Below are 121,896 nucleotides of genomic sequence, written 5' to 3'. Positions count from 1 at the left end.
TGACCAACGATGTAACAACGATCGCTGGTATGCTACCATTAAAACATATTGTCGGCTTTGCTGATGGTTTTACAGTAATACAATCAACGCAAAACAGGAGCTTATTTTGATCCGTGATCGAAGCGAGTACAATTCTCTTTAAGCAGCAGAATCACCAGTAAACTTAAAAATTACTTTTAATCGTATATTGTGGACGATTCCATGTGTAACATTATCTGATCGAGAAAAACTTTGATTGTAGATTACCTATACGTTTAGAAGTTGGGAACTGCATGAATATGCTGCGTTACCACCTAAAACAAATGTCACGTTTTACTGAAAAGCCTTTGTGTATTATTTGTGGATTTCAAACCTATCACAGATCCAACCACGAAAAAGATAGCTCACAGTTTGATCACTGCAAATTAAGAAATATTGCACTATATCTCAACGGAATTACGTATCCCTACGAAAACATACACATTAATTTTGAGAAAAATAAATCTGGGTTGCTCTATGATATGTTTTGTGAATTCCAATAATCGTAATATCAGAAAAGCGATCGTCTGATATTTTCGCCTGAAGAATTTAAAAATAAAGCACCGATTGTAATTGTAGACTTCTCTTATCATGAAGAATCCATAAAAGAATTTCCTGTCGATATTCGTTTAGAGTGGAATTTGAAACACCTGAAAATATTCCTGCTAACACAACACCCTATTTCCTTATTATTCATATGAGTTATGTCACTCACCATCCACTAACGAATATTCTTAAACGACTACAGTAAAACCTCGTTAATTCGAAGTCGTTGGGACTCAAAGATCGGACTTCGAATTACGTGATTTCGAATTAACCGCCAATTCGCAATTCAGAAGTACCAACCCTTGCCGCGTTACAAAATATTGTATGGCCTGTTACTGCATGCAGTTAACCTTGATTCACAGTTTATACCCTTCAAATGCCATGAAAAAAGAACTATTCCCAAAATGTATCCAAGAAGGTGCATTTACAGTATTCAAGTAATTCACTCGGATATCTCACTGGCAAACATAACGTCACGCAACGAAAAAAAAGCACGATTCAAAGACGAGGAGAAATCTATGCTGGCTCCCATCTGCACGTGCTTTATTAATTGGATTACTGTACTTAATGCATTTTAGATGCCTTGTATTTACAAAGGAAGTACCCGATGCCCTTAAAATCCTTATACGATTTCCCGCCAACTTCTTTCGTACTTCAGAAATGTAAACACTTGCCGCGTCACGAAGTATTCTAAGACCCATTAATACATGCAATCACCTCGATTCACAGTTTAAACCTTTCAAATGCCATGGAAAAAACTATTTCCGACATGTATCCAACAAGGTGCATTTACAATGTTCAAATAATGCACTTGGATAAATCACTGACAAACATAACCTCACGCAACGAAAGAAAAAAAATCACACAATCAAAGACGAGAATAAATTATGCCGGTCCCCCTGTGCAAATGTATTATTTTTTTGGATTTCTGTACTGTTCGCATTTTTATATGCTTTTTACTAGCATGGAAAGTGCCCGACGCCCTTGCAACATTGTGGTTTATCGAACTTTCCTATGACGAGGGGATAAAGTTTCTCGCTTCCATCCCATGAGCATTGCAACGCACCACTATGCCCCATTTAAAACCATAAGACCGTTTGGGCTTGCATTAAAATAAAGCAATGCAGACAATATTGTTCGGTGCCTACGCTTTTTCGTCAACTGTCGGCATCGCCAGTGTTCGCCCACACACTGCCTCTTGAGTGATATTACGCCGTTCACTAAAAGGTTGAATACAAAAGAATTCCGATTTCATTCAATTTAGCAATCATGAAGCGCACTGTAGACCCACCGAAGTGAGTGTAAGTGCGGAAAGCTATCCTTCCACGTTAAGGAACGCGCGTTCTATTATGACGCGGAGCGGATAAATTTCGAGTAGAAATTACTCTGTAACATACTATTGTTTTAAAATGTAAAGGCAGATTCGAATTAAAAGTCGAATTTCGGTAATGGGGCCGACATTGTACTTCGAATTACGAATTATCCGTCTTTCGAATTAAACAATTTAAATAACATGCAAAACTGTATCTCATGTTTCCGGGTACGAGAGCTTCTTCGAATTAGGCGGGATTTTGAATTAACCGATTTCGAATTATCGAGGTTCTACTGTATAAATAAGGATAACCCTTCATCATGAACATTAGTGTGTGCTTATACACCGTACATTATGGAACCGAAGGAAGAAAAAGCCTACACGGTTGCAGATAATCGTCTTGACAACAAACAAAACTGTGAATGTGCAACCTGTTCGCCTACCAGCGAAACTAGTACGCTACATCTTATTTACCTCACTCAAGTAAGTGAGGCTATAAATATAGATCCTCATATCAGATTCAGTGTTTACCACCAGGACTTTTATCTATGTACGCTGCTCCTATCGCAGATGCTTTGTGGGACATCCTACCTGTCCACAGTAAGATGTCCATCGATGTAGCATCATGCAAACGCCATCTCCGTCATCATAAGCTACAAGGTGAATATCGCATCGATTGGGGTGGAAGACTGTAGACTGTGTATGCTTCTTGGAAGCATGCTACCTCTTCACAGTAAAGTGTTAAGGATTACAGCATCCTTTTCGTCAGCCTAACAAAGACTATAGTGCAATCGGTATTAGTTTGTTTCATTTTGTAAACAGTTTGATAATAAATATCTCGTGAAATTTAAAATGTTCTACTTATTGCATTCCCTTTGCCTAATCACACCTATCAAATTTCACCATTTTATTTTTATGGTAATGTAGGCTGGAGAACTTCAAGTTATCACAATCGTTGTTTGTCTCTTACCGCGCTCCTATCCTTGTTCTATTCGATGTCGGTCGCACAGTATCACCTTGCTTCTAAACAAATACATACAAAAGTTTAAAATTAGCGCCTATGTCATCAATACATGCATGCGAAGGACGGAGAACTGCTTGTCATTTCTTTAGAAAGAGAGCGCTACCACGGTTAACAGAGTGTGTTGTGTGAGTAACTTGCAAACTCGCCGTCAGAGCGTACCTCAAGCCGAGGTACATGCGCACTAGCCATCCCCCCTGTTATGTCCCTACGTGGTTCAAATAGTCACTTGTATGCAGTAACTCATGAAAGTCGTCGTAAGAGCGCACTGTTATGCTTCTAACGGGATATTTCTTTACAGTAACTCAAGAAGACGCCACGAGAGCGCGCTGATATATCTCCCCTCCCCCGCACAGCTGAACGAGGATCGAATCTGCAAAGTTTGCAACGGAAGGCCAGCGTCTCAACCGATGAAGCCAGTCAGCCTGGCAGGGTAAGGGAGGTGGTGGTATACAATTTGTAATTACTAGCTTGTATGGCAAAATCCAACCATCTCCACCATTCTCATATGGTGCGACGAGATATAACGCTGGTGAAGGAGGATGGAGAAGTAAAGCCTTGAGCAGACCTCTCGATGCTATTCAACAGGGGAAGGCTACGTGCCAATACCGGGATTTACCTCTCCCTTCCTACTATCATATGTCATTCATTTCTGATTAGGTTGACGTCAGGAACGGCATCTCGACAGATTCACCTCGCCACAAACCCGACACCGAATGGACACACGTTAGGTTATAACGTCCGCCCATAGCTAGCAGTCCGCATTTCAAATCACCCACGCTGTGACGTCGCAGCTCTGTCAGGAGAAAGCCTGCGCGTTCGATTATGTAAAGATAAGCTACATTTTAAGTCACCCGCACTTATTACGTCACAGCTCCATCACACTTCCAAGGGGAGCAGACAACGAGCCTGTGTGAGGTTACGTTAGCCTTCGTGCTCAATGTTAAGTTAACACGTCATAATGAAGTCTTAACCTGATCTACAGGTCACCTAACAGAATTGGCTCCTCCAAGGGCGCCCGATCGACTCGGCTCCTCCGATGGGACCCGTGGCCTTTCCGACTCGGCTTCTCCAAGAGGCGACCGCCCGATTCGGCTCCTGCAACGTGGCCCGTAAGGTTAGCATTGCCCTCGTACATAAGGGTAAGGCATCATAACCTCACCTAGGGGTCAAACTCACCCCAGGTTGGCCCGTGAGGTTAGCATTGTCTCGTAAGGCATCATAACCTCACCTAGGGGTCAAAAACACTCCAGGTTGGCCCGTGAGGTTAGCATTGTCTCGTAAGGCATCATAACCTCACCTAGGGGTCAAACTCACCCCAGGTTGGCCCGTGAGGTTAGCATTGCCTCGTAAGGCATCATAACCTCACCTAGGGGCCAAAAACACTCCAGGTTGGCCAGTGAGGTTAGCATTGTCTCGTAAGGCATCATAACCTAACCTAAGGGTCAAAAACACTCCAGGTTGACCCGTGAGGTTAGCATTGCCTCGTAAGGCATCATAACCTCACCTAGGGGTCAAAAACACTCCAGGTTGACCCGTGAGGTTAGCATTGTCTCGTAAGGCATCATAACCTAACCTAAGGGTCAAAAACACTCCAGGTTGACCCGTGAGGTTAGCATTGCCTCGTAAGGCATCATAACCTAACCTAGGCGTCAAAAACACTCCAGGATGGCCCGTGAGGTTAGCATTGCCTCGTACGTATGGGTAAGGCATCATAACCTCACCTAGGAGACAAAAACACTCTACGTTGGCCCGTGAGGTTAGCATTGCCTCGTAAGGCATTATAAGCTCACCTAGGGGTAAAAAACACTCCAGGTTGGCCCGTGAGGTTAGCATTGACTCCTAAGGCATCATAACCTCACCTACGGGTCAAAAACACTCCAGGTTGGCCCATGAGGTTAGTATTGCCTCGTAAGGCATCATAACCTCACCTAGGGGTCAAAAACACTCCAGGTTGGCCAGTGAGGTTAGCATAGCAACGTACGTAAGGATATGACGCCATAACCTCACCTGGGGTTAAAACTCATCCCAGATCATTCTCTGACAAATTAGGCCCCTCCAATGGAGTCTGTGAGGTTAGGCTTGCTCTCGTTCGCAAAGTTATGACGTAATTCTGCGTCTTAACCTTAACGAGAAGTCATTGAACACGGATAAGAACTCCCATAGGTACATTAAGTCAATGACCTTGGACCCCCATAGCTTCACTACTCAAAAGAGCGTGAGAAAATACTGACTCAGCACCCATTGTTTTACAACATACTTTTCCCTTCTACTCTTACTACAACCCCCAAATACCCTCATAACCATGTGGAGAGATATGTACCCTTTATTTACAATTCCGTTTTTGTGATTATCGCAAAATATTTTCTTATAGGCTATTAGTAACTATGTACTTGCAATGATACCCATAAGGAATTTTCACCCCATCAATGCAGTAATTAAAACTGAGAGGACTTTTCGTATTTGTGAAACTGACAACCTGACTTTTAACCAAGTTTGTCATCATATCATTGCGTACTGTCCATCTCTCAACATTATCGACTTCATTTTGCAGTTGCTCACAATCTAGTAACTTATTTATTACTCCGTAGAGGATAACATTATCCACAAAAGCGTTATATTTATTTATTATTTCCCTCCAGATCTACAGTATTTCCACTTGAGTGATCGTTAATGGAAAGAAATAATATGCGAACACCTTCAACTACACTCTCCTAGATAAAATAATAATGTGATAATAAAGAGTACTCGAATAACCAAAACGATAAATTAAATTAATTGAAAGGTAGGTTAATTGGTATAGTGGGCCCTCCCCGCAGTGAATCGTGGTACTTCCCCGAGGCTACTCGCAAATGTGCTAGGAGATTGGTATAGAGGGATAATTGCTCCCCCCTGCAGTGCTGACTGCTGGAGATTAACAGAAGGATAACTAGAATAAAAGCAGTGGTTTTTCACGGGATCGGCCGCATCCGGTATGCGGTGGTCCCCCGACGAGTCCTGATCCGGTGAGTGACGTCACAGTGCGGTGCGGGCTGCTGGCTAAGAGGGTGCCGTTAACCTTACTTGGCTTAGAGCGTGCTCTGAACCTTACCTGACCTTACGCTGTCTACATGTCCAGGTTTAACCTCGCAGATCCCGGTTCGACCCCAGACTTAAGTGCATTAACCGTAGAGTTCGAAGCCTAAGAGACTCAAAGTTCAACACACGGGCTAACGGCGTAAGAGCGCAAGCTTAATGCAATAGACTTCATTTTCGATACCCGAACTAACTGTAGATCTAACGTTACGCTGACCACGCGCAAACCTAACTTAACCTTCCAGGAGTTGGAGCTGAACTTGGAACAAGAAGACTTAATACGTATGCTTTACTCATAGGTGACTTCGGGGGCTCGGCACCGAACTAGGGACATGGCGGCTGCGTGTTTAAGGCTTAATATATGTACTCTGTTCAAAGGGGACGTAACTATTATGAATCATCTTTGGGGCTCGAAACTTAACCTAAGCTCCCAGGCTTATCGCAAAAACAGTGTGAGCATAACTTAACCGAACTTAATTTCGATACCGAACTAACCGCATAAATTTAACTGGACTGAGCATGTAACATAATGAGGCCACACTGTTTATGACACTTGTTCACTATCAGGCTCTCTCACTCTCGCTTGTAAATTCAAGTCTTTATATATGCTATGAGTAGAACATTTTCTTACTTAGTCGATCAAGTAGAGAGTTGCTCGCTTTGTAGTACATCATGACAAGGAGATTGATAGTTGATGTTAAAGGCTTTAAAGTGGTCGGAAACCAATTTGTGTTCAAATAGGTGGCTCTGTTGTGGGTACCAAAAGTCGTGAATTTAGTATTTAGCCCACGTTTTTCCTTACTCCTTGGAGACGGATGAAGATAAAATTCAGACATAAAGGGTGAAATCGAAAACATTAAGACTTCGGTCAGAAGAAAAAAGAATTCCGTATGATCTTGTACGCTCATATCTCAAGAGCAGATCTAGGGATTGTGAACAGAAATGGCTGCGCGAGCATCTACCGTTAAATGAGAAAATATCCATCTGCATGAATTAGGATGCCCAACAAAATCTCTTCTGAAATAGCATAGTGCACAGTCCCTGCGACATGTGCGTGTGTGCTCACTGATTGGTTGTGTGGCAATATGTGCCGGGAAGTGAGCTACAATATGTCGACGGTGAGAAAGAAACATTTTTAGAATAAAGACACCATGCCATTTCTATCTTATGCTAAGTGTGACACAGCTGAAAAGGCAATCGGAGAGTTTTATACTTGTAAAAGGAAACTTTTTTTTTTTGCTAGTTGTTTTACGTCGCGCCGACACAGATAGGTCTTATGGCGACGATGGGACAGGGAAGGGCTAGGAGTGGGAAGGAAGCGGCCGTGGCCTTAATTAAGGTACAGCCCCGGCATTTGCCTGGTGTGAAAATGGGAAACCACGGAAAACCATCTTCAGGGCTGCCGACAGTGGGGTTCGAACCTACTATCTCCCGAATACTGGATACTGACCGCACTTAAGCGACTGCAGCTATCGAGCTCGGTAAAAAGGAAACTAAACACTTTCACTGAAGAAGAGTTTATTGCTTTACCGAAGGCATTTTTGGCCAATGTAGCTGCGAAAGCTGTAAAGAAGATCTGGGAGTAGGTGCCGCGTGAGTGAACTCAAGATCCTATTTTGTGAGAGCATCAAACGTGTAGTTTATACCATGAACAAGAGTTTATCTAAGAGACCTTCACTAAGACAGTGCCGAACATACCAACTCATTATACGGTATGACGGACCTAAAACTAACGAGTTGACTTCGCTTATAAACACTAATCATGGCTGCGAAAAGAGTAGGCAAGCTCTCACAGAGAAAGGTGAAGAAACGTGCTGGGAGAAAGACGAGGAAGCATGCTGGGCATCGACTCATCAATAAGGTGATTGAATTTCTTCCTTTTCAGCTTCATTTTCCTAGTTACCATTACTGTGGCTCTGAAACTCGACTTGACCTCCGCTTGGCACCCGGTGATCCTGGTATTAATATGCTACATGCTGCGTGCATAGAGCATGACATTGCTTATCATCAAAACAAACCTGAACTAAGACATGCAGATGATGAAAATCGGCTTCGTAAAGCTATGCAGCATGTGATGTCACATGATGCTACAGTTGCTGAGAAGATAGCAGCACTTGTCGTTGCCGGGGCAGTGAAACGAAAACTGTTGCTGGGTAGAGGCCTTAAAAGATGAAAACAGCAGATTAATATCTAAGGACTAAGCACATTTACTTTGGTGAAAGAAGAAATTGTACACACAGGCTGAAATAAATAATATTTGTAAAACATAGTGCATTTGTTTCATGATTACTTCTTAACTTGTCCTTTGTCCAACACTATTCCAAATCCTAACTTAACTAGTAGTAGTAGTAGTCATGTTGACTAACGAGTTTATTCAATCTGAACTAGTAGTACTAATGTTGACTAACAAGTTAATGCAATAGGAGACAGGAAAGGTAGGGATCCAGAGCAGGAAAAGACAATTCAACAAACGTTCTAAAGTACAGTACGTCCTCTCTATCAATCCATGAATTGAAGGTGGTATTAAAACCAAGGCATTTGACATACAGTTTATTACCACGATAACGAATAACACGTTATATTAAACAGTGATTAGGATGTTTCGTTTTCTTCAGCACTTCGATGTGGAATCCTCCTTTGATAGGCTTTCCTGAAAGATCGTGAAATAAATAGGTAACTGGATTAGTAAGCTTAACTCTGCTGATTTGAAAATGTGCTATGCGAAGACAGACCACCGTTTGTGTTTGCTGATGCGAACAAAATCACCTTTTTGAACGCAATGGCGACGTGGTTCAGCGTTATGATTATGTGATGAATAGCTTCTAAGCGTGGTATTCTCTTGGTAACAAGACGTGGCTATGTGCCGATAGCGCGATGAGGCGTATCGTTGTAAGTAGACACAAGTCTAGGTAGGAGATCAATCCAACGATTCGATTTGATAAGAGCCTTGAGCTGTAAATTCTCGCTGCATCGTAGTTTTGAGCGTACGATTAAAGCGTACTACAATGCTAGCTTTGAGATTGTTGTACGTAGAATAGTGATGAATGCCAATTGACTTGAGATAAGTAGAAGAAGGTTGTTTTAAAACTATTTACCTTTATCAGTTTGGCAAAGCAGTGGACAGCGGTCTGATTGTTGAACAATACGTTAGAAAGAGTCTTCGACATGAGCTGCTGTCCAGGAATGCCCTAGTTGTGCAAAAGCGAACTTAGAGTAAATTCGATTCGATGATAGTCAGTAGATACTCAACTTATACTATTAATTTTGCTACAGGCATACAGAATGATTTCTACTAAGTCAGCTTGCCATATTTCCTCCTCTCCACTTGTAAAGACACGTCTGTGACGGTAGGTGCGACGAGCTGATTTATCAAATTATTATAATTAATGAACCACCTTTCCAATACATAATTCTATTGTATGTATTGGATGTATTCTATGTATTGGAAAGGTGGTTCATTAATTATAATAATTTGATACTCTGAACTCCAATACGGTTGAAAAATGAGATTTATAACTTGTAGAGCTGATTTATGTAACACGAATGCGATGCTTAATTTTTACAGGCGAGGTCTTGCTTTGAGGAGCCATTACTCAATAATACCAGCATGACGTAATTCCTCTTCTATTTCTAGAATCTCTGATTCATGACCTGTGTGACCATCATCTTCAGAAGCTCCTAGAAGTTGCAAACGTTGTACAAGTAAATTAGGGTTGTCCCAGTACCTTACGTCTATTTAGGGTAACAGGGCTTGTTGACAGCATTAACACCACATGCAGACAGTTGATGAGGAAAAACTTATTGAGAGTAATCCAAATATGAAAATGATATTGATTTACAATAGCAATCTAATACTACTTCATGTATATTTAAAGCACTCTTGAGATCGAAAGTAATTAACTCATTTTTCTAATGCAGGCGAATATAATGGATTCCAATTAGTCTAGGCTACATTCAAAAAAGTTTCAAATTTGAACACAAATCTGTCATAGGCAACATAGGTTTCTTCTGACTTTGAAATCTTCTGAGGAAAGGTTCAACATCTGGCAAAATACTTCTAAAAGCACTTAATTTTGCCTTAAGTAGAGGATTCTTCACAGCTTCTGTAAGGTATTGAAGGCGTTTGTTGTTTCCTCAGAGTACTTTTTTAGAGAATTGTCAATGCGATCATATATTTTAAGAGCTTGATCGACACAGCATCCATTTTCTGATCATCTTATTGCGGTGAACATGTATTGAAATGCAGTGCTTGTTGTTATGTCTATATATTTAGCACGCCGAGCAGGGCTACCTTTAAAAAGGTTATGCAGAGATATAAATAAATTAAAAAGGTCCCAGTCAATTTTGGAGATCCCAATTTGCATGGTTCAGTTCACTGTATGCAAACTGTATATGCCTGTATCAAAAAGAGATTTGGTCTCGGGGTTTAGAACCTGCAAATGATTTTCAAGTTTTTAAATAAAACTGACATTAACATTCGGCCCATCCATTGAGACTTGCAAAATATTGCCTAAAGGTAAGGACATTCCATGTATAAACGCATGCAATAACTAATAAGTAATCTGCAGTTACCCTGCCTAAAAATACAATATTGCAATACCTTGTTGCAACTTTTGAAGATTAACTTTCCTAAATCTTACACGCAAGTCCACTTGTCCTCTTAGGACAAATATTTCTAATGATTCATCAAAATAAATAACGTAGTCAGAGCACTGTTTTAAGTAATTTTGCAAACTTTCCTTAAAATATGGAGCTAATCCATTATTTATATCCTAGGAAACCTTAGTCTTGCCAATAGTAAAGTTTTCAGTAATTTTGCTGTCCGGAAACATTGTTTTGAATGCTGCAGAGGTTTTACCACAAGAGTTGAAAAACATCTTTCCAGTAACAACCTGGAGACCCCACATTGATTCAGGTGATATAACATCATCTTTATTCAAAATCCTTTGACTATTTCCTGCAACTGCTAATTCCTTTGGAGCTGTGGATATGGTGCTTACTATTGGCTGCGTATCTTCATATGGAGATGGAGCAGAGATATTTTTTTCAAAGAAAGACATTGTTGGCTGGGAAGAATTAGCTTTCATGTATTTTATATTAGTAGGTCCTTTAGTATTTGAAATGACTGCTTGTTTGCCCATATTACTAAGTTGTAATGATTTACAACACACTTTACACTATGCTCAAGTTGCATCATTTACCAATATGTCCAACCAACCACTGAGTTTGGGAAACACTTTGCACTCTAGCCAAAGTTCATTAAATGTACACTGCATGTTAGCCATTATCAAGAGTTTCAAGACAGCATCCTAGAACTGAAACAAAAAAGCATAAAATAAGAATGATTAAAAGAAATGACACTAGGGCACAACAGAAATTGTGAATTGTTATGCACTTCTTGTTAATCATTACCTGAAAAAGAAATGCTATAATAGCCTGGGTTACAACAGACTACAGCCTAAAAATATTCCCTCAAATCCTTTATTGGGGAAGATTTCCCCGACTTTCCAGGTTTTTGTCTATTTCCCTCTCCATAATGTTTTCCCTGACTTTCCAGAATGTGGACACTATGCTATTGTAAATATAGTTATCATAATTTGAGAAATTCAATATTTCTTTAGTATTAGTCACCTCACCCAACTGGACATTGTCCATTTTGACTGCCACGCCTTAACGATCATGGCCAACAGGCGTACAACATAATCGTCAAAGTGGAAGGAAAATGAAATTAATTTCATGAATCGTACAGGTACATCTTCCAGATTCTCCCGCAAGATTTACGGATAGATATTTTCCAGAAATGAATCCCGCTTTCAAGCCAGGCCTTGTGTGTTCGGGCTTCAAAGTACCCCTGTAGCCTGCTCCCTGCATCTGTATCACCCCAACAGTTGTAAATGCATCACTCTGAAGAATTTAAATATTACCTGTAGTGGAGTGTATATAGTGCAGTCCCTGTGTGAAAACTGAATCCCTCAAAACCGCTAACCAACATAACAGAAAATTTTGTGAGGATTATAATATATTCCATTCTTTGGTGCATGTACACAAATGTATTTCCAGGCAGACACTGTTATTAAAATTACATAAAATTAATAGGTGCAAGTAACTACCAGATTTTTCCTATTAGGAAGAATCAAGCTCAGTATCATAGTGCGAAATCACATAGAACGTTCTTGCATCAAACAGTAAACAATTAAAATAATAGGATTTTTCAAATATTAAATACACTTAATTCAAATTCTCTTACTGCCCTTCTACAGTTTGTTAGGCTAGGATGCGTTTAAAGCATGTGATTGAGCCGGAGTGTTGCGAGCTCTGCGCTTAAGTGTTAAGACTAGAGGATTTAGCATAAATTAATATTTCAGATGAGGGAAAATATTTAGTACATTTTTAAACAGATTCCATAGAGAAACCAGTTCCCAATAAGAGAAAATTTCGGGAATCAAGGACGTTCACATGCTCATCATTTACCTCAGCAGAAACAAAAGAGGTGGACATACAATAATAGGAGTCTACCGGACACTGAGAAGCAGTCTTTTTGTAAACATATGGAAGGTTAAAACGTTGATTCGGACATAACTCCACTGGGTAAAAGTAATTTTTGCACGTATCGCAATGGTACGGCTTTCTCCAACGTTAACAGAAGGGTCGTTTAAAGATGGGCAATGAGAGTCTTCCATTTAAGATACTTCTTCCATGCTCTTCAGTTTTACGTTTCTTCGGAAGAGCGTGTTAACATATCCTTATGAGACAACACAGCCGATATCGAGAGTAAATTGTAACCATTACCTACAGGACACAAATCCTTGAGAACATGTGGGTGCAGAGTTCAGTTCGCAGGGCAAAAGCATTTTTGAAATGATCACAACAGTGAAGTGTAATGTCTGGTGATAGTGGCAACCATTCTATTGGTAAGTCTTCATACCAAATGAATTAAGATGTGTGGCATCACTGGCTAGTGAACTATCGGATACATCACATTTGATCACGATGACAGAGCATGTGTCTTTCGAGATGTTGCTTCCTATTGAACGTACTGCCGCACAATTTACAAATGTGGGACCTCACACCGTTATGCTTCAGCATGTGTCGCTGGAGGGAGTGCTTAGTTGAGAAGGTACTGCTGCACATTTCACACCTGTATTGCTTTTCACCAGTATGCGTCAGCATATGCCTGTCGAGACAGTATTTGGTCATGAAAGAATTATTGCACAGAGCACAAAAATGTGGTCGTTCTCCAGAGTGAGATAGAATGTGGGTTTGGAGATGACTTCGTTGCCTGTAAGTGTTGCTACATACAGTACAGGAATACGGCTTTTCCGTCGAATGACTGAAAATATGCCTTTGAAGCTGGTACTTTGATGCAAATGAACTTTCACACAATGAACAAAAATAAGGTTTCTCCCCGGAGTGCAAAACCATGTGTTTTCTTAGATTGCGCTTATGAGCATATGCATTACTGCACACTGGACAAACGTGCACTATTACATCAGAATGAATTAACATATGACTCATGAGACTCCTCTTCTTAGAAAATGTTCTAGCGCAAACTGCACAAAAATGCGCAGAATGAGTTAACAAATGGTTCTTAAGGTCACTTTCACAATTGAATGTCTTGGAGCAAGATGAGCACAAAAACACTGTCTCTTTGGTCAATGTGGCCACATTCTCTGTCCTGAAATATAAACAGAGGGGGTGTTAAGCAAAAGGGGTTTAAGGCACAAAAACAAGATAATTTATTGACATATTGAGGTTGGTAAGATCTCAGTATATTAAACAAAAGTTATTTAATCAACTTTCCTCACTACCATGCATCTAGCGGCCTGTCAAACCATTATCACAATATGCGCCGTTTTGTGTTAAATAAGAAACAGTTAACCTAGAAGCTCGTTAAAGAATGAGCAAACTGTTGCTGTTCATGAAGCACAGCATAGCTCAAGAATCCACCAGCCAGTACCGTCCTTTGAGCTGGTACGAGTTCAAGACAAGGTAAAACAAACCGTAAATTAAACCGAAACACTGGGCACATTCCCCAGACGAATAAAGACCAAAGCAAGAAAACTTACCTCCAGTACACAAGGAGTTGCCGTGGATACCTAGAATAGAGCTGGTACAGTATTAACCGGTTAACTAGTTGAAAGAAAGACCGACCAATTACTGACTTTCATTAGGTTTAATTTAAAATATTACAGAATCGTTTAACAACTGGAAAAGGAACAATACTATTAAATAAGGCTCAATGAGCTGCAACATAATAAAGTTAATTTTTTCTTCCAAGTAATTTTATTAATTAACAGTTGACTCAAATATTCAAGAGACGGCCGTCATTTAAGTTAAATTAAGACAGATAATCCAGTATTTTAAGTACCGCTAACGTTAAATTACTGACTCTAGATCTCAACCAACTACCTCAGAATTTTTTTGAGCAATTACACTTCAAAGTTTTTAGATACACTTGACCAGCTTCATGTTTCACGCCATGAGCTTTCACAAACGTCAAAGAATAAGAATTCAACATGAGCCAGAAATAGGCTAAAGAAAACAACCTCCGAAAGAGGAGGAAAAATAATCGAAGATTAAGAGAAACGATCTTAAAACATTACAAAAGAATTAAGTACAATCGAATTATAGCGGAGGACACAGAATTCATGCCAGGGAAAAAATGATATGTTCCCATAACCTCAAATCATTCAACATCAACAATTAATACTCAACACTACAGTTACCGGTGCAGGCAAATTTACAAGCAGGCACAAATCCTACCAATCCCACAATAATCGGAATAAAGAAAGAACAAAAGAGAATCTAGAAAAACAAATTTCCAGTAAATAAAATTAAAATTAAGAGGAAGAATAACACTAAATAAATAGAATCAATAAGGGACCGAAAGAAAAAGTAAACGCTTGTGGGAACTCTTTCAGGCATTACACAAATCATGGCATTAGTCTCATAGCAGTACCACCACGTTACTCCCGAGAAAATTACTTTAAACATTAAATAACAAGAACTGAAATTTGGGAGCAAGCCTTTTGTTAATTACAAAATTAGAAACCCATGTTTCTGTAAGAGAATTACAAACAGGCCGAAATCTTATTTTTCTAGTTTACATTAATTTCAAGAATCAGACGATTTCCGAAAGACCACGGAGAGATTGGTTTTCACGAAGTCACAGAGCTATAGATGATGAAAACTTTGATGCCGAAAACAGTAACTTCCATTCCAATGAAACTTCCATGTTTGGAGTCACGCGTTGTTACATACAGTACTCACAAAATTTATCCAGCGCAGTCGTACTTAATCCACCAGAAGGAAACGAAATATATCAAATGAAATGGAGTTCTTGAGGATGAACAATACCATGATCCATGGTTAGACTCGTTGCTAGCCTGGAGCCCCAATGAAACATGCTCCTGCTCGCCATGATAGGTTCCAACAGACAAGCCAGTCAGAGAGGTCCGTTACGTAACAATCCTCGCTAGCACTGATTGGCCAGAGACACAGGCACGGCTAAAAGTTGCGCTCGTCTGCGCAGAAGGCAGCGCTGTCGGGCACAGAATGACGGGAAACACAACAGACAATGAGCGTTTTAGGCAAGTTAAATATAATAAGTTATGGGCACGAGCTCCAGTAAGTTAGAAACAGTAGTGAAAACTAGTTGAAAGGTAGGCACTATGTGAGCCAATAGCCAGTCCAAAACATAGAAGGCTAAAATCGTTACCTCGGTAAGATCATATGCAATGACGTGAGCAATGAACATCTGCTGAGTGCTTTCCTAATGCTATATTTACACAATGACTTTTTTTCTCAGCTAGAATTTTTGGGCTCATTCTAACGTTAGACTTCAAAAAACTCTTCAACATTTGAGTTTCCTTTGTCAATGTGTTTGATACTCTTCAGCGTGATTACAGGATTCAATGTATATTAAATTTCAGCTGCACAGTACATCATTGTAGCATGAGTAGTAGTGGCTTAAAAGCGTCTTTAATACATAATCAATAAAATAACATCATGCAAAAACCAATCAAATATTACTAAATGTCCCCTGCTTATGTGAATTATAGACACTCACATGGAAAACAAATGCGGGATGTTGAGGTAGTACAGATGCATAGCCATATGTTTCTGATTTTTGAGAAGGGGTTCAACGTTGACTCAATTTTGGTTGGTTGACCGAGTTTTGCCTAATAGCGTCAAATTACAATACCTGATTCACTCTGTTCATAGATTCTAACATTGAAATCAAAATAGCTTATAGTGTACTGTCCACGTATTGGATGCGAAGACCTTTCAAGGTGTAAACGCGGACTCTGACCACAAGATGGTGGTCATGTAGTGCCGTCTGTTGAAGAAAGGAAGGAATGCAGAGAGATGCGATCAAAACAAGTTCTAGGAAAGGAAATCGAGGAATGTTTCAAGGAGCCTGACTGACGAATGGCAAAAGCAAAAGAATGAAACTAGGAGAGCAGAATATAATACACGTGATTAAAATACGAAGTGCGCGAATAGTGCATGATGCGTAAGGCAGAATGGCTGAACAAGAAGTGCAGGGTGTTGATGGTATTATGGTTGTGGGAAAGGTATATGCTACATATAGGAAACTTAAAAGAAATTTTGGAGAAAGAAAAACTAGGTGCACAAATGTTTCAAGCTCAAATTGAAAACTACTTCTAGGGAAAATACCAGACAGGAACACATTTAACAACTGTAGCACTGGAGTGGATTAAATATGGTTCTGGAACAACAGGCTGTTGATGCTGTTGAAAAGGGAGACCCAGTTTTGAGATCAGAACTTCACAGCACTTTGAGAGACTTAAACAGGAACAAGACACCCAGAATTGACAAACCCTCAGAATTACTGACCATCATGGTGAGCTAATTCCATTTAGTGCAAAACACGTACGATACAGGAAAAGTGCCATCCAACTTTAGACAGTGGTGTCATACCTATTCCCTACAAATCAGTTACCGACATGTGTGACAACCACCACGCCATTTAGTTAGTAGCCTATGCTTGCAAAATTTCAGAACATATTTTTACAGAAGAATGGAAAGACAAGCGGTAGCTGAGGTGGAAAATATCAGTTCGGCTTTAGAAGAAATGTAGGAACACATGAGTTTACATCTGTTCTTAAAGGAGGGATTTAAGAGGGATAAATGGTATTTGTAGATGCATAAAAAGCATTTGACAATATTGACTGTACCAAGCTATTATAGATCACGTGTGTGATCAGGATCAGTTACCGAGAAACAAATCTGTACAAAGTTAGTCTTCAGTTATAAGAATGAAGAGCTATGAAAAAAGCAGTAATCAAGAAAAGACTGAGAAGAATCTACGCGCATAGTGCGTGCTGTTCCTCAGGTATTGTAACTAGGTGGTGCTAGGCAAAGGTTTGAGAAGAATTTGAAAGAGAATTACAATCCAAGGAGGGGGAAACCAAAGCACATTTGTGTATGAAGAAATTGCTGAATGTAATGGAGAATTTGTGAGAAAGTACAGGATGAAAACACACAATTCATACAAATTAGGGTAACATGCTTTTGAACGGATGCCATGCTCCACAAAACAATACCTCACACCTAGGTATATTACCAACTAAACCTTTATTCTTCACCCTTGATGTATACAAAAGAACATCGATGGATTCGCGTTCATTTTCAGAACACAAACGGAAATGTTCCAATATGTGCGAAAACAAAATGATAGCAATCTTGCAGGCTGGATTTTTATCACACTTGGATAGCTTCAGTATGGTGTCGAGACCTCTTGAATGTCCAGTTCTCGCAGGACATCTCTTGTGATGCGCGCTACTGTCGTGTATGAGTACAAATTGAGCATCAATACCTTACACAGCAACCAACACATGCTGTAGCAGTATCTGCTCGCTGAAGATCTGTATGACCATCAATATTGATGCCACCCCACACCATCACAGAATCTTGTCCGAATCGATCGCCTTTCTGGACATTTGGCATGTACTGCTCACCACGGCATCTCCATACACGTTGACGTCCATCACGCTGTGTCAGGAGAAACCTGGACTCTTCTCTGAAAACAGATCGCTATTCGCGAAGTTGCTAGTTGACGTGGGTGCGGGAAAACAGAACATGACCTGCGTTAAATGGGGCATTCGAACAGGACGTTAGAGTGGAATGGACACTTCTCTTAACCTGTTCCTTGCTGTCTGGTCAGACACCGTGACTCCAGTTACACTCCTGAGGTCTTGTTGTAGTTCTCTGGCAGTTGCTGAACGACGCCGCAACGCACAGATGGTCCTGTGGGGTTGTCATGCGTCCACGACCTTGTCGTCTCATGGGATGTGCTCGTTTACGTACAACATGCTCAAATGACCGCAGTAATCTGTGTACCTCACGACACACGGCCGCACCGCTATTCACATTGTTTTTCGGGGTCACCTGACAGTTTAATGCATGCCTAATTGACACACCCTGGGTAGATGAGGTCTCAAGGTATGCTGTACGACCAGTGGAACCCCATCTACCAAATTAACGTTCACATACCAGACAATACAAAACATGTTCTAATTTTTTTGAACGATGTACATAAATTTAAAGATGTAATGGAGGACATTCAGAGACATGATGTATTGTTATTAGGGTTGCAGGATATGAGAAGTAAGGAGATGTAGTCTAGCACAAGCAAGCAAGCAAGGGATTTCTTAAGAAATTTGCTCAATTCAAACAGTGATATAGAAATTTAAAAATGTTTTTTTAAGACTTTCGTCTGGAATGTTGCAATGTATTGAAGTGAAATATCGACAGTAAATAGTACAGAATGAAAGAGATTAGAAACTACACAAATGTGGTCTTACGAAACAACAGCGAAGGCGTCATGGGCAGATCGACTCATGGATGAGATAATCAACATGGTGAGAAGAGAATGATTTTGTAGAGAAAGTTCCTTTCTATCACATAACTACAACAAACAGACCTTTGTAATCACTCACACCATATATCATTTTGATTTCCCTATAGAGCTCATCTGGTTTTATCATCACGTCTAGTATATTTTTCCCCCTGGTTGTTTCTGTCAATATCTGATTCAGCTGTCCTTCCTATATTAACTTATTTACCATTTATTGGAGATGATTCCTGTCATTTGCATTACCTTTCCAGCTGCTGGTTTTTATCATTACTACATCGATGGTTGCAGAAACTCTCTATGCCATCTTATCATGTACTAGCCTACATTTACCCTAATCTCTTCTTGAATAACCCCGGTTGTTATTACTACCTACACTTCCCTCAAAACCAACTGAACAAGTCCTGTGTCCTATCATTCTATCCCTTCTACTCAGAAAATTTGGACAAATCATTCTCTCCTCAGCAATTCGATTCAGTATCTCGTCATCTGTGATTCATTCTACACATCTCACTTTTTCATTCTTCTGTAACCCCACAGATTCCATTCTCATCCTCTCTTAGGTAGTTACCATCCTTCCCAGTTGACATTTGGTAAACTAGGAAAACTGGCATATTTATATATTTGTGTATTTATTTAGTTTCAACTTTCCAACAGTGTAGGAAACCCCTTACAGTAAACTTCAAAATCTTTAAATTACTTATTAAAATACACTGACACAAGTCTTAGGTCTCAATAACTATATTATTCAGTACCTGCAGTAATTTTTGACAGCTTTCAGTGTGATGTTAATTCTAAGTGTTGTGACAGTGTAGCTGCAAAACATTTCATGAATTTGGATATTGACATGCCGAAGCTCAAGTTACTGTCTATGCCAATGGCTCCATTATAGTTGTTACACAAACTACAGAGCAGTGAATGGTTGTGGGCAGTTGTCAGAGTTCATTCAGTCCTGAATGTGCTGGGTTCTCTTGAATGCAAGCGAGATATGCAAGAAATCATTATGGAGAGTAATTTTGTATTATCTATTTTATTGTTTAATCATTTATGCAGATACGTGGCATAGATTTCTTTGTCTGAATTTTGGGGCTGGTCATTCTGACACTGGTTAGTAAATTTCTGAATGGCACCATAAATGGGTACAACCGATGTGTTTGGTGATGCAGGAATCTTACAAAACATGTTTGTACTCTTTAGATTAACATAATACATTTGTTAAATATTGGATTCCATACAACACTAGCAAAATCCAATTTTTCTCATACAAATGCATTATACAGTGCTATGATGGAATTCGTCTTCCTGAACAGTTTATTGTTCCATATGATAAATCCCAATGTCTGGTAGGCCTCTTCCCACACCTTGTTAACATGAGCTGTGAAAGTATGACCCTTGTGAAGCCAAATGCCAAGGTCACTGACTTGGTCAACTTCCTGCAGGGTGTTTTGACACAGCTTATATCGAAAAATAGTTTTATTTTTCCACATTACACATTTTGAGATGTTAAATATTCATTTGTTCATCATCAAAGTTTGTAGTAAGAGGCTGTCTTGTGTTGAGCTAACCATTAATATTTTGAACTCATTGGCATGAACAAAACAGTTGGAAATGTTTACATGCTTAGGCAAATCATTTGCAAAAATCATGAACAAAATTGGTCTCAGGTATGAATGCTGAACGATTCCAAAATTTACAGTTCAATGTAAAAAAGCATTTACTGCCAAATTTATTTCCATGCTACTGTACAGCTCATTCCACTCAGCGTCCCTTAATTCCGTGAACAGCTTCTAAAATTTTTGGTTTCCTAAAACGAAACCTTGTTTCCACTTTTAGCTTAAAATTCTCTTGTGCACTTTTTAGAGATAAATTTAATTTTAATCAAGGGTGACGGATTTGTTGCGGGAAGAGAGGGAATGCGTCTCTGGAAACTTCTAATTGCATATAATTGGTAAGAATTGAGTCAAGGGTTTTCCCATTACATTTGTGCAGATTATTATGAGACCTTAGTTTGAAAAGGTTCATAAATGTTTTTATCATCAGACAATGACTGTTTCCATCATAGGGACTATTAAAATCACCAGCTATGATCATGTTATTATTGTAAGTTTCATACTGGGCTTCCAGCCACTCTAGAAGACACAAGTTTGTAGACAGATGTTTCCTTGTAGTTCTAATTTTAACACCAAGGCCTCGCCTTCAGCTTTAAGGACTTTAATGCTTTCCTCCAGTGCCTTGAGCACACCACCCCCTCTCCTGTCCTGTATATATCTCATTCTCCGCACATGTTAAACTAGTAGTATTTCTTGTAATATTTTATTTCCATGGAATTGCTTGTTGCTACTGTAAGTGATCACTGCAACTGGCCTGACAGTAAATGTTGATAAATTCTGGCTCCCTATCGACAGTTTTCCAAGGTCCTCAATACAATTAATAATCACTACTGGTGAAGCCTGACTTCTTACCCACAGGAAAGCATTCTGTTTCCTCTCCTCTTCTGAGAGCCAGCAGCCAGAAGCTTTCTCTTCTCTAGAACCAGGGTTTCATTCACGTATACAATGGAGTCTCCATATATGATTCGAAGAGAGGTTCCTCTTCACCAGCGATGTTTGATGAGCTTCTCCTTGTCGAAGAGCCAAATGAATTTCACCACAATCACTCCATGTTCTTGGCTGGGTTATTTAGGAAGTCAGTGGCACATGTCAACCATCTTATCCTTAATTTTTATGTCCAGACCTCTCCCAACCTGCTTTACAATTTCTAGCCCATTTTCATTCACATTCAGGAACACCCTGTATTTCAAGAGTGTTCTTTCTGGAACACTGTTCTCCCTCTATAACATGGATTTCTGGACCCTTCATTTAGCACGCAGATTGAAGTCTCCTGTGTTATAAATTCAACCTCAGGCCAAACACCGAGCCATAACACCCTGCTATTTTTTTAGAAGACTGGTGGGTGTTAACATTAAGTTTACTATGACGCATTAATAATGAATTGCCTACGTCTATTTCACTCTGGTCATGTGGCCCTTTCACCTCCTGCATTTCTTTTCCAGAAATTTGTTAATAAGTTGAATGACATAGGCAAATGATGGAGATGTTCCTTTGTTACAATGTTCACAATTCACTGACAACGAAGCACTTCGTCACTTCATATGTTACCAGTTTTTACACATTTTGCACTGAACATTGACCCCTTCCCTACCTCCTTCTTACATGCAATGCACAAGCCCAGATAATGCATTACTAACTTACCACTTTTCAATATTTCTACTTCTGTCAAGCATCAAGACTCACCATGTTTTGTAACAGTTTCACTATGCTGCCATTCTTACTGGGATTCAACCTCCCTTTGTTCAGAATAGCACTCCTTGGTCCCTGAATGTACCTAACAATAACCACTAAATTATACATACATTGCAGTTCAAGTCTGAGCATTGATCCCTATCTCCTACCCACACATCAGAATCACCAATTTCCCACACACCCAACCCATAGTCTCATTGAAATCCCCAATTAGTAGCCCCTTTGCACAGTGTCCCACTGATAACAATCAAACTGTCATAACCTACACATCCCTGCCCCTGCTGTTGGTATCAATGTGGAAAACAGCTGACTTCTCCTTACTCTCCTCCTTCCTGCCTTAACCTAATTCCTGGACAACACTTTTTATGCTGGTTCCCTTCATTCCACACACTTTACTCACTTGCACCTCATGTACATCATTACATCCTGATCTCCCTCAACTTGCTTGACTCCTTTCTCTGCCACTCATGAGCCAGTTCCTAACTTACTCTATGCCTCTCCTCTAACACATTTTCTCTCTCCTGTTCTACCTTCAGTGTGTCAACTATACCACTCCTGAACTCACTCACCCCTCATTAGAACATATGACTTCCACAACTTCTCCCTTTCCTTGCTCGCTTCCTGTGTCTTGTACATTGACTCAGGGAGACTTACCTTCACCCTGTCACCCGTTTAAAGCCTAATTACCTCCCTAATATTTGCTCTCACTTCCCTAAGTTTCCTTGATAACTCCTCACTTCCACAGTCCCTACACTTACCTCCCTTGGTTATGCTTTAACCTTCTTCACAGAAATTTGAAACAATATTGAAATATCAACAGAAATATAACAGCAAATACATACATACAGGAGGAAGAAAATACTGAAATATTGTATACTACTCAAAGATTTCATGACTAAAATATCTAATGAAATAATTGCATCACAATATTATTCTACTTAGGCAGGTCCTAATTATAAAATAACAGGCTAACTGAAACTACAGAAATGTACTTACTCAAAATATATAAATACAGATGGATTATGTTATTGTATTTATTACTATGACTATGATTATTATTATTATTATTACTTTTAACTACTATGCTCTACTAGAAATTAAAACTGAAATTAATAGCTAAAGTATCTGAAGTATTGTACCTATATGGAGAGCATTTGAAATAGTGACACAATTTGTTTTCTCAAAACTGTGCAGAAGACTTGAGCTGCAAATATGGTAGCATAGTGATCAGCGAATTTACTCAGCCAACAGAAGAATATCTGAATATGATGAACACAAATAAATATTAAAAGTGAAAGACCACTGACTCCCTCCTCAGAAAACTGCTCTTATATGCTCCTGAAGCATTTTATTTTCTTTAACCAGATTTACAGCTATTGGGATTGTATTCGTGAAAGTAGTTGTCTCCTCAATTAAGTGATAACTGAAGTGTTGTTTCTTAGAGGTACACACATGAATGTAAATGTAGAAAATGCAGAAGGTACAACTCTGTATAATAAACTGACTTTATATGTGTCCTACCAACAATACCCGGAACAGATATAGTATTTGCTATTTCCCATAATCCAGATACAAGATAAAGTGTAACCAACTTACAAAACCTTGAACATGAAATCAACCAAACACCTATGAAACTACACATCAAATTTTAATAAATATCACTAATCCTAACTACTACCGACAATCAAGATATTCATAGCAATAAATGGACCACACACAAATTTCAATTGGAATTACTACTTTATCACTACAATTGTATATTTAACTATTATAACCAAGGGCAAATTATAAAGGAAGGCTTACAGCACAATAAGTGATGAGCGACAATAAAGAAATATCGGGGCTGAGGGGGGAATGTCTTGCATGTATATATCTTTAATCTTTGCTCATAGCTAGTATGTCCCCCCCCCCCCTCTTCTGTTATATGATGTGCATTATATGATTTGGCATATATATTGTACAAGCTTTGAGTACATTATCCCTTACATGTTATGCACCATATATCCATGAGTTATAAGTTACCCCGCTAGTTGTTTTACGTCGCACTGACACAGATAGGTCTTATGGCGACGATGGGATAGGAAAGCGCTAGGAGTGGGAAGGAAGCGGCCGTGGCCTTAATTAAGGTACAGCCTGGTGTGAAAATGGGAAACCACGGAAAACCATCTTCAGGGCTGCCGACAGTGGGGTTCGAACCTACTATCTCCCGAATACTGGATACTGGCCGCACTTAAGCGACTGCAGCTATCGAGCTCGGTAGTTCTAAGTTATGCTGGACAGCTACCATATGACTGATGTGTCCTAGGATGATAAATATAATGTCGTTGGCAATGCCCAAGGGATACATACCCTGGTTATAATAATCAGTAACCACAATAAGTACCAATTTCACAGTTCAAGATAAGACAACACCCACAGATGGTGATGAGTACAATAAAGGTGGCACTAAAGGCTGTAATGTGCGACATAGGGGTAAGTTAAAATAAATACAACATAATCACAGTAACGTGCAACACATAAGGAGATCAATTAAATATAATGGCACAATGACGAATGATAATCTCAAGTCCAGCAGAAGTAAGGATCACAGTGCATAGAGATCAACCAAGTCCAAATAACACATACTGTGCGAATACAATGACACGCAGAGTCACCACCCAGAAGCAGTAAACTGTAGCGTGCGACAGAACACTGTGACATGCGGATCACTCAATTAAAAATACTAAACATTAGCACACTAGCATGCACAAAATTAAAATTAAGATAACACCATGGCTAGGTAAATAATAATAAGATACCCAGTACTAGATTCAGGTTGGGTTAAGAATAACACACCATTCAGTTACACCCACAACACAAATTCCACAATGGTGTCACCAACCACAAGGGAATTAAAACAGTAAATATTAAATCAACATGTAAGAACAACAAAACTTACCTCAATCAGTAAATGAGTGGAGAGAGAACTAAGAGCGCATCATGCAATGTGACCTCTATATCAGTACCAACTTACCAAGTTTAATACCGAAGTTTGTCTCAAAGGATAACACAGTTTTAGGAAACACAAATTTAATAAAGGAATGTAAGGTTACAAGGTTGAATGATCTGCGACGTTTTTTTAAGGATACTTGATAAGAAAAGAAACAAGTAATTAGTAAAATTAACAGGGAAATAAAGAGAGAAATGAAACCACTACCTTAGTACGGTGAAAAACCTAAATGTATCACAGGAGCTGAAAACTGTACAAGGAAAGCAAGGGCGGAATTCGCAAAACTAATTAAAGAAATGCGATGTTAAAACAAGGACTGGAATGAAATGGCATATGGCTTTTAGTGCCGGGAGTGTCCAAGGACAAGTTCGGCTCGCCAGATGCAGGTCTTTTGATTTGACTCCCGTTGGCGACCTGCGCGTCATGATGAGATGAAATTATGATGCAGACGACACACACACCCAGCCCCGGTGCCAGCAAAATTAACCAATTAGGGTTAAATTTCCTGACCCTGCCGGGAATCGAACCCGGGACCCCTGTGGCCAAAGGCCAGCATGCTAACCATTTAGCCATGGAGCCGAACAAAACAAGGACTCATCATATAGTCATTGACACTTAAAGGTCAATGCAATCCAATGGAGTGAAAACTCCCAAATTCAATACTTCGTATTATTACTTCCAAATCAGCAGAATCCAAGAATTGACACAGAACGTCAGCCAGAGAGCTGATATTCAATAAGTACGGTATCGCCTTAAAATGGTCAGGCCTAAGTTCACAGGTAGGAGAGCACACTCCTTAATGCAATATTTCTGTAGATAGAAGGTACAGATTACAACAGTGGCTATCACAGATAATCCAGAACAAGACTAGGATTAAATCAGTAATAGGTAATTAAATATCCATCCAGAATATGCAGAGTAGACCACACGTGAAATCGGGAGCAACGTGTCACACCACCAAATCAAATCAGACTGAATTCAATATCACACAATAGTCACCAAGACAATTGGAAAACTAATGACATGTGGACAAAACATCAGACAAATCACCGCAATTAAGGTGGTTTCATTTTTCTTATTAGATATCGGAACTTTATTACAATAAATGATAACCACTTTCATGGTTAGCTTACCCAACAGATGGGTGTAATACATGAACCCCATTCAGTATTTAGAATCAAGATGAAATAATTCAATCTAAGAAATCGCCCAAAGTTTCCCATTAAACATGACATAATACAAATAGTATCTGACATAAGGAGAATTAAAAACCGCGTAATTAAGGATGCAGAGTTACAAATGGAAAGGTACAAGTTTGAATGCCTCCTAAACGGAAGGACATACAGGAAATTACTGAACATGGTAAATACTTAAATCCACAAACCAAAAGAAAAAGGAGTTTTCAAAAAAGGGCCAGTAATGAAATTAAGAAACGGACACATCTTAGAATATTATATATACTAACTGGAATGCCGAAATAGGATGGGAGGTTGGAGGAGAATACAGATCAAACAATAAAAGGATGAAATTTACATACCCAACAGATAAATAACAGGAAAATAAACAAACAATTAACAAAATCCCCACCCCAAAAGGGGGTGGAAACCTGGATAAACCCCAGAGAAATAGGGAAGACTACATCGTATGTCTGTCTCGTAGAAAGATCAGGCAACAACTGCCAACATGGCTATCCCCCAACACTCACCAAGGCCATCCGCATCTGCTTAGCCATACCAAGAAGGGGAGGGGATAGAGCAATTACGTGCAGAGAAAGTTACAGGACTACATGGACAAACAATCCATACAATTCTCTTTACATGTTGAGAGGGACTTGTATTAAGAAATTCATGTTAAAATATCCTCAAAACTCTCCCCTCCCCAAAGCCCCTCACCGGGGAAAGCAAAGATTATACCAGAGTATAATTTAAACATATGCAGCATCCGAAGGTGGGACACAATGTGGCCAACGTTTCTTTCTGCATTGCTATACAGATGAAGAAACGAGGAAGATGTTGACTTCCACCAGAACTCAGGTATGGTGTACCATGGTCAAAGTCTCTTAGTGTGGCAAACATAGAGCTCCAGAGCAAACTCTGAAACAAAAGTGGGAAGGCCACAGCACCACCAGAACAACCATAACGCAAACACAACACAGTTGTCTTGAAATATAATATGCCATTAGCGGAGGTATCATGTTAGAAATTTTTTGCACGAGTGAATTTAGAAGGAGCAAGAAATAGATTTTAACGAAAGAGTACATGCCAACAAATGGAAGATTTTTTCCCCCCAAACTATCAGAATTGAAAGCAAATGTTACAAGGTTGAGACATATGAAATGTATGGATTGTTTGTCCGTATAGTCCTGTAACGTGCTCTATCTCGTCCCCTTCTTGGTATGGCTAAGCGAATGCAGATGTCCTTGGTGAGTGTTGGGGGATAGCCATGTTGGCAGTTATTGCCTGATCTTTCTATGAGACGGACGTGGGATGTAGTCTTCCCTATTCCTCTGGGGTTTATCCTGGTTTCCACCCCCTTTTGGGGTGGGGATTTTGTTAATTGTTTATTTATTTTCCTGTTATTTATCTGTTGGGTATGTGAATTTCATCCTTTTATCGTCTGATCTGCATTCTCCTCCAACCTCCCATCCTATTCCGGCATTCTGGTTAGTATACATAATATTGTAAGATGTATCCGTTTCTTAATTTCATTACTGGCCCTTTTTCTAAAACTCCTTTTTCTTCTGGTTTGTGGATTTAAGTATTTACCATGGTCAGTAGTTTCCTGTACGTCCTTCTGTTTAGGAGACATTCAAACTTGTACCATTCAATTTTTAACTCTGTATCCTCAATTACGTGGTTTTTAATTCTGCATAAGTCAGATACTATTTGTATTATGTCATCTTTTATGGGAAACTTTGGGTGATTTCTTAGATTGAATTATTTCATCTTGACTTTAAATGCTGAAGAGGTTTCATGTATTACACCCGTCTGTTGGGAAGTGGTCATCATTTATTGTAATGAGAAAAATGAAACCACCTTATCTGCCTCATTTCCTGTCTGTATATCGTCGTTCTTCCGGCTGTCTTGGTGACTACTGTCTGATGTTTTATCCACATGTCATCATTCTTCCGGCTGTCTGAGTGACTACTGTCTGATGTTTTATCCACATGTCATTCTTCCGGCTGTCTTGGTGACTACTGTCTGATGTTTTATCCACATGTCATTATTCTTCCGGCTGTCTTGGTGACTACTGTCTGATGTTTTATCCACATGTCATTATTCTTCCGGCTGTCTTGGTGACTACTGTCTGATGTTTTGTCCTCATGTCATCATTCTTCCGGCTGTCTTGGTGACTACTGTCTGATGTTTTATCCACATGTCATTATTCTTCCGGCTGTCTTGGTGACTACTGTCTGATGTTTTATCCACATGTCATTATTCTTCCGGCTGTCTTGGTGACTACTGTCTGATGTTTTATCCACATGTCATTATTCTTCCGGCTGTCTTGGTGACTACTGTCTGATGTTTTGTCCACACGTCATTATTCTTCCAGCTGTCTTGGTGACTACTGTCTGATGTTTTATCCACATGTCATTATTGTTCCAGCTGTCTTGGTGACTACTGTCTGATGTTTTATCCACGTCATTATTGTTCCAGCTGTCTTGGTGACTACTGTCTGATGTTTTATCCACATGTCGTTATTGTTCCAGCTGTCTTGGTGACTACTGTCTGATGTTTTATCCACATGTCGTTATTCTTCCGGCTGTCTTGGTGACTACTGTCTGATGTTTTATCCACATGTCGTTATTCTTCCGGCTGTCTTGGTGACTACTGTCTGATGTTTTATCCACATGTCGTTATTCCTCCGGCTGTCTTGGTGACTACTGTCTGATGTTTTATCCACATGTCATTATTGTTCCAGCTGTCTTGGTGACTACTGTCTGATGTTTTGTCCACATGTCGTTATTCTTCCGGCTGTCTTGGTGACTACTGTCTGATGTTTTATCCACACGTCATTATTCTTCCAGCTGTCTTGGTGACTACTGTCTGATGTTTTATCCACATGTCGTTATTCTTCCGGCTGTCTTGGTGACTACTGTCTGATGTTTTATCCACATGTCATTATTGTTCCAGCTGTCTTGGTGACTACTGTCTGATGTTTTATCCACATGTCGTTATTCTTCCGGCTGTCTTGGTGACTACTGTCTGATGTTTTATCCACATGTCGTTATTCCTCCGGCTGTCTTGGTGACTACTGTCTGATGTTTTATCCACATGTCATTATTGTTCCAGCTGTCTTGGTGACTACTGTCTGATGTTTTGTCCACATGTCATTATTCTTCCGGCTGTCTTGGTGACTACTGTCTGATGTTTTGTCCACATGTCGTTATTGTTCCAGCTGTCTTGGTGACTACTGTCTGATGTTTTATCCACATGTCGTTATTCTTCCGGCTGTCTTGGTGACTACTGTCTGATGTTTTGTCTGCATGTCATTATTCTTCCGGCTGTCTTGGTGACTACTGTCTGATGTTTTATCCACATGTCGTTATTCCTCCGGCTGTCTTGGTGACTACTGTCTGATGTTTTGTCTGCATGTCGTTATTCCTCCGGCTGTCTTGGTGACTACTGTCTGATGTTTTGTCTGCATGTCGTTATTCCTCCGGCTGTCTTGGTGACTACTGTCTGATGTTTTGTCCACATGTCGTCATTCTTCCGGCTGTCTTGGTGACTACTGTCTGATGTTTTATCTGCATGTCATTATTCCTCCGGCTGTCTTGGTGACTACTGTCTGATGTTTTGTCTGCATGTCATTATTCTTCCAGCTGTCTTGGTGACTACTGTCTGATGTTTTATCCACATGTCGTTATTGTTCCAGCTGTCTTGGTGACTACTGTCTGATGTTTTATCCACATGTCGTTATTGTTCCAGCTGTCTTGGTGACTACTCTCTGATGTTTTATCCACATGTCATTATTGTTCCAGCTGTCTTGGTGACTACTGTCTGATGTTTTGTCCACACGTCGTTATTCTTCCGGCTGTCTTGGTGACTACTGTCTGATGTTTTATCCACATGTCGTTATTGTTCCAGCTGTCTTGGTGACTACTGTCTGATGTTTTATCCACATGTCGTTATTGTTCCAGCTGTCTTGGTGACTACTCTCTGATGTTTTATCCACATGTCATTATTCTTCCAGCTGTCTTGGTGACTACTGTCTGATGTTTTATCCACATGTCGTTATTGTTCCAGCTGTCTTGGTGACTACTGTCTGATGTTTTATCCACATGTCGTTATTGTTCCAGCTGTCTTGGTGACTACTCTCTGATGTTTTATCCACATGTCATTATTGTTCCAGCTGTCTTGGTGACTACTGTCTGATGTTTTATCCACATGTCGTTATTCCTCCGGCTGTCTTGGTGACTACTGTCTGATGTTTTGTCCACATGTCGTCATTCTTCCGGCTGTCTTGGTGACTACTGCCTGATGTTTTATCTGCATGTCATTATTCCTCCGGCTGTCTTGGTGACTACTGTCTGATGTTTTGTCTGCATGTCATTATTCTTCCAGCTGTCTTGGTGACTACTGTCTGATGTTTTATCCACATGTCGTTATTGTTCCAGCTGTCTTGGTGACTACTGTCTGATGTTTTATCCACATGTCGTTATTGTTCCAGCTGTCTTGGTGACTACTCTCTGATGTTTTATCCACATGTCATTATTCTTCCGGCTGTCTGAGTGACTACTGTCTGATGTTTTGTCCACACGTCGTTATTCTTCCGGCTGTCTTGGTGACTACTGTCTGATGTTTTATCCACATGTCGTTATTCCTCCGGCTGTCTTGGTGACTACTGTCTGATGTTTTATCCACATGTCGTCATTCTTCCGGCTGTCTTGGTGACTACTGTCTGATGTTTTATCTGCATGTCATTATTCCTCCGGCTGTCTTGGTGACTACTGTCTGATGTTTTGTCTGCATGTCGTTATTCCTCCGGCTGTCTTGGTGACTACTGTCTGATGTTTTATCCACATGTCGTTATTGTTCCAGCTGTCTTGGTGACTACTCTCTGATGTTTTATCCACATGTCATTATTGTTCCAGCTGTCTTGGTGACTACTGTCTGATGTTTTATCCACATGTCATTATTGTTCCAGCTGTCTTGGTGACTACTGTCTGATGTTTTGTCCTCATGTCATTATTGTTCCAGCTGTCTTGGTGACTACTGTCTGATGTTTTATCCACATGTCGTTATTCCTCCGGCTGTCTTGGTGACTACTGTCTGATGTTTTGTCCACATGTCATTATTCTTCCGGCTGTCTTGGTGACTACTGTCTGATGTTTTATCCACATGTCATTATTGTTCCAGCTGTCTTGGTGACTACTGTCTGATGTTTTATCCACATGTCGTTATTGTTCCAGCTGTCTTGGTGACTACTGTCTGATGTTTTGTCCTCATGTCATTATTGTTCCAGCTGTCTTGGTGACTACTGTCTGATGTTTTATCCACATGTCGTTATTCCTCCGGCTGTCTTGGTGACTACTGTCTGATGTTTTATCCACATGTCGTTATTCCTCCGGCTGTCTTGGTGACTACTGTCTGATGTTTTATCCATATGTCGTTATTCCTCCGGCTGTCTTAGTGACTACTGTCTGATGTTTTATCCACATGTCGTTATTGTTCCAGCTGTCTTGGTGACTACTCTCTGATGTTTTATAAACATGTCGTTACTCCTCCGGCTGTCTTGGTGACTACTGTCTGATGTTTTGTCCACATGTCATTATTCTTCCGGCTGTCTTGGTGACTACTGTCTGATGTTTTATCCACATGTCGTTATTCCTCCGGCTGTCTTAGTGACTACTGTCTGATGTTTTATCCACATGTCGTTATTCCTCCGGCTGTCTTAGTGACTACTGTCTGATGTTTTATCCACATGTCGTTATTCCTCCGGCTGTCTTAGTGACTACTGTCTGATGTTTTGTCCACATGTCATTATTCTTCCGGCTGTCTTGGTGACTACTGTCTGATGTTTTATCCACATAACGTTATTCCTCCGGCTGTCTTGGTGACTACTGTCTGATGTTTTATCCACATGTCGTTATTCCTCCGGCTGTCTTGGTGACTACTGTCTGATGTTTTATCCACATGTCGTTATTCCTCCTGCTGTCTTGGTGACTACTGTCTGATGTTTTATCCACATGTCGTCATTCTTCCGGCTGTCTTGGTGACTACTGTCTGATGTTTTATCCACATGTCATTATTGTTCCAGCTGTCTTGGTGACTACTGTCTGATGTTTTATCCACATGTCATTATTCCTCCGGCTGTCTTGGTAACTACTGTCTGATGTTTTATCCACGTCATTATTGTTCCAGCTGTCTTGGTGACTACTGTCTGATGTTTTATCCACATGTCATTATTCTTCCTGCTGTCTTGGTGACTACTCTCTGATGTTTTATCCACATGTCGTTATTCCTCCGGCTGTCTTGGTGACTACTGTCTGATGTTTTGTCCACATGTCATTATTCTTCCGGCTGTCTTGGTGACTACTGTCTGATGTTTTATCCACATGTCATTATTGTTCCAGCTGTCTTGGTGACTACTGTCTGATGTTTTATCCACATGTCATTATTGTTCCAGCTGTCTTGGTGACTACTGTCTGATGTTTTGTCTGCATGTCATTATTCTTCCGGCTGTCTTAGTGACTACTGTCTGATGTTTTGTCTGCATGTCATTATTCTTCCGGCTGTCTTAGTCACTACTGTCTGATGTTTTGTCTGCATGTCATTATTCTTCCGGCTGTCTTGGTGACTACTGTCTGATGTTTTATCCACATGTCATTATTCCTCCGGCTGTCTTGGTGACTACTGTCTGATGTTTTATCCACATGTCATTATTGTTCCAGCTGTCTTGGTGACTACTGTCTGATGTTTTATCCACATGTCGTTATTCTTCCGGCTGTCTTGGTGACTACTGTCTGATGTTTTGTCCACATGTCATTATTGTTCCAGCTGTCTTGGTGACTACTGTCTGATGTTTTATCCACATGTCGCCACTCTTCCGGCTGTCTTGGTGACTACTGTCTGATGTTTTGTCCACATGTCATCATTCTTCCGGCTGTCTTGGTGACTACAGTCTGATGTTTTGTCCACATGTCGTCATTCTTCCGGCTGTCTTGGTGACTACTGTCTGATGTTTTGTCCTCATGTCATCATTCTTCCGGCTGTCTTGGTGACTACTGTCTGATGTTTTATCCACATGTCGTTATTCTTCCGGCTGTCTTGGTGACTACTGTCTGATGTTCTATCCACATGTCATTATTGTTCCAGCTGTCTTGGTGACTACTGTCTGATGTTTTATCCACATGTCATTATTGTTCCAGCTGTCTTGGTGACTACTGTCTGATGTTTTATCCACATGTCATTATTCTTCCTGCTGATGTTGGTGACTACTGTCTGATGTTTTGTCTGCATGTCGTTATTCCTCCGGCTGTCTTGGTGACTACTGTCTGATGTTTTGTCCACATGTCGTCATTCTTCCGGCTGTCTTGGTGACTACTGTCTGATGTTTTATCTGCATGTCATTATTCCTCCGGCTGTCTTGGTGACTACTGTCTGATGTTTTGTCTGCATGTCGTTATTCCTCCGGCTGTCTTGGTGACTACTGTCTGATGTTTTATCCACATGTCGTTATTGTTCCAGCTGTCTTGGTGACTACTCTCTCATGTTTTATCCACATGTCATTATTGTTCCAGCTGTCTTGGTGACTACTGTCTGATGTTTTATCCACATGTCATTATTGTTCCAGCTGTCTTGGTGACTACTGTCTGATGTTTTATCCACATATCGTTATTCCTCCGGCTGTCTTAGTGACTACTGTCTGATGTTTTATCCACATGTCGTTATTCCTCCGGCTGTCTTGGTGACTACTGTCTGATGTTTTGTCTGCATGTCATTATTGTTCCGGCTGTCTTGGTGACTACTGTCTGATGTTTTGTCCTCAGGTCATTATTGTTCCAGCTGTCTTGGTGACTACTGTCTGATGTTTTGTCTGCATGTCATTATTCTTCCGGCTGTCTTGGTGACTACTGTCTGATGTTTTATCCACATGTCATTATTCTTCCTTCTGTCTTGGTGACTACTGTCTGATGTTTTATCCACATGTCATTATTGTTCCGGCTGTCTTGGTGACTACTGTCTGATGTTTTATCCACATGTCATTATTGTTCCGGCTGTCTTAGTGACTACTGTCTGATGTTTTGTCCTCATGTCATTATTGTTCCAGCTGTCTTGGTGACTACTGTCTGATGTTTTATCCACATGTCATTATTCTTCCGGCTGTCTTGGTGACTACTGTCTGATGTTTTATCCACATGTCATTATTCTTCCGGCTGTCTTGGTGACTACTGTCTGATGTTTTATCCACATGTCATTATTGTTCCAGCTGTCTTGGTGACTACTGTCTGATGTTTTATCCACATGTCATTATTGTTCCTGCTGTCTTGGTGACTACTGTCTGATGTTTTATCCACATGTCATTATTCTTCCGGCTGTCTTGGTGACTACTGTCTGATGTTTTGTCCTCATGTCATTATTGTTCCAGCTGTCTTGGTGACTACTGTCTGATGTTTTATCCACATGTCGTTATTCCTCCGGCTGTTTTGGTGACTACTGTCTGATGTTTTATCCACATGTCGTTATTCCTCCGGCTGTCTTGGTGACTACTGTCTGATGTTTTATCCACATGTCGTTATTCCTCCGGCTGTCTTAGTGACTAATGTCTGATGTTTTATCCACATGTCGTTATTCCTCCGGCTGTCTTGGTGACTACTGTCTGATGTTTTGTCTGCATGTCATCATTCATCCGGCTGTCTTGGTGACTACTGTCTGATATTTTATCCACATGTCATTATTCCTCCGGCTGTCTTGGTGACTACTGTCTGATGTTTTGTCTGCATGTCATTATTGTTCCAGCTGTCTTGGTGACTACTGTCTGATGTTTTGTCCACAAGTCATTATTCTTCCGGCTGTCTTGGTGACTACTGTCTGATGTTTTGTCTGCATGTCATTATTGTTCCAGCTGTCTTGGTGACTACTGTCTGATGTTTTGTCTGCATGTCGTTATTGTTCCAGCTGTCTTGGTGACTACTGTCTGATGTTTTATCCACATGTAGTTATTCCTCCGGCTGTCTTGGTGACTACTGTCTGATGTTTTGTCTGCATGTCGTCATTCCTCCGGCTGTCTTGGTGACTACTGTCTGATGTTTTATCCACATGTTATTATTGTTCCAGCTGTCTTGGTGACTACTGTCTGACTTTTTATCCACATGTCGTCATTCTTCCGGCTGTCTTGGTGACTACTGTCTGATGTTTTGTCTGCATGTCGTCATTCTTCCGGCTGTCTTGGTGACTACTGTCTGATGTTTTGTCCACGTGTCATTATTCTTCCGGCTGTCTTGGTGACTACTCTCTGATGTTTTATCCACATGTCATTATTGTTCCGGCTGTCTTGGTGACTACTGTCTGATGTTTTGTCCACATGTCATTATTCTTCCGGCTGTCTTGGTGACTACTGTCTGATGTTTTATCCACATGTCGTCATTCTGCCGGCTGTCTTGGTGACTACTGTCTGATGTTTGTCTGCATGTCGTCATTCTTCCACCTGTCTTGGTGACTACTGTCTGATGTTTTATCCACATGTCGTCATTCTTCCGGCTGTCTAGGTGACTACTGTCTGATGTTTTGTCCACATGTCATTATTGTTCCAGCTGTCTTGGTGACTACTGTCTGATGTTTTGTCTGCATGTCATTATTCTTCCGGCTGTCTTGGTGACTACTGTCTGATGTTTTATCCACATGTCGTCATTCTTCCGGCTGTCTTGGTGACTACTGTCTGATGTTTTGTCCACATGTCATTATTGTTCCAGCTGTCTTGGTGACTACTGTCTGATGTTTTGTCTGCATGTCGTCATTCTTCCAGCTGTCTTGGTGACTACTGTCTGATGTTTTATCCACATGTCGTCATTCTTCCGGCTGTCTTGGTGACTACTGTCTGATGTTTTGTCCACATGTCATTATTGTTCCAGCTGTCTTGGTGACTACTGTCTGATGTTTTGTCTGCATGTCATTATTCTTCCGGCTGTCTTGGTGACTACTGTCTGATGTTTTATCCACATGTCATTATTCTTCCAGCTGTGTTGGTGACTACTGTCTGATGTTTTATCCACATGTCGTCATTCTTCCGGCTGTCTTGGTGACTACTGTCTTGATGTTTTGTCTGCATGTCGTCATTCTTCCAGCTGTCTTGGTGACTACTGTCTGATGTTTTATCCACATGTCGTCATTCTTCCGGCTGTCTTGGTGACTACTGTCTGATGTTTTGTCCACATGTCATTATTGTTCCAGCTGTCTTGCTGACTACTGTCTGATGTTTTGTCTGCATGTCATTATTCTTCCGGCTGTCTTGGTGACTACTGTCTGATGTTTTATCCACATGTCGTCATTCTTCCGGCTGTCTTGGTGACTACTGTCTGATGTTTTATCCACATGTCGTCATTCTTCCGGCTGTCTTGGTGACTACTGTCTGATGTTTTATCCACATGTCGTAGTAGTATAATAGACGGGTTCTGCCGCCTCCTCCTCCTCCGGCTCTCGGGAGAGGCCTCCTCCTCCCGCGGGAAATTTGAATTTTGGCGGGAAATTTGAATTTTGGCGGGAGATTTGAATTTGTAAACAAAGCCACGTGCTTTTTGACAGCTGTCATCGACAACAACGCATCGCTAACCTCAGTACTGCCATCTTGACGGGCCTAAACCTCACTAGTGCCAACTTAACCTAACTAGCATGAGGTAAACAAACCCACGTGTTTTTTGACAGCCACGTGCTTTTTGACAGACAACAACGCATCGCTAACCTCAGTACTGCCATCATGACGGGCCTAAACCTCAGTAGTGCCAACTTAACCTCACTAGCATGAGGTAAACAAAGCCACGTGTTTTTTGACCGCCACGTGCTTTTGACAGATTTGTAAACAAAGCCACGTGCTTTTTGACAGACAACAACGCATCGCTAACCTCAGTACTGCCATCTTGACGGGAATAAACCTTAGTGGTACCAACTTAACCTAACTAGCGAGAGGTAAACAAAGCCACGTGCTTTTTGACAGCCACGTGCTTTTTTGACAGCTGTCATCCGCCATCTTTAAACCACAAAGCACTGTGCTGCCCTCTATATCGCAGTAGCTGCAAAATTCGTCACCTGTCATCGGCAGTGCTGCCATCTTGACGGGTCTAAACCTTAGTGCTACCAACTTAACCTCACTAGCGTGAGATAAACAAAGCCACGTGCAGCTGTCATCCACCATCTTTGAGCATCGTGCTGCCCTCTTTAGCTACTTACCTTTGAAATGTGGTACGTTATCCGCCATCTTGCATCCGAAACCTCAGTGCTGCGCTCTATGTAGTGGCGGCAAATTCCATGTGCTCTTGTTTGGAAACAAAGCCACGTGCAGCTGTCATCCACCATCTTTGAGCATCGTGCTGCCCTCTTTAGCTACTTACCTTTGACAGTTGTCATCCGCCATCTTGCATCGCCAACCTCAGTGCCGCACTCTATGTGGTGGCGGCAAATTCCACGTGCTCTTGTTTGAAAACATACTCACATGCTTTTTTGACAGCTGTCATCCGCCATCTTTAATCCAGAGAGAACAGTGCTGCACTCTTTAGCTAGATACCTTTGAAATGTGGTGGCGGCAATTTGAAAAATTCTATGTGCTCTTGTTGGGAAACAAAGCCACGTGCTTTTTTTTGACAGCTGTCATCCGCCATCTTTAATCAATAGAGCACTGTGCTGCGGGCAATTTCGTTAGCTGTCATCCGCCATCTTTAATCCAGAGAGAACAGTGCTGCACTCTATGTGGTGGCGGCAAATTCCACGTGCTCTTGTTTGAAAACATACTCACATGCTTTTTTGACAGCTGTCATCCGCCATCTTTAATCCAGAGAGAACAGTGCTGCACTCTATGTGGTGGCGGTAAATTCCATGTGCTTTACAAACCTATGTGCTTTTCTGACAGCTGTCATCCGCCATCTTTAATCTAGAGAGAACAGTGCTGCACTCTATGTGGTGGCGGCAAATTGAAAAATTCCACGTGCTCTTGTTTGAAAACATACTCACGTGCTTTTTTGTCAGCTGTCATCCGCCATCTTTAATCACCGTGCTGCCCTGTGACGGCAAATTCCACGTAGAAACAAAGCCATGTGCAGCTGTCATCCGCCATCTTTAATCACCGTGCTGCCCGGTGACGGCAAATTCCACGTAGAAACAAAGCCATGTGCAGCTGTCATCCGCCATCTTTAATCACCGTGCTACACTCTATGTGGTGACGACAAATTCTAAATGCTTTACAAACCCATGTGCTTTTCTGACAGAGCTGTCATCCGCCATCTTTAATCACCGTGCTGCCCCGGTGGTGGCAAATTCTACGTGCTTTACAAAGCTATGTGCTTTTTTGACAAAAAAAATTCTGCTCTCGAGATACTTACCGAACTATACTCACGAAACTGCTCATCACCTTCTTTCTTCTATGAGTAATAAACAGAAACTCTATCCTGCAAATAAGGAGCGGGAGGAAGGTGATACCTAACCTAAAATAAAAGAATATGCCAATTCTACATTATTTATTTACATCTTGTATGTACAAGTTTTATCTCGAATCATTTTACCCTAGCGTACTTCTCGATGCAATTCTTCAATGTACAAGTTTAGACTTGCCGTACCAGCGTTCCTCTCCCGAATTGTGATGTAAGACAGCGTAACGTAAGTACACACACCTCTAGCATAATGTTTATGTAAAGTAGTACTTATCAATACTACTATGCCCCCAGGCTAGCGTGTTGGTAGAATTTGGAATGATAAACCGTTTACAATCATCGCTATTAAGGGCTACCTTACTAATTAAATGAGTGTACAACTGATGCTTCTTGCTTCTAATGACAGACATTTGCTTATGCAAAACAGGTGGATTACTTTTAATGCAATTGTTATAGTTTTCAAAACTTAGCTGATTCTGAACGACATTCTTTTTAACCCCCTTCAATCTCTTTATTTGTAATTCATTTAAGAGTTTCTTTATTTGTAATTCATTTAAGAGTTTTATGCAATATGACTTGGATTTAGTACCTACAAATGAATCGATAATATTCCCAGCACATTCATCTTTCATTTTACCTAGAACCTTTTTGTTCACTAGCGGTAGATGATATTGATTATCTGCAGGATAGTTACTCGTATCAAACCTACCCAAGTCAGGCTTTATATCATTGTAATAGTCATCAGTTTTGATTTGATAAATAAACGAATCGGTATCTGTGTAGAGCAATTGCGCATTATGCGCGTACTTCTTCATCATATAATCGTAATGGAATTCATACATGAGTGTTTTAGCCAATTCAAGTACTGTGAAGCCGACGTAGGTAGGTTTGTCATACTTAACCTTGACACGATTCATCTGTATAATAACTAAATTCTCATGTATGATGGTGCAGCTGTGGAAATTTGGTTTACTTATTAAATAGTTAGCACCATACCTTTTCTTAATATTATCCCAGTTTGTAATCAATTTTACATCAACGCGTTTGTCAACATTCTCCATAGTCTTACCAAACACACTATTATTCATGAGCTTGTAGAAATCTTTTTCAAACTCGTTAACCGCATTCGTTCTTAAATTATTGTTCAGATCGATATATGGCTTTAGCCACGGTGACTGATTAAATTCTAGTACGCGATGAATTTTGGATAACTTCAAACCATGCTGCAAACACTGTTTTAAATTTCGGTAATGAATGATATACTTAGATTTATCGCATAAATTAGCAATGAGCATTTTCGTCGTTGATGCAATGTACGGGGACTTCATATTTTCGGGGCAGAACGGTAGGTCATTATGAGAAGTGTGTAACTCTTTAGGATACTGTAAGTCAACTTCGAGGAAATAACCTTTATCAGCTTCATCACCTAGGGCGTGTAGCTGTAAAGCATCAATTTCGCACTGCGTCAGCCAGCGGAAACCACTCACCGGTAGATGCTGACTCATCGCCCACCCATACTGATTATTAGCATCGAGGTAAACGATATACCGAGATTCCTGACTGGAATCGAAACTCGGCATGTACTTATTATTAGCACTCGAATACCGGCCGCTGCACTGACTCAGACCGCCTCGAATGGATGCTTTTATAAAGTGCACCATATCAATATCAGTTAGCAGCTCCAAATTCACACGCGTGTATTTTAACATCGCGTCCCAACTTAACCCAGGTGCAGTAAAATACTGACATGGGTCAAGGCTGTAGGTGTTCATGCAAACACAGCGAAAATTTTCAAAAACATCAGCTAACAAAAGTACATCTGTCTTTAAATATAAATCGGAGTATTCACCTAGCGTTTGAATGTGGAACTGCTCCCAGATATGTTGTGCATGTAAATAGTCATCATCACTAATATCTGCTGAATTCAGCGAGCTGTAAAAGGATTGTTTCGATGGTAAGGCACGTTCTTCGAGGCGGTCTAAGCAGTCGAGATATTCGTAACAAAAAACACCCTTACGCCGAAGTAAATTAAACTGCGCTTCTTCAGGGAAAACGCGTCGAATTTCTGTAAATTGTTCAGGCTGTAAATGACTAGAAAGTTTATCGAGGATACTCGCCATAAAGCGAAACGAGTCAAGGAATCTCAGTTTTATAGAATGCTCAGCATCTACTTTTACAGACTTTGCAAACGCAAGGTACCGCTCTTTATTCTGAGGGATTATATCTACTTTTTCATCCGAAGCTCCAAATTGTGAAATGATGAAATGAGAGTCGTAACCAGATAAGTTATGAAAAATTACAGGGATAAATTTAGGAACTCTATACTTAAGATTACAGCTATAATGAGCGGCACATCTGTAGAAACCAGTTAAATGATCATGATCAAAAACTTTAGGGTCATTTTCGGAAAATTCCCCATCACAAATGCTACACTTTGTAGCACGTTCATGATCATTTAACTGAATGTCGGTGAGTGGCTTCATAGGAATATTACTATTCAGAATACGACCGAGACGAACTGCATCATTTTCAAGTCTTTCTAAAAATACTTTAGCAGCATCATGTCCTCGATACAGCTCTAACTTGTTAAGCGTACTATCGTAACTACACTTGATGTAATACGCGAAGCTATACGGGACATGCATGTGCGTAGTATTAGTGAAAGAGTTGTCAGGATTAGGTGAGCATGTGTTGCATGGCGTGAGGATGGCTTCAAAGTCTGCATAAATCACGAACGGTACCCACATCTGCTTGTGAAAATTTGTAAATTTTAAAACATTATTACCTGTAGTAGGTATCTCTGTACGTACATGATTGCAGTCATTCTTGGAATGCTTCGTTAACTGATCTTCAGTTTTAAAATACTGCAAGCATCCATCACATAGCCACTTTTTACACTTATCTTTGGATAACTGACTACCAACAAGTCTACTCAGATTTTTAATCCAGCAAAAGTGGCTATTCTCACTGTTTTCAATATAGAGTAAATTAACGTGAGTACTCTTCTTATGACATGTATAATACAGAGGACCTACTACAGACTTTTTCTCTACACCATACACATTGATACTAATGTTATTTAGTTCCTCAAAGCGCTTAATATCCTTTATCTGCACAGGAAATTCTATACTATCGAAATTTAGCTGCGTTGAATAGTGTGGATACGATGATGTTCTATTCGCTACATTCGATTTAGCAGGATTTAAAGCCGACATCACCGCCCATGCAAAACATGCTTCGTCATTGTTTGGGATGTTTACAACAGCTTCTTTTCGCTGAATCCATGTCGGCAGCTCGATGTACGATGAACCTCGCATGGGATTGTACTTATTGATGTTAACTTCTAGATACATTATTTCAACTAAAGCCCACCCTGATTCCTTTTCCTGAAATTCCTCGCTCTTAGTTGAAATAATGTTAGAGACATCCCTAAGTACATCACCAAAATTAGTCGACTGACTTATGACAAAATTCTTCGTATTAAATGATTTAATGTCCGTTATTTCGGATTCATCCGTGCTTTTAATGTACAAGGCGAAAAGTTCAAAATTAACTTTAAATAAACTATGATTAGACAAAGATTTAGCAAGAAGCTGTTGTACATCCGGTTGAACGCAATTTAAAAAGTTTGAAGTGCTCTGAAACTTTTGACTGGTGCGAATTCGGTAACTAGCAATCCTACTTTTAAATGCTGTATTAATTTCCTCGATGTTTGCGTTACTACCACTTCTACACGCATTATTTTTATGCGCATTACTCCGTAAGTGTCCCTGAAAATGCGAAGATGGTACATCAGTGTTACAGTGCTCGCAGTGAATAGTTTGAAGTTCATTTTTCCTAGGTTTTTTACTACTAGTACTTTCTACAGCTACATCAGTAGCTGCACGCTTTTTCCCTACTACTACCTGAGGGCAAGTAGATATTTGATGTACCTCTGCTAAGTGAGCCTGGTATTGCTCTACATTAGCGAAGTACAGCCCGCAAACATCACATAAAGCAGATGTTATGCTAGGGTGTTTTGCTTTTATATGACGTGCGAGGTTATCCTGTCTTACGAACGTTGCCTTACACTGTTCGCAGGGGAACATAGTTGGGTTATAGTCGCAAGCAGATAGCTGATGATGTTTTGTTTTTACATGGCGTGCAAGGTTGTCACGTCTTGTGAACATTGCCTTACACAGCTCGCATGGGAACATAGTGTCTTCTCTTTCTTCGAATAAAGTGTTTAGGTGAACAGCGTATGCAACAAGTTCTGAAAAGAGAACAACCAATAGAGATTAGCCTAAAGTTGCGATGTTCAACCTATAGAGGTTGGACATGGCTGTGAGTTAGGCCTATAGCATGAGGATTGAAGAGAACGACTAAAGTTACGATGTTCGGAAGAAACCAAGTTTCAACCTGTTGAGGACAGACATAGCTATGTACGCACCACGTCTATAGTATGTTGATTAAAGAGAACAACTATTTATCAATAGACTAAAGTTACGATGTTCGGAAGAAACCAACTTTCAACCTGTTGAGGGCAGACATAGCTATGTGTGCGTGTTTGAAATTATACTACGTCTATAGTATGTAGATTAAAGAGAACAACTATTTATCAATAGACTAAAGTTACGATGTTCGGAAGAAACCAAGTTTAAGCCTGTTGAGGACAGACATAGCTATGTACGCACCTCGTCTATAGTATGTAGATTAAAGAGAACAACTATTTATCAATAGACTAAAGTTACGATGTTCGGAAGAAACCAAGTTTCAGCCCGTTGAGGGCAGACATAGCTATGTGTACGTGTTTGAAATTATACCACGTCTATAGTATGTTGATTAAAGAGAACAACTATTTATGATTAGCTTAAAGTTACGATGTTCGGAAGAAACCAAGTTTCAGCCTGCTGAGGTCAGACATAGCTATGCGTGCGTGTTTGAAATTATAAGATTAACCTCTTCTATGACATGCAGATTAAAGAAAATAACTATTTGTCAATAGACTAAAGTTACGATGTTCGGAAGAAACCAAGTTTCAACCCGTTGAGGTCAGACATAGCTATGTGTGCGTGTTTGAAATTATACCACGTCTATAGCGTGAGGATTAAAGAGAACAACTATTTATCAATAGACTAAAGTTACGATGTTCGGAAGAAACCAAGTTTAAGCCTGTTGAGGATGGACATAGCTATGTACGCACCTCGTCTATAGTATGTAGATTAAAGAGAACAACTATTTATCAATAGACTAAAGTTACGATGTTCGGAAGAAACCAAGTTTCAACCCGTTGAGGGCAGACATAGCTATGTGTACGTGTTTGAAATTATACCACGTCTATAGTATGTTGATTAAAGAGAGCAACTATTTATGATTAGCTTAAAGTTACGATGTTCGGAAGAAACCAAGTTTCAGCCTGCTGAGGTCAGACATAGCTATGCGTGCGTGTTTGAAATTATAAGATTAACCTCTTCTATGACATGCAGATTAAAGAAAATAACTATTTGTCAATAGACTAAAGTTACGATGTTCGGAAGAAACCAAGTTTCAACCCGTTGAGGTCAGACATAGCTATGTGTGCGTGTTTGAAAATTATACCACGTCTATAGCGTGAGGATTAAAGAGAACAACTATTTATGATTAGCTTAAAGTTACGATGTTCGGAAGAAACCAAGTTTAAGCCTGTTGAGGACGGACATAGCTATGTACGCACCTCGTCTATAGTATGTAGATTAAAGAGAACAACTATTTATCAATAGACTAAAGTTACGATGTTCGGAAGAAACCAAGTTTCAGCCCGTTGAGGGCAGACATAGCTATGTGTACGTGTTTGAAATTATACCACGTCTATAGTATGTTGATTAAAGAGAACAACTATTTATGATTAGCTTAAAGTTACGGAAGAAACCAAGTTTCAGCCTGTTGAGGGCAGACATAGCTATGTACGCACCTCGTCTATAGCGTGAGGATTAAAGAGAGCAACTATTTATCAATAGACTAAAGTTACGATGTTTTAGAAGAAACCAAGTTTCAACGAATAGAGGTCAGACATACCTTAAAATCTTCGCGCTGCAAACTGTTACTCGGATGTATAAAATGCGTGCGTTCAAGCCTGAAACTCGAATGATAATATTCTGGTCGTACCTAAAAAAAAGAAGAAACATATATGAATGTAGTGTAGGGTACATCATCTAACCTAATTATCTTTACAACTCAAAGTTCGAAAACATACCTTAAAAAAAAAAATGCACGTGCTGCAGGCTGTTACTGGGATGAATAAAATTGTTGCGTACTTTCGAACGGTACCTAAAAAAAACAACAAATATATATGAATGTAGATGTCTAGCGTAGAAGTTGCTTTGCAAATAAAAAAAAGGTAATTAACAGTTCTACCTTACCTTAAGATAAAGGCTGAAGAATAATATTCACTGCAGACGGGAGATGTGTGCATGTAATAAACGCATACAGAGAACTGTGAGCACTTCGCGCAGACTGCTGCGGCTAAATATTCTGCTTGTTACCAAGCGGATATGATAATCGCTGAGCTGACAACTGCGGTACAGTCGGAACGAATGCAAACAAGAGCTCCTACCTGCAGGCTGACGTATTCAAACCTCCTGTTGATACCGAGGTGTCAGAATTTAAGAGTTCGATCCTTGGAAAGTTAGCGTGTGATCCTCGACTTCTCGAGGGTACATACGCGGTATTCCTTACCTGTAGGTATTGAGCTAAAGCTAGATCATGTAATGACGATCGCGCAGGCCCCTCGCCTAGCATTTACGGCTTCCGGTTCGAACCCGCTATCTTCCGAAGTAGCGAGAATGATTGAAGAGTGTTTGAGGGTGATTCATTTGTTGGATGGAGGCGTTAAGCTGACTTCTTCGGTAGGAGTAGGCTATGTCGGGATATCGATTTAAAATCCTAGTCAGGAAGGGCAACCGGTCGTATAAAACTATGGTGTGAGGCGGGGTGTGCAAAAAAGCTAGCAATAAGTAAGGGCTGTTGATGGGGACGTTAAACCTTGTGCAGACTCCTTCGAAAATGATTTTTTGAGTACATGACTTGACGGTGATTCATTTGTCGGATGGAGGCAATAAGCCTTGTGCAGGCTTCTTCTAGTCAGGAGTAGGCTATGTATCGGTACCGGGATATCTAGTTATAAAACCCGCTACAACAAATTTATCGCGTATACTGCGATTTAAAATCCTAGTCAGGAAGGGCAGCCGGTCGTATAAAACTATGGTGTGAGGCGGGGTGTGCAAAAAAGCTAGCAATAAGTAAGGGCTGTTGATGGGGACGTTAAACCTTGTGCAGACTCCTTCGAAAATGATTTTTTGAGTACAAGACTTGACAGTGATTCATTTGTCGGATGGAGGCAATAAGCCTTGTGCAGGCTTCTTCTAGTCGGGAGTAGGCTATGTGTCGGTACCGGGATATCTAGTTATAAAACCCGCTACAACAAATTTATCACGTATACTGCGATTTAAAATCCTAGTCAGGAAGGGCAGCCGGTCGTATAAAACTATGGTGTGAGGCGGGGTGTGCAAAAAAGCTAGCAATAAGTAAGGGCTGTTGATGGGGACGTTAAACCTTGTGCAGACTCCTTCGAAAATGATTTTTTGAGTACAAGACTTGACAGTGATTCATTTGTCGGATGGAGGCAATAAGCCTTGTGCAGGCTTCTTCTAGTCGGGAGTAGGCTATGTATCGGTACCGGGATATCTAGTTATAAAACCCGCTACAACAAATTTATCACGTATACTGCGATTTAAAATCCTAGTCAGGAAGGGCAGCCGGTCGTATAAAACTATGGTGTGAGGCGGGGTGTGCAAAAAAGCTAGCAATAAGTAAGGGCTGTTGATGGGGACGTTAAACCTTGTGCAGACTCCTTCGAAAATGATTTTTTGAGTACATGACTTGACGGTGATTCATTTGTCGGATGGAGGCAATAAGCCTTGTGCAGGCTTCTTCTAGTCGGGAGTAGGCTATGTATCGGTACCGGGATATCTAGTTATAAAACCCGCTACAACAAATTTATCACGTATACTGCGATTTAAAATCCTAGTCAGGAAGGGCAGCCGGTCGTATGGTGTGAGGCGGGGTGTGCAAAAAAGCCAGCATTAAGTAAGGGCTGTTGATAGGAGGCGTTAAACCATGTGCAAGCTCCTTCACCAGGAGAAGCCTACATGCCGGTACCGTGCAGGATCGAACTCGGACCTCCGAGGGTAGCAGCTAACTACTGCACTACAGAGGTGGACTATTTCAGAATATTTTACAACCTTAATTAGTACTGTGTTTTAAGAGCTTGAATAGTACTCACATAATAAGACGTTCGCGAGTTACAAGCCGCTTATCAGTGTCCTCGCTCAAGGTCGAGGCGGAAGATACGTATACAATTTCAGCTAACACATGCATTCCACACAACTCGCTCAGAATGACTGTGCCGATACTTCGAGGACTGTAGAACGAATCTATAGCCTACAGTATGCATGCCTCTCACCCGGTAGTCTCGGGTTCGATTCTCTTGGGGATAAAAATGTGTTTAAATCACATGAATGTGTTGAGTTGTCCTTCCTGATGCAAAACTAGCAGTATCTAACCTCATAGTTTTACGACCGGTTGCCCTTCCTGACAACTCAGATTAAGAATCTGTTTTACAACGTCTAACACGGGGAATAGGGGATTTACAGCTAGATGCAATTCTTAGATTTTAAATCACGAACTATTGTTTTACGGCCGGATGCCCTTCCTGACTAAGATTTTAAATCGCAAGAATTTGTTTTAAGACTAGTCGCCCTCCCTGATGCAAACTAGTAGTATCTAAGCTCTTGGTTGCCTTTCCTGACAACTCGGATTAAGAATCTGTCGAGAATCGGGGATTTACAGCTAGCTTAGATTTTAAATCACGAACTAACAAGAGCACGTAGAATTTACCGCCACCAGGGTAGCACTGTTCTCTCTGGATTAAAAGCTTTGTTTCCAAACAAGAGCACGTGGAATTTACCGCTACCAGGGTAGCACTGTTCTCTCTGGATTAAAAGCTTTGTTTCCAAACAAGAGCACGTGGAATTTACCGCTACCAGGGTAGCACTGTTCTCTCTGGATTAAAAGCTTTGTTTCCAAACAAGAGCACGTGGAATTTACCGCCACTAGGGCAGCACTGTTCTCTCTGGATTAAAAGCTTTGTTTCTAAACAAGAGCACGTGGAATTTGCCACCACCGGGGCAGCACGGTGATTAAAGATGGTGGATGACAGCTCTGTCAGAAAAGCACATGGGTTTGTAAAGCATTTAGAATTTGTCGTCACCACATAGAGTGTAGCACGGTGATTAAAGATGGCGGATGACAGCTGCACATGGCTTTGTTTCTACGTGGAATTTGCCGTCACCGGGCAGCACGGTGATTAAAGATGGCGGATGACAGCTGCACATGGCTTTGTTTCTACGTGGAATTTGCCGTCACAGGGCAGCACGGTGATTAAAGATGGCGGATGACAGCTGACAAAAAAGCACGTGAGTATGTTTTCAAACAAGAGCACGTGGAATTTTTCAATTTGCCGCCACCACATAGAGTGCAGCACTGTTCTCTCTAGATTAAAGATGGCGGATGACAGCTGTCAGAAAAGCACATAGGTTTGTAAAGCACATGGAATTTACCGCCACCACATAGAGTGCAGCACTGTTCTCTCTGGATTAAAGATGGCGGATGACAGCTGTCAAAAAAGCATGTGAGTATGTTTTCAAACAAGAGCACGTGGAATTTGCCGCCACCACATAGAGTGCAGCACTGTTCTCTCTGGATTAAAGATGGCGGATGACAGCTAACGAAATTGCCCGCAGCACAGTGCTCTATTGATTAAAGATGGCGGATGACAGCTGTCAAAAAAAAAGCACGTGGCTTTGTTTCCCAACAAGAGCACATAGAATTTTTCAAATTGCCGCCACCACATTTCAAAGGTATCTAGCTAAAGAGTGCAGCACTGTTCTCTCTGGATTAAAGATGGCGGATGACAGCTGTCAAAAAAGCATGTGAGTATGTTTTCAAACAAGAGCACGTGGAATTTGCCGCCACCACATAGAGTGCGGCACTGAGGTTGGCGATGCAAGATGGCGGATGACAACTGTCAAAGGTAAGTAGCTAAAGAGGGCAGCACGATGCTCAAAGATGGTGGATGACAGCTGCACGTGGCTTTGTTTCCAAACAAGAGCACATGGAATTTGCCGCCACTACATAGAGCGCAGCACTGAGGTTTCGGATGCAAGATGGCGGATAACGTACCACATTTCAAAGGTAAGTAGCTAAAGAGGGCAGCACGATGCTCAAAGATGGTGGATGACAGCTGCACGTGGCTTTGTTTATCTCACGCTAGTGAGGTTAAGTTGGTAGCACTAAGGTTTAGACCCGTCAAGATGGCAGCACTGCCGATGACAGGTGACGAATTTTGCAGCTACTGCGATATAGAGGGCAGCACAGTGCTTTGTGGTTTAAAGATGGTGGATGACAGCTGTCAAAAAAGCACGTGGCTGTCAAAAAGCACGTGGCTTTGTTTACCTCTCGCTAGTTAGGTTAAGTTGGTACCACTAAGGTTTATTCCCGTCAAGATGGCAGTACTGAGGTTAGCGATGCGCTGTTGTCTGTCAAAAAGCACGTGGCTTTGTTTACAAATCTGTCAAAAGCACGTGGCGGTCAAAAAACACGTGGCTTTGTTTACCTCATGCTAGTGAGGTTAAGTTGGCACTACTGAGGTTTAGGCCCGTCATGATGGCAGTACTGAGGTTAGCGATGCGTTGTTGTCTGTCAAAAAGCACGTGGCTGTCAAAAAACACGTGGGTTTGTTTACCTCATGCTAGTTAGGTTAAGTTGGCACTAGTGAGGTTTAGGCCCGTCAAGATGGCAGTACTGAGGTTAGCGATGCGTTGTTGTCGATGACAGCTGTCAAGAAGCACGTGGCTTTGTTTACAAATTCAAATCTCCCGCCAAAATTCAAATTTCCCGCGGGAGGAGGAGGCCTCTCCCGAGAGCCGGAGGAGGAGGAGGCGGCAGAACCCGTCTATTATACTACTTGTCGTCATTCTTCCGGCTGTCTTGGTGACTACTGTCTGATGTTTTGTCCACATGTCATTATTGTTCCAGCTGTCTTGGTGACTACTCTCTGATGTTTTGTCTGCATGTCATCATTCTTCCGGCTGTCTTGGTGACTACTGTCTGATGTTTTGTCCACATGTCATTATTGTTCCGGCTGTCTTAGTGACTACTGTCTGATGTTTTGTCTGCATGTCATTATTCTTCCGGCTGTCTTGGTGACTACTGTCTGATGTTTTATCCACATGTCATTATTGTTCCAGCTGTCTTGGTGACTACTGTCTGATGTTTTATCCACATGTCGTTATTGTTCCAGCTGTCTTGGTGACTACTGTCTGATGTTTTATCCACATGTCGTTATTGTTCCAGCTGTCTTGGTGACTACTGTCTGATGTTTTATCCACATGTCGTCATTCTTCCGGCTGTCTTGGTGACTACTGTCTGATGTTTTATCCACATGTCGTCATTCTTCTGGCTGTCTTGGTGACTACTGTCTGATGTTTTATCCACATGTCATTATTGTTCCAGCTGTCTTGGTGACTACTGTCTGATGTTTTATCCACATGTCGTTATTCCTCCGGCTGTCTTGGTGACTACTGTCTGATGTTTTATCCACATGTCATTATTGTTCCAGCTGTCTTGGTGACTACTGTCTGATGTTTTATCCACATGTCGTTATTCCTCCGGCTGTCTTGGTGACTACTCTCTGATGTTTTGTCTGCATGTCATTATTGTTCCAGCTGTCTTGGTGACTACTCTCTGATGTTTTATCCACATGTCGTTATTGTTCCAGCTGTCTTGGTGACTACTGTCTGATGTTTTGTCTGCATGTCATTATTGTTCCAGCTGTCTTGGTGACTACTGTCTGATGTTTTATCCACATGTCGTTATTGTTCCAGCTGTCTTGGTGACTACTGTCTGATGTTTTGTCTGCATGTCGTTATTCCTCCGGCTGTCTTAGTGACTACTGTCTGATGTTTTATCCACATGTCGTCATTCTTCCGGCTGTCTTGGTGACTAATGTCTGATGTTTTATCCACATGTCGTTATTCCTCCGGCTGTCTTGGTGACTACTGTCTGATGTTTTATCCACATGTCGTTATTCCTCCGGCTGTCTTAGTGACTACTGTCTGATGTTTTATCCACATGTCATTATTGTTCCAGCTGTCTTGGTGACTACTGTCTGATGTTTTATCCACATGTCGTCATTCTTCCGGCTGTCTTGGTGACTAATGTCTGATGTTTTATCCACATGTCGTTATTCCTCCGGCTGTCTTGGTGACTACTGTCTGATGTTTTGTCCACATGTCATTATTGTTCCAGCTGTCTTGGTGACTACTGTCTGATGTTTTGTCTGCATGTCATTATTCTTCCGGCTGTCTTGGTGACTACTGTCTGATGTTTTATCCACATGTCGTTATTCCTCCGGCTGTCTTGGTGACTACTGTCTTATGTTTTATCCACATGTCGTTATTCCTCCGGCTGTCTTGGTGACTACTGTCTGATGTTTTATCCACATGTCATTATTGTTCCAGCTGTCTTGGTGACTACTGTCTGATGTTTTATCCACATGTCATTCTTCTTTTGGCTGTCTTGGTGACTACTGTCTGATGTTTTATCCACATGTCGTTATTCTTCCGGCTGTCTTAGTGACTACTGTCTGATGGTTTGTCCACATGTCGTTATTCTTCCGGCTGTCTTGGTGACTACTGTCTGATGTTTTATCTGCATGTCATTATTCCTCCGGCTGTCTTGGTGACTACTGTCTGATGTTTTGTCTGCATGTCATTATTCCTCCGGCTGTCTTGGTGACTACTGTCTGATGTTTTGTCTGCATGTCGTTATTCCTCCGGCTGTCTTGGTGACTACTGTCTGATGTTTTATCCACATGTCGTTATTGTTCCAGCTGTCTTGGTGACTACTCTCTGATGTTTTATCCACATGTCATTATTGTTCCAGCTGTCTTGGTGACTACTGTCTGATGTTTTATCCACATGTCATTATTGTTCCAGCTGTCTTGGTGACTACTGTCTGATGTTTTGTCCTCATGTCATTATTGTTCCAGCTGTCTTGGTGACTACTGTCTGATGTTTTATCCACATGTCGTTATTCCTCCGGCTGTCTTGGTGACTACTGTCTGATGTTTTGTCCACATGTCATTATTCTTCCGGCTGTCTTGGTGACTACTGTCTGATGTTTTATCCACATGTCATTATTGTTCCAGCTGTCTTGGTGACTACTGTCTGATGTTTTATCCACATGTCGTTATTGTTCCAGCTGTCTTGGTGACTACTGTCTGATGTTTTGTCCTCATGTCATTATTGTTCCAGCTGTCTTGGTGACTACTGTCTGATGTTTTATCCACATGTCGTTATTCCTCCGGCTGTCTTGGTGACTACTGTCTGATGTTTTATCCACATGTCGTTATTCCTCCGGCTGTCTTGGTGACTACTGTCTGATGGTTTGTCCACATGTCATTATTCTTCCGGCTGTCTTGGTGACTACTGTCTGATGTTTTATCCACATGTCGTTATTCCTCCGGCTGTCTTAGTGACTACTGTCTGATGTTTTATCCACATGTCGTTATTGTTCCAGCTGTCTTGGTGACTACTCTCTGATGTTTTATAAACATGTCGTTATTCCTCCGGCTGTCTTGGTGACTACTGTCTGATGTTTTGTCCACATGTCATTATTCTTCCGGCTGTCTTGGTGACTACTGTCTGATGTTTTGTCCACATGTCATTATTCTTCCGGCTGTCTTGGTGACTACTGTCTGATGTTTTATCCACATGTCGTTATTCCTCCGGCTGTCTTGGTGACTACTGTCTGATGTTTTATCCACATGTCGTTATTCCTCCGGCTGTCTTGGTGACTACTGTCTGATGTTTTATCCACATGTCATTATTCTTCCGGCTGTCTTGGTGACTACGTCTGATGTTTTATCCACATGTCGTTATTCTTCCTGCTGTCTTGGTGACTACTGTCTGATGTTTTATCCACATGTCGTTATTCCTCCGGCTGTCTTGGTGACTACTGTCTGATGTTTTGTCCACATGTCGTCATTCTTCCGGCTGTCTTGGTGACTACTGTCTGATGTTTTATCCACATGTCATTATTGTTCCAGCTGTCTTGGTGACTACTGTCTGATGTTTTATCCACATGTCGTTATTCTTCCGGCTGTCTTGGTGACTACTGTCTGATGTTTTATCCACATGTCGTTATTGTTCCAGCTGTCTTGGTGACTACTGTCTGATGTTTTGTCTGCATGTCATTATTCTTCCGACTGTCATAGTGACTACTGTCTGATGTTTTATCCACATGTCATTATTGTTCCAGCTGTCTTGGTGACTACTGTCTGATGTTTTGTCTGCATGTCATTATTGTTCCAGCTGTCTTGGTGACTACTGTCTGATATTTTATCCACATGTCATTATTGTTCCAGCTGTCTTGGTGACTACTGTCTGATGTTTTGTCCACATGTCATTATTCTTCCGGCTGTCATGGTGACTACTGTCTGATGTTTTATCCACATGTCATTCTTCTTTTGGCTGTCTTGGTGACTACTCTCTGATGTTTTGTCTGCATGTCGTTATTCCTCCGGCTGTCTTGGTGACTACTGTCTGATGTTTTGTCTGCATGTCGTCATTCTTCCAGCTGTCTTGGTGACTACTGTCTGATGTTTTATCCACATGTCGTTACTCTTCTGGCTGTCTTGGTGACTACTGTCTGATGTTTTATCCACATGTCGTTATTCTTCCGGCTGTCTTGGTGACTACTCTCTGATGTTTTATCCACATGTCGTCATTCTTCCGGCTGTCTTGGTGACTACTGTCTGATGTTTTGTCTGCATGTCATTATTCTTCCGGCTGTCTTGGTGACTACTGTCTGATGTTTTATCCACATGTCATTATTCCTCCGGCTGTCTTGGTGACTACTGTCTAATGTTTTGTCTGCATGTCATTATTCCTCCGGCTGTCTTAGTGACTACTGTCTGATGTTTTGTCTGCATGTCGTTATTCTTCCGGCTGTCTTGGTGACTACTGTCTGATGTTTTATCCTCATGTCATCATTCTTCCAGCTGTCTTGGTGACTACTGTCTGATGTTTTATCCACATGTCATTATTGTTCCAGCTGTCTTGGTGACTACTGTCTGATGTTTTATCCACATGTCGTTATTCTTCCGGCTGTCTTGGTGACTACTGTCTGATGTTTTATCCACATGTCGTTATTCCTCCAGCTGTCTTAGTGACTACTGTCTCATGTTTTATCTGCATGTCATTATTGTTCCAGCTGTCTTGGTGACTACTGTCTGATGTTTTATCTGCATGTCATTATTGTTCCAGCTGTCTTGGTGACTACTGTCTGATGTTTTGTCCACATGTCATTATTGTTCCGGCTGTCTTGGTGACTACTGTCTAATGTTTTGTCCACATGTCGTTATTCTTCCGGCTGTCTTAGTGACTACTGTCTGATGTTTTATCCACATGTCATTCTTCTTTTGGCTGTCTTGGTGACTACTCTCTGATGTTTTGTCTGCATGTCGTTATTCTTCCGGCTGTCTTGGTGACTACTGTCTGATGTTTTGTCCACATGTCATTATTGTTCCGGCTGTCTTGGTGACTACTGTCTGATGTTTTATCCACATGTCATTATTCTTCCGGCTGTCTTGGTGACTACTGTCTGATGTTTTATCCACATGTCGTTATTCTTCCGGCTGTCTTGGTGACTACTGTCTGATGTTTTATCCACATGTCGTTATTCCTCCAGCTGTCTTGGTGACTACTGTCTAATGTTTTATCCACATGTCATTATTCCTCCGGCTGTCTTGGTGACTACTGTCTGATGTTTTGTCTGCATGTCATTATTCCTCCGGCTGTCTTGGTGACTACTGTCTGATGTTTTGTCTGCATGTCGTTATTCTTCCGGCTGTCTTGGTGACTACTGTCTGATGTTTTATCCTCATGTCATCATTCTTCCAGCTGTCTTGGTGACTACTGTCTGATGTTTTATCCACATGTCATTATTCTTCCGGCTGTCTTGGTGACTACTGTCTGATGTTTTATCCACATGTCGTTATTCCTCCGGCTGTCTTGGTGACTACTGTCTGATGTTTTGTCCACACGTCATTATTCTTCCGGCTGTCATGGTGACTACTGTCTGATGTTTTGTCTGCATGTCGTTATTCCTCCGGCTGTCTTGGTGACTACTGTCTGATGTTTTATCCACACGTCATTATTCTTCCGGCTGTCTTGGTGACTACTGTCTGATGTTTTATCCACATGTCGTCATTCTTCCGGCTGTCTTGGTGACTACTGTCTGATGTTTTATCCACATGTCGTCATTCTTCCGGCTGTCTTGGTGACTACTGTCTGATGTTTTATCCACATGTCGTCATTCTTCCGGCTGTCTTGGTGACTACTGTCTGATGTTTTATCCACATGTCGTCATTCTTCCGGCTGTCTTGGTGACTACTCTCTGATGTTTTATCCACATGTCGTCATTCTTCCGGCTGTCTTGGTGACTACTGTCTGATGTTTTATCTGCATGTCATTATTCCTCCGGCTGTCTTGGTGACTACTGTCTGATGTTTTATCTGCATGTCATTATTCCTCCGGCTGTCTTGGTGACTACTGTCTGATGTTTTATCTGCATGTCATTATTCCTCCGGCTGTCTTGGTGACTACTGTCTGATGTTTTGTCCACATGTCGTCATTCTTCCGGCTGTCTGAGTGACTACTGTCTGATGTTTTATCCACATGTCGTCATTCTTCCGGCTGTCTTAGTGACTACTGTCTGATGTTTTATCCACATGTCGTCATTCTTCCGGCTGTCTTGGTGACTACTCTCTGATGTTTTATCCACATGTCGTCATTCTTCCGGCTGTCTTAGTGACTACTGTCTGATGTTTTATCCACATGTCGTCATTCTTCCGGCTGTCTTAGTGACTACTGTCTGATGTTTTATCCACATGTCGTCATTCTTCCGGCTGTCTTGGTGACTACTGTCTGATGTTTTATCCACATGTCGTCATTCTTCCGGCTGTCTTGGTGACTACTCTCTGATGTTTTATCCACATGTCGTCATTCTTCCGGCTGTCTTGGTGACTACTGTCTGATGTTTTATCTGCATGTCATTATTCCTCCGGCTGTCTTGGTGACTACTGTCTGATGTTTTATCTGCATGTCATTATTCCTCCGGCTGTCTTGGTGACTACTGTCTGATGTTTTATCCACATGTCGTCATTCTTCCGGCTGTCTTGGTGACTACTGTCTGATGTTTTATCCACATGTCATCATTCTTCCGGCTGTCTTAGTGACTACTGTCTGATGTTTTATCCACATGTCGTCATTCTTCCGGCTGTCTTGGTGACTACTGTCTGATGTTTTATCCACATGTCGTCATTCTTCTGGCTGTCTTGGTGACTACTCTCTGATGTTTTATCCACGTCATTATTCTTCCGGCTGTCTTGGTGACTACTCTCTGATGTTTTGTCTGCATGTCGTCATTCTTCCGGCTGTCTTGGTGACTACTGTCTGATGGTTTGTCCACATGTCATTATTTTTCCAATTGTCTTGGTGACTATTGTGTGATGTTGAATTCAGTCTGATTTGATTTGGTGGTGTGACACGTTGCTCCCGATTTCAAGTGTGATCTACTTTGCATATTCTGGATGGATATTTAATTACCTATTATTGATTTAATCCTAGTCTTGTTGTGGATTATCTGCGATAGCCACTGTTGTTATCTGTACCTTCTATCTATGGAAATATTGCATTAAGGAGTGTGCTCTCCTCACTGTGAACTTAGGCCTGACCATTGTAAGGTGATACCGTACTTATTGAATATCACCTCGCTGGCTGACGTTCTGTGTCAATTCTTGGATTCTGCTGATTTTGAAATAATATGAAGTATTGAATTTGGGAGTTTTCACTTCATTGGATTGCATTGACCTTTAAGAGTCAATGACTATATCATCAGTCCTTGTTTTAACATCGCATTTCTTTAATTAGTTTTGCGAATTCCGCCCTTGCTTTCCTTGTACGGTTTTCAGCTCATGTGATACATTTAGGTTTTTCACCATACTAAGGTAGTGGTTTCATTTCTTTCTTTATTTCCCTGTTAATTTTACTAATTACTTGTTTCTTTTCTTATCAAGTATCCTTAAAAAAAACATCACAGGTCATTCAACCTTGTAACCTTACACTCCTTTATTAAATTTGTGTTTCCTAGAACTGTGTTATCCTTTGAGACAAACTTCGGTATTAAACTTGGTAAGTTGGTACTGATATAGAGGTCACCTTGCATGATCAACTCCTAGCTTCCTCTCCACTCATTTACTGATTGAGGTAAGTTTTGTTGTTCTTACATGTTGATTTAATATTTACTGTTCTAATTCCCTTGGGGTTGGTGACATCATTGTGGAATTTGTGTTGTGGCTGTAACTGAATGGTGTGTTGTTCTTAACCTAACCTGAATCTAGTACTGGGTATCTTATTATTATTTACCTAGCCATGGTGTTATCTTAATTTTAATTTTGTGCATGCTAGTGTGCTAATGTTGTTGTTAATTGAGTGATCCCCATGTCACAGTGTTAAATTGACTCCACCTATATGTCGCACGTTAAAAGGCAAACCTTACTTTACCAAGGTGCGGCTAAAGAGCCTAATCATATCAGAACTGAGAAGCATGGTATTGAAGGAAAACATTCAAACTATGGAGCTGGCCACACACAACAGAAGGTATCAACCAAAATGCAGTGAAAGCCTACGCACATTGGATCCAGCCTAGAGGTAAAAATCCATGCAGTAAGTACAAAAAGGATATGAACAAGCACATTCAAGTCTGAATGTCTAGACTTAGTTACATATCACAATTTAGTTCTGTTTGTCACAGTTGGGGATGGCTAATTATATCTCAAATTTAAGACAAAATACACTAACAAGATCGTTACTCAGTGACATGGGTATTAAAAACAGACAAGGTATTTTCAACACAACTGTATTAATAACAAAGATAATTGTGGTAATGTGAAATTTTAGATATTACATTGACTTTTATAGATGGTACAGTGTATCAAAAACTTTAGCCTTTTTGAAACTAGTGTTAAGAGTACAAAGATCGACCAAATAATTTTAAAGGTAAGGTTAACATGGAGTAACACACTTCCAGCTCAAGACTTACATTACTGAAACCAATGCATGTGGACATTATACTTAACAGAAAGATTTCCCTCAACTTTATATCAATATAAAAGGTGAAGGGGGACAAACCAGTGTGATGAAAGAATTGAAAGGCAATAGGAAAACACAAAACTATGGTCAGAGAAACCAATTCTGATAGAACGTTCATGACAATCTGCACTGGCTTTAACTAAGCGCAGGTCAAAACTACACAGGATAACAGCTGGCCTAGTCATGTCCCTTTCGATGTTAACACGGCCAATCTCTGAAAAATACAACCTGTGTCTTAAAAGTTTGGTGAATGGTCGCCTAGGTTGTACACCATGCTAACTCAGACGATGCGCTCGCGCATATGCATTGCGAGATATGACACCAAGTGCCCCCTATCGGTCAACTCGATATAGTTATACGGAGTTGAACGCTGCAACACATCGCACAGAGTCAGCGTGAGGACTCGTGTCTTTGCACAATGGAGCGACGCATTAACATGAAGTTTTGCTTCCACCTAGGGAAAATGGCAACAGAATGTTAGTGCTAGTTTACCACGCTCGTGCAATGACTGGTTTAAATGCTTTCGAGATGAGAAGGAAGGTGTTGAGGACGAGACACGGTCGAGTCGACCAACCACAAGCACATTTCCAGACAACATCGAACGAGTGCGAGAAATTATTGCGAATGATCGGCGACTGCCCTTACGAATGACAGCAGATGAAGTGGGTGTAGGCAAGGACAGTGTACGGACCAATGTTCAAGAGCATTTGAAAAAAAAAAGCGGAAGATTTGTGCCCGGTTTGTACCGCACAAGCTGACCGAAGAACAGAAGCAAACTCGGATAGAAACATCAGGAGATTTCATTCACGTTTGTGACCAACATCCGGAGGTGTTGAAAACCATCATTACAGGAGACGAGTCGTGGTACTACCTGTATGATCGGGAGACCAAGAGACAGTCAATGGTGTGGTGTTCAGCATCTTCTCTGTCTCCCAAGAAAAGTCGGCACACAAAGTCCAAGATTAACACAATTCTGATCACCTTTTTTGACAGCAATGTTTTGAATCATCATGAATTTGTATCCCAGGGTACATCTGTCAACGCAAAATTCTACAAAGGAGTTTTGAAACGGCTACTGCAATGCATCAGACAGGTTGGGCCTGAACTGTACCGGACTGGACAGTGGAAGCTCCTCCACGGCAATGCCCGTCCGCACACCGCGATCCGCATGACCCAATTTTTCGCTGAACACCGGGTGACTGTTCTTCCACCCCTCCGTATTCTGTGGGTTTGGCGCTGGCAGATTTTTTGTTCACCCATCTTAAATTAACCCTGAAAGGCAATCAGCAAGATACAAGTTACACATTTCATGTCTGGTCCATACTGAAGTGTACATCAGTTTAAAAATTATTACTAACATTTTATTAGGATCAATCTATTCAATACTTTAGGAACTCAATTGTATTGAATAGGTTGATGCTAATAAAATTGTAGTAATATTTTTTTAAACTAGTGTAGCAGGTATCCAAGAACACGTGACAAGGGTTCCCCGGGAGATTCCAAATGAAGCGTTTGCTGCCAGCTTCCAGCCTATTTACAGTTGATGTCAAACATGTGTTGTAGGTAAAGGAGATTTCTTTGAAGGCTAGTGCTGTGGTCGATTCCGACTATGCTTTGAATATACATGCGATGTAGGCCTAGCCTTGAAGTGTTTACCAAAATTAATTTTTCTGGTGGGTGCTGTTATTTAACTCTGTGTTTGTGGTACGTTGGAGTACTGTTTGATGCTAACTTGCGATGAACTTCTGTTGTGTGGAGAATCAGAACCTAATTGTTTGATTGCTGATTGAACCTGGTGTCAAAAATTACTCTTTTCTTTAGTCCTTTGGAGTTGTGCACTTATTTTTATTGTTCTCCTTTCTGTGGGTGGTATACTTATGTGTTAATTTTTCTTTTTGCACATTGCTCTTGTAATTGCACCTCCTGTAACCCCTATGTTCTTATGTGGTATGCTCTGGTCCTAGCTCAGTCGATTGTACCTTAAAGATTTAAATTTAAAACTGATATTTGGATCTTTGTTATCCTGTTAGATGGGATTCACCAATTTAGTCTATCTTTTCTTGTTGCCCCTTCTTGCTCTTTTGCATTCTTATTTTGTGGTTACGCTAATTTAATTTTGAGATGAAACAGGATGCTGCATTTCTTGCTACTTCAAACCCGATAAATAATATCTGAGCTGAAATTTTTATTTTAATGTACTGCCGAGAATATTTAAATGGTAAAAAGGATTTAAGGAAACAACTACTGAAGACGCGTTGTGAATTTTTTTCAAGGGCATTTAAAATTAAGATATCCTGCAGTGAGTAGTAATGATTGTATGTTCTACAGTAACTGAATTGCAAGCTTAATTTCGGATTTTATTATACTCTAAATTGTTGCATGTGCTGAAGAAAAAAGTGTGTCTCTGGTAGTAAATGAACTTGGGTAATTAATGAAAGGTGAAAATTATCTGATAAACATTGATTTGGTTCAAATTATATTAAAATAAGTAACTCCTTATGGAAATAATTGAGGAAGTGAAACAGAATTTTTCTCATTGACTGCAAAGGAGGGTCAATATGTAACAACTGTATTAGATGGTTTATGTCATGATCTTCTGTTGTGAATGTGGTGTCCACTGAACATTGAACTGCTCTTGAGAGTTGTGAATGATATTAGTGATTGAAACTGGGTGTTCTAGTGATATATCGTGATGGCTTTTGGTGAAGTGATCATTATTTCTTATGGACTTATTATATTCAAATTTTAGCTTGTTTCTGGATCAACGTACATGGAAGGAGATTACCTTGTGCTTTTTGGAGGGAGGCTGTTCCAGTGGGGACATGTTTTTAGCCTTTCTCCACAACATTTTAGGCTTCGGTGACTTGCCTTTGAAATTTGTATCACTTTGGAATTTTATTCCAAACTCGCTTTTAATTTTATTTCCTGTGCGACTTTGATCGCTTACTGTAGCTGTTTTCCATCCGTCTGCAGAGTAACTTCAAATGTTTATATATGATATAATTCACAATTAATTCCTGTTATCTATTGGTCCGCCTCGGACCAGCCTGAGAGTGAGCCTCATGTCTGGTTCGTTCGCTCTCCTACCCGCTCCTGCTGCAGCTTGCCTTGTAGCGTGAACTGAGCTGATTGTCGAGCTCCAAGATGACTAGAAGCTTTGTGCGTGGGCTCTCTGAAAGAGCAACTTGTTATTTAGATATGTCTGAATGATATGCAATGGATATGGGCTAAGGCCCTGAAGTGCTTTACTTTTCCTTTATAATTTATTATTATCTTCTTTTTGGAATGGATGTCCATTATTTTTCCTGCTTAAATAGTGTGCTACAAGAATGTAAGTAAGCTGCATCTCAAACTGACGCCATGCGTTAGTTTTCTTCTCATGGATGAAAAGTAAGTCAACTATGATATCCCTTTACCATGGAGCTGGATGGCATCGTCTGGAACCTTAATTTGACGAGTGAAAATTATTCTGTTCTACAATCACCATTTCTAAAAGACCTTTGTTTCGAATGAACTTGGAAATTTCACAACTTCAAAAGTTTTGGCCTACTGACTGCACTGTTTAACCGATTTTTGGTGGAAGTAAAAGTTTTCTGGGAAATGTTAAAGGGACTAAAAGATTTTTCTGTTTTGGTTGGTGTTAATGGAGTTAGGAGTGATGTAATTTAAAAAAGGTATAGGCATCTATTAGATGGTATGAGATCGCAAGATTACCTCTGTGAATCGGAATCTGTTTTCTGCTTTAATTTAACCTTTTTTGTATCTTCCTTTCCTTTGGTGAAATTTCTTTTAATGCTCCGATAACGCTGTTTCTTGTTGACATTTCCATGGCAACTGTCACCCGTGGGAACGATTGTTTGGGATTATTGTGAACTGATTGATGATAATTGCCTTGGTTTTAATCCGTGACGTGCGTGTCTTTTAGTTGGAAGCCATTGTGCCAATCTGGTTTTACGTGTGCACACTCTATTTGATTTGAGCTGCTTGCTCTAATTAAATATGACTGAATTCTAAATTTTTGGCTGGAGAGTTAACTTAGCGTATGCTATTTTGTTCTTCCATTCTTCATGAGGTGTATTTTGGGGTAGTTTGATTCCCTATTTCATGTCAGTTTATTTGGTGAGTGCCTTCAGTTTTGATGTATGTTTTCCGGGCACGTTATTTATTTCAAGTTACGCTTACCACGATCTGGTTCAGGGGAGAATCTCACGATCTCACCTTAATACATTTTCACCTTAATACATTTTCACCTTATATACAAAATTTATTCCTGAAGAAAGAAGTTTTTTCTTAAATTAGTAATACAAAAGTTTATCCTTGTAGTTTAAGGTAATTACTCAGGCCTCTGTGGCGAACAGTGAAATTACCCCACGGACATTATTGGAAATGTTAGTTGATCTGATTTCAAGTTCACCTTTCTAGATTTTTCTTAATTTTGAGGGCGTCCCTGGTTTCAAGGTATCCTTTGTTTTCAACTAAGCTTAATTTAGTTAATCAATTTATTAACTGATACTTAATTTCAAAGTTTATTTTCTTAACCAATTTACCACTCAGGTAATTAAACTTATGATTTTTGTGCATTTGCACCTTTTAAATTTTATCCATTTATTTTACTACCATATGTAAATTTTCTTATCACAGTAATTAAATAATCTAGTTTTTTAAACAACAGTGTTTTTCTTTCTTCCCTCCAATATTTATTACCGGGAAGAATCTTTAGGTTACGATCTAAGTTGCGCCGTTACTGAGCTTTGGAGAGTATTTGCTGCTTTCTTTTAATGTTTTTCATGGTTTCTTGCTATCTGTTGTTCTTGTTTACTTGTACCAGTAATTACCGGTACAACTGGTATATAAGATGTAAGGCCATTCAGGCGTTTGCTCTATTAACCAGCGTTTTGTCTTAAGCCTGACACTAGACTCTTCAGAGTGGGATGTGTCGGACCCTACCCACTGACGCTGGGTGAATGCAGGTGAGCTTATCAGAAGCCTTATATGAGGCACAGTCTGATAACTGCATACGGGAGATATATCTCCACAATGGAATTATTGCCCGCCTAGCAATTGCGAATGAAAAATTCTAAATTCCCTTGGAGGGAATTAGAGGGAATTAGATATTTTTCACCAATAGTGCATGTCAAAAACATATCAGATGTAAGGCTTTTCAGGCGTTTGCTCTATTAACCAGTGTTTTGTCTTAGGTCTGACACTAGACTCTTCAGAGTGGGATGTGTCGGACCCTACCCACTGACGCTGGGTGTATGCAGGTGAACAATTTTATATTTCACTTGATCAGTACCATAATCCAAACTTTAATCTCAATGACCTTTCTGAAAAACCTATGATTTTGTTTGATACGTTTATTAAAATATTGAATAATCTTAAAATACCCAAAAATCAATCAATCTTCAAAACTATACATAACACATTTACATACTACCCCTACCGCCATCCGCGCCCACCCGATTATAGCCCCGCCTCTACCGCGCTTCCCCTTCCTCCCATTTAGAAACTCCACCCCTCCCCATCCCGTCCGAAGGTCCGTCCCTCGACATTTAGTCTGTCAGTTCCTCCCCGTTACATCTGCTATCAACTTGGCACATGAGGTGAGTCTTCTATTCCTTTTCCTTTCATAATATATTTTTTCCGTGTTTACGTAATTCTAAATCGGGTCTCTTTTTCTTATAGGTTCCGTCTTGGTTCAGGACCTTTCTAGATCAACTTATGTATTTACAACTCGCATCATAAGAGCCTTTCTTCAAGTACCAATTCAACAAGAATCCCGGCTACTTTACTATCTTCAACCTACTCCTTAATATGATATAAACAAACATATCAGAGTATAAACCGATATATAGAACTTTCCAATGGACACTTTGCTTGTCAATATCAACTTGCAGTGACAACTAATCCATTGGTTACATTGGACAATGCACTAAAATTCTTCATTTATTAAGTCCAAGTTGCAGCCCCATTAGAATAATTTTACTTTTTAATGTGCACGTATTCACTCTAAGTGTTTGTTCACTTCTTTTAATATGTCAAACATCGCCATAAAGCCTTCATAAAATGAATCCAAATGTTCAACAGATCGAGGAAACATAGATCAAAGGCTGATAATTGTTTTTGCTACAAGTAGAATTAATTTCTTTTAACTAGTCACTCTTTTAATTAGTAATACTAAGGTGTACACCCAATAGAAAAACAACCATTTTTATCTCACTGACAATCAGCTTGTATATATAAATATCATTTTAGCTTTATCATGTATATTTCCTGAACTATTACTGTGATATTACTACGGGAGTCATGATCAATGTATTTTGTCTTTGTGTAATTAGTCCTTGGCTGATGATGACATGGAATCTTGTCGAAACCGATACAAGATGTACAAAAAACGTGATGATTTAACAAAAATGTAAATTTTCAAGTAATTTATAGTATTGAAAAGGGGGATATTATCTTTTATTTTCTTTATTGTGAATCTTGATTCAATACGGAACCTGAAGAATGAAATTCTTAACATTAAATAAAGAACTTATCAGAAGCCTATATAAGAGGCACAGTCTGATAACTGCATACGGGAGATAAATCTCCAAAATGGAATTATTGCCCGCCTAGCAATTCCGAATGGAAAATTCTAAATTCCCATGGAGGGAATTAGAGGGAGTTAGATATTTTTCACCAATAAAGCATGTCAAAAACATATCAGATATAAGGCTTTTCAGGCGTTTGCTCTATTAACCAGCATTTTGTCTTAGGTCTGACACTAGTCTCTTCAGAGTGGGACGTGTCAAAACCTGCCCACTGACTAAGACAAAACGCTGGTTAATAGAGCAAACGCCTGAAAAGCCTTACATCTGATATGTTTTTGACATGCTCTATTGGTGGAAAATATCTAATTCCCTCCATGAGAATTTAGAATTTTCTATTCGGAATTGCTAGGCGGGCAATAATTCCATTGTGGAGATTTGTCTCCCGTATGCAATTATCAGACTGTGCCTCTTATATAGGCTTCTGATAAGTTCACCTGCATACACCCAGCGTCAGTGGGTAGGGTCCGACACATCCCACTCTGAAGAGTCTAGTGTCAGACCTAAGACAAAACGCTGGTTAATAGAGCAAACGCCTGAAAAGCCTTACATCTGATATGTTTTTGACATGCTCTATTGGTGAAAAATATCTAACTCCCTCTAATTCCCTCCATGGGAATTTAGAATTTTCCATTCGGAATTGCTAGGCGGGCAATAATTCCATTTTGGAGATTTATCTCCTGTATGCATTTATCAGACTGTGCCTCATATATATAGGCTTCTGATAAGTCCACCTGCATACACCCAGCGTCAGTGGGTAGGGTCCGACACATCCCACTCTGAAGAGTCTAGTGTCAGACCTAAGACAAAACGCTGGTTAATAGAGCAAACGCCTGAAAAGCCTTATATCTGATATGTTTTTGACATGCCCTACTGGTGGAAAATATCTAATTCCCTCCATGAGAATTAAGAATTTTCTGTTCGGAATTGCTAGGCGGGCAATAATTCCATTGTGGAGTTTTATCTCCCATATGCAATTATCAGACTGTGCCTCTTATATAGGCTTCTGATAAGTTCACCTGCATACACCCAGCGTCAGTGGGTAGGGTCTGACACATCCCACTCTGATGAGTCTAGTGTCAGGCTTAAGACAAAACGCTGGTTAATAGAGCAAACGCCTGAAAAGCCTTACATCTGATATGTTCTTGACATGGCCTATTGGTGAAAAATATCTAATTCCCTCCGTGGGAATTTAGAATTTTACAACTGGTATAACTGTACTGGTGTACAGAGGAGCTAATGTACAACTAAACTGTACTGGTCCACAGAAGAGCTAGTGTACAACTGAACTGGAATAGTGTACAGAGGAGCTAGTGTACAACTAAACTGTACTGGTCCACAGAAGAGCTAGTGTACAACTGAACTGGAATAGTGTACAGAGGAGCTAGTGTACAACTAAACTGTACTGGTCCACAGAAGAGCTAGTGTACAACTGAACTGGAATAGTGTACACAGGAGCTAATGTACTACTGAACTGGAATAGTGTACAGAGGAGCTAATGTACTACTGAACTGGAATAGTGTACAGAGGAGCTAATGTACTACTGAACTGGAATAGTGTACAGAGGAGCTAATGTACAACTGAACTGAATAGTGTACAGAGGAGCTAATGTACTACTGAACTGGAATAGTGTACAGAGGGGCTAGTGTTAGGGGTGTACAACTTGATTATAATTACCTGTTTTCTTCTTTGAATCTTGGGACCAGTTCCACAGTTGTGGGTTCTATGATTGTTTCATCCTTGATGGCTGCAGTAGGCTGTAAGTAAGAAATAAGAAAAGTAAAAAGAAAACAGAGTAAGGACATAACAAAACAAAAATATATAAATAAGCAAAGGAGAGCTGATGAGGGGCGACCAATATCTCAGCCAACTACGGTTTTAATAAATTTGTACTTTTTAGGGATAACATTGAATATTCCCGCTTCATCTCGTACAGTTTCATTAATTACCGCCAGGTTGCAGTGCTATAATGGCATCTGTAATGAAGGTGCATCCAAAATACAGAGCAGTTATTGAGTTTCTTTTGGCAGAAACCAGGGCAACAAAGTATTCATAGGTGCTTCCTGAATGTCTATGGACAAAAGCATGGTGAGTCATTGGGTGAGGCGTGCTTTATCATCACAACAAGGTCGAAGAAAGCTGTCTGATCTCCCACGTGCGAGCTCGCTGCTGAACTTGACATCTCTGTTGGTAGTGCGACACAGTTATCCACCAGTTGGAGTATTCCCGCTGGGTTCCTCGACAAAGAACAAACACCTGTGCTCGCTACGGTACTCAAGGTAACAATTTCTTTTTTTACAATGCTTGGTAAAGCTAAAGGTTCCACCTATTCAATACATTATCATAATGGTCTGTTTAGAACATCACATATTTATTTAACTTATTGTAAAATACATCTTTGGACCGGTTTCGGCAATCCACTATGCCATCATCAGCCATTGAAAGTTTTACAGCAAGGAACATTCAAGAAAGTAAAAATATGCTATAGACACAGTATAGAATGTATGCTTGGCATACTTTTAACGCAAGTCCTATTCTACTTGAAAAACATTAAAAATAGCTAGATAACATTGACCCATTGTACTATACAAATAATATGTCTTGTTTTGAAAAAAAATACAGTATTATTTAATACGTCTGAAATTATTTTGTATATGATTGAAAAAGTCTATGATTTGGTGTAGCTTATGTACAAGAAATTCATATAAAGTTGATAAGTGATTCTACAAAGCATTTGCCATTTTAACCAACAGTTTTTAACAGCAAGTCATATTCTACATGAAAAACATTAAAAATGGCTAGATAACATTGATCCATTGTATTATACAAGTAACATGTCTCTTTTAAAAATTAGTATTATTTGGTGCGTCTAAAATTGTTTTTTAGGTGATTGAAAAATCTATAATTTGGTGTAGTTGATGTACAGGAAGTTCATATAAAATTGATAGATGATTCTAGAAAACATCTGCCACTATTAAAGCACAGTTTTTTTGGTTCCTCATGATATGTGACTTATACTGTTTGATAATATATACAGGTTCTTCTTTCTTAAAAATTATTGACAAAACAGTCTATGTTTGACTAATATAAGGAGTAGCAGTCTTCTAATAAGTTTAATCTTATTTTAGTATTTGAACCTGCTTCGTAAGTATTTTTTCAAGATAAATGACTGTATGGCTGAGGCCGAAACTATGGTTGAGATCTTGAATATTATTTTATATGCCAGGTGTAACTGGGCAGTAATTAGTATTAATCTCGAACCAGCATGGACCTAAAAAGGAAATTGTAAATTGAGTATGAGTTATTGAGAATGAAACGCGGTACTATAGGAAAGAATTAAAGATATGAAACTCACCTCAGGTTGAATGTAACAGCGTGTAGAGAGAGTGAGGAACAAATGCTGAATGTCAAACGCCAGCCACCTGGCTCAGCTGTGAGGCGGGGCGTATTATGTAGGGGAAGGGAAATAGGAGAGGTTGCAGTCGCGTGTATCTGTGTGTCAGGGGGCGTGGGCTTTGTCGGGGATAGTAAGCTAGCGCGCTACGAAATATTTTATGTACTGATTGATTTTTAGGAATTTTTAAACTATTAATCAATGAAATAAGCATGTCACATAAAATTGTAGGTTTTTCCGAAATATCATTTAGATTGCAATTGGGATTGTAATATTGATCTAGAGTAATGTAACATTGCTCCGTTAGGTCCAAGAGTGGGCCTTTATTTATTGTTTCGGTGATGTCCAAGTCCTTGCTGATACGGTAAAAATTGTCTTTGTATTTCTGTATGTGTTGGCATATTGCTGAAAATTTTCTATATTTTATGGCATTGACATGTTCATTGTATCTGATATTAAATGATCTCCCAGTCTGTCCAAGGTAAACACTGGTACAGTCATTGCAATGAAACCTATATACACCTGATCTATCGAATGGGTTTTGTACATTAACCGATTTGGAATTGTAGAACGTATCTAAATTTCTACTGTTAGTTTTGAAGGCAATATTGACATTTCTTTTCTTAAAAATATTGGTTAATCGGAAGATGTCAGAGTTAAAGGTGAAAGTAGCATACGTTTTTGTTTTGGGTGTTTCTTTTTGTAATTTAGTCTTGGGTTGGTGTTAAAACATTTGTTGTAGCCATTATAAGATGCGATCTTGCGTATAGTGTTTACATTCTATATTGGACATGCTCTCTGTATTAAATTATTGTATGTAGCTCTTTTATGACTGGGAGGATGTTCAGAGTCGTGTTTGATGGTCGTGCCTGTGTGTGTCAGTTTTCTATAGATTTTGTATTCAAAAGAACGCCTGGTAATGGTGAGATCTAAAAAATTTAGGGTAATAATACTCGACATGACTTAGCTGTGTTGACACTGCTACACGGCTGAAAGCAACGGGAAACTACAGCCGTAACTAACTCCTGAGTACATGCAGCTCTCTCTATATGAATGATGTACTGATGATGGCTTCCTCCCGGGTAAAATATTCTGGAGGTAAACTAGTCCCCCATTCGAATCTCTGACTACACGAGAGGGGGCAATCATCAGGAAGAGTATACTGACATTCTGTGAGTCGGAGCGTGGAATGTTAGAAGTTTGAATTGTTGTGGTAGATTAGAGAATCTGAAAAGGGAGATGGATAGACTAAAGTTAGGTGTAGTTGGTATAAGTGAAGTACGGTGACAGGAAGAACAGGACTTTTGGTCAGGCGACTACCGAATTATCAACTCAAATCAAACAGGGGAAATGCAGGAGTTGGTTTAATAATGAGTAAGAAAATAGGGCAGCGGGTAAGCTACTACGAAAGATGCGGTTGCATCTTTGGGTTTAGAGATAAGTGAGGCTAAATCTAAATAGCCTATATGATAACGAAGAGAAGTGGAAGGAACACCGAAAAACTCCCAAGTGGATGATTACACCTTTGAAGCAGTATATCTAAGCTCAGTAATAACATCAGAAAATAAAGTTGAGACAGATACTGTAAATCGTATTAAGGCTGCCAACAGATCCTACAGAGCACTGTACCCTCTTCTGAGAAGTAAAAATTTCTAAACTGACTCTCTGCAAAACAATAATTAAACCAGTACTTATGTATGGGATCGAAGCATAGGTATTGACGGAGGCCACAGAGAGAAGATTAAATGTGTGGGAAAGGAAAGTACTGAGGAAGATATTTGGATCGTTGAAGGAGGGATATTTATGGAGAATCAGAACAAATGAAAAATAAGATTAATATGTAAGGAGCTGGACTTGGTGACCTCAGTCAAAATGAGAATAAATTGGATGGCTGGGGCATGTGCAACGGATGGAGGAGGGAAGACTTCCAAGGAAGGCACTGACAGAGCACCCTGGGGGCAGGAGAAGGAGAGGTCGGCCCCGGATGAGATGGCTGGATGATGTGGAGACTGATCTGAGGACCGTTGAAGTCAGGAGGTGGCGAAGGCATGCTGAAGATCGGGACGACTAGGGAGATGTCATCAAGGAGGCCAAGGTCCGTAAAGGACCGTAGAGCCATGAAGTAAGTAAGTAAAGTTATCTCCGTAAAAGCCATGAAGGCCATTGGAAGGATGAAAGGTAAAGGCTTCCGCTATCCATAATTTCGGCACTTGATGGGGTAGAGTGGTTAGCTCTATATTCAACATGAGCATTGGAACTTGCTCACTGACTTGAACCTCGCTGACCCGAAGTTATTCCAGCCAGGTGACACTCAGTTGTTAACAGGCGCAGAACATTTCTTTTCATTAGTGAAACTTGGTCGCAGAACTCGATCACCAGATTATCCTATTCTTCAAGACAATGAACTAGGATGAATTATTGCTGGACACTCCCATCAGAGGGAAGAGAAACTTCTTACTCTAATCACATGTTCCTTGAAGTCAGAGGATAGGTTAGACACCCAGCTACAGTAGTTCTGGGAAACAGAAGAGATTACACCCCCAGTCATGACAAGAGAAGAGAGAGCCACCGAAAGGCACTTCACAGAGAATACCACTAGGGATTTTACAGGTAGATTTAAAGTTCGCTTACCCCTCAAGCAGAAACCTGAGGTTCTGGGAAACTCCTTCAATCATGCCATGTCAAGACTAACTAAACTAGAACTGCGTTTCAGTAGGCAGCCCTCACTTAACCACGAGTAACTTTCTTCATGAGTAAGAGGCCATGGGGCAAATGGTTAAGGTCGGGGAATGAAGGTGGAAGCTATTATCTACCCCATCATCCAGTTTTTAAGCTTAGTAGCTCACCTACAAAAACAATATCTAACAATATTTCATTGAATGATATAGTAATGGTTGGAACGACAATACAAGAGGATCTTTACTCTGTTATTCTAAGAGTTAGAATGCATACCTTTGCCTTCACTGCAGATATTGCTTGAAATGTATCGGCAACTCATGGTTCATGCAGATGATAGGAACATTCAGCGGATTATAGGGAGGGAATCAAATTTATTCCTTTCAGAATAGCATTAAATCATGATAAACAAACATGGTACATCTTTATTTCACCATGCAGTTAGGTGGCACACAGGCTGACCAGGCTGATGCTAGAATAACAATGATACTCTGTCATTTTTAATGTCTTTATGAAAACAAGCCCAAGAAATGTTCCCCCTCGAAATTAGTCCAATCTATAGGAACCGCAGCCTTCAGCAAAAGTGCTGAACATTTTTTTTATGGCTTGTTTTCAGGTAATTGATTGATAACTGTACTGTATTTTAACCCATTGCCTTGCAATGACGGAAATTTCCGTCATTGTCCGCGGGTTGCCATAAATCCAATGACGGAAATTTCCGTCCACCCTCTTTATTGCTTTGTTGAGGTTTCCAAGGATACATATCGATATTTTTTTGCAATCCCAACATGTCTATGAGATGTTGGTAATCTTATTTCAGCTATCTTTGCCCTTCAGCTACGTATTTTGCCGCCAAAGAGTCTAAATACGATCGAGTAAATTGCCGCGTAAAGCTTCAGTGAAGGTAAAGTCAACGTCATGGCCGAGTCGGATGAAGCTCGAATATTACGTCTTTTGGAGGAAAGCGATGTCAATGACGGTTTTTCCGATGAAAGTGATACTGAATTTCCTTCAAGTGACGTTAGCATTAGTAATTCCGAAGAATTAGATGACATTATTGAAGAAAATGAAGACGGGAACGCAGGTGGGCGTGTGCATAACCCAGAAAACTGAACGTGTACACAAACAGACAATGTACCAAATAATATGTGGTGTAATCTTCTTGCTACCACAGAGTTCAGTTCTCCAAGCCTCATAGTCTTTCTTCTGCTGAAAGAAGGTATTGATCCGGTTTGTCAGTCTTGTATTTATTATTATTATTATTATTATTATTATTATTATTATTATTATTATTATTATTATTTCCTTATGCCCAACTATTGAGCGCAATTAAACTTATTTAGCTGATGTCGTTGACTTTTCCTTCTCCCAAAATCTCTTCATCTTCTCACTGTGGCTTTTCTTGCGAGGTCTGCTATGACTCCAGAGGAAAAAATCCCAAGGGAAAGAACAGGGGTGAATCCCGCTATGGATGTGATAACTGTAAGGTGGCACTGCATGTATATGAGTGTTTTAAGATCTAACACACTGTGTTGAACTATTGTTAGAATGTGAACTGTGTTTCAGTGTGTTAACTTGCTGTAGCAAAAGTGATCTCTTTTAAGTCAGATTAAATTGCAATTACTGTATATTTATTTTCAAGAAAAATTGCAGTTCAATGGGTTAACAAACACTAACCTATACTTAATGTGTTACTACATACAATATTAAGATTTTTCAACTATAGTCCATTAACGACAGATCTCAATTTAACACCTCAGTGTATTTTTATACATATAAAATATGTAATGGATGCTGTATATTTTTATAATGGTATTTTTTGACTAGACTCTATTGGTTTAGAGGAGGTGACTAATACTAAAGAAGTATTAAAATTTACATATGAAAACAATGACATTTACAGTAAGATACAAAATTTGAAAACTAGAAAAGCAGCTGGAATTGATAAGGTTTTGGGAGATATGCTAAAGACAAGGGGTTGGGGTATAGTACCATATCTGAAGTACTTATTTGATCAGTTTGCATGAAGGAGCTATACCAAATGAATGGAGAGTTGTTATAGTAGCCCCTGTGTATAAAGGTAAGGGTGATGGACATAAAGCTGAAAATTACAGGCCCGTAAGTTTGATATGTGTTGCATGTAAGCTTTGGGAAGGCATTCTTTCTGATTATATTAGACATGTTTGCGAAATTAATAACTGGTTCGATAGAAGGCAGTTCGGGTGTAGGAAAGATTATTCTATTGAAGCTCAACTTGTAAGATTCCAGCAAGATATAGCAGATATCTTGGATTGAGGAGGTCAAATGGACTGTATTGTGATTGACCTGCCTAAAGCATTTGATAGGGTGGATCATGGGAGACTACTGGCAAAAATGAGTGCAATTGGACTACAGATAGGGAATCTGCCATGTGGGCGACTGCCCTAAATGCAGATTCGATTTGATAAAAGCACTGAAGTTTGTAAGGAACGAGTTAGTTACGCAGTATTGATGGTGTAGTTGTAAATTTATCTATCGGGCGATCCAAGCACCACCATTCTAGATGCACCGAGCTCGATAGCTGCAGTTGCTTAAGTGCGGCCAGTATCCACTATTTGCTAGATAGTGGGTTCGAACCCCAATGTCGGCAGCCCTGAAAGTGGCTTTCCGTGGTTTCCCATTTTTATACCAGGAAAATGCTGGGGCTGTACCTTAATTAAGGCACAGCCACTTCCTTCCCACTCCTAGCCCTTTCCTGTCACATCATACCATAAAACCTATTTGTGTTGGTGTGACGTAAAGCAACTTGTACAAAAAAAAACTAGACGCATGCATAATAACGTGATAAATTTTGATCAGAGCACACAGACAGGACCAGATACCTAGAATATTCAGTGTCTCTCAAAGTTTAAATATATCTTGTTCTCCTTCCCTACAATTTTCAAATGTAACACTGTTATATCCAAAAGGACAGGGCAATTAGAAATGTATTACTTCCCAGCAAAGTTGGAAAACCCTTAATATCATGGAATAGCTCTTACAGCAGTACAGCTAACTTCTCAGCTTTCTTCTTTTTCCTCTTCTGATTCATAGCATGGCCTTCATTGTGCAGAATCTCATCAACAATATACCTGGTTAAAAAAAAGAAGAAATATTTTTATGCATACATGAAAGTAAACAACATTAGCCTACCTAAAGTTATGTTTAGTTGCTACTGTACCTCTTTAAGTGACTTTGATTCATATGACACATCTTTTGTAGCTCATCTTTTGTTGAGTTTTGTGGTGGAGCCACCCTAATTTTGCCCCACCATGACTATAAATTAAAGGAAAAATAAAAATAAAATTCCGTAACAACATTAAATATAATTCAGTAGTAGAAAATATTCAGTCTATTATAATTACCACTAATTCATCCTTCCTCCATTTCATTGTCGGTTGATGCTCCACAAGCTTACAATGGTATGCTACATTATCCATCACAAAACACAGGGTCCTATATTTCTTAATCTTATGATTAATTGTGTTTCCACCCACATCTGAGATTTCTCACTGTTAGCACCATGATAATCTTGACTTCTCTTCAAATCTGTGGCAAATATCAAATCAGCACCTGTAAGAATTTTGAGTTTCTGCATGAAGTTATGTCTTTTTTCCCTAAAAATATGGAGCCACCTTCTACAGGGATATTAACAGACAAAAATTGTTATTTTTGTTGAATGATTGAAAAAGATGTCTGATTTTAAGTGAAAGCAATTACAATGCAACAGTCACCTGATGATGAAGTTAATGAATTGCTACTTACACTAGTCTTTGCTAAAATTTATCATGTATTAGTATATCTAGTATATTGATAGTGGTTTAACATCAATATGGTATATCTAGACTAGAAGTCCATGATCACTTGTATTAATGATATTACTATAAACACTAATGTTTAATACTTTAGAAGAAATGTAACTGTTACGAATACCAAACCTATATCAAGCATTAAGAGATAGGAAGCTTAGAAGGTGTGCAATAGTCAGTTATATACTGATTCAGGTGCAGATTGTCAATGCAGAATGAACCTAATAAATAGGCCTATAGTACAAGTAATTTGCTGATACCAATATCCAGTAATATTACATGAACATACACCGGAGAAGTTATAATTGAAGTGCATCTCTAAAGTTAATCGTTGGCCTAAACTGAATAACTACACGTCTTTTTCATAACCAACAGACCCCTTAACAGTGGTGAAGTCAAATTCAAGAACCACTGATAGAACGCAGTGAAACAACAGATGGGAAATCTGCCACTGCCCTAAATGCAGATTGAAGCTGTAGGTTAAAATGCCACTTCCTACATCAAGGCAGGCGATTTGAATCAATCATCACTGATCTGCATTTAGGACAGTCGTCCAGGTGGCAGATATTACCTAGTAAACAGATTAGAAATCTGAAATGAAACCACGTTGTAATAATACACACGAGCAAATATATTACATACACATATGCCGTAAGGCAATAAGAATACATGAAGGCTGGGTCTGTAAACCGTACTGACGTCGAGACCAGACATGTTTAGGTTAGGTTAGGTTCATAACGAAATATTTTCCATTTCAATTGCTTCTCACTGTCAGAATCTTATCATAGAAACAAAATTAAAATTTAAGTGAACACTTACCCCCAATTAATTGTGAAACACTTGTCATAAGGTCCATATCACTACGAGTGATAACTCGTCGTCTTCCTTTTTCAATACCTCGTAGCAATCTCTGAATTGATTTTTGTAAAGGACGTAACATTGCTTTCCTTTTCGGAGGAGTTCTTGCAGATTTTTCTTCCTTCTTAAACATTCCCATTCAAATTTTGTACATAAGTATGGGACGAAATGGAAACGTAATTAATAAAATGATGTGTTCATCATTTCACACAAACTATGTTATTAAATGCATTATCCGAACATACCACAATTCTCCTTACCTGGTATTAGCCAAATAGATTTACAATCCCACAAAAAAAGGAAATGTGCTTTAAATATTCTCGCAAATGTATCGCTAGGGAGTTTAACAGTAATACAGTGGTAATATATAATTCACGGTAGAACTGCGACTGAACGTTGCCAATGTGCCAGATTAACGGTAAATGTAAGACGTTGTATCGGCAAGTAGGGTCCCTAAACTGTATGGTTACTGACACTGAAAGAGACCCAACAAGAAAAGTAACTATAAATCAATACCTTAATATTACAGAGGAGAAAGGGTAAGGTTGCACCCTTAGGGTATGTCCTTACACAGAGACTACTATATGTAAAGTTCAGCAATAAGCCACTACAATCTAGGCTATGAATCATATTATTCATGCTGAGCAAAATGGTAGTATAGGGGAAGGCCTAAAATTTAATTCTCAAATATTTATGTTATTAGTGGTCCTATCAATAAATACTGCATAACTAAAGTTAAATGGAATTAAATTTCTGATAATTTATGTCTAATACATTTTTTTTACTATTTACTTTATATCACGCCGACATAGGTTTTTGTTTTGTATACACTTAATAATAATAAAAATAATAATAATAATAATAATAATAATAATGGTGATGACAGGATAGAGGAAAGGCCTAGGTGTGGGAAGCACCCGGGCCTTCATTAAGGTACAACCCCAGCGTTTGCCTGGTGTAAAAATGGGAAACCACAGAAAACCATCTTCAGGGCCGCTGACAGTAGGGTTTGAACCCACTATCTCCCGGATTCAAGCTCACAACTGCGTGCCTCTATTTGCATGGCCAACTTGCCTCATTTATACATTTTTACTGTACCGGCTATGTTAACAAGAGATATTCAGGAATTTGTATTTTTGTCGCTACGTCCATATCAACGCCAAGCCATGAGAAAATGGGTAAACAGAATTTAATTAAAATTGGTATACAGAGTTGGGGAATAGGAAACTACAGTCTAAGTTATAAACAATTTTATTCACTCTGGACAAAATGGTAATATAGGGGAAGGTGCCTAAAATGTAATTTTTAAATACCTATGTTATTGCTCCTATCAAAAAGTACTACACAACAGAATTTATAGAGAACACTATTTCCAATCATTTATGTTTTATTCAGTTTTATCATACCGACTATGATAAGAATGGTATCAGAGTCAGAAGAAAACTAAATGTGAAGGCCTACAATATCGAAACCTCATAAAATTGATGAACAATAACCGTACGATGACCATTGTTTGTTGTGATGTTGTTTGTCTCTTATGCTGCCACCCATCTCCGATAGATGGGATTAGTGCTGCGTACTGAGTAGAACAGTCTGCTTGTATATTGACAGGAAATAGCAGGGGAGTTAGATAGCTTTCTTCTCTAGCATACTATTCTTCTGGTTCATAATTTTCTAGTACTGCTGCAATGTAACAAACTGGTTCATCATAGTATTTCAGCTATTCGATCCCTACTCTGACAGATTGATTGGACTGATCAGTGTGCACAATTAATGGAATAATGGCAGAGGCTCACTTATGACCTGGTGTAGAATTACAATTTCGATCTATTCCAAATTAGAGCCAATAAATTCTCCCCTGAAATGAACTGTTTCTTAAGAAGAGCTTCTTCATCTTCACTTTTATTAAATTCTATATTCGTTTATTCCAAATTAGCAGCTAAGAAGGAGTTTCAGCTCTGGCTTGGAGGAAAAATTCGCCTCCAAGTCAGATAGATTTTCCCCGTCAGTGTAGTGAATTGAGATTTTCCAACTCATTGGGTACTCCTAGGATACAGATGAGTAAAAGGGCATCATTTTTACCTCAACCCCTTCCTCCCGCTAAAAATAAAAGTGTGTTCAGGGCCATGGCTGTCTGCGGCCTGGTCATTCCAGCTCTGGAACTTTGGGCTGTTAGATCGGCAGGGAATTATTGTTCATTACATGTGACAAAATGTGTGGTTTTCCATTACATAAAGAATTTCTTATGATAGCATTGCTTTTAATTGCGACATTCCTACTGGCATCACTGTAAAGACCTCTGTTGATTTCAGTTGGGAAAACCACTAAGGCAGTCTTTCTTAGGATGTAAAAAGGCAGATGGAGAGTGAGAGTGTGCCACTATAACAAAAATTCCCCAACCTGATTGTGACTGATGGTAGGCAAGAGGGCCAGCCATTACAATGAAAATTCTCTATCAGAGTGTTCACATAAAAAAAGACGTTTGGTGACTTCCTCATCACGTTTCCAGGATAACGATAAGATCTACCTTGCTCATAAGGTGTACACTAACCTAGACTTCCGTAGCAAAGCACAGGTACATCAGCATAAAGACAAAGTATTACCCACCAATTCAAAGCCATATATCACGCAAGGTTGAAACCGGAAATTTTCCTGGTACAGCCACAGAAACAACGAAACAAGTTGCCCAACGCTACATAACAGAGAACACCTGGACTATACCACACACCATACAGTACCCAGTGGAACTACTTGAAAAATATAAATACGGGGCAGGAAAATTGGCAAATTAATATTGTTTTAAGGACCTTAAAATTGTATGTCTGAAAAAAGGGGTCATTTACTGAAACATATTCAGTAGTTTCCTCACAATTTCCACTGTCAATGAAAGGTTTATCAGTATGATAGATTAATTCAAATGTACTTACCTCGGTTAGTCCTGTCTTCGTCCACTCTGGTTTGGTTTCTTCTTTTAAACATTCCATTGTTGAATCAAGTTTAAAATGTTCCTGCAGGAAAGTTAATATATTAGGCCCAGTCTTCAGACACATCTCATAGTCAATCATAAGAAGAGATACCTTCTACATGGACACCAAGACTTGATAATGATCTCTCATATGAATGGCGAATTATGGGGCTCCTTCCAGGAACAGCCATTCTTACACAATAGCAACAGACATTCTAGGCTTCCCTCTGTGAGTAGCCATCATTACACAATAACACCAGACATTCTTTGAACTCAGCTGCATCAGTCACTGGATGGACTGAGCAGTTCGGTGGTTGATGTTGCCAGCCCCAAGCCCAGGTAAAGGAGGAGGGTTTGTTTTGACTACATATTCGGTCAACTGTAAAAGAGATCTGCGCTCTGATGGCCTTCACTTAAACCACAGTGGTACGTATAAGATAGGAAATGTGTATGGAAGGGTTATAGGGAGGTACGTTCAGGGAAACGGTGTGGTCTAGAGCAGTGATATGGAAGTCAAGTAGGAATGGCATAAAAATGTTAGTGTTGAACTGTAGAAGTATTGTAAGGAAAGGAATAAAATTAAGTAATTTAATAGATATATACTTACCAGATATTGTGATAGCAGTTGAGTCATGGCTGAGAAATGATATAATGGATGCAGACATTTTCTCACAGAACTAGACTGCGTATTGTAGAGATAGGAATGGTAGGAGGAGTATTAATTCTTGTGATAAAAGAATTGGTAAGCTATGGAAAAGATGACAAACATGAAATTCTAGGTGTAAGGCTCATTTCTAAAGATAATAGGCAACTTGATGTCTTTGGAGTGTACAGACTGGGACGCTAATTCAGAATCAGCTACGTGGAAAACGAAATGGAAAGGAATGTGACTGTAGCAGGAGATCTGAATTTACCAAATGTCAATGGGGAAGGTAATGCAAATGACAGGATGTAGGACCAACAAACGGCAAATAAGTTAATATCGGAAGGACAGCAGATTCAGAAAGTGATGGAACCAACAAGAGGGAAGAATATCCTGGAGAAGGTGCTGGTAAAACCAGATGAGCTCTATAGGGAACTGAAGTAGTAAATGGCATTAGTGATCATGAAGCTGTTTTTTTTCATAGTTAAAACTAAGTGTGAAAGAAAGGAATGTATTAAAATTAGGACTATGAGGCAGTAGCATATGGCTGATAAAACAGGCATGAGGCAATTTTCAAAAGTAACTATGATCGGTGGAAAACGGTAAATAAAAAAGTAAACAGACTCTGCGATGGGTTTAAAGCAATTATTGAGGAATATGAAAACAGGTTTACACCTTTATATGTGGTAAGGAATGGTAAAGACCCACCCTATTTTAACCTCTCAGCATGGGACAACTTCGCTACCTGGCTACCCTGTGTCGCGGGAGGAGTATAGCTCCAAGCGTATTATGAGTGCAGGCTTTTAGTTAATCGGGCATAAATTACAAGCAGTTCAATTAATTTTATCAAAATGTTCTGTTTTTTATTAGCGCATAAACACACAAAGGGGATAATTTGGTGGAAATACCAAAGGTCAGAGGAAAGGAGAAATCTTCTGATGCTTTCAAATCGAACAAGAGATACGGAGGAACCAAGTAGCTAGAACCTGCTTGTTTTTTCTTTTTTCAATAATAACACCTTAGTTCTGTACTATGCTCATTAACATACAGTACAGTACATACATTTCCTCCACAGTAACTGGCAAACATTAATTTACCCTCAATCAGAACGGAAATAACATACCGTGTGACCGCATATGATGTTGAGCATAAATATCTGCATATTCTAATATCATCTTTACAAAATTGACACTACAAAACAAGTGAAAATTTCACAACGGATATAAGCAGTTCTTTGCAGCATTCTGAGACCCATAATCTGCCATAAACACTTCCCTTTGCCCTCTATAATTATCCATGTCTTCTCCCACAAACCCACCATCAATAACATTACAGCTGATATTTTCCCATGTATCAAAAGCAACATCAATGTCACAATCACTACTTTCACTCTCAAACTTTATATTACAACCCCTAAATGACCTCATAAGCAGGTGAAGAGTTCTGTAACCTTTTTTAACAACCCCATGAATATGGTTACTTAAGAGGTGCCAACCTTTGAAGCTGGTTATAGTAATCCCATTTTTACCTCCCCCCCTGTCAAAACGTTTATGAGTCAAATCCAAAGCACACCGTTTGCCCTTTACTACAGGAATCTATTCTAATATATATCGTATTACACAATAAAATTTGCTCATTACCTGTTAGTTCTGCGATAAAAAATTCTTTTTAGCTTGTTTCACACCCAGCAGCTGCTTTTCAATGAAGTTTTTCTTGAAATATACTCACCCCTGAGATGACATTTTTGTCTTCAGAACCATAGGCGATTCCAGTGTAGATGTACTTAATGTAGGCCTGAACTCTGTCTGACTTTTCCTAACAATGAAAAGTCTTTCTGTGGGAGAGTTACTACGAGGTACACTTAGTACTGCGAATACAACATTACTTAAGGTTTTATACTCAATTTGTCCACTTTCATTTTTAAGCTCTGCAATATTGCGCCCAATTCACATCAATGTTAGGTCTATGTGCAATATATTCAGGAAAGGTATCACACTCGTAAACTGCAAATTCCTGTTCAAGTTTCCCATGTTCACTTTCCTTGACCAAAGTTGGGAATCTTCAAACAAAATATTCAAGAGATGAATAGGAAACCTTCATTCTGAAAGAGATGTCTACAACTTTGGCAATGTAGAAGAAATTCTTCATCAAGGGGAAATTTCCTGATAATGTAACTGCAAGCCTCCATATAAAACCCTCTTAGAGAATTATAAAACATCTCTTCATCACAGTCATTATCTTTCAAGTATGCTCTAGCTTTTGCTCCGATTACCAAGTCCTCATTGGCTTTCTGGTATTTCCACCTCATGAATTCAACGCTCAAAAGGGAGGTAGATTCTGACTGAACAGAACATGGCTGAACAAATCTGACCAATAGGTCAGTTAAAAGACCAGTAAGTTTCCTCGTAAGAAGATGGTATGGCTGGAGCATCTTGTAGGAGAAGTGTACTCTCTAACAATGACAATAGAGTTGATCTTTGGCCTCTCTGAGCATTTGAATCCGTACTACCTTCAGTAGCGAAAGAAAAGGGCGTTATTTGCAATAGTTCACTTATTTCCTTTTTTGCCTCAGATGGCGTGTATTGAACTAAAGCAGAGGTTTTAGTTCTCAGACAACCATATTTCTGAGATATATTAGAGTCAGGAAATATTTATCTAAACATATTTCCAGCGTAGTCTGAAATTGATAATGGAATATTATGCTCCAAAAAGAAATGATGTGAACAGCATTTCGGCATGTCACCGCAGTTTCATTACTTTTTACAAAGAACGATGAAACAGACTGGTTTTGTAATTTTGATTCACCGTATGTGTGATGTTTCTTGGATTCTATGCGTCTTCTGCAATCATCTCGTCCACCGTGAGCCACAGGGAAACCACATGAGCACACACTGCAGAACACATGATTTCACTAACACGTGAAGCCGGGCATGGCCATTCCTTTGTGTAACCGTCTTGATATTACTGCAACACTGCTGTCTTCTTAGAAGAAGATGCAATTTGACAATTGCTCCGCTTCATTTTACAAAACCAATCACTTCTTTTCGAATCATCGACTAGGATAAGTAGAACTGAAACGCGCTAAATATACCACTCATTATACGCACACAAAAGGCAGGCGTGCACTGGAGAACAGCAAAGCAAGGAGTAGAGCTTACCTCACGGCCGACTTCACACGCCATTTCCGCGTCATTCTAGCTAAGAGAGCAGCGTATATCTATGTAGCTGGCCGTGATCTCACAACGCTTGCAGGAAACACAAGGAAATGATGACCAAATAACTGCCAAATATATTTAGTTGCCAACTTACAAACATTGAAACGAGGAGGGTTGACCAGCAATGCTCTAAGGGATTGAACATCTTTTAATTCTTTCCTTTTTTTTGTAGAAATTAATTTTTATCGTGACAATGTTGCTTTTCTGTAATAATTTCCCCCTTCAAACGTAATATCGTAATCATTACGGACAATCCGTAATAGCTGGCACCTCTGTTACTCTGGTGAAAATCGTTCCTTATATTAACACCTAGGTACTTCCCCATGAGATACTATCACCCCATCAACACAGTAGTGAAGACTGGGCAGAAAATGCCCCAGGCATGCCACTTTTACACATGGAGAGAAACTGAGGTTTTAAATTTTAGGCTAATGCAACAGGTTCCATAACATTATTTGAGCAAATCGACAGAATAAAATATGTAATGAAAATGTTAGAATGTAAAAATGAAGTTTTTGAACTATTGTTGTCAAAAGTGTAATTATTAGAAAACAAAGTACCTTCCTTCTATTTCAGAAATCACAACCTCTCAATCAGCTACAAATAACATTGTGGTTTAACGCCTCCTTGATGTCTACAAGAATAATTAACCACCTAATCGATACTTTATTTTTTGCGTTGGACCTTCAAATCATAATAGGATCAATAAAGGAACGCTAATGAACAACCTAGAAAACATCTACATTCTTCTTGATAAATTAGAGAACGGGGAGCGGAATCTTAATGAAATGAGTGAGCAAAACACCTCTTACACGAGCACATCAGTAAATATGTGAAATGGATTGACAGAAGACAAGTAAGACGAACAAGTGAAATAATCAAGCACGATGTCGCGGAAGCACAGCTAAGTCTCCCTACCCCCTCACGTGACGTACTAGATAACGACACAACTCCACTTCCCTTTTCTCCTATGGATTGCACGAACAATCAAACCATATCACATCGCTATTACACTAGGTTGTGCACAAAGACAGATCCCCAAGGCAGCGCAGATTAAACATCTTTCCAAGATATGATACATAACGTGAGGCAAGCTGCCCTAACCAGATGACTGCAATTTTTAACTGAGAAGATACCAAAGAACTTTTACCAGTCAAACAATCAACACAGCAAATATTTCTCCATAACCTTGCACCCGCCTATACGGCGGTCAGTGCCAAGTTATCCCGGTAGCTCGATTTCTTCTCAGGGTATTCCAATTTCCGCTCATAAAATCTGTGATTTTATATTGTTAATTATTTTACGTGGTTTCGGATGAGAATCAGTCCGCTGGGATACGCATCACGGGAGTACCTACACGCACAAGTAAGAACCTGTGGCCGATAACTTCAAAAGGAATCTCTTTCCATATGTGAAACTAATCAATTGCTTATATCTACAAAAGCTATTAACTAACTTACAAACTAGCCGTTACCCAAACAGAAATTAAGACACAGTCACTTACTAAAAGAAAAATATAAGATTATTTATTGAATAAACAATGTTCAATGTAAGATAAAGTGAAATCTGGGTAGTATTATCTGAGTAATATTTAAACATGAAGGATTAGAGTCAGCGCTGGCTCAAATAAAAATAAAACAATTAAGCCTTAAAATATTTACATTCTTTCTTATTTAATGTTCAAATTCATATTAATATTTACTTCAATATTCGTAGCCATGTTCCGAAAAGTAATTGATTTTCTCCAATTATATTCAAGAGATCACTGAGCAATCACGGTATCAATAAAAATACTCGTTGTGAGTACTGTCACGCTAATTATTTAAATTATTCTCACAACATTTAAGTCATCTCGCTGAGATAAAAATGAATGGTTTGCTAACTTGAAACGTAATAAATTAAATGGAAAAAAGTCAGATTGTAAATGTAAATCTGCTCATATCTTCACGTAAGTATTTTCCAAACGAACTCTTGCGTGAGTATTAAATCGTAAAAGTGTTCTCCAACTTTACCATTCATAAATTTGAACTCTGATTATTTGGTCACATATCTCGAGTACGCACAAATAACAACTTACGGGCTAAGACAATACCTCCCTAAAGCCTACGACATATGGCTTATAACTAACCATTATCATATTGTTTATATTTAAAATACTTCAATTGAAATCATTACTGCATGAAAAGAAATAAACATCTATCTAACTATTCAAGTAGTTTCCAACCCACACACTCCTCTATCAACGGCTCAATGTGCTTTAGCAAACTGCTCTTTTTCAATATCTCATATGTATACGAGCTACTCAACTCGTATGGACAGTATAGAATGAAATTATTACGTATTATACTGTAACGTCACCGCACCAAAGAATATCACATGTATACTAAATCATGAGCCTAGTGAACCGTATATTAAAGTACTCTCATATACTCGGTACCTGCCATTTACCAATGTCAGACATAAATACAACTGTCATGATACAAAATTCTACCATAATACATGTCAATCTTACCTTAAAATGGTCATCTGCGCGATGTACACACTTTGATATATTCTTTCCAATATGGCACAGAAACTCACCTCGTAATTCTAACACAACGTTTCCTTGGCGAATAGCAATTCTTACTCTTTCCGTAGAATATAAACAAACCTCTATACTTCATCTATTCATCAATATGCTCCAATAAATAATCACATTTCAACGCCATTCCAACATACATTAACATAACACCGGCATACATATTGCCGTATGCATATAGCCAATTACACCCAAAACTATATGCTAAACATTCTAGAATTGCCTTGTAAAATACGCATTTAATAACCTTTATCTTAAAAACAGCAGTTTGAGTTCAATGCCCTCTATGAAGAAAGGAATACGTAACTTGACAATATTCATCTGTATCGCGCAGGTAATTCGTGACATAATCTATGTACAAGTAAGCGAGATTAATCGAAATTTCACGAGTTAGACTCATTGCTACTAGGTCTTCACAAGTAACACTTCTTTCTTTTATCCAAGCCAGTTTCTACTGTATGTATGCAAGTGCGGTAGCCTGTATATGTCATAATAGAATTCTAAATCTACACTTCCATCTTATCTTATAGCCTTAAATATCTCACACTTCACTTTATATTTCACACACGTTCTTAATTAATTCATAATATCACCAAATATTCAGCACATGCCGAGTTAGATTGAGGGTGTAGATTACAAGAAACTACTCTACTAAAGAAATGTATGGACTTAGCTCGTCAGTTGCTACGTTTGGTCTGGTTGTTGCTCCAATCCTCGGTTGTAGTTAGACCCTCCGATAGGATCTGGATCTCTGGTTGGATAGCATCTTCCTGGTCATCAGCTGGTCACATGGCTCGCCGATCCACTCCTCATCGTCCGGTCTTTTGGCTGGCCGGTGCTCATCCTCGTCATCATGTCCACTGGTTGGCCGGTCCAATCATCATCAGCTGGTCTTCTGGCTCGACGGTGCATATCCCCAGTTCAGTCCATCATGTAGATTTAGCAGACAGTCATCATTTCGAATCTGCAGACAACGAAGAAAATTCCTTTTGCGGAGCAATCAGTCATAATATATTCCATATTTCTATTACATATTGTAAACGACGAAGTTTTCTTCGGTTGGAATAATTTCTCCGTAAATAGATATTAAGTTTACTACCGCAGGGGTAACTATCTTCTCGTATGAAATTATCAGTTCTGTAATATGGTGAGTCCCTTTTTCTTCAATCGTAGAGTGGTTGCTCACGGATCCAAGTAAGATGTATCTCACCACAAGTTATTTATTTCTATAATGTTTCAACTCCTTTTTTTTAGCATACGCCGGTGAATTATTTAATCGTATGTTATCGCCGATTGTAAATAGTTAATATCCTCCTCAGTAGTTTAGAATATTCTTCAGTAGTGAAGCTTCGCTCGTATTTTCGTCTTACTTCTGCGGATGCAATTTTTAGAGTATATTCTTAAACAATCCTTCCGCTGCTATATTTTTTTTAAAAACAATTCAAAATGAGCCTCTACTGTTCTGCAGTGTCTTCCAAATCAGTCCGTTCCATGACGTACATAGCCTCCTATATGCTGTATTAATAAGAAGTTCATTGCCTTAGTAGATCGCATGGACCATACCTTCCTACGCCGCCATTTTGTAGATGGTCTACGAGATGCGAACGGGCACAACCTTAAGATTAATGATTGTGCTTATTGTCCAATATTTTTCATCTCTAAGTTTCCTTATACAGCTGATGATGACCACTAAGTGGTCTAAACATGTTCTGTGAGTGATAATGTTTATTTAATTTCGCCCAACACAAAAAATAAAGTATCGATTAGGTGGTTCTTTAATTATTCTTGATGTGTGTCAAGTTGCAAATACAACGGTGGTATTCCCACAATCATGTGAGTGTGCAGGTATGTGAAGTGAGCCCTGCTGAAGGAAGACATAACAAGGTTGCTTAAAAGTGGCTTGGAATCTATTTCCTTAAAAGTTTGTATTGTTTTCCTATGGTCTGACTCATCCAAATCACCGAGAACTTGTACGTGTTTCATCACAATGTGTGAATGAGATCATGAACTTGACCAATTCCAGGTTCAGTATATCACGTGGATGTTCTGCTGCTCAACTAGCGGCCTCTTGAAGGGCCCCTTTTGGTTAGCCTAAAGCAAACATTTCATATAACGAAGAGAGCATCACAAAGCAAGTGATACAGTGATTTCTGTCACTGTAACAGAGAAAAAATCATCATGGTATGCTACATATCATTCAAGCTACCGCAGTCTATAAGCATGTTTCTGGAAGGGTTGTCTAAAATGAGACAGGATCTCTCAGGAGAATCTGCAAGCTAGGGAATTAGAGGAGGCTGAAATTAGACTCGTTGGTATAATCCAATGAGGAAGTTTCAAACGATCAGCTCATAAGATGGTGTAGCCGAGAAAATGCATGTTCTATGGTGATGAGTGTTTTTATGGAGATCTACCACACTCATGTGTTGTGCTTTTCTTGATTAAAATAAACAGCTTTTCATTTTCTCAGTTTCATAATGCACCTAGTAGCAATGACAAAGGGCTTAGCAACTGCACCAGGAGTAAGACCCAGGAACAACTTACTGAAACCAAGAAAACTATCGATGAAAATCACTAATTCTACAAAAAATGCTGTTATTTTGAAGAATCTCCTAAGTTCTAAAGTGACTGAAATATGTTCAGGTGTGTACTCCCAACTTCTTTTCTTGGAAAACAGCTTATGAAAATATCTATATACAATAATAGTTGACAATTTTACAAAGTTAGAAAATACAATCTTTATGCTGGATGTGTGTTGGACTTGTGTTTTTTATGCTACATGTGATGAAAACCTGCTTGTGATATTGACAAGGTAAGGTGTCATACAGCCTCAAATCCAGTAAGTGGCTGTGTGTTACACTTTTTTTGCTATTGGCTTTTCGTTGCACCAACACAGATAGGGCTTACGGCAACGATGGGACAGGAATGGGCTAGGACTGGGAAGGAAGCAGCCATGGCCTTAATTAAGGTACAACCCCAGCATTTGCCAGGTGTGAAAATGGAAACCACAGAAAACCATCTTCAGGGCTGCCGACAGTGGGGTTCAAACGCTGAGTGGTTTGAGTCATGTTGGTTTTCCTTGGTTTCCCATTTTCACATTAAGTAAATGCTGGGGCTGCACCCTAATCAAGGCCAAAGTCATTTCCTTCCCACTCTTGGTACTTTCCTATCCCATCGTCTCCATCATAATTATATGTGTCGGAGTGACATAGAGCAACGATAAAAGAATTGAGCTTTAAATATGAATACAGACAAAAATAAAGGCATCTGACTGGACACAAAGATGCTTGAATTTGTGATAAATTTCTAGGAAATAGAACACAGAAAATTAGAGCAGGTGAAGAATTATCTGCTCTTGTAATGATTGAGAGTGGAATTCTTAAAGGCAGTTTCACAGAACCTTTAAATTCCCTAAGACATATACACGATACGAGTAAGGAACTGAAAGCACAGTTAAGGCTTTCTTCAGATAATGTTCGAGAGTATAGAATAATAAAAAAAATTATAGGAAATGTGATAACTGCAAAAAGACCTTGAATATATTGTGAGATGGACAGCAGACAATGGATGGTATGATGGTCAATGGGGTCAAAAGTCAGGTTGTGAGTAATACAAAAGACAACAGTCCTCTGTTTTAACTGCTGTGTTGATGAGGGGCATGGTAAGCACCTAGGTGTTAATATAAAGAATCTTCTTCTTCTTTCATTTGAGTAATAACGTAAATGGAATTGTGAAAAACTGTTACATTTGTCTTCATATTGTGACGGTGTCCACCATTTTGGTGAAAGGCCTTCGGAACAGCAAGTTTACCTGTACCGACCATGAGTGATGTCACTAAGTTAGGGTCCTGCCCATTCTCTGCGCAGCAGTCAGTCAGGAAACTGTCAGTTGTGCAAAGTGAACCCTCACTGCCAACATTCCATTATCACACTGGGGCTTCCCCACATTTACCCATCACCTTCAGCTCTATTTTCAACTCTCGTATTGAAATCCCCCATCAGCACTATCCTATCCTTGCTGCTGACTCTCAGTACATTGTCACTTGATGCTTCATAAAACTTGTCAACATCTTTCTAACCTGCACTCTCACATGGTGAATACACTGAGACAATTCTCTTCCTAACTCCTCCAACTGCCAAATCTACCAACATCATTCCATCATTTACATGCCTAACAGAAACTATGTTGTGTGCAACAGTATTTTTAACACCTGTCACCTCCCATCTCCCCTTACCAGATGCACGCTCATTACTGACTCATTAACATGGATAGCTTCCCATCGAATTCCATTTTGTTTGCCAAGCTGTTTCCAAGGAGACCCTCACCTGTCAAACGGAAGTGGGAGTCCGTTACTCCCAAAGATCTGCCGTTTGCTTGAAACATTCTGAGCATGCTTGGTGGAAATTCTTTGAAGCAGGATGCTACCCTACTTACATATAGTTCCAACGAGGATTTCTCCTCTAAAAGGTTTGGGACCACCGGTAGATTCCACAGTCCTAGTCGCCTGAGTGCAACGAAGGTCATGACTGAGAATATGTCCGAGTTGTCCACTCCCATTCCATACCAACTTGTATCTCGGTTCTTACAAGGCCACTCAGCCGTTGCCCATGGTTTTTGAACTAGGACATGGCTAAAGTAACCCACACCATTTAGATAATTATTGAAATGTTACAACTTAGCAAGGAGTGTGGTATGCTGTTCTTGGTAGGGTTACCAGATGACAATGGCTCAAAAGCAGAACAAAACCAACACAGCATTAAAATTAATTAGATGTTTTGTTAAAACCATTTATCTAGCATACCGTATTCATATTGCTTGGCCACAAGTGAAGTCTTGAAAGCAGGAATGTCACCGACACCTTATTCATGTTGATTGTACTTATCAGAGCTACTTATTTTATTGAGCAACTGCTTACTGTCTTTTAAACAGTCATAAAACTGGTGACAAGTAAAGCATTCATGTTAAATTTCACTGACACCAACCATTTCACAGAATCAACACTTAACCTATTTCTTTCTTTGGTCCACTGTGCATTTATTAAAGAAAAATTATTTCTAAGTTGGCATTATGTGCAGGAATTGCAAAATACACTTCTGCCAAATTCACTAGCTCGGAAGAACATGTAACTATTTACAAAACCAGCCCATTTTTTATGGACTGGTTCCTTCAAGAAATTTCCATTCTGCTTTTGCACATCAACATAATTTTGAAGATTTACAAATTGGTCAAATAATCTAACATCATCAACGTGTACACCTTTAGCACTAAGATACTTAACAGTATCTTCAGGTCATTCCAGTAGAAATCTGAAGTTAAGGTCATCCATTTAAAAGTACTGAATTCTTCAAGTGGTTGTAACCATTTTCCATATACACCATGGAATTCTTTCATGAAGGAATCACTGTCTTCCTGCAACCCTTCCTCCTTCAAAGTTTTCATCATTTCTTTCACTTTCATAGGAACAAAATTATTTGAAAAATGAACTTGTACAATGCCAACAGTTTCTTCAAGTGCCTGTTTCACTTCAATAATGGAATTATTCCCTTTTCAACATGAAGAATGTTCTCTTGGCAGACTGACATTAAAGACTGGCAAAAAATTAAATACTTAACTTACTGGTGAAAAACTTGTTCAAAATTGTTGGTGGGTTATCCACAGATACAAAATAAGACCTAAGTGCTGGATACAGTTCAAGTATCCTTTCAACAGCTGAAAAAAGTGACAACCAACGAGTCTTTGTACGCTTCAATAGGGATTTGTAATTCATATCAACAAATTCAAAAAAGTTTTTTTCTCTTCATTCCTTATGGTGAATGTAGAAAAGTAGTTTAACACTTTTTACACAATGCTTTCAACGTCAATCAACAATAAATCAACTCCATGTTAAACACAATTATGCTGGGCAGCCTACTCCAATCAAGGTTTCATTAAGCTGAGATTTGAGGTTAGAAAGTACATTATTATCTCCTCTTCTTTTCAGGCCACCAAAATTCGTATTGCAGTTATCTCCTCCAAAAGCAATACACTTCTGTGAAATTCCATTTTGTTGCAGGACACCACTGAAGAGATTGTTGCAGCTTTTTCATTACTAACACTGTGCAGGTCTTGCAAACCTCCATTCCTGCAGTCGAAATACTGCATGAGCACAAGAAACAGTTTTATATTCCCATGATTGCTGCCATCCGAACAAATACTAATGTATGATTTGTCTTTGACTTGTTTAATAGCACTTTCTATACAATGAGGTCCAAGTACATTATTGACAATGGCCTCAGACTTCGTACGAGCACAGTGAATATTTTTCCCCATTTCAGAATCAGGAGATAATTTAGATGGAAGCTTAGACATACAATCCATAGTTTTGTAGCTCCCATAATGAACAGCATTGTGGTACACAAGAACTCCCTCCGCAGCAGTCACATTTTCGTTTAGTGTTGTGTTCTTTTTGAAAAATGTCAACACATTATTTGAAGTTGATGCACTTTGAATGTCAGCTTTGTGTTTGCCTGTTGTGATGTTTCTAAATCCATAGCTCCACGATTAGCCACAGAAACGTATGTTCCTGGTTTACATACTAGACACATGGCTTCTTCGTTGGTGCGACCCTTCTGAAGCATTTATATCTTTTGTTCAATCCAGCAGTGAACTTAGACTTTCTTTTCCCCATAATACATTTAACGTACCAAGAGATCACAACAGATATCTTAGAGTAGATCACAAGGATTGTGGCACAACTAAGTAGCAATATGGATGAAAATTATTGGTCTTTAGCTTCTGTTTCCGTATGCTATCACCAACTTTGACTATTGACTTCGACCACGATAATATACTATTCAAAGACTACAGGAATTTTAAAAAGTTCAAGCTGCAGCTGAAGTCAAAGGTTATGAAATAAGCAAGTCTAAGTTTATGAAAATGGGTTTCCAGTTGGAAAAAGTTCATTTCAACATTATTAGATGAAAATACAGACAATCAGCAAATAATTAAAAATAAATATGAATGCCAGGACAAACGCTAAAAGTAAGGGCATGTCCTGATAAATACGGACGTATGGTAACTCTAGTTCTTGGCACTATGCCAGCTGGTTTGTTTCATTTAGTCATGCTGTGGGGAAGTCAATGGCCTTAGTGGAACTGGAATTGTAGTCTATAGTTATCATTATTATTGTATTTTAAATGTTTGGAATGATTTAGAGAATGATTAATGAACATTACTGAACTTATTCTCTATTTAGTTTCACATGTCATGCTTTACTGATAAGCAACTTAATTTAGTATAGTGAAGAGTGGACAACCTTTTAATTGTGTGTGAACTTTGAGGTTTCCATTGCATCACCAGTTCTGGTGACATCATCAGCTTTCATGTTAATATAATTGTAATCTATTATTATTGTCAACATTACTATTATTACAGTATCAAAGATCAATACAAGCTTCTTCTCTGGGTCAAAGTCACACAGAAACAAGCAGAAAACCTTGCAGCATTTGGAGGAAAAGTTACCTGACAATCTTTTAAGAATTATGATTTTTTCAATGGTACACTATAAAAGAGGAGGCTTTCTTTGAAAACCAATTAGTTGTTTTTCAAGCATTCCCAGACAAGGGCTCACTAAACTATAAATGACACGCAGCCAAATGTATAATGCCACATGTTGTTTGCTAGAAGTTTCAGTACAACGGAAAAAGTAAGAACACATTCTAGCCTGTGGCACCATCTGTTATTCAATGCAAAGCCCACATGCCAAAATTAAAATGAAATATTTATTTGTGCAGATTCCTAACTTCTCTTTATTCTCTAAAAGTGGGTAATATTGTATTCGATATACTCTAAACCACATAATTTTGCAGCCAGAGATGAAAATTTCTTTGGAATATTCAGAACTGTAAGAAAACATAAAAAACAGAAAAATTATCATGATGATGTGTGGTATGCATCACATATGCAGTTTACCTCGAAAGTGTTCTTCAGCGATGGTCCTGGCTCTGACAACTCTGATTTGCTTTCTTCTTTCAAATATGTCATTTCTGATAGATAATAATCTTCCTGTGAAAAGGAAAATTTATCAATGAATCTATTGTAGTGCCACCATACTGATTTCACACATTTGAGCTCTGAAAAATACACTCATTAACTTCCTGGGATTTATTCAAAGTTTATTGACAGATCATAAATTACTAATCTTCCTTCCCATCCCAGTAATCTATGTAAATAAAATTGTAACAACCGTGTGTCTGCATAATGAGTATATTGGTGAAATTTTCTGATATGTACACTTTCCAGGTGAAATAATAACCATCTGCAAAAAATTCTGCCTTGGTGTACTTGAGTACTTATAACTCAAAAACTACTAGCATAAATGAACCAAACTTCATATGTAGAATCAACCTATCCAAAGGTAGTTTTTAGAGTCTATATCATTTCAAAATCCCTGAAGTGACTGAGGATTTATAAGAAGACATCAATCTACCAAAAAATATCCATGATCAACCTCAAAGGAAATATGCCAACCTTAAAAGAAATCTATTTCCAAAATTTATTTGCCGTGTACACTTTTTGGAGAGGAGTATTAATAAGGGAAATATTCTTTTATAATGTCAAGTTTTACTGGCAAAGTCCTACTGAACTTAGCCCAAAAGCAAATTCATATAGTGCTGATTTCTTAGAATTGGAAACCTACTGCATATCTTATAGCCACACTTTGTATTTAGAATCCACCTATGATAGGCTTTAGGGTACACACCATTTCAAAATCCCTGAATGGACTGAGGTTGTACAGAAAGACTGAAACAATTATTTTACTCTCTCACAAAATATCCATAACAACATCAATGAAAATATATTTCTTAAACCTTCCTGTTATGCACACTTTTTCAATACGAGGATTAATCAGAGAGATATTATAAATGGAATGTTTTACAGGCCAAGTCCAAGCTGACATAACCCAGAAGCAGGTGTGCTTAAAACAGATTTCTTGTAACTGGAAAACTACTGCAAACCTTTTATTTTTCCAGACTTCATATTTAGAATCTGTCTATTCAAAGGTATTGTAGGTTTAGGGTGCACACAATTCAAAAATCCCTGAATGGACAGAGATTTACAGAAACAGGAAATGATTTTACTCTCTCCCAAAAAAACTATGATCAATCTTAATGGAAACCTACTTCTAAAAGATCTTTCTCACGTACATTTATTCACAAGGAGGTTTAATGATAATGACTACTTTTAAGGGACCTAACATCCAGATCATGAGCCCAGGCAGCTTAATAAGGGAGTTGTTATAAACAGACTTGATTTTTACCATCTATGCCTTAGCGGACGTAGTCTATAAGTGCATGCCCACAGTGTTGATTACTTATAACTGGGAAACTACTTGACTAATTTCAACCAAACTGCACATTTATAATCCACTAAAGGTACTGTTTAGACTTCATCTCTTACACTACCTTAAATTGATGATGATGATGATGATGATGCTTGTTGTTTGAAGGGGCCTAACATCAAAGGTCATTGGCCCACTGCCTTAATTTTTTTTTTTTTTGCTGGTTGCTTTACGTCGCACCGACATAGATAGGTCTTATGGTGACGATGGGACAGGGAAGGGCTAGGAGTGGGAAGGAAGCGGCCGTGGCCTTAATTAAGGTACAGCCCCAGCATTTGCCTGGTGTGAAAATGGGAAACCACAGAAAACCATTTTCAGGGCTGCCGACAGTGGGATTCGAACCTACTATCTCCCGAATATTGGATACTGACCACACTTAAGCGACTGCAGCTATCGAGCTCGGTCTGCCTTAAATCAACAGGTCAGTGAAATATTAGCCATTTGCCACATTCGCCCGTTTTATCCAGAGCCATCTGAATACATCTGATTATTGCACTAGTGTAAAATCTATCAAGTATATCTGCAAATATGAAAATAACAATACTGACCAAGCTACGTCTGCTTTGCAAAATGATCATGATGAAGTCCCGAAATACCAGACCATGTGAAACTCTTTGGTTGAATCTTGCATTCCCAATTCATGAAAGGTGCCCAGTGGTAATTCATTTGGATGTTATTGGAAGGGTGTAAGCTGTGCACACAATGAAAGCAGAAAGCTTCTATGTGAGGTAACAATTGCACACTTCTCATCTTCTACCGACATCGGGACTGTAAAAGGTATCCTTCATCCCACCTGCCAAAGTGCCGACATACTGTAAATCTGGCTCTCCTGAAAGATGAGTCTCATTGGGACTGCACCACAAGAGAACCATCTGTTTTATGCAGTCCATGAAAGCTGCGGCAGCTATTCACAGTTACTGTAATATGCTGTTTTCCAGTTGATCCATCACATGTGGGACAAGTACAAGTAAAGCATGGCTGAGGACTTTTGTACACAACCAACACCTGCCACAAATATATGGGAACGCAGAACATAACAACAGAAAATGAATAAGTTTGAAAATCAGAAGACAGTAACTCAGTGAGAGGTCATGAATTCTCCTCTTCCTGATAATGTAAAATGCTTGACTTCAGAATATCCTGGTAAAATGAGCTACGGCAGGAATAACATGGTAAAAATCTTTCTCCATAATACGCCAACACTGACAATAAAGAGTATACAATTTGCCAAGAGGTATCGGAGCAAACAGTAGATAAGTGTTTCTCACTGATGCTCTTGGCGGTACAGGCAACACATTCCTGTCATGATTGGATCCTCCACAATTGTCGCGACTCTTCTACAGGGAGGTAAGATGCCATCTTCCATGCTTAATTTTCCCAATGATCTTGATAACACTGAGGAACCAACGTGCAATATATTGGCAACCAGAAATACAAAGTTTTGCAGAACTATGTACTGATTATATGGTATGAGCGTACAATGGAATGAGTTATTACAAGTAATAAACTTCATTCCGGTTCTGTATTCACTTCAAATATCTATGATGAAATTCTAAAAGAATTAAATTATATTAGGTCAACCTATTCAATACACTTCTGCCATTTATTAAATGGTCTGTTTAAAAGTTCCATAGTTGTTTAAAATACCTTGGACACATTTCGACCTGGCTTAGAGCAAAATAACAAAGACGAAAGACACAACAAAAACAGTGATACATAAAAAATCCAAGATAACATATAGTCAACAAATGCAATGGAAGTCTATGTTAAAATGTACATAGTTTCAATACTAAAAATATTAAAAACAGAAGTAACAGACATGAAAGTGGCGAGAATGATTGCTGGTACAAACAGGTGGGTGACAATGACAGGAGGCTACTTGGAATGAGGATAGAAAGGATAAGTTAGGAAACTCAATGGATGAAGATGTACGCATAAACTGGTTTTGGTGGTCGGGTCATGTGAGGCAAATGGACGAGGACAGGCTACCTAGGAGAATAATGGACTCTGTTATGGAGGGTAAGGGAAGTAGAGGAAGATGATGGTAAGGCTCAGTTTCTAACAATTTTAAGATAAGAGGTATACAACTAAACAAGACCCGAGAACTAGCTACAAACAGAGGATATATATTTTTAATATTGAAGCTATGTACATTTTGACATAAACACCCATTGCACTTGTTGACTATATGCTATCTCAGATTTTTTATGTATCACTGCTTTGTTTTATGTTTTCTTCTTTGTTATTTTCCTGATGATGACCTCTAAGCTAAGTCAAAACGTGTCCAAGGTATTTTAAGCAACTATGTAACTTTCATATAGACCATTTAATAAATGGCAGAAGTGTATTGAATAGGTGGACCTAATATAACTGAATTATTTTAGAATTTCATCAAGAACAACAGATAGAGGCAGCTGAGAAGATGTTCGGAGATATTCACAACTGCAACATTTTTTTTTTTTTTGGTGGAGTAAGAGTCATCTTCTCTGATGATTTCTGATAGATTTACCCTTTTGTTGCCAATGAAACAAGAGGAGATGAAGTTAATGCCTCTCCGAAAAGATGAGCGTTATGGTCATTCATTCATATTTGCGCTCTCACTTGAAATATGAGAGTTCATCTAGGAGGCGATTGTGACAACACATGATTTTCTGAGATCGCCAATGGAATAACAGGGAAAAGTAGTGGAATAATTATTCTATCAAATTAAATTCCTTCTGAGCAATAAGATATTAAGTGGCAGTGAGGAATTCAGTTAGATGAAAACATAGTAAGCAGTCTGGCCTATGCTGACAACTTGGTCTTAATGGCACATTCTACTGAAAGCCTGCAGTGTAATATCTTGAAACTTGAAAATAGGTAAAATGAGTATGGTGTGAAAATTAGCCTTTCCAAAACTAAATTGCAGTCAGCAGGTAAGAAATCCAAGAGAACTGAACGTCAGAGCCAGAACAGGTAGACATTTCAAGTATTTAAGATGTATGCTCTTCCAGGATGGTATTATAGTAAGTGAGTTTGAATCAAGGTGCAGCAAAGATAATGCAGTGATCTCACATTGCAATCAACAACATTTTGTAAGAAGGAACTCGACTCCTGAACAAAACTATCTTTACATCGGTCTGTTTTCAGACCAACTTGCTTTATGGCAGTGAAAGCTGGCCAGACTGAGGATATTTTATTCATAAGGTAGAAGTAACAGACATGGAGGTAGTGAGAATGATTACTGGTACAAACAGGTGGAAACAATGGCAGAAGGTTACTTAGCATGAGAATATAAAGGATAAGTTAGGAATTAATTCAACGGATGAAGCTGTATGCATAAAATGGATTTGGTGGTGGGGTCATGTGAGGTGAATGGAGGAGGACAGGTTGCCTAGGATAATAATGAACTCTGCTACGGAGGGTAAGAGAAGTAGAGGAAAATGATGATGTAAGACTCAGTTTCTAACAATCTAAAAATAAGAGGTATAGAACTAAACAATCCCTAGGAACTAGCTACAAATAGAGGATTGTAACAGCATTATGAAATTCACAGAGGCTTGCAGACTGGATACTGAAAGGCATAATGGTCTATAAGGAACATGTATGTATAGTTAAAATTTGTACATCACTTCTGAGTATTGATGATGTCATCAACAAAATATAGCCCAGTAGTCAAGAAATAAACCTGAAATCTGCTAGTTGGCTCTGTGAGGGAACAATACAAACTGCAAACAACCATGAAGCCAGAGCCATCAATCAGGATGACGTGGTCACAGACCCTGAACTACTGACACATACTAATACTCTGAAAATAGGAGCAGACATGATGCTTTTCAGGAACCTGCCCTCTTCAAAAATCTAAAATGGCACCAGGCTGCAAGTAATGGCGTGGCACAGACATGTGATGGAGGCAGTTATACTCAATGTCTGTGGCAAAAGAGAACCCGTGTTTGTACCAAGAATTTCACTAATTCCTACGAACTACCCATTCCAGTTCAAGCATTTCCAGTTCCCCATCAGTCCGTGCTTCACGATGATTATCAGCAAGTCACAGGGTCAGACTCTGAAATTCACAGGGGTTGACCTCAGGTCGAGTTGCTTCTCACATGGCCACTTGTACGTCATGTGCTCCCGTGTTAGTAGCAGTACATCACGTTTGTGCTCACATTAACAGAAGGAGGAATGTGGTGTACAAAGAAGCATTAGATTAAATGACAGGCTCGAAGTATCTGAAATATAGAATTAGTCTCACATGGAAATGCCTAAAATTCAGTACTGTAGGTCAGGAAAAATAAGGTTACGTATCCTTTGTGTTTTGGGCAGTGGAATGAAAAGAACAATGGGAGAGAATGGCACTGCCTTCAGGCTCAACAGAAGGCAGCACAAAACACATGCAAGACACAAGACCAATAATACAAGAAATACCATTGAGACTGTACTACCTCTCTCGAAGTTCCTGTCACATTGACTGAAAGAATGTCCACAAGTTGGAAATAGATGAGTAATTTTCACTGCTAACATTCTTTTTCATTTTCTTGCTATCCTCTTCCTTTTTAAATGTATTTATGTAAAAATATACTTTCACAAACTAACAAAACTCACAGACATTTTCATAAGAGTCAAAACAGTGCTTACACGAGCTGAAGTGGTGAAACTGAGAAGCAAAAATTGGACAGTATATTCTATACAACAGGGCAGTTCAAATAAAATGATTTTTTTTAAAAGGGGCCCACAGATCTAAAGGCCCTTCTTCGAGCAGTCCTCAATTTTTTCACCACTCTGTGACTATCCACAGAAATCAAAACTAATTACTCTTCAGAGTAGATTTTTCAAATTGCTATTAATTAATGGGCTTATGAAACCATTGACATTCCTTCCTCTATTACCTGACAGTAAATGTGAGGCTGGTGTGTTTGAAGCTGGCTATAGGAATGGCAGAGGAGCTATAGAATTAAACCTGCACACTTAGATTTAAAGAGACTGCACTGCATGCAAGAAAAATGAAGAGAAATCCACTCCTTCTTCAAAACCCTAAGAGTAAATTCAGCTTTCAGCTGTGTGATGCAGAATAACAGATGTATACTTACAAATTCTGCATTTCTACTATTCATGTGACTATATAGTTTGATGTCAGTTTGAAATAAGTACAAAAATAGATGTGAATAGCTCTTAAGAACAGATAGCAATATGAAAACCCATAACCTGTTTTGAGTCGTTCGACCAGGTTAGAATGAATGAAGTTTCCACCTGGTGGCGAGGATGGGAATTGCGCCGACTGCCAAAGCCTCTTCCACTGCTCTGGGTCAATGATTGATGACTGAATGATGAAATGAAATGATATAGGAGATTGTTACTAAAATGAAAGATGACAGGGAAAACCAGAGTATCTGGAGAAAAACCTGTCCTGCCTCCACTTTGTCCAGCACAAATCTCACGTGGGATGACCGCGATTTAAATCACAGAACCCAGCAGTGAGAGACTGGCATGCTGCCGCCTGAACCACAGAGGCTCGTTACAGATAACAATATATTCATATATTTTCTGAATAACAGATACAAGTAGAGTTATGTAACGAGTCAAACTCAGTTGATTAGTAAGCGTTAAGTTCTAACCAGAATAAAGGTATCTGGAATGATACTTACAAGTGAAGTGTTTCCTATTTCCTCAAGATAGACAGGTTCCTCTTTTATTTCTACTGCCATGTCCATTTCACAAAGCATATGAAGATTTAAACAGTGCAGTGGACATAAATTATTTGAACTGAAACAAGAGCCATGAACATTATTTTAATTAAGTATTAATATTTTTATTTAGAAGAAGTCAGATAACAGTATGTTGTACTCCATTTTATGAAGCCAGTATAAAAATATAAAATATTAACAGTAAGAAAAACCTTAAAATTTAAGAAAGAAGGGACTTAACCCTTTTGTCATATAACGAGCAGTGATTGCAGGCAGTGCTTTGCCACATCAAATGATGAGCTCAGTGCCTTGCTTATATTCATACATTATATTCCCTTTGCACTATAATTTCTAACAATACCCAGAGTAGGGAACTAGAGGCATGTACTGTTGATAAACAATGCAGTCTGTACTTCTGTGTGACAATGGAATTGTTGAATAAGTTTATTTTCATCGGTATTCATTATGAAGTAGAAGCGGTTTCACGGTAATGTCGACGAGAGATTAAAAGTGCTTGTAGACACAGCTTAAGATGGCGAGGAATGAAGAAGAGGTAAGTCATAACCTTCAATCATACAAATGCGAAATTTGAGTGAATCATCTGCATTAGTTCCTTTTTTATGCATTTTTTTGTGTGACAGGTACACTCAGACTACGGGCAGGTAAATTAAATCTGATTCCGCAGTCAACAATGTGGCCATTCAGTGGGACTTGTATATTAACATATTCGTTATAAATTAAATAACAAATATAAATAACAAGAGAAAAACATTAATGCCTTTATCACTAGTTATGTTCTGTCTGGGATTTTCATTTATTTATTTGACCTAAGCAGTGGCGATGTTAGGGCTCGTGGCTCTCTCTTACACTTAACCAAATAAATTACAATTTAAGACATATATAAAAGAGATTTACTACTCTACTATAAAATCAAAGATAACTAACCTAAGTAACATATATGGAGAACATACAAAAAAAAAATGAAAACAAAGCTCAACAAACAAAACAAGATAACAAGAAATCAGGAGCATAAAAGTACAAAAAGAATGAGAAAAAGTCATAATGAAAAATGTCCATAAAAACTGAAAACCATAAGCAGTGCATAAACAGAATCAAACATAATAAAGTAACAGAATTACAAGTGTGACAATAAGCTGTGATTTGAGTACATGAGTTAAAAGCTAAATGTTGTGGACATTTACTCTATAAGTATAAGAATATAATAACAATTTGATAATAATAATAATAATAATAATAATAATAATAATAATAATAATAATAATAATAAATAAGAACAACAGTGTTCTTCAGCTGTACAACTAAATGCCAATGTTACTAGTCTACGTACCACAATCGCACAACCTATCAGACAACATTAATCACAAGAAACAATCAGGGGTATTCAACAGGTAATCTCTGCATGCAGTTTTAAATTTTGTTACTGAGTTAGAGTTCCTGACGAGCAGCTGGAAGTGAATTCCAAAGCCGTGACCCAGCCACAACGAAGGATCTGTTATATATTATTATTATTATTATACATTGAAGAGTGGTTGATGAGAATAGTAAGGAAAATGTCAGATCTAGTGTTACAATTATGGAATAAGGATAATAAATGGAATTTTGAAGAAATGTATTTGGGTAGATTTTCCTTCAGAGTTTGATAAATCAACGTAAGTATGTGAAACTTCCGTCACCTTTCGGGTTTCAGCCAGGAAAAAGCTGTACAGCTAGGGGTTACACGAGCAACATAACTCAAGTTAGAAAGCAAATCGAAGACCAGAGTTCAATGCTCGTCGAAGATTCACAGTTTGTTCACGTGTGTCCTATCAACTGAACCATGCTTGTTGCATGTTCATTTGTTTGGCACTTCTTAATGCAAATGGCTACTATCAGCCTAATTTTCCCATATTTACTTACGTATGTTAAGTATTGTACAGTAGAGCGCAGCACCTACTGTGTTTAAACTGAGAGGTTGTTCGTTTTGCGAGGGCGGCGATTTTTTCTCTTTGGAGCTTATCTTCTATGTTACGTGGCAGATAACAACAATGGAAGCCACGATGTTTGAAATAGCGTTTTTGTGTCATAAATATTCATTTAACGTCTTCAAGATTGGATTACTTACGCTTATCTTTTCTTATTTTAACTATTGATAACTGCAGGTATGTTGGTACTTTTTCCAATATTTGTTTTTGTGATGATTCATTTCCAACTGTCACGGTTGATTGACATGCACCTTTTTCGCTCCGTTATATATGTTTCGTGAGGGTGTGACTGTGATTTTGAGATGATGGTAAAAAGGGTCTCTGTGTGGCTTTCATACTTCGTAACCCTTATAATATGCCTCTTCTCGACCAAGGAGCTACATTTAGGTCGCACGAGGCGCGTCATGTTCATAGATTTGAATAAAGTGATGGTTCATCCTGGCCGTAAAATATAATTGCACGATGCACGCAATGTTTTAAATATGTGAGACCTGTCGATGATGACCGTGGGGTCATAATTTATGGTTTGTATTTGACTATGTTGTCCGAGCAGCCGTTCGCATTTTTATTTCCCAATACCCTCATGTGTATGTGTGAATGCTGGATGTATGTGTTAATGTGTGAGGGAGAGAAAAGGAGGTATGTCGGTCGACCTGTTTTATTGTCCTGTTTGCATCTGGACCTTATTTTGTCCTCGGTACAGATCTGTATATTTATTTAATTCGTGGCTGACGCTCGGTCCGGTAGCCGCCATGTTGGCTGTGTATTTATGCATGGGGCGTACCCAACGAGCTAGAATTACATAGAGGGGCTGTAAGCCTGTCATCAGCGCTCCCTGCTTGAAGTAAGTTGGTAAGGGGCAGCCATGTTAACGGTTGTCAAATCAAAGCGAATTGGCGCGAGAGCATATGTTGAGGTGACAGAGAGATCGTGCATGCCAATTTAATTCCCTAAGTTTTAAGAAGTGAAAACATAGATTCTCGCTTCCAAGAATGCCAGCCATAAGCTCAGCGTATGGTTGCTTTAATCGGAGTAATAAAATCAAGGATATATCGTACTCTAAGTAAGTATTACTGAATTATAGCCGAGATTCCTTTTTGTAATTTCTGTTTGTAATTAAATCCATTTTATTGTTTACTTAGCAAAAGTACGGATAGCCACGGTTATTATTTGTCGAATTTTGTTCCAGATTTCGTTTAAAGAACAAGGAATTAACGGAACAATGCGTTGTGAGGGCGAAAAGAGATAAATGGTATCCCACTCAATTCAGTTGCTTATGCTCTGTACATTTCCAGCCCTATTTAATTTTCATTCACATTTACAAATAAAGGAAATGGAGCGCCCACAACCAAAAAAACGTAACCACAAAAAACCACTTATTTCATTCAAACGTACACTAAGTATGGTAAATACAGTATTTTACTGCTATTTTTGAAATGTATACAGCCTTTATTGTAGATGTCTGTTGCCTTGGTTTTTAAAACTATGCCACACTTCATAATGGACAACTTTCAAGCTTACCTTTCAGCTAGTAATCCCAGTATGATATGGTAATGGGAGAAACATGATATCCCCCCCTATATTATAATAAATAATTAGACTGAACAATTATTGTGGTAAAGTATTCATGGGCTGCTTCTGTGGTATACTGGTTAGCGTGATCAGCTGCCACCCCTGGAAGCCCGGATTCGATTCCCGGCTCCGCCACGAAATTTGAAAAGGGGCACGAGGGCTGGAACGGGATTCTATCAGCCTGGGGAAGTCAACTGAGTAGAAGTGGGTTCGACTCCCACCTCAGCCATCCTCGAAGTGATTTTTCGTGGTTTCCCACTTCTCATCCAGGCAAATGCCGGGATGGTACCTAACTTAAGGCCACGGCTGCTTCCTTCTCCCCCCCCACAAGGCCACTGTTCAGCATAGCAGGTGCAGCCCTCCCTCACATTTGTATCCCCCGACCCAATGAGGTGGTAGAGGTGGGATCCGTCGCTGAGTCCGTGGGAAAAACCAACCCGGGAGGGTAAACAGATTAATAAAGGAACACAGTACTCATGAGGATGCAATAATTTTTAAAATATGAACAGAATAAGGTTGTAACCTATTGTAGGTCCCTATGATTTTAAGGCTTCCTGTCATAAATATTTATGTCCACCGTTTTTATTCTAATTTACGCTTAACCACAACAGCCAAGCAGGGTAACGCTCTTGTTCCGATTTCGAGGCCTATTCGTATGTCACTGTGCGATGATTTCGAACTACCCTACAATCAACTGATCGTGATGTTGGCCTCGTGCCGCAATATGATGAAGTGGCGGTATTCGCTTTAATGCTTCATGCTATCGGCAACGGTCTTTAATTCTCCACCAGCGATTCTAAAATGCGTATTTTCTAGACTTTTCGTCATTTAAAGGCCATGCCCCCTTGCTTGTGTGACCACAGGAAACATGGCGGACTTTCGTTCTATTAGTTTCACCCAGGCAGCGCTTCCGCCTCTCTATGTTATTCTAGCTCGTTGGGCGTACCTGTAGTATTCTTTGCTCTATCATTCTTTGTTTTTGGTCCATGGAGCCTTATGCCGATATCTGCGTTCTTATCTGCTTTGTTCTCCGCGATGAGCGGATTGTTGAGAGAGCTGTTCACACTGTTGATTACATAATGGTGTATGAAAAGCCGTGTCGTGAATGAATGGGTTTATCGCAAAACGAGCGACCTGATTGTGATGTGAATACAGTCATTACACTGCAATGATATAATGAAAAAAGAAATTGAGAGGCGCTGAGCATTTTATAATGAATGGTAATGTATACATATGAGTGTTATTCTTGAGCTCACGCCACGACACAGAGATGTCTATTTATGCAAGGTACGTCCATATTTATTACCATTATTTTTGCCCAATTGATTTCACTTACGGGTTCCTTGTCTTAATGTTTTTTTCTGAATTTTACTAATAAACCCTAGTTTTAAGTAATTTTTTTCTTTTATTGCAAGTAGTTATAGTCTTATCCCTTGTTCACCAACTACGAGGGTCTTTTCCAGCTCAAGGCCGTGTTTGCACCTTTCCTAATCGAAAATCCACGCCTCGAATTATTCCCTATGAATGTGTTAACGTCGATGATGTATGAATCACTGATTTATTCTGGGGATAGTTATGAGGGCCGGGGGGTTTGGCACACTGGGACAATCTTACAATACTCAAGTATTGGTAGTATCAATATTTGCAAATGTTGTGAACAGAGATTCAAGAGCTTAGTCTATCAGTATACATTTCACTTTGATTTTGAAGAGGTGGTAGGGAATGAAGATGTGAATTTCATGCAGGACATTTGCTCTTATGGGAAGGTGGTCTATTTTGGATTCTACATGGATGAACATATAACGGCAAATGAGGTAAGAAAGATCTGTATTGAAGAGTAACATGAACAATTCTGTGGAGAAAGCAGAGATTTGTGTACTGTAGACAATTCCTGGGGTCCAAGATATTGGTACATGACAGAATTTGCTTGGTGCTATACTGTCTCAGGAAGGACTTATGAGTTCTATGCAAAGAATGAGAATATGCAGTTAATTTTATTGACATTTATGGGGGCAGGAGAAGACCAGATAGGGGAACAGAAATCAATGATACGAAGTATAAAGAGCATTTAACAAATTTCAGTAAATCTGAACTAAAGTCTAAGAGACCTCATGGCATGGGATTTAAATTGTTTATACGAAAAGAGAAATTTGGTTTGCTATCATGAACTATTCCAAGATCTTTGACCTGAGTAACAACCAGTGGAGTGCCGCATATTTCATTCCTGTGGATAAACTCATGTTCATTTAGGCGTACTGACATTTTAGCATATTTTAGCATGAATTTTCAGCTTTCTTCTAGTTACTCATAGGATATAAACGTCATGGTCTTGATCCATATTGAATTGTAAACATAATAATAATTAAACTTTCCAATACTATATTGTGCAAATGATTACATCACATTTTTAATCTAGGAACTAGTTTCGGCCACCATCAGCCATAATACAAAACTGTACGAACACATCTAATGACAGAAACAAATGTACAAACAAAGGTGAACTAACAGGATCTGGGATGAACTATGTGCACAACACGTAAAATATGATGAAATTAAAATAAGACTCTAAAATCCTTGCACTGCATCATGTTAAAATGTTTCATCAGTGCTTCCTGTTAAAATATCTTGAAAAATGCCAGACATTTCAATCTCAACTCCTCCCCATTAGTGGGGCACACAATAAGCCATGCACCGCATGCCACAATGAAAGGCAAGTCCCATACAACTTATGCCATTTGATAAGCACTCTCTCTCCTTTTAGTTCATTCATTTTGACAATCATGTATTTAGGTTAAATTCATGGACACTGCATTGAATTGTGATTTTCCACCAGCTACAATATATGAACTGCCAGCTATTAATCATATATCCAACAAAAGAGTAGCATTACAAAAATGCTGCAAAGTTTGGGCTGGGAGGACTTGGGAGAAAGGAGACAAGCTGCTCCACTAAGTGGTATGTTCCAAGCTGTCAATAGAGAGGGCGTGGAATGACATTAGTAGACGAATAAGTTTGAGTGGTGTTTTTAAAAGTAGGAAAGAACACAATATGATGATAAAGTTTGACTTCGAGCAGACAAATTGGGGCAAATATTTATTTGTAGGAAAGGGAGTTAGGGATTGGGATAACTTATCAAGGGAAATGTTCAATAAATTTCCAATTCCTTTGCACTCAATTATGAAATGGCTAGGAAAATAACATGTAGGTAATCTGCACCTGGGCGACTCCCCTAAATGCAGATTAGTAGTGATTGATTGATTGATAGTGGAGGTGGGCGCGTCCAGTGTGCCATGATCAGGTGAAAATTAATTATGGCCGAAGATTACGCTGATGTCATTGGGGCTCCAGAAAAACAGGTCCAAGGTAGGATTCTTCCTGGTGGGTTTCATGTTATGCGTATGGAGATGAAGACCATTTACAAAGTTTGAGAAAATATAAATAAGTACTCCTGGCCAAAAGCTGGAAACTGCAGATGATGAAGATGATGATGATAAAATATAAGTGTCCAGAGGAGAATTTGTAGTACCCATGGTGTTTGATGTCTAATTGATTGAGGTGTTGAAATCACCAATAAGAATTATTTCATTGTGGTTGTTAAGGGCTAATATAGTGGAGCAGAAGCATTCTTCTACCATATTGAGATTCCTGGAAGGGTGTTTCTAAAAACAGCTGAGAAGTATATTTTTAGGGATAACAGCTACTTCTATCGATATGACCTTGTGGTCAGTTTCAAGATCTGTTCTTAGCAATGATTAATGTAAGACTCCCATGTTTTGGTCTGCCATGTTTTGATCTATGCCCATAAAATATTTGAAAGTCTCACCGAAACATATTTTTGGGCTCAACACTGTTGTTCAGCCATGATTCAGTGAATATCAAGAAATCAATATAATTCAGCTCAGGGGCAGGCGTGTGAATGTTAGATATCTTATTTCTGAATTTTTGTAGATACTGGTACTGATTCCAGCCAATAAGAGAAGTGATGAAGACATGGTAGGAATTATCTTGCTTGGCAGCTGGGCTGCAGTAGGGGCAAGTTTGTCGAGCACAAGCTTCAAGCACAGGAAACACTAATTCACATTTTGCAAAGCAACACTACCTCACATTGACAGAAAATGTGCGAACCAAAGAGGTCACTGCAAACAACACTAATGCCCAGAAGAGACAAAAAAAAGTAACAGAGCAGAATAAGTGTGTGACTGCTTGCTACCGGCTGCCATCTTGTCCATCTTATTGTTACCTGAGTCAAGCTTGCAATCTGAGACGACATTTGACATTGTGCTCACAGCCACTCGACCTCCAACTGAACCTCAGGGAGTTACATCCCACATTCCATGGGGTAAAAAGTCAGCGACTACACTAGTTTCATATAGCTCTCCATACAACCCTATCCTGCACCACTGTACACTGTCCTCTACAGTATACCCCAGCCGTTCTTATCCCCTGCACTTTATTTCAATATCAGCCAAACCCATACTGGGGGTGAAACTTCCCCAATTCATTCTCCTCACATTAGCACTTTGTTTGTGACCTGGCATATGCATCTCACATTCATAATCTTTAGACGGGTTCTATTCTATTCTATTCCCCATGTTTCACCTCCATACAATGCCATGCACACATAACTCAAGAATTTCTGTCTTATGTAAAATGAATTTCATTTTATTGGTCCATATTGATGATTGACTACTTTCAATAAGATGGGCAGGTCCAGGTCTTCATCAAAATAAATATTTTCCAGCACTCCAATAATAATAGAATTCATTGATAAGAGACTTACACATTGGTACTACATTCTAATGTATTCTGACCAATCCAATTTAACTATACATTACCATTACCAAGATTTTTCACCTGGATCAACAACCCACAATCCTGACACGTTGAACACTAAGCAAAATTCGGAACTTTTGCTCTGTGGGCCGAAAATGTACTTTTGCTCCCTGGTGTTACAGTAGCAACATTCTACCACGCTTTTAACACAAAAGTAAAAATTAACCTCAAAAACTAGAATAAATTAAGGCGAACATCGGTGTCCACTGTGGCCTGTTGGGAAACTTACATTGGTTGGGGCCAAGGCAGACATGCTAATGGACACTAGCGTGCGTGCGCAGTAATGTGCTAAATTTGTATGGCGCTACATGAAGTGTCGTGTTATACACATTCAGCACATTACTGGGTCCACTAGCATGACCGCCTTGGCCCCAGCCGATGTTAGCTTCCCAACAGGCCACAGCGGACAACAGTGTCCGCCTTAATTTATTGTTGTTTTTTATGTTAATCTTTACTTTTGCATTAAAAGTTTGGTAGAATGTTGCTATTGTAACACCAGAGAGCACAAATACAGTTTTGGCCCACAGAGCAAAATTTTGAAATTTTGCTTTATGTTATCAATTTTGAGCCTGCAGACATGTGTGTCCTTGAAAATAATATATGTTGTACCTGAATATATAATTTTGAAGCCTGGTGCATGAATTATTACCGAATGGGATATGTGCGATATTCTATAATGTCAAATTCTGAATAAAGTTGGAATTTTGAGCCAGAGGACACCCGTGTCCGCCGTGGCCTAGCAGGAAGTCCAAAAATAGACAATGGTGTCCACTGTGGCACTCAATGTGTTAAACTGAGAATGTCTCCATAAAATTATTATAAAAAAATTATTACAAAATTATTATTATTGATCAAGAAAAAGTGTTCATCACAATAATCAATTCCAAAAATGTAAATATTACAATAAGGCATAAGGACTACAGACGAAACATGTATATCGAAGAACTTAGACAAGATGGCGTCAGCGAAGGATGTAAGTGAAGATAGCCCCCGGTTCACTTGCAAAATAATCAGGAATAATTTAGTTTAATTTCTGGGTTGAACCGTGTTGTAGTTGTCTGTACATCACGTACAGTTTGCCAACGTTTCGAATACATTACAGTATTCTTTGTCAAGGCGACAGAAATACCCCTACTCGATCCGAGGTAAGCAGTCTCCCAGGCAGCAATTTATACTACTAGAGTAGCCATGTCCTTGGCTTTTTATATCCTAGCCTTTCTGGCTGACGTAAGCCCTGGCTGTTTCGTGAGCATTCTGGAAGGTATGTGTCACAGCCAGGTAGTGGGGGCTTGCCTGCGCTGTTATGTAATGGGGTTTTGGCCCGTGTGTTTATGTGGTCCGTATGTCTTAAACTATGAATGATAGGCATCCAAGAATTACTGATTTTATATCGTTCTAAATTTTTAATGTTCAGATGTTTCTTAATTTCGATAGCCTCGTGGATTTTCCTTTCCAGATTCCAAGGGATAGCTGCTAGGATCTTGGTCTTGTCAAATGATATTCGGTGCCTGGTTTCGTAGGAATGCTTGGCTACCGCTGAAATATCTGTGTTTTGGTTCTTGGTGTGATGGATATGTTCTTTTAGGTGGGTGAAGATCAAACGTTTTGTTTGACCTACATAACAAGCTCCGTAGCTACATTCAATGTGATATACTCAAGGAGCCTGTAATTCTATTGTCTTTTACTGGTGGTAGATAATGAAACAAAACGTCTTGATCTCCACTCGCCTAAAAGAACATATCCGTCACACCAAGAACCAAAGCACAGATATTTCAGCGGTAACCAAGCATTCCTACAAAACTAGGCACGGAATATCATTTGACAAGACCATGATCCTAGCAGCTATCCCTTGGAATCTGGAAAGGAAAATCCACACGAGGCTATCGAAATCAAGAAACATCTGAACATTAAAAATTCAGAACGATATAAAATCAGTAATTCTTGGATGCCTATCATTCATAGTTTAAGACATACGGACCACATAAACAGACGGGCCAAAACCCCATTACATAACAGCGCGGGCAAGCCCCCACTACCTAGCTGTGACACGTACCTTCCAGAATGCTCACGAAACAGCCAGGGCTTACGTCAGCCAGAAAGGCTAGGATATAAAAGGCCAAGGTCAGGGCCACTCTAGTAGTGTAAATTGCTGCCTGGGAGACTGATTACCTCGGATCGAGTAGGGGTATTTCAGTTGCCTTGACAAAGAATATTGCAATGTATTCGAAACATCGGCAAACTGTACGTGATGTACAGACAACTACAACACAGTTCAACCCGGAAATTAAACTAAATAATTCTTCACACCGTAGAAACTTCACCTCTAAGTTAATCAGGAATAAGTGTGGTGTAAACAAGAAGTGAGTGAAGAATGGTATCCAGTGTGAAAAGTGTTTAATTTGGTAACATTTTGAGTGCATATGTAGTGCTGGTTATGCTAAAACTGAAGATACTTGGACCTGTGTGAGCTGTGGTGAGTGCAATTTGAATAGCGGTAACAAACGTAGGTCTGCAAGAGTCAATGAATAACTGGCGGCTCATTCCTTGGAGGATGGAGGTAATGATAATGTACTTATAATTCTCTCTTTATTGCAAAAGGATTTACATGCATGAAAAGCGGAGAATGAGATCTTAAAGGAGAAGGTACGTTTACTGGAAGTGAAAGTACCGGTTAACACTCAGAACTCAGGTGACTCCGTGAATTCAAGCGTGTGGTGTCAAGTTGCTTCGGATTCTAGGAAGAAAAGTGTACAGTTAAATAAAGACAACTTTGTAATTGACACTAAAAATAAATTTTCAGCCCTGAGGGAGGTAGGACTAATCCTTATGGGAAGCAAACAGACACGGCAAGGCCATAGAGTGCACCAGCCAAAGTGTCCAACATTCTTATATTTGGTGATAGCCAAGCAAACATATAACACAAACTCCATTACGAGACACGGCAAGGCCATAGAGTGCACCAGCCAAAGTGTCCAGCATTCTTATATTTGGTGATAGCCAAGCAAACATATAGCACAAACTCCATTACGAGACACGGCAAGGCCATAGAGTGCACCAGCCAAAGTGTCCAACATTCTTATATTTGGTGACAGCCAAGCAAACATATAGCACAAACTCCATAACGAGACACGGCAAGGCCATAGAGTGCACCAGCCAAAGTGTCCAACATTCTTATATTTGGTGACAGCCAAGCAAACATATAGCACAAACTCCATTACGAGACACGGCAAGGCCATAGAGTGCACCAGCCAAAGTGTCCAACATTCTTATATTTGGTGATAGCCAAGCAAGGGGAATTGCGAAGGTAATGAGTAATGAGAACATTGCAGCATCAGCCGTCATCTATCCTGGGGCCCCAACCAAGAAGGTACTGGAAAACACGGAGCATGCAGCAAGAAATCTCGGAAGTCGTGATGCAGTAGTGATCATCGGCGTGACGAACGACGTAGCTCACAACAACGCTAAGAATGTCATTTCTCAACGTATATGTACCCTAGTTAAGCTGGTTCACGCTAACATCTTTGTACCTAGGAACGTGCCCCAAAGGCATGATTTGAGTAGAGACTCGTATGTGAACACTGAAATGCACAAAGTTAATACAGATACGGTTAAAATTTGTAAACATTTTCATAATATTCAGGTAACTGAATGCAGCAGTTTCGAGAGACACTGTTAAACAAAGCATCGCCTTCATTTAACAATTCAGGTAAATTAAAGATTGCAAATATTGTTCTAGATTTTATTAATTATAAGATATGTACTGTCAAAAGGCAACTCCATTGAGTTATAATACTGACCAGGAAAACTAGTAAAAAAAGCCAGCTGTACTTCAAGCTGGCTCAGTCAACGAGGAAATGAAACTCAGCAAAGTTGGGAATTTAAAGTTACTCAATCGCTACAGTCAAGTTTTATGCAGGAAGGGAGGCTGAAACTGCTATTGGTAAACTGTCAAAGTGTAGTAAATCAACAATTAAAATTTGGTACATTGATGGAATCTTATGAGACTGATGTGGTGACAGGAGTGGAACCATGGTTGGGAGAAAGGGTGGGTAATAAAGAAGTATTTCCAGAGGGGTACACAGTCTATCTTAGAGACCAAAGAGATAAAATGGAAGGCGGGGTGTTTATTCTGATAATAATAATAATAATAATAATAATAATAATAATAATAATAATAATTAGAATAATCGTATGGCCTCAGCTACCGTGTGCAGACATTTCGATTTGACGCCATCTGGCTGTCTGCTCGTCAATTTCGACATTCCGTTTTACTCTAGGTCTGCTAGATGGCAGACAGAGTAAACCGGATCTCTCTTGGGCGTCTATGGCTGAGATTTAATTAATTTTGTCGGGTAAATACCAAATGTATCACCAGAGATCTTTTACATGCCGAGATCGTACGACATGGAGTGTCGAATGGACTTTTTCCGCCCTTCAAAAATCCAACTACCTCTGCCGGGTTTGAACCCGCTATCTTGGGATTCGGAGGCCGACACTCTACCACGGATCCACAGAGGAAACTTACTGTATACATGAATGGTTTACCGATGAAAGGGATGAAATATTATGGATAAAATTAGTTTATGACAATATGAAGGCGGTGGGCATTATAGGAACATATAGGCCTGGAAGAGAGGAAAGAGACTTGGAAATATTCGCAAAACTAATAGATTATACTCATAAAAACAATAATAATATGGTAATAATTTTATTTTAATTTTTTTTTTTTTTTTTTTTTTGCTAGGGGCTTTACGTCGCACCGACACAGATAGGTCTTATGGCGACGAGATGGTAATAATTGGGGCAGATCTAAAATTGCCTGAAGTTGAATGGAATGAACCTACAAGTGAAGCCTATGAACGGAAACTGGCAAATAAGTTGATATGGGAGGGAGGATTTACACAAGTAGTAATAACTTGCTAGATGTATTCTTGGTTAAACCATGGGAAAATGTTGATAAAACTGAGGTAATTGAAGAAATAGGTGACCATAGGGCTGTAATAATGGATGTAGGACTGGTACCAAAAAGGCTTAATAAGAGGGTCACACAAGACAATAAACTGTACAAAAAAACTAAAGTTGATGAATTTGGGACTTACCTTATATCACAATTCAGTTGTTGGATAAGTGAAGGGAATAATGTGGATACACTTTGGGCTAAATTTAAAGGAATCATTTGGGAAGGAGAGAAGAGGTTTGTACCTGTTAAGAAAGGTAAAATTACCTCAGACCCTATTCATTATAACTTACAAGGAAATAAGAAAATTAAAAGGAAAATGTAAAATGGTACACATGAAAATCAAAGAAGGTAGGGAGAGTAGAGAAACTAGAAAACAGCTAATGAGAGAACTTAATAGATTGAAAAAGAAAGCAAAAGAAATGATATGAATGGCATACTTCCAGAGGGTAATGACCACAAAGGAAAATGGAAAAAGCTGTATTCATTTATTAGGAATCAAGCAGGAAATGCAATCCAAATTCCCACAAAGGTGCGAGTAGGGGGTGAACACTTTTTAACAGATACTGAGAAAGCAAATCTATTTAGCACGAATTCAGAGATTCGGTAGAAGATTGTCAGGAGTTGGAAACCGAAACAGCTGATAGAGAGGGCGAGACACATAAGGAAACAAGAAGCTTCTCATTCACAAATGAGGATATCTTCAGAGAAATTCAACTGCTTCAGCAAGGAAAAGCAGCATGAAGTGATCAAATTACTGGGGAAGTATTAAAGACAGTGGGGTGGTACATAGTGCCTTATTTAAAATTTATCTTTGAGTATGTCATAAATAATAGTGTAATACCACAGGAATGCAAAGAATCTATAATACCAATTTATAAAGGAAACAGTGATAAAAGGAAATCTGAGAACTACGGACCAAACAGCCCGACCAGTGTAGTTTGTAAAATACTGGAGAGTTTAATAGCAAAGTACATCAGAGGGATATTTGATGATAAAAACTGGTTCATGAAGAGCCAGTATGGATTTAGAAGGAAATTTTCCTGTGAGGCACAACTGGTGGGATTTCAGCAGGACATATCAGATCAGTTGGATTCAGGAGGCCAGTTAGATTGCATAGCCATAGATCTTTCCAAAGCCTTTGATAGAGTGGAACATGGAATATTATTAAAGAAATTGGAGGGAATAGGATTGGGTGTAAGGGTTATACGTTCGATTAGGACATTTCTAAATTCTAGAGTTCAGAAAGTCAAAGTAGAAAATAATGTATCGCAGGGAACAAGGCCAGAATTCACCGGCACAGCTATGATGCCATACTTACAGGACCCCCTGGGTAGTAGAGGCTTTCGGGTGGGAAAAAATCAAAAGTTTATTGATGAATTTTCCCGTTTCACTGTCCGTTTCCTCACACTCGTTGTCTTCCCATCTTACTTCACCGATATCCACATATCACATATTATACTTATTCTATCACTTACATATTTCCATATTATACTAATTACACTTACCTCTTATAAATTCCTGCTGGCAGACTGTCTCGAACCAACGATCTTCAACTCCGTAGTCCTTCACCTTCTCCACTCGGCTAACAGGTTACTTGACATTCAAACGTAATAAGGAGATATATGTATATGTACATACCTATAAATGCACGTAGTACACCAGAAGTGAAACAGATGACATTGCAAAATATTTCATATTTACCCCAAAAGATGGCACTCTCATCTCTCTCTCTCTCTCCCCTTCAACTGCTGCCAACTTAAATTTTTAAACAGAAACGAAAATATATCAAACTCAAGTCACGAGTTTCATTACCGCCACACGTTCCTCGTATAAAAGGAGACCAAGTATCCACGTTCCTTCCAGTCATTCGGCACAGTATAGGCATACATAGTGGACGTTCAGTACCAAAAATATGTCGGGAATCGCCGTGGTAGTAAACAAATATCAAGACGAACTGCGAAAATCCACATTCATTCCACGTTCCTCTTACTCGAAATTCGTACTCGGGAAGCCAGGAGTACCGAATAGGAGATATCTCCAACAGCTTGTATCGAACAAAGAAATGGTCATGGCATTCCTACGGAAAACCAGACTAGTTAAAGACACCATAAAGTGCCCCAAGTGTCAATCCAACATCACCTTGGAGGACACAAAACAAACAGGCTACAGCGTACAATCGGCCTGAAATAAAGGACCAAGAGAATCGAGGTGCAAAACCACCAGAACCATACGTCAGAAGTCTTGGTTTTCAAAAAGCAACCTCACAATTCCGGAAATCACACAACTGATGTACGAAATAGTACACAATACCCACTCGGCCGATATAATTCGCGAATACGGCTTCTCGAAAACCACCAAACCGACTGGACAAATTTCTACCGAGAAGTACTCATTAACTATATAGAAACAACATCAGAATCCATCGGCGGCCCAAATACAATTGTCGAGGTCGATGACAGCAAATTCAGCCGAAGGAAATATTATAGGGGGCACTTCGCGGAAGGCCAGTGGGTTTTCGGTGGTGTAGAGACGGGTTAGGGCAAGTGTTTCTTCACGACCGTGGAAGACAGAACGGCCCAATCCCTCATATCCAAAACAGTGGATAAAGCCCACCATCATCACAGACTGCTAGCAATCTTACAGCACTCTCAAAAAACACGGATATGAGCACCTGACAGTTAATCATTCAGTCGAGTTCGTAGATAAAGTAAGTGGTGCGACCACAAATACAATAGAATCTACATGGCGCCATGTCAAAGCATCCGTCCCGGAATATAATCGCAGGAGAAGCCTCTACACTGGCTACCTCGCGACGTACATGTTTAATAAACAATGCAAAGTAGCAGGCGAAGATAAATTCAACAGATTTTTGGAAATCGTCCGGGAGATTGACTGGTAAGTTCGAACAGGCTTGACAACATTCACCACTCCCTTCAATATATCTTCCATGATCCTGTTCTCCCAACGCACATGTGTGCAACACGAAAGGCAGATATCGCCGCTCCTCCCTTCGTAACAGATGTCATACCATCGCTGTAGTGTTGAGGGATGTTTTAACAGCAAGTACAACTAGACGAAAACATTCCACTCATGCGTCCAGCTCTGTGATGGTGGTGATTATTGTTTTAAGAGGAAGTACAACTAGAAACAAACACTCCTGTTGTCTGTCCAGCTCTGTGATGGTGGTGATTATTGTTTTAAGAGGAAGTACAACTAGAAACAAACACTCCTCTCCTGTGTCCAGCTCTGTGATGGTGGTGATTATTGTTTTAAGAGGAAGTACAACTAGAAACAAACACTCCTGTTGTCTGTCCAGCTCTGTGATGGTGGTGATTATTGTTTTAAGAGGAAGTACAACTAGAAACAAACACTCCTGTCATCTGTCCAGCTCTGTGATGGTGGTGATTATTGTTTTAAGAGGAAGTACAACTAGAAACAAACACTCCTCTCCCGTGTCCAGCTCTGTGATGGTGGTGATTATTGTTTTAAGAGGAAGTACAACTAGAAACAAACACTCCTGTCATCTGTCCAGCTCTGTGATGGTGGTGATTATTGTTTTAAGAGGAAGTACAACTAGAAACAAACACTCCTCTCCTGTGTCCAGCTCTGTGATGGTGGTGATTATTGTTTTAAGAGGAAGTACAACTAGAAACAAACACTCCTCTCCTGTGTCCAGCTCTGTGATGGTGGTGATTGTTTTAAGAGGAAGTACAACTAGAAACAAACAGTCCTGTTGTCTGTCCAGCTCTGTGATGGTGGTGATTATTGTTTCAAGAGGAAGTACAACTAGAAACAAACACTCCTGTCATCTGTCCAGCTCTGTGATGGTGGTGATTATTGTTTTAAGAGGAAGTACAACTAGAAACAAACACTCCTCTCCTGTGTCCAGCTCTGTGATGGTGGTGATTATTGTTTTAAGAGGAAGTACAACTAGAAACAAACACTCCTGTCATCTGTCCAGCTCTGTGATGGTGGTGATTTTTGTTTTAAGAGGAAGTACAACTAGAAACAAACACTCCTGTCCTGTGTCCAGCTCTGTGATGGTGGTGATTTTTGTTTTAAGAGGAAGTACAACTAGAAACAAACACTCCTGTCATCTGTCCAGCTCTGTGATGGTGGTGATTATTGTTTTAAGAGGAAGTACAACTAGAAACAAACACTCCTGTGTCCAGCTCTGTGATGGTGGTGATTATTGTTTTAAGAGGAAGTACAACTAGAAACAAACACTCCTGTCCTGTGTCCAGCTCTGTGATGGTGGTGATTTTTGTTTTAAGAGGAAGTACAACTAGAAACAAACACTCCTGTCGTATGCCCAGCTCTGTGATGGTGGTGATTATTGTTTTAAGAGGAAGTACAACTAGAAACAAACACTCCTCTCCCGTGTCCAGCTCTGTGATGGTGGTGATTATTGTTTTAAGAGGAAGTACCGTATCCAACAATGGGTTGAAGAGAATATTATGAAGGTTAATGGAAGCAAATCAACTGTTACAACATTTACAAACAGGAGCTTTAAAACTGAATTTAAATATTCTTTGGATGAGGTAAATATCCCAAAGGATGGCAAATACAAATACTTGTGTGTGAGATTGGAAAGTAATTTGCACTGGAAGGGTCATATTGATGACATTGTTGGGAAAGCATACCATGTCATTACATGTCAGAATGAGGCTACTTACAGGATGCCTCAAAGAATTCAAAGAGAAAGGTTACTTAACCATGGTTCGCCCAATATTGAATATTCAAACAGTGTTTAGGATTCTCACCAGGAATACCTAATAAAAGAAATAGATGATGTGCAGAGGAAAACAGCAAGATTTGTAACAGGGGATTTCAGGAGAAAAAGTAGTATGTCAGAAATGTTAGAGGAACTTGGGTGGGAAACTTTAAGAGAAGGGAGAAAATTAGACCTAAGGGATTACACAGAGCCTATCCAGGAGAAGAAGAATGGAGAGAAATCCGTGAGAGGCTTCAGTTGGAAAATAATTATTTCGGCAGGACTGACCAAAAGTATACAATTAGAACGAATTTTAGCAGATGCGATTGGGGTAAATTTTCATTCATTGGGAAGGGCGTGAATGAGTGGAACAGTTTACCAGGGGTAGTGTTTGATCCTTTTCCAAAATATGTACAGATATTTGAGAAGAGAATAAACAGCAACAGAGAAAAGAAATGTTAGAGGGCATTCGACCACTGCAGGTTATTGTAAATAAAAAACTTTTGAGAATAAATTTATTCCATCCCCTGGTCTACAGAGACTGACAGCTGAAGTAGGGGACTGATTGTAAGGGTGAAGTACAGTGGGGATTTCGAGGGCCGTTGGACCGCTACGGTAGCTGTGAAGGCCCTCCAGGAACTCTGAAAAGCAGTGGCGAAAGGGGCTGTGGTTAAGACGAAGCATGTCGTTATGCTACATAGGTTCCTAAATGGGTACAAAAATAAAAGTAAATGCAATTCAAATTTTAATCTTATAGCAGTTGTATAGTGTTATTTGAATTAATTCCACATACTGTATATGAGTTGACTATGTTTGTAAGTACAAGAGATATTGTAAGTAGAATTTTGTAAACAATATAAATTTATTAAGGATGAGCTGTGTGTTTAATAGAAAAAATTGTTAGTATAAATGGTATAATACTGTATTCTAGGAAAATGTCTTCTTCTCTTATTAATATAAAACTTAATGCTTGACAATAATGTATTTTAGTGTACCATTTGCCACTGAGGTACACACCTCATATGCAAATAAAGTAATTTTGATTTGATATTTACCTACCCCATTTACCTACGTACACAAACTGTGTCTTAAGATCAAATGCACCTATTTTTTTTTTTATAAATATTACAAGCAAAACATACTTGTATGTTCAAATAATACCAAGATAAATAACTTAAAGTGTTGTAGTAACTTTGTCAGTTGGAATGTTCAGTGTTCAAGTTCTGAAAAAGTTTTTAGGATCCAAACAGTATTTTATACAGATACAATATTAACCCCGCAGAATTTTAAGATGCGTGAGCAAATAATTCAAATTACATGCACTTAAAAGTCAGTGAATGTAGGTAAATACTTTTAGACATATTACATGTTACACACTAGGTTAAGTGTGTATGCAAGTTATATCTTTTCCAAACGATGTATGAAGACAAAAGATGACCTAAAGGAAGGTCGATACTAGTCCCGATGTATAATAAGCCTATAACATATGGTACTGACCTGTCCATCCTGTTGAAAGTAGTCAATCATCAATACGGACCAATACAATTAAATGTATGACTTCATTCTGTTGATGATGTTACAACAAGAATGTCTATGTATTACCACTAAGAATACTCTCTGAGTAATACTTTATGTACAGTAGATAATATACGATAGGCAGAAGATGGATATATTTGCCGTTTGTCCTTTATACAAAAATATGCACTGCACTGAACAATAAACTTTACCTGATTTCGTATCAGTGACCGTACGATTTTGAGATCTAGAAGACTGCCAACAGCGAACAACTGAGACCCTGACTTTATCAGCAGTTGTCAAAGGCTGTGAACAAAGAGTAGAGTGAAAGAAATCACAAATACTTCAAGGAAATCTGAAGACAAGCACGGCAATCGGTCGCGGTAGTCCCATATGCACCGTACAAAATCGATAAATATGAATATAACCAAAGCCTGCTATTATAGTGTAGGCAACGATATAACATAACAACAACCCAACCATTTCGAACGGAAATCAGATATAGACATCCATCTCACTAATTTACAACCATGGGGTGTTCCTCTCTTCACGAATATAGGCTTTGTATTATTTTATTAACTGAAATTGTGAATGCTGTCAATCATTTGAAGAACGACAAAGACCCAGGTATGGATGCTATTTCGGGAGAAATGCTGAAAGTGATGGGGGAGGAGGGCATGCGTGTTTTACAATTGGTATGTAATAAGGTGAGGAAAACTGGTGAAAAACTGCGCATTGAAGATGACACTCCCCTCATTGCTGGTAGTGAAGAGGAACTTCATGACTGGACAACATCAATACTAATCCCTCTTCACAAAAAGGGGTCTAAAAGGGATTGTTCCAATTATCGGACTATCGCATTAATATCCCATGCAAGCAAAGTTCTGCTCTACATAATAAATCAACGCCTAAAACCATTCCTGCAACCTCAGATATCCGCAGAACAAGCAGGCTTTGTTGCAGGTAAAGGAACACGAGAGTCTATCCTGAACATGAGACAGATAATTGAGAAATGTCGCGAGTTTTGTGTCCCTGCCTTTATTTGCTTCCTGGACTACAAAAAGGCTTTCGGTTGTGTTATGTGGGACAAGTTGTGGCAGGTGCTACAGGAATTTGGGGTTCCACTGCACTTAATATCGTTACTGAAAGGCCTGTATAAAAACCACGCAGCAACCATAAAGGTGGATGGTGATCTCTCAGGCATTTTCAATGTGACAAATGGAGTAAGGCAAGGTTTATATTATCACCTCAACTCTACAACATCTATGCAGAGTGTGTCATCAAAAGAGCTCTCAATGGCTGGAATGGTGGAATTTCGATTGGTGGCAGAAAAATGAATAACCTGCGCTTTGCAGATGACACTTCCCTCATTGCTGGTAGTGAAGAGGAACTTCATGACTTGCTTACAAGGGTGAAGAACACTAGTGTTCAGTATGGTCTAGAGATAAACATCAAAAAGACCAAACTAATGGTAGTTGATCGGCAAGGTCAAATCCAACTTACGGGATACCTAAAGGACCTGGATATAGTTAAGGTATTTGTATACTTGGGGTCTGTCATTAATGACACGGGAAGCTGTGATAAAGAGGTAAAAAGACGTATTGTCTTAGGTCGTGGTTAAACTTACAAAGATCTGGCAGAACCGGGCAATATCAAAAGCCACGAAGATGCGCTTGGTAGAATCATTAGTGTTCTCCGTCTTTTTGTACGGCTGTGAGACCTGGACCGTAAATGCTAAGGACAAAAAGCGCATTGATGCCTGTGAGATGTGGTGTTGGCGGAGAATGCTACGTGTACCCTGGAGAGAGAAAAGAACTAATGTTTCCATTCTGGACGTACTTTGCATCAAGAAACGCCTATCTTCCCGTGTGAGTGAGCGTTACCTCCAGTTCCTTGGCCACGTTTTAAGACGAGACGGAGAGAACTTGGAAAAGGTAATTTTACAAGGCAAAATTGAAGGCAGTAGACCACGAGGAAGAACAGCAAGCAGATGGATAGATCACTGGGCTACCACTTCAGGTCATATTAACGAAATGTGAAAACCGCTCGGGATGGAGACATCTTATCAAGGTTGCAACAAGGAAATGATGGAGTTATGAGGTCACGACGCACAGTAATGAGCACAACGACTAATGATTATGATTATTAATTCATCTCTATCAAAGAGAGCTTCAAAATAAGTGAGGTCGGTCAACTGTTCTTTATGGTCCAATCAATAAATCAATACTGATCTGCCAATGGATGTTTGGGAAGCGCACCTTCGTGCAATTCATCAGGAGAGAGACACGCGGCCAATCAGTATTCATGTCGACCCAACAGTTATCCCGAATGACTCAGAGAGATTTACGCTTAAAGAAATAGAAGAAATATTAAAAGCCTAAAAAATGGGAAAGCATGTGGTCCAGATAACATTTATTATGACCATTTGAAAGGGATATTCCCACTGTTGAAAGAATCCATCTGCCAGTTATTGAATGAATGTTTACAACAGGGTAGGATACCAGACAGCAGGGCTAAGTCC

The 121,896-nt window shown here is 39.4% G+C and overlaps 1 protein-coding gene across 5 annotated transcripts; it reads right to left on the bottom strand.

Moving 5' to 3' along the window:
• Positions 1–11,047: 11,047 nt before the first annotated feature.
• On the bottom strand, positions 11,048–119,745 carry LOC136866905 (gastrula zinc finger protein XlCGF46.1). 5 transcript variants are annotated; one of them, XR_011017951.1, is made up of 7 exons: positions 119,588–119,745; positions 99,761–99,878; positions 92,708–92,800; positions 78,287–78,367; positions 66,282–66,361; positions 12,444–13,647; positions 11,048–11,287 (listed from the first exon to the last, which is right to left on the bottom strand). XR_011017951.1 is itself a non-coding variant. In XM_068226894.1 (6 exons), the coding sequence occupies exons 2-6, from the start codon at positions 99,836–99,838 to the stop codon at positions 11,269–11,271; spliced, it is 351 nt and encodes a 116-aa protein (XP_068082995.1). In that variant the 5' UTR covers positions 99,839–99,878; positions 119,588–119,745; the 3' UTR covers positions 11,048–11,268. The 5 variants fall into 5 exon arrangements, 4 of the variants coding, with proteins under 4 accessions (XP_068082995.1, XP_067000100.2, XP_068082994.1 ...); XM_068226894.1 differs by lacking the exon at positions 12,444–13,647; XM_067143999.2 differs by lacking the exon at positions 11,048–11,287 and having other exon boundaries at positions 11,930–13,647.
• Between the last annotated feature and the right edge of the window lie 2,151 nt (positions 119,746–121,896).

The sequence above is a fragment of the Anabrus simplex genome, chromosome 3 (assembly GCF_040414725.1).
Source record: "Anabrus simplex isolate iqAnaSimp1 chromosome 3, ASM4041472v1, whole genome shotgun sequence".
NCBI lineage: Eukaryota > Metazoa > Arthropoda > Insecta > Orthoptera > Tettigoniidae > Anabrus > Anabrus simplex.
The sequence above is the reverse complement of the archived record's forward strand: the minus strand, read 5'-3'. Positions and strand labels throughout refer to the sequence as shown.

Excerpts from the sequence above, each read along its gene's own strand:
- LOC136866905 (XM_067143999.2), bottom strand. The coding sequence starts at position 99,838 with ATGCTTTGTGAAATGGACATGGCAGTAGAAATAAAAGAGGAACCTGTC. Across the intron at positions 78,368-92,707 it reads CGCTGAAGAACACTTTCGAG|GAACATTTTAAACTTGATTC; the intron begins GTAAACTGCATA and ends ACTTTCCTGCAG. Across the intron at positions 66,362-78,286 it reads CGAAGACAGGACTAACCGAG|CCTACTGCAGCCATCAAGGA; the intron begins GTAAGTACATTT and ends TCTTACTTACAG.